This window comes from Procambarus clarkii, chromosome 63 (genome assembly GCF_040958095.1).
Source record: "Procambarus clarkii isolate CNS0578487 chromosome 63, FALCON_Pclarkii_2.0, whole genome shotgun sequence".
In the NCBI taxonomy this organism is placed as follows: domain Eukaryota; kingdom Metazoa; phylum Arthropoda; class Malacostraca; order Decapoda; family Cambaridae; genus Procambarus; species Procambarus clarkii.
This window is the reverse complement of record NC_091212.1, coordinates 19,729,977-19,874,155: the sequence shown is the minus strand read 5'-3', so window position 1 is coordinate 19,874,155 and position 144,179 is coordinate 19,729,977.

The window sequence follows — 144,179 nt, the reverse complement described above, 5'->3', positions numbered from 1 at the left end:
CATTAATGACACTATATAAAAGACACATCGAACACTTTATGTAGGGCATACGTAAATTTATGTGTCTATGTATTTACGTATGTAGGGTAGCTAAGCATTTTAAAAGCACCGAATCACCTTCTGTGGTTGATTGTTCAACAAACCCCTGAACTATATGTTTAACACGTCTCTAACCCTGTCCATGGAGGACAGAAGAAAATGTATGTATAGCATTGTAAATATGTGGCCACGTCTGTGGTAGAAAAAAAAAACTGCCTGAAACAAGCGTATGGTTGTTCCAGTGAACCGGAACAACCATGGAGCCCGTACCTTGTCAAGCACAAGACGAAGCTGGAGAAGGTTCAAAGGATTGCCACTAGACTAGTCCGAGAACTAAGAGGCATGAGCTATGAGGAAAGGTTACGTGAATTGCACCTCACGTCGGTGGAAGACAGAAGAGTTTGGAGAGACTTGATCACCACACAAAATTCTCAGGAGAATTGACAGGGTAGATAGGGATAGGTTATTTAACATGGATGGTTCACGAACAAGGGGACACTGGTGGAAGGTAAGTACCCAAATGAGATAGAGCATCATTAGAAAGAACTTTTTCAGTGTCAATGTAGTGTTATATGGAATGCATTAGGCAGTGATGTGGTAGAGGCTGACTCCATACACAGTTTCAAATGTAGATATGACAGAACCCTTATATAGGTTCAGGAATCTGCACACCAGTTGATTGACAGTTGAGAGGCGGGACGAAAGAGCCGAAGTTTAGCCCCCTCAACCACAACTAGGTGAATACAGATTATTTTGATTCATTCTCCTTAAACCTTAAAACTGGTCACTCAGTATACAAGAAGTCCAAAACCAAATTAATCATGAATTCTTCATATCCATCTTTCCCATCCATCCAGCGCGAGAGAGAGAGAGAGAGAGAGAGAGAGAGAGAGAGAGAGAGAGAGAGAGAGAGAGAGAGAGAGAGAGAGAGAGAGAGAGAGAGAGAGAGAGAGATAGAGATAGAGATAGAGATAGAGATAGAGATAGAGATAGATAGATAGAGAGAGAGAGAGAGATAGAGAGAGATATAGAGAGATATAGAGAGATATAGAGAGATATAGAGAGATATAGAGAGATATAGAGAGATATAGAGAGATATAGAGAGAGATAGAGAGAGATAGAGAGAGATAGAGAGAGATAGAGAGAGATAGAGAGAGATAGAGAGAGATAGAGAGAGATAGAGAGAGATAGAGAGAGATAGAGAGAGATAGAGAGAGATATGGAGAGATATGGAGAGGGGGGGGGAGAGGGGAATGCCGTGTCCTACATAAAGTGTTGATTGTTGAATTTTGGGTTGAGAGATAATTTGCAATTACACCTTCCAGTTTTATAATCAAATTTGGTGTGATTATACCAATTTGGTATATTCATACCAGATTGCTAATTTAATTTACAAGTTTGATTGAGTTCTATTTATTGTGTTTTGCCTAACAATATTTTAAATTTTTATTTTTGCAATTCACTTTCTCGAGCCTAGTCTGATATCTTGAGTGTTGTGTTACTTTTTTTAACATTCTATTTTATGCCTAGTGTGCCTAATTATAATCAACATTCTCACAAAAATTCCAGTGTCATGACAATGCTTACAACTGTTGTAACTCCTGGCTCAATGGAACAGTTGTTCATAATGATGTTCAGCATTCAACGCAAGAGATGCTATCCCACTTTTTGATGGAGAATCTCGCTTACTCGAATCATGGTGTAGCAATGTAGATGCGAAGGCCAAAGCTCATTTTTCCAAGCCTTCTGATGATGACTATTTAGCATTAGCTAGGTCGTCTATCGACAACACCAAAGGTGATGCATGTGTTGTCAATGAGAAAGCCATTGTTAGTCTGCAGTCATGGGCAAAATTTTAAGAATTTTTCTGATGTTTTGTTAACATGGGAGACTTGGACCCATACTGATTAGCAAAGAAATGCCACCATTCAACCTGGTGAATTGTATAAGGCATTTACTAGCCATCTAGATCAGTATGTGTATGCCTTAGAGACTGCAATATTGAGTTCATCATAGGGTGAACAAAGACTAATTACTGACCCCAGTGGCAATGGCCAAAATAATAGCTTTTGGGCCATTAATACATTTTGACCCACGAACACACCAAATCTATCCTAGAACAGCAAAATTTTGGATCTCAAAACAAAATTGGGGAAGTTTTTCTATGAATAATGCGGCAGATAAATTAGCTCCCCCGAACTGCCCAGATGTTGCCACCCCATGTCACTGTTAATGTAGTAGCAAGTCCTCAGCGCCCTCCTCCTACAAACTCACAAAATTCTTGGTCACCGAACCGCACAACTTTTCGTAACCCTCAGTCAAATTTTCCTCCTCATAAGTTAATGAGACACTATAGCCCACGATCAACCACTGCCTCGTTGGCATTGTGGAAAGACCAACCACGTAGCAAAGAATTGCTGGTCCGCACCTAGATCATCACCCCCTTGACAATTTTCTCGCTTTTCTCGTTATTTCAATAACTCTAGGTTCCCATATTGCAAGTATCATCAAGTTGGCCGCCACACTGCAGATTGTAGAGCTCTGCAAAGGTCATCCTCACCTCGTAGCTCCCATGTCAGTCTTGGCGAGGCCCACAGCATCCAAGACAGTATCAGCACTCCTGTAATTACAATAATCAGTTCAATTACAATACCCGGTCACAGATCGCTGGAGCTCAGAATGTTCACCCCATGTCGTCAGGGGAATCTCAATGCAACCTTCTAACCCAATCAAGTTAGCCAGTCCTAGTGCCATCCCCCGTGTATTCAGTAGCTATCCAAAATAGATTTGGACACTTGACAGAGGAGGACACGGACACTAGACCAGTTTTAGACGTTGATGAAATCCGCCTGAATTTGACGCTGACTAGACGCAGACAACCTAGGCGACATAAGTCACAAGCAGTAAAGTGTACAGTTTCTAGTGATGGTCCTCTTGTATCTGCCATTGTACATTGTAGAGTTTTAAAAGTTATTGTTGATTCAGGTGCTAAAATAAATATTGCCAAGCATTCAGCTCTTAGAAATATTGCAAGTAAGCACCCTATAACAGTACAAAAGTCACCCATACCTTTTCTGAGTGGTGTTTCAGGAAACATAATAACAGTTAAGGGGGAAATCGACCTCCCACTCAAGTTAAAGGATATCACGATTTTTATAACATGCCTAGTTGTTGACAGTATCCACTTTCCAGGTGACATATTACTGGATTTGTACACCATGATGGATGAAAATATTGCATTGTTTTCCCACCGTTGGAATATTAGTATTAAAGACAAAGTGATACATTTATGTAGCATGTATACGATGGGTCATGTGTTGGAAATAACCAACAGTTTCATACATCTTTGTATTTTATACAACTTTTGTATTAACCACAAGTAGTTACTAAAATCACTAACTTGTAGATTTAATCATCATCATGATTTAGTAAACATATTGCCAGATTCTTCCTAGTCAGAGTGACGACGCGAGGAACGACAGGCAGAAACATGAATTCTTTCCACATTTAGTTTGATTTAAAATACAGAGTCCTGGGGTCAGATTCACGAAAGAACTTACGCAAGCACTTACGAACCTGTACATCTTTTCTCAATCTTTGGCGGCTTCGTTTACAATTATTAAACAGTTAATGAGCTCCGAAGCACCAGGATGCTGTTTACAACAATAAAAACAGTTGAATGGCAAGTTTTCATGCTTGTAAACTTTTTAATAAATGTAACCAAAGCCGTCTATGATTGAGGAAAGATGTACACGTTCTTAAGTGTTTGCGTAAGTCCTTTCGTGAATCTGGCCCCAGTTTATCATTTCTTTTACTAAAAATAGTTACTTACTAATAAGTTTAATTTTGTAGCATACTACTGCTTACTGGAACTCCTTTATTTAGTAGATATTAATCATTCTAGAGGAAATTATTTAATGTAAATGATTTCCCTTTGATTTCCTCGATTAGCTGCATGACTTTAATAAACCCAATTTATGTTACGCGAAGTTATATTTTTACACAGAAGAATTAAATGTGACATCAATACTCGTCACCATCTCTTCTTTCCTTAGTTAATTCTGATATATATAAATCCATTTACGTTCGAGATGTCTATCGAGAGCCGCGCATGCGCAATCGGGAAGAGGAAGAAGATGCTAGAACGTCGCCCGCCACCACGCGACTTGGACGCCATTAGCAAGGAGCAACATAGATCTACGTTTCGATCTTGCTAACTATTTGTATTTCGCTCCCACGACCAGCAGAGCGGTGCCACGTTACTTGGCACATCATGGCAGTGTGCTAGGAACTAATAATTACTCCAACCCACAAGTAACGTCTTATCACGGCAGCTGAGGAAAAAGGATCTGGAATCATTCCTACATCAGTGGACACTCGGCCCGGCAACTAATAATTTTCTAAACTATAATATTGTGCACATGTTTATATTTAGACTAGTTGTCGTTAGGCTGTGTGATTAACAACAAAATATAGTACGTTGAATCTCCAAATTTATTCCGCCCCTTATTGGAATATAAATTGCATAGTTATTTACTAAAGATTTCTGCAGTGATAATTATATTCTGTAGGAAGATATTTTGTAACTCAGGATGTACTTGTAGTTACCAATTAGTGGAATTCTACAATGTAATTGCCTTCCAGCTCCGGGTCCACGACAACCGAGGTATTAGGCTTCTCTACTTGCACGTGCAACAATTTGCTTCAGGCAACACGTCGTCGGTGGATCCTGACAACAAATTACGCCTCTCTAGAATTTACAGCTAAGCTGACTTGATTTCTAGTAGTGTAGTATTAGATACACTAATAATTGCTACATGAATGATTTCCTCTTAAATCACCATTTACCTGCCATTTAGGAAATCGTATTGTTTGCTAACAATTTTCTATTTGATTTATATATGAATTATGATATAAATTTATGCATATACATTTCTTTGTGACGAATGAACCAGGGTCGGATTATAGTTGCTAGAACTTAATTGTATCCTAGCACTTGAACCCCCCATTTTTGTGCAGGTTAATTTGACTCCCTTTACATAAGAAATACAGTTTCACTAAAATCCATAGGACACTAGTTCTTGGTATCAATTCGCCGCTCTGCTACCGGAGGGCGCTGACGTTCAGCCCGGGCTGTCAGTGTTGACCTGTAGCTGCTGCGTGGTGGTCGTCTTCTTGACGGTGTGGTGCGGCCATTGTCTGGGCCCTGGCGGGTGTTATGGCGTTGGCTAGTGGTGGCCGTGTTCGCCGGGTCGACACCGCCCGGCTTGATTTCTCGGCACCCGTTGACTGGCCCTTGGTGGAGGTTGCCCTTATGGACGTTCTGGGATTGGAGTACCCTTATCTCTACGGTTTAGAGAAACTTTTCCCTACCTGGGTGGCGGTGACGTTCTCCTCGGCGAGTGTGTATCAACTGTTTGTGCGCCGCTGGGGTACGCAGACGCATGTACTTCCGGATTCTGCTGTGACGGTGGAGGTCTTAGATCTGTGGGGACCCCTGACATTTGTAAGTGTCCATGGTGTGCCGGTGCAGTTTCCTGAGGATGAGCTGTGCGCTGCATTCTGTCGGTATGGTGAAGTGGTGGGGCACCGTCATACCTGTCTGCATAGTGGGCGCCTGAACGGGCTCCGTATGGGTGCGCGTACTTTGCACATGGGGCTCTCTGGGGCTATTCCATCCCGGGTGGCTGTATGTGGATTTTACGTGCGTGTAGTTTACCAGGGTCAGACACCCTCCTGCTTCCGGTGTGGTGAGGTGGGACATTTCGCTGCTGCTTGCCGTGCCCCTCGCTCGGCAGACCCATCGGTGTTCCATGGGGATGATTTTCCGCTTTTGCCGGAGGCTGGAGCGCCCCCTGTGGAACTGGGTTCTAGGGGCGCACTTGGAGAGATGTCTTCCCCTGTTGTCTCTGTCTCTACATCTGCTGCTGGTCCCTCCGCTTTGCCAATTGACTCTGCTGTTCTCGCGGCTCCTGCTTCAAGTGCGCCTTTGCTGGTGGTGGCGCAGGTGCATAGCGTTCCGTGTGATGTCTTGGCGTCCGACGCGTGTGGTGTGGGGTCGAAGGGCGGCCCGTGCACTGTGGCCAGTGCGTTGCCCGAGGCCAGGGGTGGTGTTGCTACGGTGTCTCCTGATGGCCAGCCCTGCGGTGTTCCTGCGGCTGGTGAAGTGGTGCCACCGTCTGCAGTTGGTTGTGCTGTGTTTCCTGTGTTTGCACTAGGATCTTCTATTCCTCGACGGAAGCGCGCTCTGCGGGATCGGTCGCATGGCTGTGGGCCCCCTGGGAAGAGGATTGAGGCTTCGGATGGTGTGGCTTTGGCTGGTGCTCCTCCCTCCGCTTCTCCCATGGTTCCTCCTCCCCCTTCGGAAGCGGGGTATGGCGATGAGCAGGGCGATGAGCATGGCTTCGGGCTCGCGGCGGCGGAGGACGTGGTGAGGATGTGGACGGTGTCGCAAGCGCCTGGGGAGCCCTCGTCGGGTGGTGTCCATCCCTTGCTTGTTAAGGCGGTTCCTGGCCGATCGTCTTCCAGGGTGCGGCGGGGGGTTGAGCCTGGTGGTGAGGGTGTGGCTCCCACTGCGGGTGCGGTTGTGTCCCCTGAGGGGCACGTCGGGTTGGGGGTGTCCTGAGGTTCTCCCGATGGCGCCCTCCGTTGTATGTGCGACTCTGAATGTTAGAGGTTTGAATGATCTTGGGGTCCAGTTGGGCCTGTTGCATGTTCTGCAGGAGCAGCACGTGGATGTGGCTCTGATCCAGGAGCATAATGTTCGTGATGTGTCTGTGCTGCAGTGTTTGAGTGTTCATTATCATGTTGTGCTCAACCCGCCGAGGACGTCGAGGACGTCTTTCGGGGGGACGTTCATGTTGTTTTCTAGGAGGGCTTCCTTCTCCGTGCTTCACACGGAGATGTATGAGGATGGGCGGGTTTTGTTTGTGAGGGTTGAGTTTTTGGGGGTTGTCATTCCATTCCTGACGGTGTACGCCCCCTCGGGGGCAGCGCGCCGTCAGGAGCGGGAGGAGTTTTTTCGGGTGGGGCTTCTCCCTTTCCTGCGTCATGACACGCGGAGTTTGATTTTTGATGGGGATTTTAATAGTGTGATGAGTGCGCGGGACTGTAGTGGCGCCCGCCCGCATAATGTTTCGGGTGCGCTGCAGGAGGTGGTGCGTTCTTGCGGTTTCCAGGATACTGCTGTGCTTTGTGGGGGCGAGTTATCCTTTACTTTTGCTGTGCGTGGAGCGCGTTCGAGGATTGATCGGGTGTATGTTACTGGCGGGGGGTGTTCTGTGTTTGCTTTCCACACTGTCGCGATTGCATTCTCGGACCATAGTTCAGTGGTGGTCCAGGTTGGTGTGCCCAGTCAGGTGTGGGGTGGTGGAAGCTGAATTGTGGGTTGCTGCATTGTCCGCGGGTTTGTGACCAGTTTCGGGTGTGGTGGGTCGGGGTTCTGGCACGGCGTTCTGAGTTTCCTTCTGTTTTGGATTGGTGGGAGTGGTCTAAGGTGCAGTGTCGGTTGTTTTTTAGGGTGGTTGCCAAACGTGTGGCTGCTGGGAGGTTTGGGTTACTGCGATTGTTCCAGGCGAGGCTTTTGCGGTTGTACGTGCGGTACAATGCTGAGATAGACTGTTTAGGGGAGATTGAGGAGTGCAAGGCGCGTATTTGTGGTCTGCGGGAGGAGTGGGCCGAGGGTGTTCGTGTGCGTGCTCGTGTGGGTGAGTGTGTTGACGGGGAACGTCTTTCTCCGTTTCTTTTAAGGAAGGTGAAGGCTGCGCGGGACTCTGTTCTTTTTACGGCTCTGCAACGGCCGGATGGGTCCGTTGTTTCAGACACCGGTGGTGTGTTGCACTATGTTCGGCAGGAGTTGGCTGCGCTCTATGAGGAGGTGGATGGGGACGCCGCGCTTGCGGATGATTTTTTGAGTGGGTGTGTTCCAGGTTTGTCTGCTGAGGATTGTGTCGGTTTGGTGGCTGATGTTTCATTGGGGGAACTTTTCGATGTGGTCAGGTCGTTTCATTCTGGGAAGGTGCTGGGCTCGGATGGTCTTCTTGTTGAGTTTTATGTTGCCTTTTGGGATGTGTTGGGGCGCGTTCTTTTGGAGGTGGTCCGGGCATGCCTTCGGGGGTGCGTTCTGCCTGTGTCTCAGTGCGTTGGGATTGTGCAGTTACTCCCGAAGCCGGGCGATTTGCGGTTCTTCTCGAACTGGAGGCCCATTACGTTGTTGAATGTGGACTTTAAGGTCCTGTCAAAGGTTTTGGCTGGTCGGTGTCGCCGTGTTGTTGCGTCTGTTGTTTCTGTGGAACAGTTTTGTGGTGTTCCGGGTCGTTCGTTACTACAGTGCAATGTGTTGTTTCGGGATGTGCTTATGTATGTGTCGGGCTCTCGCTCGTCGGCGGCGATGCTCTGCCTGGATTGGTCGAAGGCTTTTGACCGTGTGTCTTTAGCCTATGTTTTTCGTGTGTTAGAGCGGCTTGGGTTTCCGCTTTTGTTTGTTCGTTGGGTGCGTATGTTGTACGCTCGGTGTTGCAGCCAGGTATGCATTAATGGGTTCTTGAGTGCTCCTTTCCCTGTGTGCCGTTCGGTGCGGCAGGGTTGTCCACTTTCTATGCTCCTCTATGTGCTCTTTCAGGAGCCTTTTTTTCGGGCGGTCAAGGCCTGTGCATTGATCCGCCCTCCCCGGCTGCCGTCTGGTCTTCGGTTACCCATCTGCGGTTATGTGGATGATACCGTCCTGTTTGTGGCCTTGGAGGGTTCTGTTCGGGCAGTCCAGGCCTTGGTTGAGAGGTTTGAGTTGGCCACTGGGGCCCAAGTTAATCGTGCCAAGTCCGGACTTCTGGGTATCCGTGGGTGGTCCTCTCGCCTTGTGTGGGAGGGGTCTTGGATTCCGGTGGTCACCTCTCTTCGTGTTCTGGGGATCACCTGGTTTGCTTCCTACGAACGCTCTTTGGAATGTAATTGGGGTGCGGTGGTTTCGCGTAGTGTTGGTGTTGCGGTTGGGTTGTTGGCTGCGCGCCCATTGACGATTTATCAGCGGGCGTTGCTGGTTACTGGTGAGGTTTTGTCGTGTGTTTGGTTCATGGCTCAGTGTTTCCCCCCTGGATCGCCGGCTGGCTCTGGGGTTGGAACGTCAGGTTTATAGGTACGTGTGGTGTGGACGTTACCACCCGATTCGTCGCTCGACGTTGGTGTTAGCTATGCGGGAGGGTGGGGTTGGTATTCCGGATGTGTTTACCAGGGCCTGGGTGCTGTTCTGGGTCTCGTTGCGTCGGGGATTGGCGATGATTGGAGGCTCAATGCTTTGTGTGTTTATTATTGTTCGGTTAGGTTTAGTTTCTTGGTGGATTTCGGTGGTTGTCGGGAGGTGGCCTTCTGTACCCCACCTGTTTACTCTAGGGCGGTGGATATTCTCAGGGATGTCTGCCGTTCTCCGGGTATTATGTCTCTTTCGGTTAAGGCGATTTATGGGATTTTGTTTCGTCGTGTTCGGCCGCGGGCGGAAGATTTATTCCCTTGTTGGAATTGGGGGGAGGTGTGGGCGGCGTTGGGGGCGCGGTTTTTGGCGCCGCAGCAATGGGAGTTGTTGTTTCGTGTGTTACATTTGTCGTTAGTGACAAATGAACGGTTGTGCATGCTGGGTTTGCGCACTTCTGCCGCGTGTGTTCACTGTGGGTTGCCCGAGACTCAGTTGCATGTTTTATATTTTTGTGAGCGATTGAGTGGTTTGCTTGATTGGTTTCGGGATGTTTTGGCCGTGGTTTGTGGGCCAGGGTATAGGGGTGGGTTTTTGCAGTTTTTGTTTTTGTCTTTTCCGCAGGGCTCTCGCCGGGTGCGGAATACGTTATGTCTTCTAATGGCTGACTATGTGTATTGTGTGTGGGTTGGTCGGAGGGAGGGTTATGGGGTTGATATGGTTTTGGGGTTTTTGAGAGGCCGAAGCGGTACACCTGGTGGTTGCTGCAGCGTGCTTTTCTGGGGAATTTTTGCGGTTGGTTTACTGGTGCGTATGTTCGTGGGGATGCTTTTGGGTGACTGGTCGTGGGTTGGGTGGGTGGGTCTTGTTTCGGTTAGTCTTCAGTTTCCAGCCCTCCGATGAGCCTCCTCGGCGGAGGTTGGGCTGGGTGTGTGTGTGTGGTTGTTTCGTTTCTGTTGGTTTTGCTCCCGTGGTTGTGTGTTTTGGTTTGGTGTGTTTGTGCGTGGGTGTGGCTTTTCTTCTTTCCCTGGCTCCTGCGTGTGCCTTTTTGTTTGCTCTGTGTTAGTTGTGTGCTTTATGCCTTTTGTTTGCCCTGTGTTAGTTGTATGCTTTGTGCCTTTTTGTTTGCCCTGTGTTAGTTGTGTGCTTTGTGCCTTTTTGTTTGCCCTGTGTTAGTTGTGTGCTTTGTGCCTTTTATGTTATTTATGGTATGTGTGCTTGTTTGCTCCTCTGTTTCTGGGGCATGCCTCATATGTATTTTGTGTTACTCTGTGTGGGGTTTGGGGTGTTTGGGGTTATGCTTTATTCTCCTCCCCTTTTGATTATCGGGGTGTTTTGTATTACTGTCCCTGTGTTATGTGTGTGTGTGTGTGTTTTTTTTTGTCATTACCTAATGTTAATGTTATGTGTTTGGCTTATGCTGATTGTGTATTGTTTATGTATTATTGTTCTATTCTTTCTTTGATTTGTGTTTGTCTTATGATTTTGTACTCTGTTTGTATTCTGATTTTTTATATAAATAAAAAAAAAAATACCTGCCATTTAGGAAATCGTATTGTTTGCTAACAATTTTCTATTTGATTTATATATGAACTATGATATAAATTTATGCATATACATTTCTTTGTGACGAATGAAACCGGGTCGGATTATAGGTGCTAGAACTTAATTGTATCCTAGCATTTGAACCCCCCATTTTTGTGCAGGTTAATTTGACTCCCTTTACATAAGAAATACAGTTTCACTAAAATCCATAGGACTCTAGTTCTTGGTATCAATTCGCCGCTCTGCTACCGGAGGGCGCTGACGTTCATCCCGGGCTGTCAGTGTTGACCTGTAGCTGCTGCGTGGTGGTCTTCTTCTTGACGGTGTGGTGCGGCCATTGTCTGGTGCCTGGCGGGTGTTATGGCGTTGGCTAGTGGTGGCCGTGTTCGCCGGGTCGACACCGCCCGGCTGGATTTCTCGGCACCCGTTGCCTGGCCCTTGGTGGAGGTTGCCCTTATGGACGTTCTGGGAGTGGAGTACCCTGATCTCTACGGTTTAGAGAAACTTTTCCCTACCTGGGTGGCGGTGACGTTCTCCTCGGCGAGTGTGTATCAACTGTTTGTGCGCCGCTGGGGTACGCAGACGCATGTACTTCCGGATTCTGCTGTGACGGTGGAGGTCTTAGATCTGTGGGGACCCCTGACATTTGTAAGTGTCCATGGTGTGCCGGTGCAGTTTCCTGAGGATGAGCAGTGCGCTGCATTCTGTCGGTATGGTGAAGTGGTGGGGCACCGTCATACCTGTCTACATAGTGGGCGCCTGAAGGGGCTCTGTATGGATGCGCGTACTTTGCGCATGGGGCTCTCTGGGGCTATTCCCTCCCGGGTGGCTGTATGTGGATTTTACGTGCGTGTGTTTTACCAGGGTCAGACACCCTCCTGCTTCCGGTGTGGTGAGGTGGGACATTTCGCTGCTGCTTGCCGTGCCCCTCGCTCGGCAGACCCATCGGTGTTCCATGGGGATGATTTTCCGCTTTTGCCGGAGGCTGGAGCGCCCCCTGTGGAACTGGGTTCTATGGGCGCACTTGGAGAGATGTCTTCCCCTGTTGTCCCTGTGTCTACGTCTGCTGCTGGTTCCTCTGCTTTGCCAATTGACTCTGCTGTTCTCGCGGCTCCTGCTTCAAGTGCGCCTTTGCTGGTGGCGGCGCAGGTGCATAGCGTTCCGTGTGATGTCTTGGCGTCCGACACGTGTGGTGTGGGGCGGCCCGTGCGCTGTGGCCAGTGTGTTGCCCGAGGCCGGGGGTGGTGTTGCTACGGTGTCTCCTGATGGCCAGCCCTGCGGTGTTCCTGCGGCTGGTGAAGTGGTGCCACCGTCTGCGGTTGGTTGTGCTGTGCTTCCTGTGGTTGCGCTAAGATCTTCTGTTCCTCGACGGAAGCGCGCTCCGTGGGATCGGTCGCACGGCTGTGGGCCCCCTGGGAAGAGGATTGAGGCTTCGGTTGATGTGGCTTTGGCTGGTGCTCCTCACTCCGCTTCTCCCATGGTTCCTCCTCCCCTTTCAGAAGTGGGGTCTGGTGATGAGCGGGGCGATGAGCAAGGCGTCGGGCTCGAGGCGGCGGATGACGTAGAGAGAATATGGATGGTGTCATCAGCGCCTGGGGAGCATTCGTCGGGTGGTGTCCATCCCTTGATTGTTAAGGCGGTTCCTGGCCGATCGTCTTCCAGGGTGCGGCGGGGGGGTTGAGCCTGGTGGTGTGAGTGTTGCTCCCGCTGCGGGTGCGGTTGTGTCCCCTGAGGGGCGCGTCGGGTTAGGGGTGTCCTGAGGTTATCCCAATGGCGCCCTCTGTTGTATGTGCGACTTTGAATTTTAGAGGTTTAAATGATCTTGGGGTCCAGTTGGGCCTGTTGGATGTTCTGCACGAGCAGCGCGTGGATGTGGCTCTGATCCAGGAGCATAATGTTCGTGATGTGTGTGTTGCAGTGTTTAAGTGTGCATTTTCATGTTGTGCTCCACCCGCCGAGGACGTCTTTCGAGGGGACGATGATGTTGTTTTCTAGGAGGGCTTCCTTCTCCGTGCTTCACACGGAGATGGATGAGGATGGGCGGGTTTTGTTTGTGAGCGGGAGGAATTTTTTCGGGTTGGGCTTCTCCCTTTCCTGCATCATGATACGCGGAGTTTGATTTTTGGTGGGGATTTTAATTGTGTGACGAGTGCGCGGGACTGTAGTGGCGCCCACCCGCATAATGTCTCGGGTGTGCTGCAGGAGGTGGTGCATTATTGTAGTTTCCGGGATGCTGCTGTGCTCTGTGGGAGCGAGTTATTCTTTACTTTTGCTGCGCGTGGGGTGCGTTCGAGGATTGATCGGGTGTATGTTACTGGCGGGGGGTGTTCTGTGTTTAGTTGTGGTTCGGGTTGGTGTGCCTAGTCAGGTGCCGGGTGGTGGAAGCTGAATTGTGGGTTGCTGCGTTGTCCGCGGGTTTGTGACCAGTTTCGGGTATGGTGGGTCGGGGTTCTGGCCCGGCGTTCTGAGTTTCCTTCTGTTTTGGATTGGTGGGAGTGGTGTAAGGTGCAGTGTCGGTTGTTTTTTTCGGGTGGTTGCCAAACGTGAGGCTGCTGGGAGGTTTGGGTTACTGCGGTTGTTCCAGGCGAGGCTTTCGCGGTTGTACGTGCGGTACAATGCTGGGATTGACTGTTTTGGGGAGATTGTGGAGTGCAAGGCGCTTATTTGTTGTCTGCGGGAGGAGTGGGCCGAGGGTGTTCGTGTGCGTGCTCGTGTGGGTGAGCGTGTTGACGGGGAACATCTCTCTCCATTTCTTTTAGGGAAGGTGAAGGCTGCGTGGGACACTGTTCTTTTTACGGCTCTGCAACGGCCGGATGGGTCCGTTGTTTCGGACACCAGTGATGTGTTGCATTATGTTCGGCAGGAGTTGGCTGCGCTCTATGAGGAGGTGGATGGGGACGCCACGCTTGCGGATGATATTTTGAGTGGGTGCGTTCCAGGTTTGTCTGCTGAGGATTGTGTTGGTTTGGTGGCAGATGTTTCGTTGGGGGAACTTTTCGATGTGGTCAGGTCGTTTTGTTCTAGGAAGGTGCCGGGCTCGAGTGGTCTTCCTGTCGAGTTTTATTTGCCTTTTGGGATGTGTTGGGGGGAGTTCTTTTGGAGGTGGTCCGGGCTTGTCTTCGGGGGTGCGTTCTGCCTATGTCTCAGTGCATTGGGATTGTGCGGCTACTCTCGAAGCCGGGCGATTTGCGGTTCTTCTCGAACTGGAGGCCCATTACGTTGAATGTGGACTATAAGGTCCTGTCAAAGGTTTTGGCTGGTCGGTGTCGCCGTGTTGTTGCGTCTTGTTTCTGTGGAACAGTTTTGTGGTGTTCCGGGTCGTTCGTTACTGCAGTGCAATGCGTTGTTTCGGGATGTGCTTCTGTATGTGTCGGGCTCTCGCTCGTCGGCGGCGATGCTCTGCCTGGATTGGTCGAAGGCTTTCGACCGTGTGTCTTTAGCCTTTATTTTTCGTGTGTTAGAGCGGCTTGAGTTTCCGCTTTTGTTTATTCGTTAGGTGCGTATGTTGTACGCTCAGTGTTGCAGCCGGGTATGCATTATTGGGTTTTTGAGTGCTCCTTTCCCTGTGCGCCGTTTGGTGCGGTAGGGTTGTCCGCTTTCTATGCTCCTCTATGTGCTCTTTCAGGAGCTTTTTTTTCGGGTGGTCAAGGCCTGTGCGTTGATCCGCCCTTCCCCCCCCCCCCGGCTGCTGTTTGGTCTTCGGTTATCCATCTGTGGTTATGCGGATGATACCGTCCGGTTCGTGGCCTCGGAGGGTTCTGTTGGGGCGGTCCAGGCCATGGTTGAGAGGTTTGAGTTGGCCACTGGGGCCCAAGTTAATTGTGCCAAGTCCGGACTTCTGGGTATCAGTGGGTGGTCCTCTCGCCTTGTGTGGGAGGGGTCTTGGTTTCCGGTCGTCTCCTCTCTACGTGTTCTGGGGATCACCTGGTTCGCTTCCTACGAACGTTCCTTGGAATATAATTGGGGTGCGGGTTTGCGTAGTGTTGGTGTTGCAGTTGGGTTGTTGGCTGCGCGCCCGTTGACGATTTATCAGCGGGCGTTGCTGGTTACTTGCAAGGTTTTGTCTCGTGTTTGGTTCATGGCTCGGTGTTTCCCCCTGGATCGCCAGCTGGCTCTGGGGTTGGAACGTCAGGTTTATAGGTACGTGTGGTGTGGACGTTACCACCCGGTTCGTCGCTCGACGTCGGTGTTAGCTGTGCGGGAGGGTGGGGTTGGTATTTCGGATGTGTTTACCAGAGCCAGGGCGCTGCTCTAGGTCTCGTTGCGTCAGGGATTGGCGATGCGTGGGGTGGGGGCTCAGTGCTTTGTGTGTTTATTATTGTTCAGTTAGGTTTAGTTTTTTTGGTAGATTTCGGTGGTTGTCGGGAGGTGGCCTTTTGTACCCCTCCCGTTTACTTTTGGGCGGTAGATATTCTCAGGGTTGTCTGCCGTTGTCCGGGTTTTATGTCTCTTTCGGTTAAGGCGATTTATGGGATTTTGTTTCGTCGTGTTCGGCCGCGGGTGGAGGCTTTATTCCCGTGTTGGGATTGGGAATTCGTTTTTTGAGCTGTTTTTCTTATACTTCAATGATAGGAACAGCTGGGGTCAGATTCACGAAGCAGTTACGCAAGTACTTACGAACGTGTACATCGTTCCTCAATCTTTGATGGCTTTGGTTACATTTATTAAACAGTTTACAAGCATGAAATCTTGCCAATCAACTGTTGTTATTGTTATAAACAGCCTCCTGGTGCTTCGAAGCTCATTAACTGTTTAATAATTGTAAACAAAGCCGCCAAAGATTGAGAAAAGATGTACAGGTTCATAAGTGTTTGCATAAATTCTTTGTGAATCTAGTCCCAGATCATTTGATGTTCCCAATTTTCTGATAGGAACATCAGATCATTTGATCATCGGACGATGGAGTGGGGAATGGTGGGAAGGACGAGGGGATGGGAGTGGGGGATGGTCGGGAGGACGAGGGGATGGGGAAGGGGGGGGAAATGGTAGGGAGAATGAGGGGACGGGGGAGTGGGAGATAGTGAGGAGGATTAGGGGATAGTGCAGTGGGGAATGGTTAGGAGGATGAGGGGATGATGGGGAGGAAAAGGGACGAGGGAGTGAGGAATGATTGGGAGGACAGGGGGGGGGGACAAGAGAGTGAGGAATGGTCGGGAGAACGAGGGGACGGGGGTGGGGGGGAATGGTGGGGGGAATTGTGGGGAATGGTGAGGAAGGACTGGGAGACAGGGGAAGGTTCTGTGGCTCAGCAACGCACATGCATTGCTGAGCCACAGCAACACATGGCCGGGTACAGCTAGTAATTAAATCTAAATGAAAATAAATCGAAATCTATGAAAATTAAATTTATCAATGAAATCGGAAACATTGAAATGGAATTGTTACATATTTATTATAGTGTGTGTTTCTCTTACATTCACCAGATGATGCTATTTTTCAAAAAGCATGTTTTTACCTGTCACAGGCATGGCATCTATACTTGTCCTCATGAAATGAACAAAATGGTAACCAACACAGCTCAATTCCAATGCAATGTCACACAAAATAATTAAATCGAAATGAAAATAAATCAAAATCTATGAAAATTCATAGAACTTTCGGAGATTATAGCATGTATTGCTCTTATGTCCAACAGATGGCGCTGCTTAAAAAAATTATGTTTTTCGTTCACAGGTAAGGCATGTATATAGTAGGTATATAAAAACACACACCCATTCGAATGCAACGTTGTCAAAATTTCAAAGCAATCGGTAAAGAGGTTTCAAAGATTTCCTTCACATGAAAAACAGATGGAAAAACACAGTTTAAAAAAAAAACATATTTTTTCACATCACAGATATGACATCTATATAGTTTTTATATAAAAACTCGCTTGGATGCGAATAGAATGTTGTGTGAAAATTTAAAAGCAATCGGTGCAGAGCTTTCGGAGATTAGCGATTTTGAACAAATGAACATTTACATTTTTATTTATATAGTCTAGCTGTACCCGGCCACAGCAACCTTCCCCTATCCTCTAGTCCTCCCCACCATTCCCACGACCCCCATCCCATCGTTCTCCCAACCACTCCCCACTCCCCCCATCCCCTCATCCTCCCAACAATTCCCCTCTCCCTCATCCCCTCGTCTTCCTGACCCTTCTGCTCTCCCCCGTCCTCTTGTCCTCCCCACCATCACCCACTCCAATGTCCCCTTGTCCTCCCCACTACCCCGTCCCCTCGAACTCTCCACCATCTCCCACTTCCCCGTCCCCCTAGTCTTGTTTACCATTCTTCCCTTCCACGTCCTTCCCACTATTCTCCATTCCATCATCCCCACCATCCCCAACACCCCCGTCCCCTCGTACTCCCAACTATTATCCCCTCCCCTGTCCCCTTATCCTCCCGACCATCCCCTTCTCCCGTCCCCTCATCCTGCCCACCATTCCACACTCCCTCTTCTGATTCATTCCCAAATGATCTGATGTTCCCATTAGAAAATTGGGAACATCAAATGATCTGATGTTCCCATCACTGAAAAATTAGAACAGTTAGAAAAACGAAATGAAAAAAATGACAAAATACTATACTCACGAAATAAATGGTATGGTAAACAACACAACTCAATTCCAACACAATGTCACACAAAATATTTAAATCAAAATGAAAATAAATTGAAATAAACCCAACATAATACATACCCAATCAAACGACACACACACACACACATGCCAACCCATGGTGGACAGGCCACTGAACATTCAAACCTTCATACTCTCCCTTCATACCCACATCCTCTTCCAGAATTTCACCTCCCCATCCTTCTACCTCCCTCATCCTTTCCAAAACCTTTGGACATCATATCCAAATCCAATCGAAATCTATGAAAATTCTATTTATCAATGAAATCGGAAACATTGACATGGAAGTGTAACACATAAGAGCGTGTGTGGCTCTTACGTGCAACAGATGGCGCTTTTTCTTAGAAAAAAATGTTTTTACCTGTCACAGGTGTGGCATCTATACTTATACTTACAAAATGAACTGTATGGTAAAAAACACAGCTCAATTCCAATGTAATGTCAAACAAAGTAATTAAATCTAAATGAAAATAAATCGAAATCTATGAAAATTCAATTTGTCAATGCAATCAGAAACATTGAAATGGAATCGCAACATATATAGTAATAGTTGTGTTGCTATGACGTGCAATAGATGGCGCTGTTTAAAAAATATGTTTTTACCTGCCACAGGTGTGGCATCTATATAGTAGGTATATAAAAACATGCACGTATTCAGATGGAACGTCATGTCAAAATTTCAAAGCATTTGGTGACGTACTTTCGGAGATTAAAGCATGTGTTGCTCTTACGCCCAACAGATGCAGTTGTTTTTCCAATTTTTTTTTTTTCCTGTTACAGGTGAGGCATGTATATAGTAGGTATATAGAAACACACACCTATTCAAATGCAACGTAGTGTCAAAATTTCAAAGCAATCTATAAAGAGGTTTCGAAGATTTCCCACACATGAAAAACAATGTTTTTCGAAAAAGCGTGTTTTTTCTCGTCACAGACAAGACATAAATATATGTATATAAAAACCCGCTCGGATGCGAATGGAACGTTGTGTGAAAATTTCAAAGCAATCGGTGAAGAACTTTCGGAGATTAGCGATTTTGAACAACCGAACATTTCCATTTTTATTTATATAGATTTATTGCTGTCGGGAGATGGATTTCTTCAGCAAGTTTATGCACTATTGTGTGTGTGTGTGTGGGCACAAGCAGGAAAGAGCCAGTGCACAAAGCTGTGCTCTGGTGTTACGAACCCGACTACATCTTTGGAGCATGGAGCAGCGACGTAAACGCCATCTGTGAGCCTCTCCCTAAACCCCCAATAAATGGACGACGCCATATGGTAGTAGCAGTATGATACCTGCAAGAGACTAAAGATTCCTGCCTTGGTCAGCCCAAAGAGTCACTGTGGCTGACCTCTGGTGAGGTGACGAAGAGAAATCAGCGCCATCTGTTGTGATATGAGCTGTATTTCAATGCCAGAGTCCGTAAGTGGTATTTCCTAGTTTCACAAGTACCGGCCAGGCCACCGATCATGGCTTCAAGTTCTCTACTTCTAAGACTTGTGCCATGACTTTTACGCGGAAACGGGTTGTTCTTCGTCCCTCTTTGTCACTTTATGGTCGTCCCCTTGAATACAAAGATTCTGCAAAGCTTTTGGGGTTATTCCTTGACACTCGTTTGTCTTGGTCTCCCCATATCTCTTACCTCCGTGTTGAGTGCTCTAAGGCCCTTACCCTCCTTCGAGTCTTGTCCCATACTTCTTGGGGAGCAGATAGGCGCACTCTCCTTGCTTTACATTCCTCTCTTGTCCTGTCTAAGCTCGATTATGGTTGCCCTGCTTACTCGTCTGCTTCTCCTTCTACTCTTCGCCGTCTTGATGCTTTGCACCATACTGGGTTGCGCCTCAGTTCTGGTGCCTTTCGTTCGACTCCCGTCCTTAGCTTGTATGTTGACACTGGCTTCCTGTCTCTCCAGGACCGCCGTGATCGTTACTGTCTTCGCTATCTTGCGCGGTCCTTACAACATCCTTCCTCTCGCCTCTGTCGTGCTTTAACTTTTACCCCTCCTGCGGTTCCTGTTCCTCTTCACCACCTCCCTCTTTCTGTCCGGTTATCTCGCCTCCAGGATTCTCTTTCCGTTCGTATTTCTAATGTTTCTCCTCGTGTTGTTCCTTCTTTGCCCCCGAGGAGAGTCCCTCTTCCGCGGTTTTGTACTTCCTTGACCCATATCACTAAAGCTTTTACCCCTCCTACGGTTCTAAAACGCCTTTTCCTTGAGCACTTTTCTTCTCACTCCCGCTCCGTTTCTGTCTTCACCGATGGGTCTAAGTCGGCGGACGGTGTTGGCTACTCTGTTGTTTTTCCTGATCGCACTTATATGTGTCGCTTTCCTCCGGAGACTAGCATCTTTACAGCGGAACTTTATGCTATTCTCTATGCTCTTCGTCTCCTCCTTTCTCGTTGTCAGTCTTCCTTTGTAGTTGTTGTTGACTCTCGTAGTGCCCTCATGGCTCTCGGGTCCTTTAATCCGGTTCATCCGGTAGTTGTCGAGATCCAGCATTGGCTGTTTCTCGTTCACAGTAAATTTAAGTCGGTTGAGTTTTGTTGGGTTCCCAGCCATATTGGCGTGTCTTTAAATGAGCGTGCGGATGCTGCCGCTAAGGAAGCTGTCCGCTCTTGTCCCATCTCTCGTAAAGGCATTCCGTATTCCGACTTTTACCCGGTTATCCATTCCTCAGTCCTTACCCGTTGGCAGGCTTCTTGGTTGTCTGTTACTGGTAACAAGCTACGTACTCTTAAATGTTGTGTTTCCTCGTGGCCGTCCTCCTTCCACCGTAACCGGCGGTGGGAAACAGCTCTGGCGAGGTTGCGTATTGGCCATACTCGCTTAACCCATGGTCACTTGATGGAGCGCCGCCCTGCTCCTTATTGTCCTAGTTGCATTGTCCCTCTTACGGTCGAGCATGTCCTTCTTGAATGTCCTGACTTCCAGGACGAGCGTGTGTCTTGCTTTCCGACCGCCCCTCGCGGTCACCTGTCCCTCGATAGAATTCTTGGTGACTCGGATACTTTTGATATCGTTCGCCTTATGCGTTTTTGTTCTCGTATTGGCATCCTTGGTGATATTTAGCGCCCTCTGATTATTTTGCGTATTTGATGGTGCTACATAGCCTTCCCGGTTTGGTGCCTTCTTTTGATAATTACTTACTTACTTACTTGGTGCCTTCTTTTGATAATTACTTACTTACTTACAAGTACCGGCCAGTTTATTGATGACGTGTCTGTATCCACAGAGGCGATGTAGGGCTGCAGTGGTACGGAGATAAGCAGTCTACCCAGGGCAGCCTATTATCTCTCTACTCAATTCTGCTTGGCGGGAGCAGTGAGCCGCCACCGAAGAGGAACTGAGTAGTATCTGCTGTCTGCCTGTGAAGTGGCAGTGAAAGAATTCGGCGTATCCCGAGACTGGCTAGAGGAAGAGACGACCGACAGTGAGGTTCTATGGAGAAGTGTAACTAGCTCATTGCAAGAAGCTCCAGCCAGGGTTCGCTACCCCGGCATTTGTTCGTGTTGAGGCCCGGCACCGCGAGGCTGAAGTTCTCTGCCAGCAGCAGGCTGGAGAGTGATTGTGGGCGTTCACGAGAAGCACCTAGTGATACTGTAGATAGGCTGGCCCATGGCTAGGGTAGACTCGTTGGTGTTTCCCAGTACTGGTTGAGGACGGTACTGTGTGTTGAGGAAACACGGAAGGTGACAAAGGCTGCATCGAGTTAGCATCGAGGAGTACTTAGTGTCCTATGAGAGCAAGACACATGTGTATATATCAGTGTAGTAATACTTCGTTTATGATTTTATATTTTATATTTAAGATTATGGGAAAATGGTGATAAGTGGAGTGAATATATTGATAAAAGATGAAGTGTTGTATTCATTTAAACTTCCCCCTTTCTTTACTTGCATTACCAAGCCTACTCCTTGAAAGTCATTACCGACTTGGGGTCGGATATTAGTACTTTAGTTCCTCTAGCAAAGAATCCGGTTGCGAACCATAGTGGCCGTAACATCCGGGCATCTCTTTTAGAAAGACTTGTCCTACACCTTGTAGATGGGGGTCTACGGACAGCCCAAGTTATGACCATTGCTACTACAGGGGCCGCTGTGGCAAGTCTGCAAGGAAAGATATAGTCATGAATATGTTTCTTGTGAGTTTTGTGTAGCAGGTGAAGTAGGGAGGGTGTGTGAGGGGGGGGGGGGTAAGCCGAGCCAACGGTCGGCTCACCTCACCCCCTAGAACCCCTATTTCTGTCACGTCAGAGGCATCGCGCCATTTCAAGGAGAGGCGTGATTGGTGGAGCCTTCTGTGATTGGCAGATTTGAGTACAGAGGGGACCCGCTTGGCATGGTCCTGTTTAAGGCGCGAGAGCTCATTCTTGCTTATTTCCTTACATTAGCCTTATGTATTTTTTATAGTTTCGGCAAAACTATTCGAAATCGCGTCTGCAACGACACTAGAGTCACTTATAATCATAGTACCGTCTTCGCGGGTCTCCCGAAAGAAGAATTCGGAGCCGAGGGAAGGGGTATTCAATTTATTTGAAGAAGTGAACTTATTAAGTATAGTCATTGACCATGTGATACGCCTTGCAGAGGGCAACAGACTGTTGGTTATATCCGTGATTAGTCTTGACGTCGCTCGTCACTGGGGCCTTAGTCTAATGGTATCTGATAGAGACGAAACATGTGGAAGGCTTTCCAGCGTTATGGAAACTTTCCGTTGGTAATTCTTGGAATTACGGTCCAACGCTCAAGACATTAACGTTCATCATCCGTGTCGTCATTTCGTTTCTCACCACACACAATATGAGCACTACCTGCTCGTGTTAGTATGAGTGGTTCATCCATGAGAGAGTGTGGCAGCCAGCCACACCGCCTCGCTACCACCATCATCCGTGGTGCGGCGACTACAAGTGGCATGAATGTTGGTAATGTAAATGCGTTGAGACCAGTCTGGTAAGAGTGAGTACCCTGTTTGTTTTCGTGTAGTTAAACCTCAGGAACTGGATTCTGTCGCCATAGTTCCGTCATAACATTGTCCTTAAAATACCTGCTAGGTGATTTGGAAGTGTAGACGCGTGAGGTACAACAGGATTAACATCATTTACAAGTTGAGGGAAGGGCCCGACTGTGTGTGTGTGGCAGTACGTAAATTTGTGTATGTATTACACTTGGAACCCATTTAGTGTGTGTCATTAAGATGGCTCATCACCATCAGGTTGCAGTAATTGTCCATGGTGGAGTACAGTGTTGAGATTATTTATTCCATGCTTTATGTACCATATATATGTTATCTTTCCAGAAGTAGCCAATTCCGGCAGTGTAGTGTACTGTTAAGGTATTTACTAGGAGTTTCCCATTGGTGTTTATTGTAATATAATTGTGCCAGTGATCACTTTATACCAAGTATGTGTTGTGTGATTTTTGGGCCTTGATTATATTTTACTAGTTGTACCCCGCCATGCGTTGCTGTGGCTCAGCAACACTTGTGCATTTACTGAGCCACAGCAGCCTTCCCCCGTCTCCCAGTCCTCCCCACCATTCCGCCCCCCCCCCCTCATCTTATCTACCATTACCCCCTCCCCTGTCCCTCGTCCTCCCCACCATCCCCCACCCCTGTCCCCTCGTCCTCCCCACCATTCCGCCCCCCCCCTCCCCTCATATTGTCTACCATTACCCGCTCCCCCGTCCCTCGTCCTCCCCACCATTCCCCACTCCCTTGTCCGATACATTCCCAAATGAACTGATGTTTCCATCAGAAAATTGGTAACATCAAATGATCTTATGTTCCCATCACTGAAATATAAGAAAAACAGTTAAAAAACAAAATGAAAAACAATGAAAAAATAAAAAAATAAACTATACTCGTGAAATGAGTGGTATGGTAAACAACAAAGCTCAATTCCAACGCAATGTCACACAAAATAATTAAATCGAAATGGAAATAAATTTATATCTATGAAAATTCAATTTATCAATGAAATCAGAAACATTGAAATGGAATCATAAAATATTTAATATAGCGTGTGTTGCTCTTACATGCAACAGATGGCCTTGTTTAAAAAAAAACATGCTTTTACCTGTCACAGGTGTGGCATCTTTACTTATTCTCACCTAATGAATGGTATGATAAACAACACAGCTCAATTCCAATGCAATGTCACAAAATAATTAAATCAAAATGAGAATAAATTGATATCTATGAAAATTCAATTTATCAGTGAAATCGGAAACATTGAAATGGAATTTGTGACATATTTTGTATAGTGTGTGTTGCTGTTACGTGCAACAAATGGTGTTGTTTAAAAAAAACATGTTTTTACCTGTCACAGGCGTGGCATCAATATAGTACATATATAAAAACATGCGCATATTTGAATGGAATGTTATGTCAAAATTTCAATGCAATCTGTGAAGATCTTTTGGAGATTACAGCGTGTGCTGCTCTTACGTCCAACAGATGGCACTTTTTTTTATAAAGCATGTTTTTTCCTTTCACAGGTGAGGCATGTATATAGCGGGCATATAAAAACACGCGCTTATTCTTATGCAATGTTGTGTCAAAATTTCAAAGCAATCGGTAAAGAGGTTTCGAAGATTTCCCTCACACGAAACACACATGAAAAAAACAGTTTATAAAAACATGTTCTCGTCACAGACGTGACATCTATATAGTATGTATATAAAAACCCGCTTGGCTGCAAATGGAACATTGTGTGAAAATTTCAAAGCAATCGGTGAAGAATTCTCGGATATTAGCGATTTTGAACAAACGAACATTTACATTATTATTTACATAGATTTCACTGTGGCGAGTGTGACATTCATTGCAAGTGGGCTGCAGGGTGTACCATGTAGTGTTACATGTCAGTATGACAAGACCTTGAGTATAATCTTTAATTGTGGGACACATGAAGGATTCAGTGAGAGTTAAATGTAAGTAATTAACTACACCTATAAGGCCCCCTCCCCGCTCAGCTCGTTGTCGCCGTGTGGGGGCTTAGTGGGCGGCTGCCGGAGTGTGATGCTCCTTGGGACAGTCCTCTGTCCTTTTTTTTTTTTTTTTTTTTTTTTTTTCTAGCCTTGTGCTCCTGCTGCCGTCCTCTCCAATTCTGCTGGGCATCTTTTCCTTTTCCTTCTGTTTCGTTTTTCTCCCCCCTCTTCTCCTATCTGCTTGCCGTTTCCTACCGACCTTTTGCTCGTTCTGGTTCTTCCCTTGGACTTCTTCTATTTTGACGCCCGGGTGCTTGAGGAGGCATACTCATGCACCCGTAGAACTGCAGTACCCGACGTTGAGAGCGAGGGGAACCTTTTATTGTCAATCCCCACTTCGTCACTGAACCCGATCTCGACGGACTGTCGGTTTCTTAAGGTGGCGTTTGTGGGGCGTATACTCGCGACGCACCCCTAGGAGGCCCCGGCAAGATCGGCGATAGCTTCTTGTTGGGTGTCCTGCCTCTAATTGTGGCTCCATGGTGGGTGTGGGGGCACATTCGTGAGTGAATTCTTTCTTTCATCAAGATGATTACCCCTGCTTCGGCTTCTTCTGGTTTACCTTCTCAGGCTCGTGGGGTGGGCGACCAAGCCCCCGAGTCGGTCCGTATTGGAAGACCGGGCTCTGTAGCCTCCGCTGCATTGGGCCCCGACCTTGCTCCTCCTTTGGCCTCTCTGACTCCTTCCTCTGGCTCCCCTCCCTCCTCTGTGGTTGGGTCGAGCCCCAAGCCCCCAGTGGTGACTACCTCGTCCCCTGGCGCGGCTCCTTCTCTAGTTGTAACTACTGCGCCTTTTAGCCCCTCTCTCTCTGGGGGTTCTCACCGCCGTCCTCGTCACGGCCGCCCTCGCTCGTTTCCTTCCAGTTCTGCTACCTATCAAGCCTTGTTTGGTCCCGCTTCGTGGGCCAAATATTTTGATCTCCTCCCTCTTGATTCTGCGCCTCCTGACGATTTCTCCCTCCATCGACATCTCATTGATTCCGTGGATGCCTCCATTACTTTCAACCCCACTCGTCTCGGTACACGTGTCGTTGCTGCTCCTTCTCAGGATGCTGCTTCCCGCTTGGCTGCCTTATCCTGCCTTGGCGAGACCCCCGTTCGGGTCTCGAAGAACGTTCAGTTGAATGCCAGTGTTGGCACTATTTTGCTCCCGCCCCATGTTGCGACCGGTGTTCGGGACCTGCGCGACTGCCACGACGATATTCGACATATCCTCGCTGCCCAGGGCCACTCTATTCTCCAGGTGGACACGTTTACTCGTCCCCCTCGTGGTAGTCGCCGTCAACCCCTCCGGGTTGTGAAGATTACCTTTGATGGTAGGACCCTTCCACCCTCTGTCATTCTTGCTGGTGCCAGGTGCTCTGTCCAGGAGTACATTCCTTCTCCTCGGCTCTGCAACAAGTGCTGGAGGTTTGGGCATGGTGCCCTCCGCTGCTCCGGGACTGTCTCTCTCTGTCCTTTGTGTGGTGGCGAAGGTCACTCTAAGTCGGAGTGCGCTTCTCCCCAGGCTCGTTGCCTCAACTGCGGTGAGGCCCATCCTGCCTTCTCCCGTGCGTGTGTCCATTACAAGCTTGAGGCAGCCGTCCTCAACTTGAAGCACCGGGAGCGTTTATCTTTTCCTGAGGCGAGGCGCCAGGTTCGCCGGTTCCCGCCTTATGCTAATATCTCTTATGCTCGCGTGTTGCGCTCTTCCTCTCCTCGTCCTTCCCGCCTTCCTCAGACTCACAACCGTTTCCGGGCCTTGGACCCTGATGCGCCCACTGCCCCCTCCTCTGTCCCTTTGGGTTCTCTCCCGAAGGATCCTCCTCCTGGTCCTCTGTCTGGGGTTCCCCTTCCTTCTACCCGGTCTGTCGTGTCTTCTGTGTCTTCTTCCTCGTCCCCCTCCGATCCTCCTTCCCATCCTCTTCCTCCATCTATCGGCTCTCCCCGCCGCCTGTCGGTGCGGGCGGATGTCCATCGCTCTCCTAACGGCCGTCGTGTGTGCTCTCGTTCGGCTTCTCCTGTTGAGACACTGGAATCCGTTGCCCGGTACGTAGTTGCTGGGACACCGGTCTCTTTAAGTCAGAAGCGTAAGCCTGGCTCCTCTCCTTCCTCTTCCCCGGCGGGTAAGAAGGCTTCGCTTTCTTCCTCAGCTCCTCCTCCTGGCTCTGTTGCTCCTTCCCCTCCCGTTTCAGTGCTTGCGCCCCCTGTTCCTGCTATGGAGGTTTCTTTGGCCCCTGCTTCCCTTTCGGTTGCTGCTCTTGCTGGGGTGCGCTCCTCTCTTTCTACTCCCCCTCTTCCTGCTGCTGTCCTTGACTGCTCCTCTCCATTGTCTCCTCCTCCTCCTCCTCCTCCTCCTCCTCCGGACCCTGCCTGCCCACCTCTGATCTGTTCTCCCGTTTCCTTCCCTCCGTCTTTGCTCAGTTTACCCATGCCCCCTAACCCTGACTTTGCTGACCCTGATCCCGACCCTGATATTCTTTAACGTGCTCTGTTGCTCTTTCGCCTTTGTTTCTTCCTTGTTCTCTGTTTTTGTCCTTTCTCTTCTCGTCGTTGTCCATTCTTCAATGGAACGTTCGAGGTTATTACGCCAATTTCCTCGAACTCCAACTTCTGGTTTCGCGGTTTTCACCCCTTTGTGTCTGTCTCCAGGAGCCAATGCTTGGTGCTCGTCCTGGTCGTTTTCGTGGCTATTCCTTTCTCTCCCCCCCCCCCAGCCATTGCTGGGGCTTCTAATTCTTCTGCTCTCTTGATTCGGGCTGATGTTCCCTTTGTTCCTTTACTTTTTCCTTCGCCTCTCCATTGTTCTGCTGCTCGTATCTTTGTGGGGAAATGGTACACAGTTTGTTCCATTTATCTCCCCCCGAGTGTCCCGCTCTCTCTTCCTGATTTGAATCACCTCCTAGACTCCTTGCCGGAGCCTGTGCTCCTGCTGGGTGACTTCAATTGTCGTCATTCTCTTTGGGGTGACGTTCTGACGAATACCCGGGGTCGCCTCCTTGAGCCGTTTCTCCTCTCTTCTTCCCTGTCTCTTCTGAATTCTGGTGAGCCCACTCATTTGGACTCTCGAACTCGCACCCTTTCTTGTCTTGATCTTTCTCTCTGCTCTTCTTCTCTTTACTTAGATTTCACGTGGCAGGTTCTTGATAACCTCCATGGAAGTGATCATTTCCCCATCCTTGTTTCCTTTTTCTCTTTTCGCCCTTCCCTCTCTTTTCCTAGGTGGCAGTTTGCTAAGGCAGACTGGACCCTATTTTCCCTCAGTGCTACTCTCTCTGACCTCTCCCTTCTGCCCCTCTCTCGCGCTCTCCTCCTTTTTCATGACACTGTCTTCGACGCTGCCCTCCGCTCTATTCCTCGCTCTTCCTCTCGGGGTCCACGGAAGTGCGTTCCCTGGTGGAATGCGGACTGTGCTCGGGCTGTCCGCTGTAAGCGTGCAGCCTGGAAGAAGCACCGCCGTAGGCAGACGACCGATTCTTTTCTTTTCTTTCGGAAAGCGAGTGCGGTGGCCCGTAGGGCCATCCGTACGGCTAAACGTGAATGTTGGGCATCTTATGTCTCGACAATTACGTCCGAAACCCCTCTGGCCCAGATCTGGAAGCGTATCCGCAAGATAGCGGGTAAGTTCGTTCCCGATGTTTCACCGGTCCTTCACCTCCATGATACTCTTGTGGCGGACCCGTTGCGGGTCGCTTCCGAACTGGGTTCCCACTTTTCTTCTGTTAGCTCTGGTCTTCATCTTCCCCAATCTTTCCTTCTTCGTAAACCTGTCCTTGAGTCTCGTCCTTTAGATTTCTGCACTCATCTTCAGCTTCCCTATAATGATCCCTTCTCTCTCTCTGAACTTCGTTCTGCCCTGGCCCTCTGCGGTTCTACGGCGGCGGGCTCCGATGGTATTCATTATGAGATGCTTCGCCATCTCCCTCCGAGCACGTCTCAGTATTTACTGAGTCTGTATAATCGGATCTGGGAGTCGTCGTCAGTCCCTGAGGACTGGCTCGATGCCGTTGTCCTCCCTGTTCGCAAACCGGGGTCTCTGGGTACTTCCCCTAAGGACTTTCGCCCTATTGCTCTCACAAGTTGTGTCTGCAAACTCTTTGAACGTATGGTTAATATTCGTCTGATGTGGTTCCTGGAACACCATCACCTCCTCTCCCCTTCTCAATTTGGTTTCCGCAAGTGCCGCAGCACGACAGATGTCCTGGTGAACTTGGAGGTCTATATTCGTACTGCTTTTGCTGCGAAGACCTCCGTTGTTGCCGTCCTTTTTGACCTAGAAAAGGCTTACGACACCACTTGGCGTTATCATATCCTATCTCAACTTCATTCTTTTGGCCTTCGTGGTCATCTCCCTCTCTTTCTCCGCAGCTTCCTCTCTCGTCGTTCCTTTCGGGTGCGCCTTGGTACCGCTCTGTCTCCCTCTTTTCAGCAATACGAAGGTGTGCCCCAGGGTAGTGTTCTGAGCACTACTCTTTTTCTGGTTGCCCTCAATGGTCTTCTTTCCTCTCTTCCTTCTGGTGTATTCTCCGCTCTCTATGTCGATGATCTTACCCTTTGTTGTCAGGGTGATGATTCGCCTCTCCTTCAACGCCGGCTTCAACTTGCAATTGATGCCGTGTCGTCTTGGGCCACAGGTCATGGCTTCAAGTTCTCTACTTCTAAGACTTGAGCCATGACTTTTACGCGGAAACGGGTTGTTCTTCGTCCCTCTTTGTCACTTTATGGTCATCCCCTTGAATACAAAGATTCCGCGAAGCTTTTGGGGTTATTCCTTGACACTCGTTTGTCTTGGTCTCCCCATATCTCTTACCTCCGTGTTGAGTGCTCTAAGGCCCTTACCCTCCTTCGGGTCTTGTCCCATACTTCTTGGGGGGCAGATAGGCGCACTCTCCTTGCTTTACATTCCTCTCTCGTCCTGTCTAAGCTCGATTATGGTTGCCCTGCTTACTCGTCTGCTTCTCCTTCTACTCTTCGCCGTCTTGATGCTTTGCACCATACTGGGTTGCGCCTCAGTTCTGGTGCCTTTCGTTCGACTCCCGTCCTTAGCTTGTATGTTGACACTGGCTTCCTGTCTCTCCAGGACCGCCGTGATCGCTACTGTCTTCGCTATCTTGCGCGGTCCTTGCAACATCCTTCCTCTCGCCTCTGTCGTGCTTTAACTTTTACCCCTCCTGCGGTTCCTGTTCCTCTTCACCACCTCCCTCTTTCTGTCCGGTTATCTCGCCTACAGGATTCTCTTTCCGTTCGTATTTCTGATGTTTCTCCTCGTGTTGTTCCTTCTTTGCCCCCGTGGTGGGTCCCTCTTCCGCGGTTTTGTACATCCTTGACTCGTATCACTAAAGCTTTTACCCCTCCTACGGTTCTAAAACGCCTTTTCCTCGAGCACTTTTCTTCTCACTCCCGCTCAGTTTCTGTCTTCACCGATGGGTCTAAGTCAGCGGACGGTGTTGGCTACTCTGTTGTTTTTCCTGATCGCACTTATATGTGTCGCTTGCCTCTGGAGACTAGCATCTTTACAGCGGAACTTTATGCTATTCTCTATGCTCTTCGTCTCCTGCTTTCTCGTTGTCAGTCTTCCTTTGTGGTTGTTGTTGACTCTCGTAGTGCCCTCATGGCTCTCGGGTGCTTTAATCCAGTTCATCCAGTAGTTGTCGAGATCCAGCATTGGCTGTTTCTCGTTCACAGTAAATTTAAGTCGGTTGAATTTTGTTGGGTTCCCAGCCATATTGGCGTGTCTTTAAATGAGCGTGCGGATGCTGCCGCTAAGGAAGCTGTCCGCTCTTGTCCCATCTCTCGTAAAGGCATTCCGTATTCCGACTTTTACCCGGTTATCCATTCCTCAGTCCTTACCCGTTGGCAGGCTTCTTGGTTGTCTCTTACTGGTAACAAGCTACGTACTCTTAAATGTTGTGTTTCCTCGTGGCCGTCCTCCTTCCACCGTAACCGGCGGTGGGAAACAGCTCTGGCGAGGTTGCGTATTGGCCATACTCGCTTAACCCATGGTCACTTGATGGAGCGCCGCCCTGCTCCTTATTGTCCTAGTTGCATTGTCCCTCTTACGGTCGTGCATGTCCTTCTTGAATGTCCTGACTTCCAGGACGAGCGTGTGTCTTGCTTTCCGACCGCCCCTCGCGGTCACCTGTCCCTCGATAGAATTCTTGGTGACTCGGATACTTTTGATATCGTTCGCCTTATGCGTTTTTGTTCTCGTATTGGCATCCTTGGTGATATTTAGCGCCCTTTGATTATTTTGCGTATTTGATGGTGCTACATAGCCTTCCCGGTTTGGTGCCTTCTTTTGATAATTACTTACTTACTTACACCTATAAGGGGTAACACATTGCTTGATGGGAGGAACAGTGATGTTGAGACAGTCTTGAGATTAACAGTTATATGTTCGTGGGACACCTTATTGATCACTCTAGCTAATTAGTGTCATTAGCATCACATAAGTGAATCCACACAATAGTGAGGAACTGTCAGAAGGGCGACAGTAAGTTGCGTTAACGTAATTTGCTCTAGTTTAATTATCTGTCCAGGGAACAGATAATTAGTGGCTCAAGTTAATTGGGGATAATTAACGTCAAAGGGTTTGACTGTTGGAGGGCGAAGTCAATTGGTCTAGCATAATTAATTGGTTTAATTAGATCTGTCTGTGGGATAGTTGATTAGGTTAATTATTGGTAATTAACACCTCCACATGAATTTACAAGTGTATTGTTGACACTTAGGCAGTGCGATAGGATAACGTAATACGAGTAATATTAATTATCAGTCTTTGGGACAGTTAATTAATTGTTCTAGTTAATTAGTGTAATTAATATACTATGTGTAAAGGCCAAGACTTGAGAGAAACTGTCAATAGACTAATAGTGGGGTTAACGTAATTCATTGTGCATTAATTAGCTTGTCAGTAATTAATAACAACTCACTGAATGCTTAATGGGTCATGTGTGATGTAATTAAGGGCGAGCAAGTTAGTGTGTTGACAGTTGAGTGTCTGAGAGACACGTTTGTGTTAGTGTAAACAAATTGTTGCCGATTGCTGTTGACAGTCATCGTAATTAATCATTGTTGATCAATTAGAGTAATTTTCATTCTATTGGTTGATTGTGTCTTGAGAGTCAAGTGTTAACATAGAATTGATAGTTTACTTGTGGTGTCGTTTAACCTCTTAGTCGTTACAATCTCAGTGCAGTGGGGCTGCAAGAATTGTCTTAGCAAGTTGTGGTTTTAGATTTATATTGCAGAGGGCTGAGAATCATTTTGATTACAATGTTGCGCCGTCAGTGAGCACTCCAAATTGTTCAAGTTAGTTCAGTTCAGCCTTGCGGCAATTGACAGGAGTCGTTGCTATACTTGGTTGTTGATTAGCTGTATTTAATATGCCATTGAAAGACATTAACATAAGGTAAAATAGTTGTTGTAGTAGTTTAGTCCTTTATTTTAATAAACATATTGTTATAGAGAATGGTCTTTATGTCAATACCTCCTGTAATATTGCTCTACTTACCAATATTCTGCATAGTACTACGTCATGTGAACTTTAATGAAGGCCTGCTTCTGGGAATTTGAAACCCAATTCATAATGCCACACATCAAATAATTTGACGTGAAATCCCGTGACCTATTCGTATTAATTTGCACCTGTGTTATGGCCCTACTGGGACGCAACCGGGTTCTTCTCTGATGGTATTAGAGTTTGGGTATCCGGCCCCAAGTTAGTAGAGGCTTTCAAGGGGTGTGTTCCGTAACGCAAGTTAAATTAAAGGGGGAGGGATACAAATGTTCCAATTTATATATATTCACCCCCACCATAAATAAATAACAGTTGCATACGGGGGTTATAACTACACGATAATGTACAGGGTTGTCTTCCTTCGAAGACACTGGATGCTCCACGGTGCTCACTCTGGGTAGTCCTGGTTCCTTCTTCCGTGGCCCACGATGAATCCTCTATGATTCTATAGGCGAATCTACCCTGGCCACAGGCCAGCCAAATCACAGTCCCACTGGGTGCTCTGTCGTGGAGGCCTTCAACCACAATCCAGCCTGTAGCTGGCAGGTACCGATCAGCTCCGCTGTGTAGGCCACTCCACGACCAATACTAGGGTTGCAAGCCCTAGGCAGGAGCCTCGTGTGATCCCGCTGATCACTCTCCTCACTAAGCACCACAGTGGCTAGTCTCTTCTACCAGCCAGCCCCGGATAAGGCAATTCCCGACACTGCCACGCCTCAGGCAGGCTAATACTCTCAACAGAGGTCGTCCAGGGGTGACTCACTGCTTCTTCAAAGCAGACTGGCGAAGAGACCTTGGCTGCCTTGGGTAGACTGATCCATCGTCCAATACAGCAGTCCCAGGTCGACTCTGCAATCAGACACGTCATTAATACTGGGACGCTCTAGGGAACCTCACTTACAGGCTTAGACACAAACGTCCACCTCTTCATTCCATAGATGGCATTGCTGCCTAAGCGCCACCTCACCAGAGGTCAGCAGCGGCTATGTTACGAGCTGATTAAGACGGGAATCCAGCACCTGTGCCAGTATATCCCGTCCTTACTAGATGGCGTTGTCCATTTGAAGTGGGTTTCGGGAGCGGACTCACAGATGGCATTGTCGTCACTGCTCCGTGCTCCAACGCTGGACTCGGGTCCGTAACAACCTGCAATTGGCGGAGGTCGACGACCTAGTGGATAGGGACTTCAACTTCATTGAAGTCCTGGCGGCTGTTATTTCCTTTCTATGGTCTTTTGCCTTAAGTATAATCTGCTACCACACTTAATGTGTTAGCTAAGCAGTCTTTCCGTTGGAGGTCCTCCTCCTAAGAGTGGTAAGCATAGATAAATCTCACAATTGCTGGTTTTTCTATCATAGCCACTCCAATTTACAAGTTGCAAGGAAAAGCCTAAGAAGGTCACCTGTCCTTAGGGCGCCTGACAGCTGAGTAGACAGCGCTTTGGATTCATAGTCGTGAGGTTCCAGGTTCGATCCCCGGTAGAGGCAGAGACAAATGGGCAAAAAGTTTCTTTCACCCTGATGCCCCTGCTACCTAGCAGTAAATAGGATCCTGGGAGTTAGACAGTTGCTACAGACTGTTTCCTGGGGATGTGTAACAAAAAGGAGTCCTGGTCGAGGACCGGGCCGTGGGGACGCTAAGCCCTGAAATCATTTCAAGATAGTTAACCAGATTTTTTTAAATCTTTTATGTTGGTCACAGATGCTACTGCCGTCTATCTATGCAGAGTGTCAGCTGCTATATAACGTAGTGTTGGTAACGATCGGCGTACCCGGGAATAGGCTTAGGAGAGTGACGGACGACAGTGAGGTGCCTGCTGTGACGTGCTGCTAGCCCTGTCGCTAGAGGCTTCTTCCAGAGGTTCGCTACCCCTGAATTGGTTGTTTCGTGACCCCGATCAGCATATGGCTGAGGTCCTCTGCCAGCAAGCGGCTGGAGAATGATAACGGGGTATAGGCACCTCGTGATACTGTGTTGGTGCATTGGCTCACATAAAAGGTGAACTCGCCAATGTTTCTCAGTACGAGTGGAAAAGGTACTGAATGAGGGAAGTGCTGGGGTTGAGGAACACTGCATGTGAGCGCCCGGTGTCCTGAGTGAAAGTGATACCAATGTATATAAGTATAGTAATAACTTATTTATTATAGTTTAAAGGGTTTAAGTATAAATATATTGGAGAAGGAAATAGTGTTTTGTTCGTCCCCTCCCCCCCCCCCTTATATATTCTTTGCACTATATAGTCAAATCTTGAGAGCATACTACCGACTTGGGGTTGGATACAACAAACAAGGTTCATCCATCAAGAACCCAGTTACTGGTCCATAGTGACCGTACCATTATTTAATTATAAATTTATTGTGGTTGATAGGTTATAATTCTTGTTCTACTAATTCAGATTTTGTATTATTGTATTATTTTTCCAAACACATGTCATTACCACAATATGTTGATAATTTAGTTTTATGCAATATTTTGAGTTCAATTGTTCATATCTGATACTTAGACATGCATATGTTCTTCATGCTCTTCTTCCAATTAATGCATTGTTACTATGATTTTTCACTGAGTAAGATTAAGTTCTAATTTTTGTGTACATGCCGAGCAGCGTCAGTATTAACGCACACCTGATCTGTCTTTTTCATGTGTAATCTGATATTTTGCATATAAGCTATTATTGAATGCCACTGAGATCTTTCAGAATCATTGTATTAGCTTGCCGGAGTTTTGTCGACAAGGGATGTCGACTTGGTAGCAGGTCCGAGCGGTGTCAGCTTTCAAATTGTAAGACCGTTGGAGAATAGCCAATCACAGAGGCAGCTAGGCCTATGATGTCATTTCCCATAGAGTTGGCAAGCGCGCTCCTAAGTGGCTGCGGCCAGTATCTCACAGACCTAAAACAGGGTAGGACGTCAGTGTGCTGGATATATATTTTACCTCACTCAATAAAGTCCTGTGAAGCGATCAAGTGTCTCTCTTCAGACCCAAGCAAGTTCCAATCAACCAACCAAGCACGAATACATGTTTCTGTCCCTCCGTGCAGTTCTCTATTTTCCCAGTTTATCTTTCCATGGCTGAAGTCACCCATGATCAACATTTTAGATTTATTCCTGCAGGCAGTAGAAGCCACTCTCTCTATTATGTCATGGATGTCATGTTGTTCCTGTCATACTCCAGTCTGGATCTTGCCATTTAACATGGGGGTTATATGATAGTAGTAGTAGGCATCCTTCAGTCTTGGGAGACTGTGGAGTTGCGCCCTGGTAGTCAATCCTGGTGCAGCATCTTGCGTAACTGATGAGGCCAATCCAAGAGTGGCAGTCCATCCCACACCAAGCACAAGCGAAGTCCGATTCTGGTCTGTCTTCCTGGCTACCGGCTCTTCTTCTCTGTCTCTTTGCCTCCGATTTCTTGGCAAGTGACTCTTGGAGAGTCAACTTGGAGAGACCTCTTTGAACAGATTGCCCCCAGGCTGAACGGTCTGCGGCCAGTGTCTCCCTCATAGCAAAATCGACGTCCATGGCTTTCAGGTTCCTCTTGCATACGTCTTTGTACCGTAGCTGGGGCTTGCCTGTTGGACGCTTTCCCTTCATTAGCTCTCCATACAGGAGATCCTTGGGGATCTTATATATTACTACTGACATTATCCTTGGTCTCCCCCCACCTCCATTGTTATAGTGCCTGCTCTGAAATCTCCACATCCTGGGATGTCCATCTCTTAAAAACTCCATGCCTTCCTTATCAGCAGAGCCACTCCTCATCTTCCCTCTTTCTCTTTCCTTACTATATAGTAGCCCTGTGGAAACACTTCATTTGTTATGATGCCTGAGAGTTTTGTTTCTTTGATTGGTATTACATTAGGATTTTCTTCTTGTGTCCTTTCTACAAGTTCACTTATTTTATTCGTAATTCCATCTATGTTTGTGTACATCACTTTGAAGCTCACTTTCGTCTGTCCATCCTCACATAATTTTACTCTTGCAGGCTGTTCCTTTGGTGCAGACAGTTGCTCCATGAACTGTACTGCATGGGTGGGGTTGATGTGCTGTGCGATACTTAACAAGGATTCAGAGGATGCTGGGGTGGGGCATGGTTCAAGGGGTGGCCGGGAAGAAAGGAGGGCTTGGGGGTGGGGGAGAAAGGAGGGCTTGGGTGTGTAGGGGAGAAGGGAGTGCTTGGCTGGTAAGGGGAGAAAGGAGGGCTTGGGGTGAAGGGGGGGGGGGGGAAGGCGGACTGGGTGATCACATAATGTGGAGCTGGTAGGGTTTGGGGCAGGCAGGACTTCTATTGGGTGGAAGGTGGGGGGTGATGCTCCTCTCATTGGGGCTGCTGAACTGCATGTGGACAGTTCCTCACTCCTGTCTGGGATTGAAGGGTTTGGGGCTGTGGTTCCCTGATTTCCTTCTCTCTCTCTCCCTCTCCCTCTCCCTCTCCCTCTCCCTCTCTCTCTCTCTCTCTCTCTCTCTCTCTCTCTCTCTCTCTCTCTCTCTCTCTCTCTCTCTCTCCCTCTCCCTCTCCCTCTCCCTCCCTCCCTCTCCCTCCCTCCCTCTCCCTCCCTCCCTCTCCCTCCCTCCCTCTCCCTCCCTCCCTCTCCCTCCCTCTCCCTCTCCCTCTCTCTCTCTCTCTCTCTCTCTCTCTCTCTCTCTCTCTCTCTCTCTCTCTCTCTCTCTCTCTCCCTCTCTCTCTCTCTCTCCCTCTCTCTCTCCCTCTCCCTCTCCCTCTCCCTCCCTCTCCCTCTCTCTCTCTCTCTCTCTCTCTCTCTCTCTCTCTCTCTCTCTCTCTCTCTCTCTCTCTCTCTCTCTCTCTCTCTCTCTCCCTCTCCCTCTCTCTCTCCCTCTCTCTCTCTCTCTCTCTCTCTCTCTCTCTCTCTCTCTCTCTCTCTCTCTCTCTCTCTCTCTCTCTCTCTCTCTCTGCACTCCTTCCATGCATCTGCAGCCCTCATTTTTTCGTTCCTTGTCATATCCCTCTGAAGGAATACCGTTTTGAACTTTGTTACATGTAACAGTCTGTTCGTCCTTGCTAGAAGGTCCTCTTTCATGCTCTCGTTCATGAATACTACCTTTATCATCCCGTATCGGTCCTAGTTGCATTGGCCAAGCCTGAAAACCTTTTCTATATTTTGTTGAGCCCTCTCTATCTGTACCCTTATCAAAATCTGTCACTGCAGCTTTGTCCTTAAATTCTCCTCTCCAATCTGACTGGAACCTGCTTATCCCCTCATACATACTAGGACTACTGCTCTTTTCCTTTCTATCACCTGAACAGTACATCTTGCTGCTTCCTGAAGAGTAGCTTCTTTCATGGCAACTTCCTTTACTGCAGACACAGCATCTGGGCTCTTTCTAATCATATCTGCATATGAGGCTTGTACTGTAGAAGTTCCTTCAATTGATACATTACCAGCTTCCTGATGGGCTGGTTCGTGTCTAATACTGAGTAGGATTCTCTTTCAGGCTTTTTATCTCATCCTTTTCGGCCTTCAGCTCATCCTGCAGGTTGGTTATTGTCACCATCAATACCCTCAGTTCTTTACTGAATTGACTTCACACGCGAACGATCATCTCCTTAATTGGTCATCTTGACCCTGGCCTCCACCTGTGTTTTGGTATCTCCCTGCCATGTTTGTTTCTTATCCTTATGTGTAGGGACAGTGATGTGAGAAGGGTGGGCAAGGGTGTGTGTGTGTGTTTGGGAGGATGTTGCGAGAGCGAGCGAGCGAGCGAGCGAGCGAGAGCGAGAGCGAGAGAGAGAGAGAGAGAGAGAGAGAGAGAGAGAGAGAGAGAGAGAGAGAGAGAGGGGGGGGGGAGGGGGGGGGGGAAGAGGGAGAAGGGGAGATGTGGGTGAGAGTGTGGATGGGGGAGGATATATGTGTGCGTGTGTGTGTGGGTGAGAGTGGGGATGGGGGAGGATATATGTGTGCGTGTGTGTGTGCGTGCACGCGCGAACAGGGGAGGGTAAAAGAAAAAGTGAGTGAGTGGCAACTAGCGGGTGTAAACGCGTTACTCATCCAGCGGCGGAGTTTACGACGCGGTGGGTCACGCCGCGCGCTCTTTATTGGTTTATGTGAACAAGCACAAGCAGCCAGCCTTGTCGCCCTCGAGGGGCTTGTGACTTACAAGCCTCTTATGGATATTCCTAAATGAATAGAACAATTTCTGAAGGCATCAGATAATAACAAGTATTCATTATAGTTTACATATCTACGAAGTTAATAAATAATTATTGTTGCTTTTTGTGAACGTTTCATCCGTGTGGTAACCCACACTAGGGACACCATCACATACTGTGTAAGATGATCAGATCGGAGTCTTGATGCCCAGTATTACTGACCCGCCACCAACCCTGCCACTATAATATGAATGCAACACAACCTACAAGTGAATAACATAGAGTACTACACGACCCAGGACTAGAATGGTTTTACAAGTTAGTGTTAGTGTCCACTGTAGTGTTCGTGACCACCAGAGTGTTCGTGACCACCATAGTGTTCGTGACCACCAGAGTGTTCGTGACCACCATAGTGTTCGTGACCACCATAGTGTTCGTGACCACCAGAGTGTTCGTGACCACCATAGTGTTCGTGACCACCCGAGTGTTCGTGACCACCAGAGTGTTCGTGACCACCATAGTGTTCGTGACCACCGTAATATTCGTGACCACCGTAATATTCCTGACCAGAATAGTGTTCGTGACCACCATAGTGTTCGTGACCTACATAGACTTTGTGTTCACCGCAGTTTTCTTGTCCATTATAGTGATCGTGATCACTGTATTGTTCGTGTCCACCGCAGTGTTAGTGTCCACCATAAGGTTAGTGTCCATCGAAGTGTTCGTTACCTCCGCAGTATTCGTGACCACCGTATTGTCCGTGTCCACCGTGGTGTTCGTGACCAGCATAGTGCTCGTGTCCACAATAGTGTTAATGGGTATCTCTTCTGCAGGGTCAGTTCGTTGGAAAGGTACAGAAGATATTTGCAGCTATGCCTTTAAGTGACAGTTTTGACTATGAGAAAGTAAAGGCAGCCATCCTTACTGTTTATCAACTGGTTCCTGAGGTTTATAGGCAAAAGTTTAGACAACTGAGACGAGACCCAAGTCAAACCTTGGTAGAATTTGTACAAGAAAAATATAATATGTTTAATAAATGGTTAGATGCTGAAAAAATTAGGGATCTGAACTCTCTAACAAAATTTACGCTTAGTAGAAGAATTTTTATCTTGTGTACCTTTTAATGTGACTTTGTATTTGGCAGAGGAATTACCCAGAGATATTTATGAGTTGGCTAAATTAGCAGATAAATATGAGTTGATTCATAAAGTATCTTTTAAAAATAAAACTCATTCAACTAGACAAGGATCTGGTCGAGCACTAAACTCCTCAGTCAGATTTGGGTCCCAAATGTACCCAACAGTAGGTCAAGGAAACACTTTTCAAAGGTGCCAGGTGGTAAAGAGAGTAATGTGAAGCCCAAAGAGGATCACACTAGTAATAAGCCTCACCCAGAACTGAAACAGTGTTCTTACTGCCATAGGAAGGGTCATGTTGTTAAGAGTTGTTGGTTACTTCACCCAGAAAAGAGGCCTATGGCACTCACAGTGTGTGATGGGAGGAAAACCAAATGTGTAGCAAAAATAATGGAAAAAAAGCACTTGCTATAAATCATTTTGGAGAGTTTATATCAAATGAAAAAATACAGTGTGCATATGGTTTGTGGCATGATGTTAAAATTTTGAGTGATACAGGAGCAACCCAATCTTTGAGAGAGTGTTACAATATATACAGTCTACAGAGACAGGGAAGGTAATGATTATACAGGGAATCACCGGAGATTTCCAGATTGTACCCTTAAGGGTCACAGTCTGGATACCAAGGGTCAAGTCACAGTTAAGTCAAGTAAACCTTGACTGTGATTTTATTAAAGGCAAAAATTTAGTAGGTGTTAGTCCTAAATTACAAGTTGCTGGCATTGACCTAATTGTGGGGAATATTCTTGCTGGTAATCGAGTTAAAAAGAGATGACCACCCAGACGTGATTAGGGCACGGACAAATTCTGAGGACAAGGTAATGAGCATGTTCCGTGACCCAGTCAAAATAAGAGTCTCAAATATCACAAACTTCCAATAATATAAGTCAGGACACAAAATTATAGGTTAACAAATCAAATAGTGAAGTGGATCTTTGTGACACTTTTATGACCAAGTTGGAAGAAGCAGCTGGGCACAGGATGGGGAACATCTCCACCAAACCACCTAGGAAAAGGGGTAGGGGAGAGTGCAGTCCAGTTACCACATCTGGCTCTTCAGACTTGAGATCAAAATAAAATTTTATTTATCAGCAATGAACTGATCCTACGTTGACTGACTCGCATAATAAGGCAGTAACTGAACTAGAAGCAGAATCGGAGGCTATGACTTATTACTACACTAAAGAGGTGTTGATGCAGAAGTGGAGACCTAGGAGCTCACCTGTATCACACACTTGGGAGGTAGTTAATCAAGTGGTCCTACCGAGAGGTTATAGAGAAAAGGTGCTAAGTGTAGCCCATGATTCACCAATAGGCGGTCATCAGGGTACTGCAAAAACATATAATAAAATAAGCAAGTACTTTACCTGGCCTGGATTAAAGAAAGATGTCATCCAGTATTGTAATGAATGTCCGTATGTGTAAAAACTGGCAAACCACACTAGGTAATACCAAAAGCCCCTTTACAACCAATTGTGGTGGCTGAAGGACCCTTTACCCATATTATAGTTACCACCATAGTGTTCGTGACCACTATAGTGTTCGTGACCACCATAATCTTCGTGACCACCATAGTATTCGTGACCACCATAGTATTCGTGACCAACGTATTATCCGTGTCCATCATAGTGTTCGTGACCACTGTAGTGTTCGTGTCCACTTTAGTGTTAGTGTCCATCGTAGTGTTCATGACCACCGAGGTGTTCGTGACCACCGTAGTGTTTGTGGGAACCGACCTGTGAGATTTATATTTATTTAATTTATATGAATTTATATAGAATTTATATTTACGTTAATTTATATACTTCGATAGCAATTTGTATGATGTTAAGTGGACTGTATTTCTGCAATAATCTCACAAGTTGATCCATACACATTAGGGGGGGTTTATATTAAATTTATATATATATGCAGCCAATCAAACTACAGTATTAAACTACATATATTAGTATACATTGAGGAGGTTCCTTATCTTAGTGTACAGCCAGCTTAGTCCACCAGATATAACTAGGATGTAGACACCAAATTATCCTCTTTGAGGCAGCTTCCATCACCCAGTAACTGATATACCAAGCCTGCTTCCTCTTCTTGTTCCTGTCAAAGGGCGCTAGCTATAAAGCCAGAATCCTAATATATGACAGGTATATCAGAGAAAACACTGTATAATGATTCAGATAAGGACCAAGGCTTAATTACCTTTTTTGAGTCAATCATTTGTGTTCTCACCGGTTCGCCCAATATCTATCTAACATTAATGGCCAAAAATGATTAGATAAACGGGTTTCGGAAAAACACTTCCCTTGTGATTGATGACAGCGTGTTGATGATGGAAGACCTTTGGTTTCCAAAACACTTCGTCCAAGAGAATTTATAGGAGCCGAATTTGGCCCACGACTCTCAGGTCTTAACAACAATGGCTGACCACTCCTTCCTCCTGATGCCTAGCCTACTTTGTCCGGATATCAGTAACTGATAGAAGGGTCACATTTACTTTATTTTGATACTAAAAATTAATTTAATTCAAATAAGATGTTTTATGATGGTAAAAAGTTCAAAGACTAATGTATTTAAAATAATTCCCAACAAATAGCTGGTGAATATATAATAGTATGTGGCAATGATATCCCGTTTTCTATTGACGGAAAATTTCACTACAAGCTACATTTTCTATGGGTTAAATTGTGTATACAATGGCAGCAATATTATCTGCAATTGCATGTAATATTATTAAATGGTGTCGGATTTTCCGACAGTGTTCGTTGTCCATGCAGAGTTCGTGATCACCAGAATGTTCGTGACGACCATAGTGTTCGTGACCACCGTGGTGTTCATGACCACCATGGTGTTCATGACCACCGTGGTGTTCATGACCACCGTGGTGTTCATGACCACCGTGGTGTTCATGACCACCGTGGTGTTCATGACCACCATGGTGTTCATGACCACCGTGGTGTTCATGACCACCGTGGTGTTCATGACCACCGTGGTGTTCATGACCACCGTGGTGTTCATGACCACCATGGTGTTCATGACCACCGGGGTGTTCATGACCACCGTGGTGTTCATGACCACCGGGGTGTTCATGACCACCGTGGTGTTCATGACCACCGTGGTGTTCATGACCACCGTGGTGTTCATGACCACCGTGGTGTTCATGACCACCGTGGTGTTCATGACCACCGTGGTGTTCATGACCACCATAGTCTTCGTGACCAATGTATTGTCTATGTCCATCTTAGTCTTCGTGACCACTGTAGTGTTCATGACCACTGTAGTGTTCGTGACCATCGTAGTGTTCGTGACCACTGTAGTGTTCGTGACCATCGTAGTGTTCGTGACCACTGTAGTGTTCGTGACCATCGTAGTGTTCGTGACCACTGTAGTGTTCGTGGCCACTGTAGTGTTCGTGACCACTGTAGTGTTCATGACCACTGTAGTGTTCGTGACCACTGTAGTGTTCATGACCACTGTAGTGTTCGTGACCATCGTAGTGTTCGTGACCACTGTAGTGTTCGTGACCACTGTAGTGTTCTTGACCACTGTAGTGTTCGTGACCATCGTAGTGTTCATGACCACTGTAGTGTTCGTGACCATCGTAGTGTTCGTGACCACTGTAGTGTTCGTGACCACTGTAGTGTTCATGACCACTGTAGTGTTCGTGACCACTGTAGTGTTCATGACCACTGTAGTGTTCGTGATCATCGCAGTGTTCGTGACCACTGTAGTGTTCGTGACCACTGTAGTGTTCGTGACCATCGTAGTGTTCGTGACCACTGTAGTGTTCGTGACCACTGTAGTGTTCGTGACCAGTGTAGTGTTCGTGACCACTGTAGTGTTCGTGACCAGTGTAGTGTTCGTGACCACTGTAGTGTTTGTGACCACTGTAGTGTTCGTGACCACTGTAGTGTTCGTGACCACTGTAGTGTTCGTGACCACTGTAGTGTTCATGACCATCGTAGTGTTCGTGACCACTGTAGTGTTCGTGACCACTGTAGTGTTCGTGACCACTGTAGTGTTCATGACCACTGTAGTGTTCGTGATCATCGCAGTGTTCATGACCACTGTAGTGTTCGTGATCATCGCAGTGTTTGTGACCACTGTAGTGTTCGTGACCATTGTAGTGTTCGTGACCACTGTAGTGTTCGTGACCATCGTAGTGTTCGTGACCACTGTAGTGTTCGTGACCACTGTAGTGTTCGTGACCAATGTAGTGTTCGTGACCACTGTAGTGTTCATGACCACTGTAGTGTTCGTGACCACTGTAGTGTTCGTGACCACTGTAGTGTTTGTGACCACTGTAGTGTTCGTGACCATCGTAGTGTTCGTGACCACTGTAGTGTTCGTGACCACTGTAGTGTTCGTGACCACTGTAGTGTTCGTGACCACTGTAGTGTTCGTGACCACTGTAGTGTTCATGACCACTGTAGTGTTCATGACCACTGTAGTGTTCGTGACCACTGTAGTGTTCGTGACCACTGTAGTGTTCGTGACCATCGTAGTGTTCGTGACCACTGTAGTGTTTGCGACCACTGTAGTGTTCGTGACCATCGTAGTGTTCGTGACCACTGTAGTGTTCGTGACCATCGTAGTGTTCGTGACCACTGTAGTGTTCGTGACCATCGTAGTGTTCGTGACCACTGTAGTGTTCGTGACCATCGTAGTGTTCGTGACCACTGTAGTGTTCGTGACCATCGTAGTTTTCGTGACCACTGTAGTGTTCGTGACCATCGTAGTGTTCGTGACCATCGTAGTGTTCGTGACCATCGTAGTGTTCGTGACCATCGTAGTGTTCGTGACGACAGTAGTGTTCGTGACCACTGTAGTGTTCGTGACCACTGTAGTGTTCGTGACCATCGTAGTGTTCGTGACCATCGTAGTGTTCGTGACCATAGTAGTGTTCGTGACCACTGTAGTGTTTGTGACCACTGTAGTGTTCGTGACCATCGTAGTGTTCGTGACCACTGTAGTGTTCGTGACCATCGTAGTGTTCGTGACCACTGTAGTGTTCGTGACCACTGTAGTGTTCGTGACCACTGTAGTGTTTGTGACCACTGTAGTGTTCGTGACCATCGTAGTATTCGTGACGACAGTAGTGTTCGTGACCACTGTAGTGTTCGTGACCACTGTAGTGTTCGTGACCACTGTAGTGTTCGTGACCATCGTAGTGTTCGTGACCACTGTAGTGTTCGTGACCATCGTAGTGTTCGTGACCACTGTAGTGTTCGTGACCACTGTAGTGTTCGTGACCACTGTAGTGTTTGTGACCACTGTAGTGTTCGTGACCATCGTAGTGTTCGTGACCACTGTAGTGTTCGTGACCACTGTAGTGTTCGTGACCATCGTAGTGTTCGTGACCATCGTAGTGTTCGTGACCATAGTAGTGTTCGTGACCACTGTAGTGTTCGTGACCACTGTAGTGTTCGTGACCATCGTAGTGTTCGTGACCACTGTAGTGTTCGTGACCACTGTAGTGTTCGTGGCCACTGTAGTGTTCGTGACCACTGTAGAGTTCGTGCCCACCGTAGTGTTCGTGGCCACTGTAGTGTTCGTGGCCACTGTAGTGTTCGTGACCACTGTAGTGTTCGTGACTACTGTAGTGTTCGTGACCATCGTAGTGTTCGTGACCATCGTAGTGTTCGTGACCATCGTAGTGTTCGTGACCATCGTAGTGTTCGTGACCACTGTAGAGTTCGTGACCATCGTAGTGTTCGTGACCACTGTAGTGTTCGTGACCACTGTAGTGTTCGTGGCCACTGTAGTGTTCGTGGCCACTGTAGTGTTCGTGACCACTGTAGTGTTCGTGACTACTGTAGTGTTTGTGACCATCGTAGTGTTCGTGACCATCGTAGTGTTCGTGACCACTGTAGTGTTTGTGACCAGTATGGTGTTCGTGACCATCGTAGTGTTCGTGACCACTGTAGTGTTCGTGACCATCGTAGTGTTCGTGACCACTGTAGTGTTCGTGACCATCGTAGTGTTCGTGACCATCGTAGTGTTCGTGACCACTGTAGTGTTTGTGACCAGTATGGTGTTCGTGACCATCGTAGTGTTCGTGACCACTGTAGTGTTCGTGACCATCGTAGTGTTCGTGACCACTGTAGTGTTCGTGACCATCGTAGTGTTCGTGACCACTGTAGTGTTCGTGACCATCGTAGTGTTCGTGACCATCGTAGTGTTAATGACCATCGTAGTGTTCGTGACCATCGTAGTGTTCGTGACCATCGTAGTGTTAATGACCATCGTAGTGTTCGTGACCATCGTAGTGTTCGTGACCATCGTAGTGTTCATGACCACTGTAGTGTTCGTGACCATCATAGTGTTCATGACCATCGTAGTGTTCGTGACCATCGTAGTGTTCATGACCATCGTAGTGTTCGTGCCCACTGTAGTGTTCATGACCATCGTAGTGTTCGTGACCATCGTAGTGTTCGTGATCATCGTAGTGTTCGTGATCATCGCAGTGTTCGTGACCACTGTAGTGTTCGTGATCATCGCAGTGTTCATGACCACTGTAGTGTTCGTGACCATCGTAGTGTTTGTGACCATCGTAGTGTTTGTGATCATCGTAGTGTTCGTGATCATCACAGTGTTCGTGACCACTGTAGTGTTCGTGACCATCGTAGTGTTCGTGACCACTGTAGTGTTCGTGACCACTGTAGTGTTCGTGACCACTGTAGTGTTTGTGATCATCGTAGTGTTCGTGACCATCGTAGTGTTTGTGACCACTGTAGTGTTCGTGACCACTGTAGTGTTTGTGATCATCGTAGTGTTCATGACCACTGTAGTGTTCGTGACCATCGTAGTGTTCGTGATCATCGTAGTGTTCGTGATCATCGCAGTGTTCGTGACCACTGTAGTGCTCGTGATCATCACAGTGTTCATGACCACTGTAGTGTTCGTGACCACTGTAGTGTTCGTGACCATCGTAGTGTTTGTGACCACTGTAGTGTTCGTGACCACTGTAGTGTTCGTGACCACTGTAGTGTTTGTGATCATCGTAGTGTTCGTGACCACTGTAATGTTCGTGACCATCGTAGTGTTCGTGATCATCGTAGTGTTCGTGATCATCGTAGTGTTCGTGATCATCGTAGTGTTTGTGCCCACTGTAGTGTTCGTGATCATCGCAGTGTTCATGACCACTGTAGTGTTCGTGACCATCGTAGTGTTCATGATCATCGTAGTGTTCATGATCATCGTAGTGTTCGTGATCATAGCAGATCAAGCGGCTTAGTAGCTGCATCCTGAGAAGAAGCAGCGACGACACACGTACCGTAACTGGTGGAGTTAAAAGCAACAGAGGCATCTACTGAATCAACAAGGTGTTTATGGAGGGAGAAATCGTCAGGAGTAGAATCCAGATGGTGGAGATCAAAGTACTTAGCCCACATAGCGGGACCAAACAAGGCGTTGTAAGTATTATTACGGGAAGGGATCATGCAAGTGGCCATGGCGGGGACGGCGTTGAGAACACCCAGAGAGAGAGGGGGTAAAAGGCACAGTAGTCACAATGAGAGACGGAGCCGTGTCAGGGGACGAGGTGGTCCGCACTGGGGGCTGGAAACTCGACCCTACCGCAAAGGAGGGAGGGGAGCTGAGGAGAGTAGTCAGGTCGGGGCCCAATGCAGCGGGGGCTACAGGGCCTGGTCTTCCAACACAGTCCGACTCGGGGGCTTGGTCGCCCACCCCACGAGCCTGAGAAGGTACAAGGGAAACATTATCTGCCATGAAAACGAGGAAAAAGTTTCATTCATGAATGTGCCCCCACACCCACCATGGAGCCACAATTAGAGGCAAAACACCCAACAAGCTATCGCCGATCTTGCCGGGGCCCCCCAGGGGTGCGTCGTGAGTATACGCCCCACAAATGCCACCTTAAGAACCGTGAGTCCATCGTGAGCGGGTTCAGTGACGAAAGGAGGATTGACAATAAAAGGGTCCCCTCGCTCGAGATGTTGGGTACTACAGTTCTACGGGTGCAAGAGTAGCTTCCTCAAACACCCGGGTGTCAAAACAAAAGAAGGTCGAATGAATAATCAAAACAGGCAAAAGGTCAGCGGGAAATGACAATTTGATAGGAGAAAAGGGAGGAGAACAATGAAACACGAGGAAAAGGGGTCTGGCAAAATTGGTAAAGACAGCAGCAGCAGGAGCATAAGGCTGCAAAAGGACAGAGGACTGACCCATGGAGCATCACACTCCGGCAGCTGCTGTTATGGCCACAATGGGTCGCAACCGGGTTCTTTGCTACAGGAACTAAAGTTCTGGTATTCAACCCCAAGTTAGTAGTGGTTTTCAAGGAGTGAGCTTGGTAATGCAAGTAAAACACAAGGGGATGTTTGCAATAAATACTACACTTCATCAATTATCAATATATTCACATATAATCACTTTCCCATCACCTCATAAAATCATAAAGGAAGTATTACTACACTGATATATCCACAAGTGTCGCTTTCACAGGACACTAAGCGCTCCTCAATGCTCAATTGATGCAGTCTTGTCAGCCTCCGTGTTTCCTCAACACACAGTACAGTCCTCCACCAGTACTGGGAAACACCAACGAGTCTATCCTAGCCATGGGCCAGCCTATACACAGTCTCACTAGGTGCTCCTTGTGAATGCCCACAACCACTCTCCAGCCTGGTGCTGGTAGAGAACATCAGCCTCGCGCTGCTGGGCCTCTTCATGAACAAATACAAGGGTAGCGAACCCCTAGCAGGAGCTTCTTGCAACTAGCTAGTTACACTCCTCCTTAGCACCTTACTGTCAGTCGTCTCTTCCTCTAGCCAGTCCCGGGAAACGCCGAATTCTGTCACTGCCACATCACAGGCAGACCGTAGAACACTGCACAGTTCCTCTTCGGCAGTGGCTCACTGCTTCCGTAAAGCAGAATGGAGTAGAGAGATAATGGCTGCCATGGATAGACTGACTGTCCTCGTACCACAGCAGCTCTACATCGCCTCTGTGGATACAGACACGTCATCAGTAAACTGGTAAGTACATGGGACACTAGGAAATACCACTTACGGACTCTGACATAGTCATACAACTCCTACAATAGATGGCGCTGATTTTCTATCTCACCAGAGGTCAGCACTAGCTACCTCTCGGGCAGACCATGACAGGAATCTAGCCCCTCTTGCTGGTATCATCCTGCCACCGCTAGATGGCGTTGTCCATTTTGTGGGGGTTTCGGGAGCGGACTCACAGATGGTATTGACGTCTCTGCTCCATGCTCCGACGATGGAGTCGGGTTCGTAACACTGTCCACCAAGCCCCCCTCACGGCGGCAACGGGCCAGACAGTGAGGGGGGGTACTAGGTGTCTCAAACAACATAATGCAACCAGCTGTGAGACCCGAATGAACACATGCAATAGGTGTCGAAGGAGCCAGCATCATGCCTCAATGTGCAAGTATGCTAAATCAAAGTATTCAAACCCAAGGGTGCGAGATAGAAAATCCACCCAAGTACAGTGCTGCAAGGTGCGAGAAAATAACAGCATGGATGCTCATACAGTCAGCCCTTCCAAGCCTGTAGTCCATACGTCACCCAAAGCTGTGACTCCTGCATCTACTATAGGAATGAGATGCTGTCTATTCTGACAAGAGAATCATACCATTTATCAGTGTCAGGCCTTTCCTGATCGCGTTACCAGAATAAAGCACCTCAAGGAACTGCACAAGTGCACTAAGTGCTTGATGCAACATGATCCTAATACCTGCACCACCCCATTGTAACAGGTGCCAAAAGGATCAACATCATTCTGCATTGTGTGGAGTTGATAGGCCAAAATCACCTAAACTCCAGGTGGAACAGGATACTTCCACTACTGTGCTGTAAGGTACGACGAGAGATTAAGGCGCTTAATACCAAGTTTCATAATGATGTCGCATTACCTACAGCACAACAATTAAATAATAAATCCAAGATCATTACACGAGGTCTATTCGACCAGGGATCACAGAGAATGTTCATCACTCAACAAGCGGCTAACAAGTTGAAACTTAAACCCTTGAGTAACATGACATTGAACATAGCAGGATTCCTAACAGATACTGGACCTCAGGAATAGAGAGTAGTACAACCACTAGTACACCAACCCATCCTCCGAATTGACAGTATGCTTTAATACTAAGTGAAATAACAACATTTCCTGACTGTCATACATAGTACATAATTGCACTTATGGGGCTGTTACATTTACCTACCCATTTATTTCTACTCATTTTCTGTTATGATACTCAGAATTTTAGGATCACGTTTTAAATTTCATTTTGCTATGCACAAGTTTTAAATATCAGGAATTTCTTTTTCAGTTTTATTAAACAATAGAGATTTTATACAAAATTTGAAAATATCCTGAGTTAATTTACAATTCATTTAAATATTTTAGTTTTGTTTTGTTTCAAAAACTGTAATATCAATATAGCAATACATTAAGTTGTAATTTTTATTAAGCAATACAATGCTTATCTTCACAAGCTAAGATGGTTAGGTTAGGTCGTGGTTTTTCTATTTAGCTTTTCAGGTAAACTCAAATATTCACAATATATTTGACAGTACGATTTAATACTAAGTGTATATAAGTACAATTCCTGACTGTCATACATAGTACATAAGTGCACTTATGGGGCTGTTACATTTACCTCCCCATTTTTGGAGGACGGGCTGAGTACGCCTAGGCGGTTATGTCCAAGCTTTCCAGGCCATAGTTGTTGATCACATCTTATTTGACCTAAATGTTAAAGGTCTAGGGAATACGGCCAGATTTTTTCAGAAGAATAGAATCAATCTGGCTGACCTCAAGATAACGTCTGGCCGCCTCACCGATGTAGGTCTATTAGTAGGCGCAGACTAATATTTATCAGTTCATTACTGGAACAAGAAGACAACAGGGTATGAACCTGTTAAGGTCAGCAGGAGGCTACTTACTCACAGGTAGAATCTTAAACCTCAAGAAGCCTATGCCAGCTGAGAACCAATAGTAATCAGAAAAGTCTGGTACAATTGCAGGCGATGAGTCACAATAACATGGCTAAAGTATGTTGACCAGACCACACACTAGAAGGTGAAGGTTATTATATCGGCCTTGCCAACAGGTGTCTAGGGGTAAAAAGAAACGCTGCATAAATTGGGAAAACAATGCATCTACGCTAAGGGTGACAAAAATAACAATTAAATGGTAAATATAGTAGCCAGAAATATTCTTTAGCATGCAATAATATAAATAAATTTTTTATTGAGCAATATTACCAGCACATGAATTATTAATTGGGATAATACACAATCATCTACCCAGAGAATTAACCGAGTATTAGCTAAAATAACAATAACCGCAGACTTAACTTAAAAACATGTCTCCTCTCGACCAAAGCCGCCACGCCTCTGCCCAAGCGTCGGTTCCCAGGGCAGGCGGTCTACCACAATATCAACTAAACATGCACATAAACTATTGTGTAAATTCTACTAACAAAATGTAGTACTAATATTCAAATCATTATTAATCTTGATAGTATTTAATACTGTTACATTGCTCAATATAATTTACTGGCAAACAATAATAAGAATTAATCAAGGTTGAACTATAACCACTCGCTTGACATCAAGTTCCCACACCGGCCACATCCAAATATGGTCATCCCCCCACACGGAGAAACCAACAGGAATTACCTTGCCAAAGAACCATACAAAATAATGCAACTCAGACGCACTACAGCATGCTACAATATATAAGATATTCTATCATCATAAAACTGGATACTATATTAATTATAGAACAAGACAATAAAGTTTATAAGCATCAGGAGTAATGTTAGAATCCTTGTAAGATTCTTAACCACCACAGTGATCATTACCACCAGTGTTCATTACCACCACAGTGATCATTACCATAACAGTGTTCATTCTAACACAGTGATCATTACCACCAGTGTTCATTACCACCACAGTGGTCATTACCACCACAGTGGTCATTACCACCACAGTGATCATTACCATAACAGTGTTCATTCTAACAGAGTGATCATTACCACTACAGTGATCATTACCAACACAGTGTTCATTACCACCATTGTGATCATTACCACCACAGTGATCATTACCACCACTGTGTTCGTTACGTCACTGTGATCATTACCACCACAGTGTTCATTACCAACACAGTGTTCATTACCACCATTGTGATCATTACCACCACAGTGTTCATTACCAACACAGTGATCATTACCACCACAGTGATCATTACCACCACAGTGTTCATTACCAACACAGTGATCATTACCACCTCTGTGTTCATTACCAACACAGTGTTCATTACCACCATTGTGATCATTACCACCACAGTGTTCATTACCAACACAGTGATCTTTACCACCACAGTGATCATTACCACCACAGTGTTCATTACCAACACAGTGATCATTACCACCACAGTGTTCATTACCAACACAGTGGTCATTACCACCATTGTGATCATTACCACCACAGTGATCATTACCACCACAGTGACCATTACCACCACAGTGTTCATTACCAACACAGTGATCATTACCACCACAGTGTTCATTACCAACACAGTGATCATTACCACCACAGTGATCATTACCACCACAGTGATCATTACCACCACAGTGTTCATTCTAACACAGTGATCATTACCACTACAGTGATCATTACCACCACAGTGGTCATTACCACCATTGTGATCATTACCACTACAGTGATCATTTCCACTACAGTGATCGTTACCACCACAGTGATCATTACCACCACAGTGATCATTACCACCACAGTGATTGTTACCACCACAGTGATCATTACCACCACAGTGACCATTACCACCACAGTGATCATTACCACCACAATGACCATTACCACCACAGTGATCATTACCACCAGTGATCATTACCACCACAGTGATCATTACCACCACAGTGTTCATTACCACAAGTGTTTATTACTACCACTTTGATCATTACCCTCACAGTGATCATTACCACCATAATTGATCATTACCATTACAGTGTTCATTACCACCACAGTGCTCATTAACACCACAGTGATCATTACCACCACAGTGATCATTACCACCACAGTGATCATTACCACCACAGTGTTCATTACCACCACCACTGTGATCATTACCACCAGTGTGTTCATTACCACCACAGTGTTCATTACCACCGCAGTGTTCATTACCACCACAGTGAACATTATCACCACTGTGTTCATTACCACCACAGTGATCATTACCACTGTGTTCATTACCACCACAGTGAACATACCACTGTGTTCATTACCACCACAGTGTTCATTACCACCACAGTGTTCATTACCACCACAGTGTTCATTACCACCACAGTGTTCATTACCTACACAGTGATCATTACCACCACAGTGATCATTACCACCACAGTGATCATTACCATAACAGTGATCATTACCACTACAGTGATCATTACCACTACAGTGATCATTACCACTAATGTGATCATTACCACCACAGTGATCATTACCACCACAGTGATCATTACCATAACAGTGATCATTACCACTACAGTGATCATTACCACTACAGTGATCATTACCACTACAGTGACCATTACCACTAATGTGATCATTACCACCACAGTGATCATTACCACCACAGTGTTCATTACCAACACAGTGATCATTACCACCACAGTGATCATTACCACCACAGTGATCATTACCATAACAGTGATCATTACCACTACAGTGATCATTACCACTACAGTGATCATTACCACTACAGTGATCATTACCACCACAGTGATCATTACCACCTCAGTGACCATTACCACCACTGTGTTCATTACCACCAGAGTGATCATTACCACCACAGAGATCATTACCACCACAGTGTTCATTACCACCACTGGGATCATTACCACCACAGTGATCATTACCACCACAGTGATCATTACCACCACAGTGATCATTACCACCACAGTGATCATTACCACCACAGTGATCATTACCACCACAGTGATCATTACCACCACAGTTATCATTACCACCACAGTGATCATTACCACCACAGTGATCATTACCACCACAGTGATCATTACCACCACAGTTATCATTACCACCACAGTGATCATTACCACCACAGTGATCATTACCACCACAGTGATCATTACCACCACAGTGATCATTACCACCACAGTTATCATTACCACCACAGTGATCATTACCACCACAGTGATCATTACCACCACAGTGATCATTACCACCACAGTGATCATTACCACCACAGTTATCATTACCACCACAGTGATCATTACCACCACAGTGATCATTACCACCACAGTGATCATTACCACCACAGTTATCATTACCACCACAGTGATCATTACCACCACAGTGATCGTTACACCCACAGTGATCATTGCCACCACAGTGATCATTACCATAACAGTGATCATTACCACTACAGTGATCATTACCACTACAGTGATCATTACCACCACAGTGACCATTACCACCACAGGGATCATTACCACCACAGTGATCATTACCACCACAGTGATCATTACCACCACAGTGATCATTACCACCACAGTGACCATTACCACCACAGGGATCATTACCACCACAGTGACCATTACCACCACAGTGATCATTACCACCTCAGTGACCATTACCACCACTGTGTTCATTACCACCACAGTGATCATTACCACCACAGTGACCATTACCACCACAGTGATCATTACCACCTCAGTGACCATTACCACCACTGTGTTCATTACCACCACAGTGATCATTACCACCACAGTGACCATTACCACCACAGTGACCATTACCACCACAGTGATCATTACCATCACATTGATCATTACCATTGCAGTGTTCATTACCACCACAGTGTTCATTACCACCACAATGCTCATTACCACCTCAGTGACCATTACCACCACAGTGTTCATTACCACCACAGTGATCATTACCACCACAGTGTTCATTACCACCACAGTGTTCATTACCACCACAATGCTCATTACCACCTCAGTGACCATTACCACCACTGTGTTCATTACCACCACAGTGATCATTACCACTACAGTGATCATTACCACTACAGTGATCATTACCACCACAGTGACCATTACCACCACAGGGATCATTACCACCACAGTGATCATTACACCACAGTGAACATTATCACCACTGTGTTCATTACCACCACAGTGATCATTACCACCACAGTGAACATTACCACTGTGTTCATTACCACCACAGTGAACATTACCACTGTGTTCATTACCACCACGGTGATCATTACCACCACAGTGATCATTACCACCACATTGTTCATTACCAACACAGTGATCATTACCACCACAGCGATCATTACCCCCACAGTGTTCATTACCAACACAGTGATCATTACCACCACAGTGATCATTACCACCACAGTTTTCATTACCACCATTGCGATTATTACCACCACAGTGATCATTACCACTACAGTGATCATTACCACCACAGTTTTCATTACCACCATTGTGATCATTACCACCACAGTGATCATTACCACCACTGTGATCATTACCACCACAGTGATCATTACCACCACAGTGATCATTACCACCACAGTGATCATTACCACGACAGTGACCATTACCACCACAGTGATCATTACCACGACAGTGACCATTACCACCACAGTGATCATTACCACGTCAGTGATCATTACCATCACAGTGTTCATTACAACCACAGTGTTCATTACCACCAGAGTGTTCATTACCACCACAGTGATCATTACCACCACAGTGATCATTACCACCACAGTGACCATTACCACCACAGTGTTCATTACCACCACAGTGATCATTACCACCACATTGATCATTACCATTGCAGTGTTCATTACCACCACAGTGTTCATTACCACCACAATGCTCATTACCACCTCAGTGACCATTACCACCACAGTGTTCATTACCACCACAGTGATCATTACCACCACAGTGTTCATTACCACCACAGTGTTCATTACCACCACAGTGCTCATTACCACCACAGTGATCATTACCATCACAGTGTTCATTACCACCACAGTGATCATTACCACCACAGTGTTCATTACCACCACAGTGTTCATTACCACCACAGTGATCATTACCACCACAGTGATCATTACCACCACAGTGATCATTACCACCACAGTGACCATTACCAACACAGTGTTCATTACCACCACAGTGATCATTACCACCACATTGATCATTACCATTGCAGTGTTCATTACCACCACAGTGTTCTTTACCACCACAATGCTCATTACCACCTCAGTGACCATTACCACCACAGTGTTCATTACCACCACAGTGTTCATTACCACCACAGTGCTCATTACCACCTCAGTGACCATTACCACCACAGTGTTCATTACCACCACAGTGTTCATTACCACCACAGTGATCATTACCACCACAGTGTTCATTACCACCACAGTGTTCATTACCACCACAGTGATCATTACCAACACAGTGACCATTACCACCACAGTGATCATTACCACCACAGTGTTCATTACCACCACAGTGTTCATTACCACCACAGTGATCATTACCACCACAGTGATCATTACCACCACAGTGATCATTACCACCACATTGATCATTACCATTGCAGTGTTCATTACCACCACAGTGTTCATTACCACCACAGTGCTCATTACCACCTCAGTGACCATTACCACCACAGTGATCATTACCACCACAGTGACCATTACCACCACTGTGATCATTACCACCACAGTGAGCATTAAAACCACAGTGGTCATTACCACCACAGTGACCATTACCACCACCACTGTGATCATTACCACCACAGTGTTCATTACCACCACAGTGAACATTACCACCACTGTGTTCATTACCACCACAGTGATCATTACCACCACAGTGAACATTACCACTGTGTTCATTACCACCACAGTGTTCATTACCACCACAGTGTTCATTACCACCACAGTGACCATTAAAACCACTGTGATCATTACCACCACAGTGATCATTGCCACCACAGTGATCATTACCACCACAGTGATCATTACCACCAGTGTGTTCATTACCACCACTGTCTTCATTACCACCGCTGTGATCATTACCACCACTGTGATCATTACCACCAATGTGATCATTACTACCACAGTGTTCATTACCACCACTGGGATCATTACCACCACTGGGATCATGACCACCACTGTGATCATTACCACCAGTGTGTTCATTACCACCACAGTGTTCATTACCACCTTTCAATTAGCAACCTGGCAGGGATGGGGGGGGAGGGTACTTGTTTGCTGAAATTATTGTCATCACATTTGAGCTGGGAAAGTTCTCTTGATATTAAATGTATTTCAGCGCCGCATTTGATATCCGGCGGATCTTTTAGGTGTATCCTAAAATATTTGTTCGTTGTGACAGGAAAATTTCTAGAGAAAAATAGGCAATTATATTCTGGAATTTCTCTGTAAATTCTTATTCCTTTTAGAGGGAAAACTTTCTGCGTACTTGTCTTTTTTATGATGGGTAAGTTTTACGCGTTAACCGTTTTGATGTTGAGTTTAGCGGCGCGGAAGTTATGCGTTGGTGGCTGAGTTGCTCTCAACAGCGGCGGCGTCATTACCGAGGTGTCGACGCCCCCCCGAGGGAGCACTCCCAGGCTACAGCAGTTTTCAGGATCCCCGCCAACATGAAGGTGGAGATGATCACCTGCTATCATAATCACACATCTTTATCGGTCTTTACAATAAATGTCAGAGTATATTTATGGCGTGGTGGCGCTTCTCTCAATAAATCAGGATTGCCCTGGAGAGCGTGTAGGGACGAGGTGATGTCGTCACCGTGGGGGCGGAACTGCTAGACAATACTATTATAGTCCTTCCTCTTGATTTAACTCCTTCGGGAAAGTATCACGAGCCCGTCTTTCGGAATGAAACTCGCTCAGTAAATATTTTCGCTCCACAGAGCAAAAGCGCCGAACTCGGAGCAAATGGCAGTCCGAGGAAGTTATACTTTTTGAAAGTAGTGGGATACAAGGCGGGCGCTGCGGGGGAGCTGTGCTGTGGGCCTGGGAAGGGTTGGTAAGCTTGAGCCAAGGAGTCGTAAATCATGGAGGGAATAGGACCAGCGAAATCACGCAGGATAAAAAAGGCAGTGGAAGAAAATCTGAGGTCATGGTCGAAGGACTTTTTATGTTTTGTTTTATTATTCTCTTCGTTTGTTCTATTTTTGGTTCCGTCTATCTTCCCACACTTTTGTCTTTTGGTTCATCTACAACTTTATGGTTAACAATTGATTTCTAATTACTCTTTCTGTCCCAGTTATTCTTAATATAATTTCCGTTTCACACCACATTCTTTTTCTTGTACAAGTTCGTACAGGAACCAATAGTGTTAATGACTATTTTGTTCCTTGGTGAGGTGCAGTGGTGAGGTACCGTGGTGAGGTGCAGTGGTGAGGTACCGTGGTGAGGTACAGTGGTGTGGTACCGTGGTGAGGTACAGTGGTGTGGTACCGTGGTGAGGTGCAGTGGTGAGGTACCGTGGTGAGGTACAGTGGTGTGGTACCGTGGTGAGGTGCAGTGGTGTGGTACCGTGGTGAGGTGCAGTGGTGAGGTACCGTGGTGAGGTACAGTGGTGTGGTATCGTGGTGAGGTGCAGTGGTGAGGTACCGTGGTGAGGTACAGTGGTGTGGTACCGTGGTGAGGTACAGTGGTGTGGTACCGTGGTGAGGTACCGTGGTGAGGTACCGTGGTGAGGTGCAGTGGTGTGGTACCGTGGTGAGGTGCAGATGTGTGGTACCGTAGTGAGGTGCAGTGGTGTGGTACCGTGGTGATGTACCGTGGTGAGGTGCAGTGGTGTGGTACCGTGGTGAGGTGCAGTGGTGTGGTACCGTGGTGAGGTGCAGTGGTGTGGTACCGTGGTGAGGTGCAGTGGTGTGGTACCGTGGTGAGGTACCGTGGTGAGGTACAGTGGTGTGGTGAGGTGCAGTGGTGTGGTAACGAGGTGAGGTACAGTGGTGTGGTAACGAGGTGAGGTACAGTGGTGTGGTAACGAGGTGAGGTACAGTGGTGTGGTACCCTGGTGAGGTGCAGTGGTGTGGTACCGTGGTGAGATACAGTGGTGAGGTACAGTGGTGTGGTACAGTTGTGTGGTACCGTGGTGAGGTACAGTGGTGAGGTACAGTGGTGAGGTACAGTAGTGAGGTACAGTTGTGTGGTGCCGTGGTGAGGTACCGTGGTGAGGTACAGTTGTGTGGTGCCGTGGTGAGGTACAGTGGTTAGATGCAGTGGTGAGGTACCGTGGTGAGGTACAGTGGTGTGGTACCGTGGTGAGGTACAGTGGTGTGGTACCGTGGTGAAGTACAGTGGTGTGGTACCGTGGTGAGGTGCAGTGGTGAGGAACCGTGGTGAGGTGCAGTGGTGAGGAACCGTGGAGAGGTACAGTGGTGTGGTACCGTGGTGAGGTACAGTGGTGAGGTACCGTGGTGAGGTGCAGTGGTGAGGAACCGTGGTGAGGTACAGTGGTGTGGTACCGTGGTGAGGTACAGTGGTGTGGTACCGTGGTGAAGTACAGTGGTGTGGTACCGTGGTGAGGTGCAGTGGTGAGGAACCGTGGTGAGGTACAGTGGTGTGGTACGAGGTGAGGTACCATGGTGAGGTTTCCGAGGCGAGGTACAGTGGTGTGGTACCGTGGTGAGGTACCATGCTGAGGAACGAGGTGAGGTACTGTGTGAGGTACCATAGTGAGGTACCGTGGTGAAGTACTGTGGTGGGGTACCGTGGTAAGGTAACGAGGTGAGGTACCATGGTGAGGTACCATGGTGAGGTACGAGGTGAGTTACAGTTGTCAGGTACAGTGGTGTTGTACCGTGGTTAGGTACAATGGTGTGGTACAATGGTTAGGTACCGTGGTTAGGTACCGTGGTGAGGTACCGTAATGAGGTACGAGATGAGGTACAGTTGTGTGGTACTGTGGTGAGGTGCCGTGATGAGGTACGAGGTGAGGTACCGTGGTGAGGTACGAGGTGAAGTACAGTGGTGTGGTACTGTGGTGACGTACCGAGACGAGGTACAGTGGTGTAGTACCGAGGTGAGGTACGAGGTGAAGTACAGTGGTGTGGTAACGAGGTGAGGTACAGTGGTGTGGTACCGTTTTGAGGAACGAGGTGAGGTACCGTTGTTGGAAATTTCCAACAATTATTCTCATCCCTAATACAATAGGATGTATTTCCTGTATTAGGCTTCATACATATTGAATACTCATTTACTAATCCTTAGTACAATGGGATGTATTTCCTGTACTAAGCGTAATAATTAACTAACACTACTAATTCGTATTTTAGTATCATAGAATTCATTGCATTAGGATGTGGAACATCATGTAATTTCTCCTAGAATTGTGCAGTGTTGAGTCAGCCACCCATGGAGAATAAATTTCCACATACCTGTAGATCTAATAGAAGTTCAACCTCTTACTTTCATTTATCAAGGATAATTATTTAGTATTAATTTTAATTTTAGTATACAACAGTTTACTGGAATTCCTTTACCCAGCTTGATCGCTGTTCTAGTAAATAATATCATATTCTAAAATCATTTCCACCTCCAAAGGATTCTCGTTTTATTTGTGCAGTCTACATTAACTGACCTGCACTGTGAGAATCAAACATCACCACATAAAGTATTTAATCAAAATATAAAAAGTATTCATAAACACTTCCTTCCCTATTTAGCTTAAATAAATAAACGTAATTTATGCTCGGGCCCCCTATTGGGAACTATGCGCATGCGTGACTTTCGGGACGGAAGGAGACTCTCGCCATTTTCGATCAACTAGCAGTACTGTGTTCCGGAGCGGTCCCTACAAATCTTACAATCTAGCCAGCATCCGTACATCCTCGGACGTCAGATTGAGGACGCAGCTCACCAGAATCACACACACCAGTTCGGCAGGCATTTTTACCTCATTTGTTCTATTTAACGAGCTCTTAAATATGTTCTTGTAGGTGCCGTGTCGTAACGCTGCAGGCGATAAAATAAACCCCATGTAAGTGCAGTTTCTTCCCCTCAAAATATTTAAATATTACATTTATGTGTGTAAATACTAGTTTGGAGTGGAAATTATGGAATTTATTTATAGCAGCATGGTGCAACACCATTGAAGAAGCGTGTGACTGCCATATATCACTATCTCAAGCTGTTTCCAGACTGTTGTAGAGATTGAACTCCACCTACGTCCCTCTATGACAGCTGAGAATTAATAATTGTTCTTTGTAGATAGTATCTTTTAATTATTGAGAGTCAAAGCATTTCTAATCTTTGCATATTAATCAGATACATGATTTAAATTTTAATATGCTGTAGTATTTCTTGCATTACATTTTATATATCATTATCTATGTGCGTGCATATTATCATTTATTATTACATAATATATGTTACACACATAGATTAACCCCATAGAAGACCCCCCCCCCCCTCCCACCAAAATGTGTCATGGGAAGTGGTTCTAGCATGCATACAATTTACAGTCATTGCTTAATAGAATTTATTCACATATAATCATAGATCCATAAGTCACTGGTTCCCTCATCTAATAATGCATTCTGGTCCTTCGCGCTATCTTGGATTTAATCATTGGTTTGCATTTATAGAATTATACATTTTATTAGTATTAAACTAGAGCCAGATTTCCCCACAACCGTGGTGAGGTACGAGGTGAGGTACAATAGTGTGGTACCATGGTGAGGTACAGTAGTGTGGTACTGTGGTGAGGCACCGTAGTGAGGTATGAGGTAATGTACTGTGGTATAGTACCGTTGGGAGGTCCGAGGTGAGGTACAGTGGTGTGGTAACGCGGTGAGGTAACGCGTTGAGGTATGAGGTGAGGTACCGTGGTGAGGTAACGCGTTGAGGTATGAGGTGAGGTACCGTGGTGAGGTACCGCGTTGAGGTATGAGGTGAGGTACCGTGGTGAGGTACCGCGTTGAGGTATGAGGTGAGGTACCGTGGTGTGGTACCGAGTGAGGTACTGCGTTGAGGTATAAGGTGAGGTGGTGTGGTACCGTGGAGAGGTACCGAGGTGAGGTACAGTGGTGTGGTACCGTGGTGAAGTATGACGTAATGTACCGTGGTGAAGTACCGTGGGGAGGTACCGAGGTGAGGTACAGTAGTTTGGTACTGTGATGAGGTACGAGGTGAGGTACCGTGGTGTGGTACCATGGTGAGGCACGAGGTGAGGTACCGTCGTGAGGTACAGTGGTGTGGTACCGAGGTGAGGAACAGTGGTGTGGTACCATGGTGAAATACGAGGTGAGGTACCGTGGTGTGGTACCATGGTGAGGTACGAGGTGAGGTACAGTGGTGTGGTAACGTGGTGAGGTACCGTGAAGTACCGTAGTGAGGTACCGTGAAGTACCGTAGTGAGGTACCGTGAAGTACCGTAGTGAGGTACAGTGGTGTGGAACCGTAGGGAGGTACAGTGGTATGGTACCCTGATGAGGTACCATGGTGTGGTACGAGGTGAGGTACCGTCGTGAGTTACGAGGTGAGGTACCATGGTGAGGTACGAGGTGAGGTACCATGGTGAGGTACAGTGGTGTGTTACCATGGTGAGGTACCTGTTGGAAATAACCAACAGTTTCATACACCTCGTGTATTTTTAAACAACTTTTGTATTAACCACAAGTAGTTACTAAACTCACTAACGTGTACATTTAATCATCATGATGCAATCTAATATTACACATATTGCCAGATTCTTCCTAGTCAGTGACGACGCGAGGAACGACAGGCAGAAACATGAATTCTTTCCACATTTAGTTGGATTTGTAACAGAGTCCAGTTTATCATTTCTTTTACTAAAAATAGTTACTTACTAATAAGTTTAATTTCGTAGCATACTACTGCTTACTGGAACTCCTTTATTTAGTTGATATTAAACATTCTAGAGGAAATTATTTAATGTAAATGATTTCACTTTAATTTCCTCGATTAGCTACGTGACTTTAATAAACCCAATTTATGTTACGCGAAGTTATATTTTAACACAGAAGAATTAAATGTGACATCAATACTCGTCACCATCTCTTCTTTCCTTAGTTAATTCTGATATATATAAATCCATTTACGTTCGAGATGTCAATCGAGAGCCGCGCATGCGCAATCGGGAAGAGGAAGAAGGCGGGAGAACGTCTCCGGCCACCACGCGACTCGGACGCCATTAACAACGAGCAACAGAGATCTACGTTTCGATCTTGCTATCAGTTTGTATTTCGCTCCCACGACCAGCAGAGCGGTGCCATGTTACTTGGCACATCTGGCAGTGTGCTAGGAACTAATAATTACTCCAACCCACAAGTAACGTCTTATCAGGGCAGCTGAGGACGAGGGATCGGGAATCGTTCCTACATCAGTGGACACTCGGCCCGGCAACTAATAATTTTCTAAACTATAATATTATGCACATGTTTATATTTAGACTAGTTGTCGTTAGGCTGTGTGATTAACAACAAAATCCAGTACGTTCAATCTCCAAATTTATTCCTCCCTTTACTGGAATATAAATTGCATAGTTATTTACTCAAGAATTCTGCAGTAATAATTACATTCTGTAGGAAGATATTTCGTAATTCAGGATGTACTTGTAGTTACCAGTTAGTGGAATTCTACAATGTAATTGCCTTCCAGCTCCGGGTCCACGACAACCGAGGTATTAGGCTTCTCTACTTGCACGTGCAACAATTTGCTTGAGGCAACACGTCGTCGGCGGAGCATGACAACAAATTACGCCTTTCTAGAATTTGCAGCTAAGCTGACTTGATTTCTAGTAGTGTAGTATTAGATACTCTAATATTTTGTCACATGAATGATTTCCTCTTAAATTACAATTTACCTGCCATTAAGGAAATCATTATTTACTAATAATTTTCTATTTGATTTATATATGAACTATGATATAAATTTATGAATGTACATTTCTTTCTGACGAATGAACCAGCGTCGGATTATAGGTGCTAGAACTTAATTGTATCCTAGCACTTGAACCCCCCCTTTTTGTGCAGGTTAATTTGACTCCCTTTACATAAGAAATACAGTTTCACTAAAATCCATTGGACACTAGTTCTTGGTATCAGTTTAATCCATTGTCTCATTTTTTTCCACTTTTTCTAAAAAAGTGGTGGTCCTTCACAGTTATCGAAATATATTATTTTAATTACAAATTATTGGAGTCAGATTTTCCCCCACAAAAATTTGGTCCTGTCGAACCGGATAAATGCGGATAAATTAATCTACTGAATAGATAGCTGAGAATTAAGCTATCCTACACACTAACATAATCAACCATTTACTAACAATATTTATTATGTGATATTATTCTTAGGCTATTTACCAGTATATTTTGTTATTTACGGCTGTCAGCAGACTGCCCATATTACAGCCTAAAACTCATTAAATATTACCAACATTTCTATTAATACTTTATGTATAAAGTAGCCTTAGTGAGACATAGCCAATTACCCACAACCCTTAGACCTATACCTCACACCGAGATGAAAATTTTTAGGTCACCTGGAGCAACTGCTCATAATTTTTACAACAATCCAATATTAACACCTGCATTAGAATGGCCTCACCATTTAACCACAATTTATCTAGGGGGCAGTGATATCCATCCCACTCGTCAACCAGCCGAAATAATTAACAATTTAAAACTATTATCAGTTCCTTTAAACAAATCAGCAACTCTGTGGTATTCACATTGGTGAACCTCGCCAACTGAGAAGTGATAACCCTTGGGGAGTGAGTCCCGAATATTATCAGCGTTCTGCTAAATACATAAACTAAATCTTAGTCCAAAAATTGCTGGATTTACCAACTGCTAATAATTCTACAGATTCTCTCCAAACTTTCAGACTAAAGCTGAGTCTCTACTCAAGGCCTTAAGCCTTAAAGTCCAAATTCAGACTGCTGAATGGATGACAAAGGTAGTTGTAAGGCTCAAATTACCGAGAGAAACTTTAGATAAATTGTGTACTATGTACAATAAAATCTCTCTGACCATGAATGAAATCACAGAACGTTTGCATATCCTAGTCGAAAGACAAAATGCCAACGAAGATGGGAAGAGTGTTTCAAACTTCTCTACTAACTTTCATCATAAACTCCAACGTACTACAACTACTGTAGCAAAACCAAATTTCAATAAACTCTGAAATGGAAATCTGGAAACGTAGGTACATACACAGTGAACCCTTTATACCCCGTAGTGAGCACCACTCCTACAGTGAAGATGTGTTTGTTCTGCAATAAAGATCATTTTACTTATAAGTGTAGTACTTATCCAGACCATAACACCCGAATTCATCGTTTGCAAGAGTTACACAGATGCACAAAGTGCACGGGTCCTCATGACCACAATAGCTGTACTGTCTCCTTACATATGTGCAACAGTGTCACAAGGGTAAACACCATTACTCCTTGTGTGGTAGTGATCAATCAAGATCAACCAATCCTCATAAGAAAATTACAAAATTTACTTCTGTACAGTATTGCAAGGTGCATCAAGACATAAGTGTACTTGCGACAGAGTCGAGTAACACAACTACGTTACCAACAGCTCAATTAAAATTAATTACCAAGGGATCTAGGATTTCCACTCGTGGTCTCTTAGACCAAGGTTCGCGAGAAACCTTTATTTCTCTACAGTTAGTTGATCGGTTGAAACTGAAGCCTATTACTCGAGTGAATTTGAATATCTCTGGATTTCTAACTAACTGTGGACCTCGTAACTACCAGGTTGTTAAAGTCTTAGTACGTTTAGGAGTCTGCACCATCCCAATTCAAGCCATTATCGTTGACAAGATTCCCTCAGATTTACATGTTACAGGTCTTGCTCAAACAGTTAAATTTCTTAAACGCAGCAGTATTAGGCTAGTGGATCATAAAATGAATACAGACTGTCTCAACGATGTAGGTATTCTTATTGGAGCTGAATATTACTATTGATTTATTACTAGATGCACCAGGCAACGAGGTGTAAACTTGTTACTGTCAGCTGGGGGTAAACTACTCACAGGACCGGTGTTGATCCAACAACATTCTAAATCTACTAGTAATCAACCAACTAATTCAATAGTGGCGTGACTAGGCCGAGAGCAGTCACCACTACATGTCATCGACGAAACCGTGGATGATGAGTCCAATCACCTTGTTCACAAATTATGGGATTTGGACACCTTAGGCATAGTCCCTGATCAACCCAGTCCAGATGACACATGGACGTATCAACAATATCTTGATACTGCTATTTTTCAAGATAATCAATATTGGGTGAGACTCCATGGCAGCTGAACTACCCACGGCTTCCAGTAAATTATTTCACGGCTTCAACCCAATTAAATTCTCAATTAGCTAGGCTTCGGAAGCAACCAGATAAATTGCAACTGTATCATGCTTTGATACAGCAACAACTTGCTAACAAATTTATAGAAGTTGTTGAAGAAGACAACCATAATTCAGGCCATTATTTGCCACATCATGCTGTCCTGAAAGGATCAGTTACAACATCAATCAGTATTGTATTTTAATTGTAGTGCCAAATTATAGGCAGACAGCGTGTCACTAAATGATTGTCTACACACTGGACCCTAACCCAAAGACTACAAGATGTCTTATTACAATTTCACTCTGGTGTTTTTGCCTATACGGCCAACATTATTAAAGCCTTTTTAAAAGTAGGCTTACAAGAAACGGATCGTGATTTTACTAAATTTCTCTGGGTGAAAGATCCACAGGATCCTAATAGCAAAGTCATTACTTATAGATTTGCCTCAGTATAATAATATATAATAATAATAATAATTTTTATTTAGGTAAAGGTACATACATAAAGAGATTTTACAAAGTTTGTTGGCTTTATAGATAGAGCTAGTACATACAATGCCTAAAGCCACTATTACGCAAAGCGTTTCGGGCAGGAAAAAACACTAATGACTAAAGCTTAAAACTAATGGGTAAAAAGAATAAAATGTGTTGAGTACAAATAAAAATAGAGGTAAAAGAGGGGGGAACATTGTTGAAAAAGCAGCACAAATACAATTACAAATTATTACAGAAAATTACATTCAAACAGCGTTGATTTGAAAAAAAAAAAAAAAAAAAAAAAACATACATGAGTTGACAACAGAGGGGTAAGGTAGGTTACAGGGAATTTATTAGGTAAAGCTTCGTTTTTAACTTAAACTGGTTGAGAGAGGTACAGTCTTTAACATGGTTGGGAAGGTCATTCCACATTCTGGGCCCCTTGATTTGTAGAACATTTCTGGTTTGATTAAGTCGTACTCTAGGAATATCAAAACTGTATTTATTTCTGGTGTGGTGCTCATGGGTTCTGTTACAACCTTCTATGAAGCTTTTGAGATCAGGATTGGCATTATAGTTTAGCGTTTTATATATGTATAATACACATGAGAGAATGTGCAGTGACTTAATGTCTAACATATTCAGAGATTTGAGTAAGGGTACCGAGTGATGTCTGGGGCCAGAATTGGATATTGTCCTAATAGCAGCTTTGTGTTGAGTAATTAGAGGACGTAATTGATTTTGGGTAGTAGAGCCCTAAGCACAAATACCATAGTTGAGATATGGATAGATAAGGGAGTAATAGAGAGTCACCAGGGCAGGGCGTGGTACATAATATCTGATCTTAGAAAGAATGCCCACAGTTTTTGAAACTTTTTTTTATATGTTTAGAATGTGTCCCTGGAAATTCAGCTTGTGGTCAATGAGAATACCAAGGAATTTGCCATCTAATTTGTTACAAATTTGGGTATTGTTTATTTTGAGATTTATTTGATTAGAGGATTTATTGCCAAACAGAATATAGAAAGTTTTGTCAATGTTAAGGGTGAGTTTGTTGGCAGTTAGCCACAGATGGACTTTATTTAGCTCAGTATTTACTGTGGCATTTAGAGCAAGGGGGTCAGGACTGGAGTAAATGAAGGTTGTGTCGTCAGCAAATAGAATTGGTTTGAGGTGTTGGGAGGCATTTGGAAGGTCATTAATGTAGATGAGAAAGAGGAGAGGGCCAAGTATGCTGCCCTGGGGAACACCAATGTTGATGGGTAGGGTGGGAGAAATTGTATTATTCACAGAAACACATTGGAGCCTGTCAGTAAGGTAGGATTTGAGGTATTGTAGGGAGTGTCCTCTGACACCATAATGATGTAATTTAAGAAGAAGGTTTTGGTGGTTGACAGTATCGAAAGCTTTACGCAGGTCCACAAATAACCCAACAGGGAACTCATTTTTATCAAGAGCTGTATGAATCGTGTTAAGCATACTAATAAGTGCATCGTTAGTGCTTTTTTTGGGCCTGAAGCCATATTGGCAAGGGCTAAGTATATTGAGTTTGGCTAGATATGAGTAAAGCTGCTTATAGATTAGTTTTTCAAAATTTTTTGACAAGTTTGGCAGGATTGATATAGGTCTGTAGTTGTTAACATCTGTGAGATCACCACATTTGTGGACAGGCGTTACTCTCGCTTTTTTTAGAATATCTGGAAAGGTACTGTTCAGAGCAACATCTTTACCATTCTTACTCCAGGCTACTCTGGATACACATCTTAAGAAGTCTAACAGCCCCTACAAGACTGAGATCAGCAACAATTTATACGTTGACAATTTTCAAGGAACCACTAATGAAGAAAATAAACTAGTGGAAATTTACCATGAGGCTAATCGTGAACTGTTAGGAGCCAACATGCCCTTACAGTCGTGAACCTCAAATAATAAACATCTAAACCAAATAATCGAGGAAGAATTCCCTGGTTATAAGGTACCTCACAAATTGAAAGTCTTAGGTATGGAATGGAATACTTCCACAGACAAATTGAATATCAAGTCGGTGGAGATCAACCATTCACCTCTAACAAGGAGAAAACTATTACATGTCAGCAAGCCATTTGACCCTTTAGGCCTACTCAGTCCTATTCTAATTAAGGGTAAACTCCTTATACAGGAGTGCTGGAATTAACTGTCTTATTGGTAGGTGTAAGACTGGCTCAGTGCCTAATCAAAACCCTCAGTAATGTTCACCTTGGTGAAATAGTAGTGTGGTCAGACAATGAGGCAGTATTGCAGTGGGTAAAAAACGACAACAACAAAACTCCCTATGTCAGCAATAGAGTAAGGGAAATTCGAGAACTGTCTGCTGAATATAAATTAAGACATGTCTCAACCAAGGACAATCCAGCTGACTATTTATCCAGAGGTTTGACTTTAAAGCAATTAAATAAAACCGAGATGTGGTTTAATGGACCCCAATGATTTTTTTTTTTTTTTTTTTTTTTTTTTTTATACATGCAAGCATGCAAGGGAAAAACAATAAATACAATAAAACAATAAATGAAACAGTACACAACAAACAAAAAACCGCCGGCCAGAAGGACCGACAGCCCAGCACAACAATTATCAAAACCGGAGAAGGTAAGAATGGAGACATGAGATACACACAGCAAGACAAAACAGTAAATAATGTACAAACAGGCAAGCACGGCAAAGAAAACAATAAAACAGTAACATTATAAAGCATTTAGCAAGAAAATCAAAACAAGACAATCACACCGGCCGGAAGGACCGACAACAACGCACAACATTATGAACAACATGTAAATACACAAAAAATCACAATATATAACAAACAAACACAACACTTTAAGCATGAATATAACACATAGGGCAAAGAAATAACACAATAAATGAATACACGAAGAAAAAACTCACACCAAACTACCTGCTATGCCCCCCCCAAAAAAGGGGGAGGTACGGGCACAAACTACACGCGGGCAAACAAGCAGCCATAAGGGCACACAGGACAAGAGGAAAAACAGAAGTCAGGAAATCAGGAGACATACTTGTCCGGAAATAAACTCCTAGGGAACCGGACATGAAACGCCTCCCAATGCAACCACCGCCAAGGGTCGAGACCATCCACCGGGGACGCCATCTCATTCGGAACCCCGGCAACAAATATCTGTAAACAGGGGATCCAAATGGTATTACGCCGGAGGGGAGTGATTGGCACACGCTCCCACACGAAGACAGGCTCGTCACTAAAGTTCCGTGGCTCCTCGTACAATGGTAACGTAGCAATCCTCTTCCAGTGATTCTGCGGCAACGCAGACTCCGGCAACACGTCCCCCAGGTTCCCAATGCACATCCTCCGAGCTCAGACCCGCACAGTGGGCACCACCACAGGCGCACCAGCAGCTACAGGCACACCGCCTGTAGCTGCTGGTGCCTGTAGCTGGCACCAGCAGCTACAGGCACTGGTGCCAGCTACTCTCTCACACTTCGTAGCAGGAGAAGCTTGCTTACAAGAAATATGGAACCATCCAGAAGTACACTCTGTGCTCAAACAAAGACAATGCTACTGGAAATTTATCCCTCCAAGAGCATCATGACAAGGTGGTTTTTACGAAAGAATGTTGGGAACTGTTAAGAAATGCCTTAGAAAAACCTTACACCGGCAGAAAATTAATCTCACTGAATTACAGACCCTTGTGAAAATTGAAGCACGAGTCAACAACTGACCTCTAACCTACTTATCAGAAGATTTCTCCCAAAAAGAACCCCTAAGCTTCTCTCATTTGATTCATGGTGGTCTTTTGAGCCCCTGAGCCCTTCTGAGTAATAGAGAAAAGAATGAGGTCTGGACACGTGAATATTTAACTGCTTTAAGAGAATATCATTATGGAGCTGCAAACCCATACAACAAAGTTCAACTCAAACCAGGTGATCTTGTCCTAGTAGACAGTGATGGACCCAGGTCAGATTGGCCTATAGGTAAAATTGTTGATATCCATCCTGACCGCCATGGTATTTTACGAATAGTTAAGGTTCAGTGTCAAGGCACTACTACCTTGAAAACATTAGAAAAATTAGTACCTTTAGAGTTAGCAGAACATGAGTGTTCTACAGATAGCCAGGTCACTAGAACTCGACAGGAAAAAGCAGGCTGGGTACATTGCATTTTCCTAGACTGTCAAAAGGCATTTGATAGTGTTGGTCACGAGAGACTGGCGAACAAGCCAGAGAAGCAAGATAATTGGGTAGACAGTAAACTGGGTGAGGGAATACCTGAAGGACAAGAGACAGAATCACAGCCAGAGGCGAGGTCTCCAACTGGAGGAATGTAACAAGTGGGGTCATCTTGAGGTTATCCTGAGATGATTTCGGGGCTTAGCGTCCCCGCGGCCCGGTCCTCGACCAGGCCTATTTTTTGTTACCCCCCCCCCAGGAAGCAACCCGTAGCAGCTGTCTAACTCCCACGTACCTATTTATTGCTAGGTAACTGGGGCATCAGGTTGAAAGAAACACTCTGCCCATTTGTCTCCGCCTCCACCGGGGATCGAACCCGGAACCCCAGGACTACGAATTCGGAGCGCTGTCCACCCAGCTGTCAGGCGCCCAGGGTCCCTCAAGGATCGGTTCTGGGACCACTACTGATCTAACTGGGGAAGTGCGCTCGTGCATGTCAATGTTTGCGGACCATACCAAGATAATGAGGAATGTAAAAACAGAGGAAGACTGCAGAACGTTACAGGAAGACTTTAACAAACTCCAGGAGTGGACAAGCAAATGGTTGCTAGTGTTCAGTCTTAACACGCATGAGGAAATAGAGATGAAGAAGGGAGAAGGAAGACCAGAAGATGTCTACACCATTAAGGGAAAGCAATTGCAGAGAGAGAGAGAGAGAGATTTCGGAGTGAATATAATTCCATCACTAATTCCATTATTACCAACATACACGATGCTGAGGGGAACACACAAGATGCTGAGGGGAACAGACAAGGTGCAGAAGAACAGCCTCCTTCACGTGTGAGAAAGGACACAAGTGGAAGCTGGAAACACAAATGAGCAGAAGAAATGCCAGGAAATACTAACCGCCACACCTGCAGCTAGAACTACACACCTCCAACTAGCACTAACCACCACACCTCCAACCAGCACTAACCACCACACCTTCAGACAGCACTAACCACCACACCTCCAGACAGCACTAACCACCACACCTCCAGGCAGCACTAACCACCACACCTCCAGACAGCACTAACCACCACACCTCCAACCAGCACTAACCACTACACCTCCAACCAGCACTAACCACCACACCTCAAACCAGCACTAACCACCACACCTCCAGACAGCACTAACCACCACACCTCCAGACAGCACTAACCACCACACCTCCAGCTACAATTAACCACTACACACCTCCAGTCACCACCACATACTTCCAGCCACAACTACACACCTCCAGCCACCACCACACACTTCCAGCCACCACTATACACCTCCAGCCACCACTACACACCTCCAACCACCACCACACACTTCCAGCCACCACTACACACGTCCAGCCACCACCACACACTTCCAGCCACTACTACACACCTCCAGCCACCACCACACACTTCCAACCACCAGTACACACCTCCAGCCACCACCACACACTTCCAGCCACCACCACACACTTCCAGCCACCACCACACACCTCCAGCCACCACCACACCCTCTAGCCACCACTACACACCTCCAGACAACACTACACACATCCAGCCACCACTACAAAAATCTAGCCACCACCACACACCTGCAGCCACCACTACAAAAATCTAGCCTCCACCACACACCTGCAGCTACAACTATACACCTGCAGCCTCCACCACACACCTCCAGCTACCACTACACACCTCTAGCCACCACAACTACATACCTCCAACCATCACTACACACCTGCAGCCACCACCTCACATCTTCATCTACCACTGCATACCTCCAGACAACACTACACACCTGCAGCTGCCACCACACACCTCCAGCCACCACCACACACCTGCAGCCACCACTACAGTCTTCAAGCCACCACCACACATTTCCAGCCACCACTACACACCTGCATCCACCACTACACACCTCCAGCTACCACTACACACCTGCAGCCACCACACCACACACCTCCAGCCACCATTACACAAATGCATCCACCACTGCACATCTGCAGCCTTCACCACACACCTCCAGCCACCACTACACATTTGCAGCCAAAACTACACACCTGCAACCACCACCTCACACCTCCAGCCACCACCACACACCTCCAGCCACCACTACACACATCGAGCCACCACAACACACCTCCAGCCATCACCACACACCTCCAGCCACCACCACACACTTCCAGCCAACACTACACCCCTTTAGCCACCACTAGACACCTCCAGCAACCACTACACACCTCCACCACCCACTACACACCTGCAGCCACCAATATACTCCTCCAGCCACCACCACACACTTTCAGGCACCACTACACACCTGCAGCCAAAACTACACACATGTAGCCACCACCAAACACCTCCGGCTACCACTACACACTTCCAGCCACCATTACACACCTGCAGCCAAAACTACACACCTGCAGCCACCACCTCACACCTCCAGCCACCACCACACACTTGCAGTCACCACTACTCATCTGCAGCCAAAACTACACATCTGCAGCCATCACCACACACCTCCAGCCTCCACTAATCATCTGCAGGCAAAACTACACATCTGCAGCCTCCACTACACACCTCCAGCCACCACTACAAACCTACCGCCACCACCACACTCCACCAGCCACCACTACACACCTCCAGCCACCACCACACCCCTCCAGCCACAGCTACTCATCTGTAGCCAAAACTACACACCTGCAGCCACCACTACACACCTCCAGCCACCACCACACACCTCCAGCCACCACCACACACCTCCAGCCACCACTACATACCTCAAGCCACCACCACACACCTCCAGCCACCACTACACACCTCCAGACACCATCACACACCTGTAGCCACCACTACTCATCTGCAGGCAAAACTACTAACCTCCAGCCACCACTACACACCTCCAGCCACCACTACACACCTCCAGACACCATTACACACTTCCAGCCACCACCTCTACACACCTCCAGACACCACCACACACCTGCAGCCACCACTACACTCCTCCAGCTACCACCACACACTTCCAGCCACCAATACACACTTCCAGCCACCGCTACACACATGCAGCCAAAACTACACACATGCAGCCACCACCACACTCCTCCAGCTACCACCACACACTTCCAGCCACCAATACACACTTCCAGCCACCGCTACACACCTGCAGCCAAAACTACACACATACAGCCACCACCTCATACCTCCAGCCACCACCACACGCCTCCAGCACACACCACACGCCTCCAGCACACACCACACACCTCTAGCCACCACCACCACACACCTCCACCACAACTACACACCTGGAGCCACCACCACACACCTCCAGCCACCACTACACCTCTGCGCCACCACCACACACCTGCAGCTACCACTACTCATCTGGAGACAAAACTACACATCTGCAGCCATCACTAAACACCTACAGCCACCACCACACACCTCCAGCCACCACTACACACCTCCAGCCACCAATACACACTTCCAGCCACCGCTACACACATGCAGCCAAAACTACACACATGCAGCCACCACCAAACGCCTCCAGCTACCACTACACACTTCCAGCCACTACTACACACCTGCAGAGAAAACTACACACCTGCAGCCACCACCTCACACCTCCAGTCATCACCACACACCTCCAGCCAACACCACACACCTCCAGCCAACAACACACACCTCCAGCCACCCCTACACATCTCCAGCCACCACCACACACCTCCACCATAACTACACACCTGGAGCCAACACCACACACCTCAAGCCACCACTACACACCTCCAGCCACCACCATAACTCAACTCCAGACATTACTACACACCTCCAGCCATCACAACACATTACAGCCACCAATACACACCTCAAGCCACCACCACACATCTGCAGCCACCACCACACACCTGCAGCTACCACAACTCATCTGCAGACAAAACTACACACCTCCAGCCACCACTACACTCCTCCAGCCGCCACCACACACCTCCAGCCACCACTACACATTCCAGCCACCACTACACATTCCAGCCACGACTACACGCCTCCAGCCACCACCACACACCTCCAGCCACCACCACACACCTCCAGCCACCACTACACTCCTCCAGCCACCACCACACACCTCCAGCCACCACTACACTCCTCCAGCCACCACCACCACACCTCCAGCCACCACCACACACCTACAGCCTCTACTACTGATCTGCGGCCAAAACTACACATCTGCAGCCACCACTTCACACCTCCAACCACCACCACACTCCTCCAGCCACCACTACACACCTCCAGCCACCACCACACACCTTCAGCCACAACTACTCATCTGCAGCGAAAACTACACATCTGCAGACACCACTACACACCTCCAGCCACCACCACACACCTCCAGCCACCCCTTCATATATCCAGCCACCACCACACACCTCCACCACAACTACACACCTGCAGCCACCACCACACACCTCCAGCCACTAACACATCTGCAGCCACCAATAAACACCTCCAGCCACCACTACACACCTACAGCCACCAAAACACTCCTCCAGCTACCACTACACACCTCCAATCACCACCACACACCTGCAGCCACAACTACTCATCTGCAGCCAAAACTACACATCTGCAGACACCACCACACACCTCCAGCCACCACTACACACCTCCAATCACCACAACACACCTCCAGCCACCACTACACACCTCTAGCCACCACTACACATTCGCAGCCAAAACTACACACCTGCAACCACCACCTCACACCGACTGCCACCACCACACACCTCCAGCCACCACTACACACTTCGAGCCACCACTACACACCTGCAGACACCACCACAAACCTGCAGCTACCACTACTCATCTGCAGCCAAAACCACACACCTCCAGCCACCACTACACACCTCCAGACACCATTACACACTTCCAGCCACCACCACTACACACCTCCATCCAACACCACACACCTGCAGCCACCACTACATCCCAGCAGCCACCACAACACACTTCCAGCTACCACAACACACTTCCAGTCACCACTACACACTTCCAGTCACCACTACACACTTCCAGCCACAACTACACACCTCCAGCTACCACCACACACCTCCAGCCACCACCACACACCTCCAGCCACCACCACACACTTCCAGCCACTACTACACACTTCCAGCCACCACTACACACATGCAGCCAATACTACACACATGCAGCCAATACTACACACTTCCAGCTACAACTACACACTTCCAGCCACCACCTCACACCTCCAGCCTCCACTACACACCTCCAGCCACCATCACACACCTCCAGCCACCACTACACACCTCCAGCCACCAACACACACCTCCAGCCACCAACACACACCTCCAACCACCACAACACACCTGGAGACACCAGCACACACCTGCAGCCATCACTACTCATCTGCAGCCACCACTACACTCCTCCAGACACCATTACACACTTGTAGCCACAACCACTACACACCTCCAGACACCAACACACACCTGCAGTGACCACTACACCCCTGCAGCCAAACCCACACACCTCCAGCCACAACGACACACCTGCAGCCACCACTACACACCTGCAGTCACTACTACACACCTGCAGCCTCCACCACACACCTCCAGCCACCACCACACCTCCAGCGTCCACCACATACGTCCAGCCACCACTACACCTGCAGCCACCACCACAAACCTCCAGCTACCACTACACACCTCCAGCCACCACCACACACATGCAGCCAAAACTACACACATGCAGCCACTACCACACGCCTCCGGCTACCACTACACACTTCCAGCCACCACTACACACCTGCAACCAAAACTACACACCTGCAGCGACCACCACACACCTCCAGCCTCCACCACACACCTGCCGCCACCACTACACACTTGTAGCTACTACTACACACCTGGAGCTACCACTACACACTTCCAAACACCGCTACACACCTGGAGCCAAAACTAAACACATGTAGCCACCACCACACGCCCCCAGCTACCACTGCACACTTCCAGCTACCACTACACACCTGCAGCCACCACCTCACACCTCCAGCAACCACCACACACCTCAGTCACCACTACACACCTCCAGCCACCACTCCACACCTCTAGGCACCACCACACACCTCCAACCAGTCCTACACATCTCCAGCCACCACCACACACCTCTTCAACAATACACACCTGCAAGCACCACCACACAACTCCAGCCACCACCACACACCTCAGCCACCACTACACACCTCCAGCCACCACCACACATTCCAGCCACCACTACACACATCCAGCCACCACTACACACCTGCAGATTCCACTACACACCTGCAGCCACCACCACACACCTCCAGCTACCACTACACACTTCCAGCCACCACCACACACCTGCAGCCACCACTACTCATCTGCAGCCAAAACTACACATCTGCAGCCACCACTACACACCTACAGCCACCACCACACACATCCAGCCACCACTACACACCTACAGCCACCACCACACACATCCAGCCACCACTACACACCTCCAGCCACCACTACACACCTCCAGCAACCACTACACACCTCCAGCAACCACTACACACCTGCAGCAACCACTACACACCTCCAGCCACCACCACACACCTCCAGCCACCACCACACACCTACAGCCACCACTACACGCCTCCAGCCACCACTACACACCTCCAGCCACCACCACACACCTCCAGCCACCACTACACACCTCCAGCCACCACTACACACCTCCAGCCACCACTACACACCTCCAGCCACCACTACACACCTCCAGCCACCACGACACACTTCCAGCCACCACTACACACCTGCAGCCACCCCTACACACCTCCAGCCACAACGACACACTTCCAATTAGGTGAGTACACACCTCCAGCCTCCACTACTCATCTGCAGCCAAAACTACACATCTGCAGTCACCACTACACACCTCCAGCCACCACTACACACCTCCAGACACCATTACACACTTCCAAACACCACCACAACACACACCTCCATCCACCTACACACACCTGCAGCCACCACTACACCCCTGCAGCCACCACTACACACCTCCAGGTACGACCAAACACTCAGCCACTACTACACACCTGCAGCCACCTCTACACACCTCCAGCCACAACGACACACTTGCAGCCACAACGACACACTTCCAGCCACCACTACACACCTGCAGCCACCAATACACACGTCCAGTCACAACGACACACTTCCAGCCACCACTACACACCTGCAGCCACCCCTACACACCTCCAGCCACAACGACACACTTCCAGCTACCACTACACACCTCCAGATTCCACTACACACCTGTAGCCACCACCACACACCTCCAGCGACCACTACACACCTGCAGCCACCACTACACACCTGCAGCCACCACCCCACATCTGCAGCCACCACTACACACCTCCAGCCTCCACCACACATTCCAGCCACCACCACTACACACCTCCGTCCACCTCCACACACCTGCAGCCACCACTACACCCCAGCAGCCACTACTACACACCTGCAGGCACCACTACACACGTCCAGTCACAATGACACACTTCCAGCCACCACAACACACCTGCAGCCACCACTACACAACTCCAGCCACCACTACACACCTCCAGCCACAACGACACACTTTCAGCCACCACTACACAACTCAAGCCACCACTACACACCTCCAGATTCCACTACACACCTGCACCCACCACCACACACCTCCAGCTACCACTACACACCTGCAACCACCACCACACACCTTCAGCCACTACGAAACACTTCCAGCCACAACTACACAACTCCAGCCACTACTACACACTTCCAGATTCCATTACACACCTGCAGCTACCACGACACACCTCCAGCTACCACTACACACCAGTAGCCACTACTACACACCTGCAGTCACCACTACACACCTCCAGCAACGACACACTTCCAGCCACAACTACACAACTCCAGCCACCACTACACACCTCCACATTCCACTACACACCTGCAGCCACAAATACACACCTGCAGCCGCCACCACACGCCTCCAGCTACCACTACACACTTCCAGCCACCTCTACACACCTGCAGCCAAAACTAGACACCTGCAGCCACCATTTCACACCTTCAGTCACCACTACACACCTACAGCCACCCCTACACACCTGCAGCCACAACTACTCATCTGCAGCCAAAACGACACATCTGCAGCCACCACTATACACCTCCAGCTACCACTACACACCTCCAGCCACCACTACACACCTTAAGCCACCACCACACTCCTCAAACCACCACTACACACCTCCAGCCACCACTACTAACCTCAGGACATCATTACACACTTCCAACCACCACCACTACACACCTCCATCCACTACCACCACACACCTGCAGCCACCATTACATCCCTGCAGCCACCACTACACACCTCCAGCTACCACCACACATCTGCAGCCACCACAACACTTTCAGCCACTACTACACACCTGCAGCCACCACTACACACATCCAGCCACAACGACACACATCCAGCCACGACTACACACCTGCAGTCACCACTACACGCCTCCAGCCACCACCACACATTCCAGCCACCACTACACACCTCCAGCAACCACCACACACCTGCAGCCAGCACTACTACTCTGCAGCCAAACTACACATCTGCAGCCACCACTACACACCTACAGCTACCACTACACAACTCCAGCCACCACTACACACCTCCAGATTCCACTACACACATGCAGCCACCACCACACACCTCCAGCGACCACTACACACCTGCAGCCACCACTACTCATCTGCAGTCACCACTACACACCTGCAGCCACCACCACACATCTGCAGCCACCACTACTCATCTGCAGTCACCACCACGCACCTGCAGCCACCACTACACACCTCCAGCCTCCACCACACATTCCAGCCACCACCACACACCTCCAGACACCATTACACACTTCCAGCCACCACCACTACACACCTCCGTCCACCTCCACACACCTGCAGCCACCACTACACACCTTCAGCTACCACCACACACTTCCAGCTACCACCACACACTTCCAGCCACCACTACACACCTGCAACCACCACTACACACCTCCAGCCACCACTACACCTCCAGCCACCACTACACTTTCAGCCACTACTATACACCTGCAGTCACCACTACACACCTCCAACCACAACGACACTTCCAGCCACGACACACTTCCAGCTACCACCACACACTTCCAGCCACCACTACACACCTGCAGCCACCACTACACACCTCCAGCCACAACGACACACTTTCAGCCACCACTACACAACTCCAGCCACCACTGCACAACTCCAGCCACCACTACACACCTCCAGATTCCACTACACACCTGCACCTACCACCACACACCTCCAGCTACCACTACACACCTGCAGCTATCACTTTACACCTCCAGCTACCACCACACATCTCCATCCACCACTACACACCTCAAGCCACCACCACACACCTCAACCCACCACTACACACCTACAGCCACCATTACACACCTGCAGTCACAACTACTCATCTGCAGCCAAAACGACACATCTGCAGCCACCACTATACACCTCCAGCTACCACCACACACCTCCAGCCACCACTACACACCTCAAGCCACCACCACACACATCAAACCACCACTACACACCTCCAGCCACCACTACTAACCTCAGGACACCATTACACACTTCCAGCCACCACCACTACACACCTCCATCCACTTCCACCACACACCTGCAGCCACCATTACATCCCTGCAGCCACCACCACACATCTGCAGCCACCACAACACTTTCAGCCACTACTACACACCTGCAGCCACCACTACACACATCCAGCCACAACGACACACTTCCAGCCACGACTACACACCTGCAGCCACCACTACACGCCTTCAGGCACCACCACACACTCCAGCCACCACTACACACCTCCAGCAACCACCACACACCTCCAGCCACCACCACTACACACCTCCATCCACCACCGCACACCTGCAGCCAACACTACACCCCTGCAGCCACCACTACACACCTCCAGCTACCACCACACACACTTCCAGCAACCACTACAAACCTGCAGCCACAACTACACACTTCAAGCCACCACTACACACTTGCAGCCACCACTACACACCTGCAGCCACCACTACACATTTGCAACCACCACTACACACCTGCAGCCACCACCACACACCTCCAGCCACAACGAAACATTTCCAGCCACAACTATACAACTCCAGCCACTACTACACACCTCCAGATTCCATTACACACCTGCAGCTACCACGACACACCTCCAGCTACCACTACACACCTGTAGCCACTACTACACACCTGCAGTCACCACTACACACCTCCAGCAACAACGACACACTTCCAGCCACAACTACACAACTCCAGCCACCACTACACACCTCCACATTTCCACTACACACCTGCAGCCACAAATACACACCTGCAGCCGCCACCACACGCCTCCAGCTACCACTACACACTTCCAGCCACCACTACACACCTGCAGCCACCATTTCACACCTTTAGCCACCACTACACACCTACAGCCACCACTACACACCTGCAGCCACAACTACTCATCTGCAGCCAAAACGACACATCTGCAGCCACCACTATACACCTCCAGCTACCACCACACACCTCCAGCCACCACCACACACCTCCAGCCACCACCACACACCTCCAGCCACCACTACACACCTCAAGCCACCACCACACACACCTCAAGCCACCACTACACACCTACAGCCACCACTACACACCTGCAGTCACAACTACTCATCTGCAGCCAAAACGACACATCTGCAGCCACCACTATACACCTCCAGCTACCACCACACACCTCCAACCACCACTACACACCTCAAGCCACCACCACACACCTCAACCCACCACTACACACCTACAGCCACCATTACACACCTGCAGTCACAACTACTCATCTGCAGCTAAAACGACACATCTGCAGCCACCACTATACACCTCCAGCTACCACCACACACCTCCAGCCACCACTACTAACCTCAGGACACCATTACACACTTCCAGCCACCACCACTACACACCTCCATCCACTTATACCACACACCTGCAGCCACCATTACATCCCTGCAGCCACCACTACACACCTCCAGCTACCACCACACATCTGCAGCCACCACAACACTTTCAGCCACTACTACACACCTGCAGCCACCACTACACACATCCAGCCACAACGACACACTTCCAGGCACGACTACACACCTGCAGCCACCACTACACGCCTCCAGGCACCACCACACATTCCAGCCACCACTACACACCTCCAGCAACCACCACACACCTCCAGCCACCACCACTACACACCTCCATCCACCACCGCACACCTGCAGCCAACACTACACCCCTGCAGCCACCACTACACACCTCCAGCTACCACCACACACACTTCCAGCAACCACTACACTCCTGCAGCCACAACTACACACTTCAAGCCACCACTACACACTTGCAGCCACCACTACACACCTGCAACCACCACTACACATTTGCAACCACCACTACACACCTCCAGCCACCACTACACACCTCCAGCCACCACTACACACCTCCAGCCACAACGACACACTTCCAGCCACCACTACACAACTCCAGTCACCACTACACACCTCCAGATTCTGCTACATACCTGCAGCCACCACCACACACCTCCAACTACCACTACACACCTGCAGTCAAAACTACACATCTGCTGCCACCACCAAAGGCTCCGTTAGGGAGCCTGTGCTGTCCTTCCGAGCGGACAGCACGCTGGACTTGTGATCCTGTGGTCCTGGGTTCGATCCCAGGCGCCGGCGAAAAACAATGGGCAGAGATTCTTTCACCCTATGCCCCTGTTACCTAGCAGTAAAATAGGTACCTGGGTGTTAGTCAGCTGTCACGGGCTGCTTCCTGGGGGTGGAGGCCTGGTCGAGGACCGGGCCGCAGGGACACTAAAGCCCCGAAATCATGTCAAGATTACCTCAAGATAACCACACCTCCAGCCACCACCACACACCACCAGCCTCCACCACACACCTCCAGCACCCACTACACACTTCCAGCCACCGCTACACACCTGCAGCCAAAACTACACACATGCAGCCACCACCACACGCCTCCAGCTACCACTACACACTTCCAGCCACCACTACACACTTCCAGCCACCACTACACACCTGCAGCCAAAACTACACACCTGCAGCCACCACCTCACACCTCCAGCGACCAACCACACACCTTCAGCCACCACTATACACTTCCAGTCACCACCCACACATCTCCAGCTACCCCTACACATCTCCAGCCACCACCACACACCTCCGCCACAACTACACACCTGCAGCCACCACTACACACCTCCAGCCACCACACCTCCAGCCACCACCACACATTCCAACCACCACTACACACCTCCAGCCACCACTACACACCACCAGCCACCTCCACGCATTCCAGCCACCATTACACATTCCCGCCACCACTACACACCTCCAGCCACCACCACACACCTCCAGCCTCCACTACTCATCTGCAGTCAAAACTACACATCTGCAGCCACCACTACACACCTTTAGAAACCACTACACACCTCCAGTCACCACTACACACCTCAAGCCACCACCACACACCTCCAGCCACCACTAAACACCTCCAGACACCATTACACACTTCCAGCCACCAGCACTACACACCTCCATCCACCACTACCACACACCTGCAGCCACCACTACACCCCTGCAGCCACCACAACACACCTCCAGCTACCACCACAGACTTCCAGCCACCACTAAACACCTGCAGCCACCACTACACACCTGTAGCCACCACTACACACCTCCAGCCACCACTACACACCTCGAGCCACCACCACACTTTCAGCCACTTCTACACACCTGCAGCCACCACTACACACGTCCAGCCACAACGACACACTTCCAGCCACCACTACACACCTGCAGCCACCACTATAAACCTCCAGGCACAACGACACACTTCCAGCCAACACTACACATCTGCAGCCACCACCACACACCTCCACCTACCACTACACACTTCCAGCCACCACCACACACCTGCAGCCACCACTACTCATCTGCAGCCAAAACTACACATCTGCAGCCACCACTACACACATCCAGCCACCACTACACACATCCAGCCACCACTACACACCTCCAGCCACCAGTACACACCTCCAGCCACCACTACACACCTCCAGCCACCACTACACACCTCCAGCCACCACCACACACCTCCAGCCACCACTACACACCTCCAGCCACCACTACACACCTCCAGCCACCACTACACACCTCCAGCCACCACTACACACCTCCAGCCACCACTACACACCTCCAGCCACCACTACACACCTCCAGCCACCACTACACATCTCCAGCCACCACCACACATTCCAGCCACCACCACACACCTCCAGCCACCACCACACACCTCCAGCCTGCACTACCCATCTGCAGCCATAACTACACATCTGCAGCCACCACTACACACCTCCAGCCACCACTACACACCTACAGCCCCCACCACACACCTCCAGCCACCACTACACACCTCCAGACACCATTAAACACTTCCAGACACCACTACACACCTCCATCCACCTCCACACACCTGCAGCCACCACTACACCCCTGCAGCTACCACTACACACCTCCAGGTACCACCAAACACTTCCAGCGTCCACTACATACCTGCAGCCACCACTACACACCTCCAGCCACCACTACACCTCCAGCCACCACCACACTCAGCCACTACTACACACCTGCAGCCACCACTACACACATCCAGCCACAAAGACACACTTGCAGCCACAACGACACACTTCCAGCCACCACTACACACCTGCAGCCACCACTACACACGTCCAGTCACAACGACACACTTCCAGCCACCACTACACACCTGCAGCCACCCCTACACACCTCCAGCCACAACGACACACTTCCAGCTACCACTACACACCTCCTGCCACCACTACACACCTCCAGATCCCACTACACACCTGCAGCCACCACTACACACCTCCAGCTACCACTACACACCTGCAGTCACCACTACACATCTGCAGCCACCACTACACACCTGCAGTCACCACCACATTCTCAGCCACTACAACACACCTGCAGCCACCACTACACACCTCCAGCCACAACGACACACTTGCAGTCACAACGACACACTTCCAGCCACCACTACACACCTGCAGCCACCGCTACACACCTCCAGCCACAACGACACACTTCCAGCCACCACTACACATCCAGATTCCATTACACACCTGCAGCCACCACCACACATTTCTAGCTACCACTAGACTCCTGCAGTCACTACTACACACCTGCAGCCACCACTACACACCTCCAGCCACAACGACACACTTCTAGCCACCACTACACAACTCCAGCTTCCACTACACACCTCCAGATTCCACTACACACCTGCAGCTACCACTACACACCTTCAGCTACTAGTACACACCTGCAGCCACCACTACACACCGGCAGCCACCACCACACACCTCCAGCTACCACTACACACTTCCAGCCACCACCACACATATGCAGCCAAAACTACACACCTGCTGCCACCACCACACACCTCCAGCCACCACCCACACCTCCAGCCACCACCAACACACCTCCAGCTACCCCTACACATCTTCAGTCACCACCACACACCTCCACCACCACTACACACCTCTAGCCACCACACTTCCAGCCACCACCACACACCTCCAGCCACCACTACACACCTCCAGCCACCACTACACACCTCCAGCCACCACCACACACCTCCAGCCACCACCACACATTCCAACCACCACTACACACCTCCAGCCACCACCACACACCTGCAGCCACCACTACTCTTCTGCAGCTAAAACTACACACCTGCAGCCACCACCACATACCTCTAGCCACCTCTACACACCACCAGCCACCACCACACACCTCCAGCCACCACTACACACCTCCAGCCACCACTACACACCTCCAGCCACCACTACACACCTCCAGCCACCACTACACACCTCCAGCCACCACCACACACCTCCAGCCTCCACTACTCATCTGCAGTGAAAACTACACATCTGCAGGCACCACTACACACCTTCAGCCACCACTACACACCTCCATTCACCACTACACACCTCAAGCCACCATCACACACCTCCAGCCACCACTAAACACCTCCAGACACCATTACACACTTCCAGCCACCAGCACTACACACCTCCATCCACCACTACCACACACCTGCAGCCACCACAACACACCTCCAGCTACCACCACACACTTCCGGCCACCACTACACACCTGCAGCCACCACTACACACCTGCAGCCACCACTACACACCTCCAGCAACCACTACACACCTCCAGCCACCACCACACTTTCAGCCACTTCTACACACCTGCAGCCACCACTACACACGTCCAGCCACAACGACACACTTCCAGCCACCACTACACACCTGCAACAACCTCTACACACCTCCAGGCACAACGACACATTTCCAGTCAACACTACACAACCCCAGCCACCACTACACACCTCCAGATTCCACTACACACCTGCAGCCACCACCACACACCTGCAGCCACCACCACACACCTGCAGCCACCACTACTCATCTGCAGCCAAAACTACACATCTGCAGCCACCACTACACACCTACAGCCACCACCACACACCTCCAGCCACCACTACACACCTCCAGCCACCACTACACACCTCCAGCCACCACCTCACACCTCCAGCCACCACTACACACCTCCAGCCACCACTACACACCTCCAGCTACCACCACACATTCCAGCCACCACCACACACCTCCAGCCACCACCACACACCTCCAGATTCCACTACTCATCTGCAGCCAAAATTACACACCTCCAGCCAACACTACACACCTCCAGCCACCACTACACACCTACAGCCACTACCACACACCTCCAGCCACCACTACACACCTCCAGACACCATTACACACTTCCAAACACCACCACAACACACACCTCCATCCAACTCCACACCCCTGCAGCCACCACTACACACCTCCAGGTACCACCAAACACTTCCAGCCTCCACTACACACCTGCAGCCACCACTACACACCTCCAGCCACCACTACACCTCCAGCCACCACCACACACTCAGCCACTACTACACACCTGCAGTCACCACTACACACCTCCAGCCACAACGACACACTTCCAGCCACCACTACACAACTCCAGCCACCACCACACATCCAGATTCCATTACACACCTGTAGCCACCACCACACACCTCCAGCGACCACTACACACCTCCAGCCACCACTACACACCTTCAGCCACCACTACACCTCCAGCCACCACCACACTCTCAGCCACTACTACACACCTGCAGCCACCACTACACACCTCCAGCCACAACGACACACTTGCAGCCACAACGACACACTTCCAGCCACCACTACACACCTGCAGCCACCACTACACACCTCCAGCCACCACTACACACGTCCAGTCACAACGACACACTTCCAGCCACCACTACACACCTGCAGCCACCACTACACACCTCCAGCCACAACGACACACTTCCAGCCACCAATACACAACTCCAGCCACCACCACACATCCAGATTCCATTACACACCTGCAGCCACCTCCACACACCTCCAGCTACCACTAGACACCTGCAGCCACCACTACACACCTGCAGCCACCACTACACACCTCCAGCCACAACGACACACTTCTAGCCACCACTACACAACTCCAGCCACCACTACACACCTCCAGATTCCACTACACACCTGCAGCCACCACCACACACCTCCAGCTACCACTACACACCTGCAGCCACCATTACACACCTGCAGCCACCACCACACACCTCCAGCTACCACTACACACTTCCAGCCACCACCACACACATGCAGTCAAAACTACACACCTGCTGCCACCACCACACACCACCACACACCTCCAGCCACCTCTACACATCTCCAGCCACCACCACACAGCTCTACCATCACTACACACCTGCACCTACCACCACCCACCTCCAACCACCACTACACACCTCCAACCACCCCTACATATCTCCAGCCACCACCACACATCTCCACCACCACACATCTCTACCACCACTACACACCTGTAGCCACCACCACACATCTCTACCACCACTACACACCTGTAGCCACCACCACACACCTCCAGCCACCCCTACACATCTCCTGCCACCACCACACACCTCCACCACCACTACACAGTCACAACGACAGTCACAACGACACACTTCCAGCCACCACTACACACCTGCAGCCACCGCTACACACCTCCAGCCACAACGACACACTTCCAGCCACCACTACACATCCAGATTCCATTACACACCTGCAGCCACCACCACACATTTCTAGCTACCACTAGACTCCTGCAGTCACTACTACACACCTGCAGCCACCACTACACACCTCCAGCCACAACGACACACTTCTAGCCACCACTACACAACTCCAGCTTCCACTACACACCTCCAGATTCCACTACACACCTGCAGCTACCACTACACACCTTCAGCTACTAGTACACACCTGCAGCCACCACTACACACCGGCAGCCACCACCACACACCTCCAGCTACCACTACACACTTCCAGCCACCACCACACATATGCAGCCAAAACTACACACCTGCTGCCACCACCACACACCTCCAGCCACCACCCACACCTCCAGCCACCACCAACACACCTCCAGCTACCCCTACACATCTTCAGTCACCACCACACACCTCCACCACCACTACACACCTCTAGCCACCACACTTCCAGCCACCACCACACACCTCCAGCCACCACTACACACCTCCAGCCACCACTACACACCTCCAGCCACCACCACACACCTCCAGCCACCACCACACATTCCAACCACCACTACACACCTCCAGCCACCACCACACACCTGCAGCCACCACTACTCTTCTGCAGCTAAAACTACACACCTGCAGCCACCACCACATACCTCTAGCCACCTCTACACACCACCAGCCACCACCACACACCTCCAGCCACCACTACACACCTCCAGCCACCACTACACACCTCCAGCCACCACTACACACCTCCAGCCACCACTACACACCTCCAGCCACCACCACACACCTCCAGCCTCCACTACTCATCTGCAGTGAAAACTACACATCTGCAGGCACCACTACACACCTTCAGCCACCACTACACACCTCCATTCACCACTACACACCTCAAGCCACCATCACACACCTCCAGCCACCACTAAACACCTCCAGACACCATTACACACTTCCAGCCACCAGCACTACACACCTCCATCCACCACTACCACACACCTGCAGCCACCACAACACACCTCCAGCTACCACCACACACTTCCGGCCACCACTACACACCTGCAGCCACCACTACACACCTGCAGCCACCACTACACACCTCCAGCAACCACTACACACCTCCAGCCACCACCACACTTTCAGCCACTTCTACACACCTGCAGCCACCACTACACACGTCCAGCCACAACGACACACTTCCAGCCACCACTACACACCTGCAACAACCTCTACACACCTCCAGGCACAACGACACATTTCCAGTCAACACTACACAACCCCAGCCACCACTACACACCTCCAGATTCCACTACACACCTGCAGCCACCACCACACACCTGCAGCCACCACCACACACCTGCAGCCACCACTACTCATCTGCAGCCAAAACTACACATCTGCAGCCACCACTACACACCTACAGCCACCACCACACACCTCCAGCCACCACTACACACCTCCAGCCACCACTACACACCTCCAGCCACCACCTCACACCTCCAGCCACCACTACACACCTCCAGCCACCACTACACACCTCCAGCTACCACCACACATTCCAGCCACCACCACACACCTCCAGCCACCACCACACACCTCCAGATTCCACTACTCATCTGCAGCCAAAATTACACACCTCCAGCCAACACTACACACCTCCAGCCACCACTACACACCTACAGCCACTACCACACACCTCCAGCCACCACTACACACCTCCAGACACCATTACACACTTCCAAACACCACCACAACACACACCTCCATCCAACTCCACACCCCTGCAGCCACCACTACACACCTCCAGGTACCACCAAACACTTCCAGCCTCCACTACACACCTGCAGCCACCACTACACACCTCCAGCCACCACTACACCTCCAGCCACCACCACACACTCAGCCACTACTACACACCTGCAGTCACCACTACACACCTCCAGCCACAACGACACACTTCCAGCCACCACTACACAACTCCAGCCACCACCACACATCCAGATTCCATTACACACCTGTAGCCACCACCACACACCTCCAGCGACCACTACACACCTCCAGCCACCACTACACACCTTCAGCCACCACTACACCTCCAGCCACCACCACACTCTCAGCCACTACTACACACCTGCAGCCACCACTACACACCTCCAGCCACAACGACACACTTGCAGCCACAACGACACACTTCCAGCCACCACTACACACCTGCAGCCACCACTACACACCTCCAGCCACCACTACACACGTCCAGTCACAACGACACACTTCCAGCCACCACTACACACCTGCAGCCACCACTACACACCTCCAGCCACAACGACACACTTCCAGCCACCAATACACAACTCCAGCCACCACCACACATCCAGATTCCATTACACACCTGCAGCCACCTCCACACACCTCCAGCTACCACTAGACACCTGCAGCCACCACTACACACCTGCAGCCACCACTACACACCTCCAGCCACAACGACACACTTCTAGCCACCACTACACAACTCCAGCCACCACTACACACCTCCAGATTCCACTACACACCTGCAGCCACCACCACACACCTCCAGCTACCACTACACACCTGCAGCCACCATTACACACCTGCAGCCACCACCACACACCTCCAGCTACCACTACACACTTCCAGCCACCACCACACACATGCAGTCAAAACTACACACCTGCTGCCACCACCACACACCACCACACACCTCCAGCCACCTCTACACATCTCCAGCCACCACCACACAGCTCTACCATCACTACACACCTGCACCTACCACCACCCACCTCCAACCACCACTACACACCTCCAACCACCCCTACATATCTCCAGCCACCACCACACATCTCCACCACCACACATCTCTACCACCACTACACACCTGTAGCCACCACCACACATCTCTACCACCACTACACACCTGTAGCCACCACCACACACCTCCAGCCACCCCTACACATCTCCTGCCACCACCACACACCTCCACCACCACTACACACCTACAGCCCCCCACCACACACCTCTAGCCACCACTACACACCTGCAGCACCTCTACACACCTCCAGCCACCACTACACACCTCCAGCCACGTACAATACCCCTGTAGGGAGTATGTACCAGGTAACTCCGCCAGACACAGGGCCATAATAACGTGAGATAGGACAGGAAAGTCGACCCAACTTGCACATGTAATACCGCTCAAAATGTCTCACCGGCCGCCATTATAATGTTATCCGGATGTCGTTATAAATAAAGATTTGTTGGTTGGTTTACTGATACTCTCCCGGTACACTCTGGTGAGGGTAAGTTTACTTGTTGTCTGGTTGGTCTACTGACAACCCCCAAGTACACGCTGCTGAGTGTAAGTTTACCTGTTGGATTACGTTTTCAAGCCTGGCAAATAGATATCCGGAGACATTGCAGTAGCCATACACAGACTCAGACATGGTTACAAGTGCTGCTGGGAGGTAATGAACCCAATAGTTAAAGAGTGTATGTGAAGCTACTGAAGCCCTGCGCATCAAACTCAACATTAATCCAACGACAGCAGCTGCAATAGATGCACATTCCACCGCGACTACAATGATTAGAAAAGCTGTTAAGGAATGGGACTCACTAGTGAACATTCTGCATCTACATCCGTCACCAAGATAATGTTATTAAAACAAGACTAAAACCAGTGCACTAAAACAAAGGCGGGAAAGAAACGGGAAAAAAGGAGGAAACCTCACCTCCATTTAAAACTTTGACCCAAATGTCAGAGTAACAAGGTTATTGCGAATAACCGAACTCAATTACGGGCTCACTATAGCCCGTGCTACATGGACATTTAGTTCAGAGTAGCTAAATTTAAAACAACAACAACAACAACAGCGAGTAACTGTGAGGGGGGGGGGCAGATACATCAGAGTGGCGAGATGTCACCAGCGGGGTCTCACAGGGCTCTGTACTTGGACCTATACTGTTTCTAATATATATAAACGATCTTCGTTTATATATATTAGAACGATCAGAAGGCTGAACATAAGGTACCATCTGGAAGGTGAAATCCTGCAAGAGTCTAATAGAGGGAAAGGTCTGGGAGTTGATATCATACCAAAACCTGTCGTAAGAGGCTCACGTCAAATGAATATCATCAGCGGCATATGCTAGACTGGTCAACATAAGAACTGCCTTTAGAAACTTGTGTAAGGAATCGTTCAGGACTCTGTATACAACTTATGTCAGATCAATCCTGGAATATGCAGCTCCAACCTGGAGTTTATATCTAGTTAAACACAAGACGAAGTTAGAGAAGATTCAGTGGTATGCCACCAGACGAGTGGTACACGGGAGGCTACGGGAACTAAACCTCACGTCTCTAGAAGACAGAAGAGTAAGAGGGAGACATGATAACCACCTACAATATTCTCTGAGGAATTGACAAGGTGGACAAAGACAAAGTATTTAGCACGGGTGGTACGCGAACAAGGGGACATAGGTGGAAACTAAGTACCCAAATGAGCCACAGAGACATAAGAAATAATTTGTCAGAGTAGTTAACAGATGGAATGCATTAGGCAGTGATGTGGTGGAGGCTGACTCCATACACAGTTTCAAATGTAGATATGATAGAGCCCAGTAGGCTCAGGAATCTGTACACCAGTTGAGTCGGGACCAGGCGGGACCAAAGAGCCAAAGCTCAACCCCCCGCAAGCACAACTAGGTGAGAGCAACTAGGTGAGTAACTACGTGAGTACACACACACACACACACACATGCACACTAAACAGACTGAAACAAATTGAAAGAAGACTTTTATGTGTATTATAAAAAGCAGAAATAGGGTTTAAATCATGCGCCGAGACTTCGATTTCTTTTAAACCGTTTCAAATCGCATGAAGGCGGCGTGAACCGTGTTGGATTGTTTCTGAAGCAAGCGGTTCCCTGCCGTCTGCGTCTTGTCTTGCGTCCTGTGTTGCTTATGTTGCGTCTTGGGTTGTCTTGGGTCTTGTGTTGTGTCTTGTATCTTGTATTTTATGTTGCGTCTTGTATTGTGTCTTGCATCTTGTGTTGCGTCTTGTATCTTATGTTTTGTATCTTATGTTGTGTCTGGTTGTGTGTGTTGTGTTTAATCTTGTGTTTGATGTTGCGTCATGCCTGTTGTCTTGCGTCTTGGACTGTGGCGAGTGGTAATGGTACTCATCTACTTGTAACTTGGCTAACTGTGCTTGCACGTGTTAGGCTTCAACTCTCAAGTTCCAATCAAGTGATGTAGAGGCTTCGGGTCCCCCGGGGAGGGGTGAGTGAGGTCCAGACACCGGGGGGTGGGGAGAAGTCATCACCCTCCGCCTCCTCATCGTTAATACCTCCCGTGCTAATTACCTCTCTCTCTCTACATCAACATTTCCATCATACTTTTTGTAAAGTTGTGGATAGAATAAGTTTTAGGAAACCCTTCCCTCAGTACAGTGTACTTGCTGACCCTACAGGGACCAGAACTGCCTCACAACTCTGTAACTCAGTTACGTGTCCAACTTCCACTCATGTCCTCTCGTCCTGCCTCAGTTGAATTTAAATAAGCTTCCTTTATCCTCTTTGCCTATAACTACAGACAAGGTGAATATGATAACTACATATTAGATCCCTCAGGATCTGGTATGTCGTTATGATGTCTCGTCTGTTTCTTTCCTGTAAGGTTGTCAGGGAGAGTTCTCTCCACCTGCTCCTCATAGCTCTGACCTGTCAGTTCTGGTATTAATCTAACTGTAAGCCTCTGAGCTTCCTCAAGTTTCTGTTCATGCTTATTTAAACCTTAAAATGTTTAAATTTGTATTCTCTTGAGTGCAGGCGGGAGAGAGACATAATAATTTACACGTGGAAACTAGTTGAGGGGCTGGTCCTAAACCTACACACAAACATAACACCACATGAGACCAGAAGACATGGCAGGATGTGCAGAATACCCCCGTTGAAGAGCAGAGGTGCAACAGGTACTCTGAGAGAGAACTATCAACATCAGAGGCCCGAGACTGTTCAACACGCTTCCACTACACATAAGGGGCATAACTGGGGGTCCAGTGTTCAAGAGAGAACTTGGAAAAACACTTCCAAAGAATACTTTATCAATCAGGCAGTGATTCATACGTCAGGCTGCGATCAGCCGCGTCAAACAGCCTGGTTGATCACACGATCAACCGGGAGGCCTGGTCAAAGACCGGGCCGCGGGACCGTTGACCTCTGGTAACAAGGCATGATAACTACAAGGTATGCTTCAGAAGGAATGGGTTCCATGTTGGTGCTGCATACCCAAAGTAAGAGTCTGACATAGGTAGTGTGAATGAACTTGACAGCCTAAATGTTAGCAGTTATAAATGATGCTCTTATGTTAGAAAACTTGTGCCATGTGGCTGGTGCCATGTGGCTGGTGGCATGTGGCTGGTGGCATGTGGCTGGTGGCATGTAGCTGGTGGCATGTGGCTGGTGGCATGTGGCTGGTGGCATGTGGCTGGTGGCATGTGGCATGTGGCTGGTGGCATGTGGCTGGTGGCATGTGGCTGGTGCCATGTGGCTGGTGGCATGTGGCTGGTGGCATGTGGCATGTGGCTGGTGGCATGTGGCTGGTGGCATGTGGCTGGTGGCATGTGGCTGGTGGCATGTGGCTGGTGGCATGTGGCTGGTGGCTGGTGGCATGTGGCTGGTGGCATGTGGCTGGTGGCATGTGGCATGTGGCTGGTGGCATGTGGCATGTGGCTGGTGGCATATGGCTGTTATATACCATATGGTGTGGTAATATACCATATGGTGTGGTAATATACCATATGGTGTGGTTATATACCATATGGTGTGGTAATATACCATATGGTGTGGTAATATACCATATGGTGTGGTTATATACCATATGGTGTGGTTATATACCATATGGTGTGGTTATATACCATATGGTGTGGTTATATACCATATGGTGTGGTTATATACAATATGGTATGGCTATATGGTGTGGTAATATACCATATGGTGTGGTTTATACAATATGGTGTGGTTATATACCATATGGTGTGGTTATATGGTGTGGCTATATACAATATGGTGTGGTTATAAACAATATGGTGTGGCTATATACAATATGGTGTGGTCATATACAATATGGTGTGGTTATATGGTGTGGTTATATACAATATGGTGTGGTTATATACAATATGGTGTGGTTATATGGTGTGGTTATATACAATATGGTGTGGTTATATACAATATGGTGTAGTTATACAGTGTGGTTATATACCATATAGTGTGGTTATATTCCATATGGTGTGGTCATCCAGCTCCACAGACCCTCCTGGTCATCCAGCACTACAGTCCCTCTAGATCATCCAGGGCCACAGACACTCCTTGTCATCCATCACCACAGTCACTCCTGGTCACCCAGCACCACAGTCACTCATGGTCATCCTGCTCCACAGACACTCCTTGTCATCCATCACCACAATCACTCCAGATCATCCAGCACCACAGGCACTCCTGGCCATCCAGTGCCTCTGTCACTGGTAGTCATCCACCTCCACAGACACTCCTGGTCATCCAGTGTCAATGTAACAATCATCCATCTCCATAGACACTCCTTGTCATCCAGCACAACAGTCACTCCATATCATCCAGGACCACAGACACTCTTGGTTATCCAGCACCACAGTCACTCCTGGTCATCCAGCACCACAGTCACTCCTGGTCATCCAGCATCACAGTCATTTATGGTCATCCAGCACCACACTCACTCCTGGTCATCCAGCACCACAGTCACTCCTGGTCATCCAGCACCACAGTCACTCCTGGTCATCCAGCACCACAGTCACTCCTGGTCATCCAGCACCACAGTCACTCCTGGTCATCCAGCACCACAGTCACTCCTGGTCATCCAGCACCACAGTCACTCCTGGTCATCCAGCACCACAGTCACTCCTGGTCATCCAGCACCACAGTCTCTCTTGGTCATCCATCACAACTGTCACTTATGGTCATCCAGCACCACTGCCACTAATGGTCATCTAATGCCACAGTCACTCCTGGTCATCCAATGCCACAGTCACTCCTGGTCATCCAGCACCACAGTCAATCCTGGTCATCTAGCACCACAGTCAATCCTGGTCATCTAGCACCACAGTCAATCCTGGTCATCTAGCACCACAGTCAATCCTGGTCATCTAGCACCACAGTCAATCCTGGTCATCTAGCACCACAGTCACTCCTGCTCATCTAGCACCACAGTCACTCCAGGTCATCCCATGCCACAGTCACCCCATATCATCCAGTGCCACAGTCAGTCCTGGTCATCCAACACCACAGTCACTCCTGGGCATCCAGTGCCAAAGTCAGGCCTTTGTCAACCAGCGTCACAGTCATTCCTGGTCATCCAGCACCACAATGAATCATTATCATCCAGTGCCAACGTGACTCTTGGTCACCACAGTCGCATCCGGTTGTCTAGCACCACGGTCTCTCCTCGTCATCCAGCATCACTGACACTCTTGTTCATCCAACACCACTGTCACTCTTGGTCATCCAACACTACAGTCACTCTTGGTCATCCAGCACTACAGTCACTCTTGATCATCCAGCACTACAGTCACTCTTGGTCATCCAGCACTACAGTCACTCTTGGTCATCCAGTACCACAGTCACTCTTGGTCATCCAGCACTACAGTCACTCTTGGTCATCCAGCACTACAGTCACTCTTGGTCATCCAGTACCACAGTCACTCTTGGTCATCCAGCACTACAGTCACTCTTGGTCATCCAGCACTACAGTCACTCTTGGTCATCCAGTACCACAGTCACTCTTGGTCATCCAGCACTACAGTCACTCTTGGTCATCCAGCACTACAGTCACTCTTGGTCATCCAGTACCACAGTCACTCTTGGTCATCCAGCACTACAGTCACTCTTGGTCATCCAGCACTACAGTCACTCTTGGTCATCCAGTACCACAGTCACTCTTGGTCATCCAGCACTACAGTCACTCTTGGTCATCCAGCACTACAGTCACTCTTGGTCATCCAGCACTACAGTCACTCTTGGTCATCCAGTACCACAGTCACTCTTGGTCATCCAGCACTACAGTCACTCTTGGTCATCCAGTACCACAGACACTCTTGGTCATCTGTGAGAGTTTTTTTTTGAGAAGTTGGAATAAAATGTAATTGGTATAAGGAATTGAGCTCGGAAAATTTCTAAGAATTTTCTTTATTCTTTAACCTTTATTCCTATCGAGATATTCAGTTAGGTCGCCTGAGGAAGGACTTGCTTAGCTAACACATTAGTGTAGTAAGCAGCTCATTCCTCACTTTGGGACCATGTATGAACAATTGACTAGGCGCGAGCTAACGCTGAGACCCCAATGAAAATTTAAATCTCCCCTCTTAGGTCGCTGACCTTCGCCATTCGCCGAAGTGAATCTAACGAGTTAACCTGGGCTCTCACAACAATAATTTATTGTTGTATGGTCAACAATAATTTATTGTTGTATGGTGACGTATATTTGGTCCAAAACTCAGAATCAGTCTCAATTTTATTAGTCGTGTGTGAAGAACACTTGCATAACAATAATAATGTGTGGGGGTGTAACGAAAAGACAGTGTTAACCATAACAACTTAGTTTATTCAATAAAGTACTAACTACTACAACAAAACAAAAGGAAATGTCAATGACGTTACTCGAAATCCTTCCTGTGACACTATCAATGACAGCTAGACACCAGCCCCTCGGGCTGCATAATGAACTAACTCGAACATAAGCGTGACCACAGAGGAATCAACAAGAAACAAGAACTAACAGATCTATAATCACAATTACAACAAATGACACAGTAGGTTCTGAAACACGTCTCCAGTAACCTCCTAACTGTTCTACGCCTCAGTGCAGTCTACACCTGCAATAGCGGTTGCAATGCAATCAAATCAATAGTCTTTCAATGACAACAATAACTTATGGGTTCACTGGCAACTCCAGCAACCCTTCCTCAAATTAATCCTTACGTTAACACTCCGTCCCACGGACGTTCAACAATCAATAACAATTGATTTACGTTAATAACACAATAACATTTACGTTATATTAATAACTCTTACAACTGTCACTAGTAACGCGGAAATTACACAACACTCTACCCGTCGAGCATTCAGTGAGAAAATCCCATTAATCCCTGTACTACCAGACAGCTGATTAATCTCTTTACTAGTTACGGTAATTTACGTTAATCGGTTACTAATCACTCAGCGATGGTAAACTCTGATTTACAATGTCCAAAGTGCTAAGAGAACGGTAATCACTCGTGATTACTTTTAGATAATTAAGTGCTATCCTCAAGATCAATAATTAACCAATTAAAATATGCAACCTTCACACTGGCTCAGCAATTTACATTAAGGTATGAATTCCGCCTGAGCCTCTGAGCCTTCCATACTCAGACCAATTCAGGTGGCTAATAACAGTAATTAGCCCCACGTTTACGTTATCCTAAAATGACGTTACTCCTCCCACGAGTCAATCAAGTGCCGGTACTTCCGGGCAGATAAATAACGATGTTACGTTAATGGAACAATGCAGCCTTCGTGTAAGTCGTTCAAACACGGATCGAGGTTAATTACTTTGACTTCCTGAAACATGTCAATTACCCTGCCCACTGACCGTTAATTACGACAGACAATACTCTAATTCTTATCTGGCTGATAAAGCAATGGGCGTTCCCTTGGTTACGTTATATTAATTGCCTCGCAATCACCTCACTGAATACTGGACTTCGATGTCCTACCAGATAACAGGAGAATATATGTGTACCCAAGTACTCGTCTACAGCCGAGTTCACCCACGACAATGACAAATCACACTAACAAATCACAGTTTGTTTCTCGCTCATTTTCCCTCCCTGTTCCACTTAAGTGGCCCTGAGAAAGAGTCAGTGAGAGTATGTGTGTGTGTGTGTGTGTGTGTGTGTGTGTGTGTGTGTGTGTGTGTGTGTGTGTGTGTGTGTGTGTGTGTGTGTGTGTGTGTGTGTGTACTCACCCATTTGTGCTTGCGGGGGTTGAGCTTTGGGTCTTTGGTCCCGCCTCTCAACTGTCAATCAACTGGTGTACAGATTCCTGAGCCTACTGGGCTCTATCATATCTACATTTAAAACTGTGTATGGAGTCAGCCTCCACCACATCACTGCCTAATGCATTCCATCCGTTAACTACTCTGACACTGAAAAAGTTCCTTCTAACGTCCCTGTGGCTCATGTGGGTACTCAGTTTCCACCCGTGTCCCCTTGTTCGCGTCCCACCAGTGTTAAATAGTTTATCCTTGTTTACCGGGTCGATTCCCCTGAGGATTTTGTAGGTTGTGATCATGTCTCCCCTTACTCTTCTGTCTTCCAGTGTCGTAAGTTGCATTTCCCGCAGTCTTTCCTCGTAACTCATGCCTCTTAGTTCTGGGACTAGTCTAGTAGCATACCTTTGGACTTTTACCAGCTTCGTCTTGTGCTTGACAAGGTACGGGCTCCATGCTGGTGCCGCATACTCCAGCATTGGTCTTACATATGTGGTGTACAAGATTCTGAATGATTCCTTACACAGGTTCCGGAACGCTGTTCTGATGTTAGCCAGCCTCGCATATGCCGCAGACGTTATTCTTTTTATGTGGGCTTCAGGAGACAAGTTTGGTGTGATATCAACTCTTAGATCTTTCTCTCTGTCCGTTTCATTAAGTACTTCGTCTCCTATTCTGTATCCTGTGTCTGGCCTTCTGTTTCCACTGCATAGTTTCATTACTTAGCATTTACTCGGGTTGAACTTCAACCGCCATTTGTTGGACCATTCACTCAGTCTGTCTAGGTCATCTTGTAGCCTCCTACTATCATCCTATGTTTCAATCCTCCTCATAATTTTTGCATCATCGGCAAACATTGAGAGAAACGATTCTATACCCTATGGGAGATCATTTACATATATCAGAAACAGTATAGGTCCAAGGATTGACCCCTGCGGGACTCTGCTTGTAACGTCTCGCCAATCTGAGACCTCACCTCTCACACTGACTTGTTGTCTCCTGTTGCTTAGGTGCTCCTTTATCCAATGGAGTACCTTGCCTTTCATTCCTGCCTGCATCTCCAGCTTTTTCACTAGCCTCTTGTGTGGTACTGTATCAAAGGCTTTCTGACAATCCAAAAATATGCAGTCTGCCCATCCTTCTCTTTCTTGCCTTATTTTTGTTGCCTGGTCGTAGAATTCAAGTAGCCCTGTGAGGCAGGACCTGCCATACCTGAACCCTTGTTGATGCAGTGTTACAAAGTTCTTTCGCTCCAGATGCTCCACTAGCTTTCTTCGCACAATCTTCTCCATCAGCTTGCATGGTATGCAGGTTAGGGATACTGGCCTGTAGTTCAGTGCCTCCTGTCTATCCCCTTTCTTGTATATCGGGACAGCGTTAGCTTCTTTCCAAATATCTGGCAGTTCCCCTGTTGCCAGTGATTTGTTATACACTATGGAGAGTGGTAGGCACAGTTCTTCTGCCCCTTCCTTTAGTATCCAAGGGGAGATTCTATCTGGGCCTATAGCCTTTGTCACATCCAACTCTAGTAAACACTTCCTTACTTCCCCCCCTTGGTAATCTCAAACTCTTCCAGTGGTTCCTGGTTAGCTATTCCCTCTCTTATCTCTGGAATTTCTCCTTGCTCTAAGGTGAAGACCTGGAATTTCTTATTCAGTTCCTCATACACTTCCTTGTCGTTTGTAGTGAATCCTTCCGTTCCTATCCTTAATTTCATAACCTGTTCCTTTACTTTTGTTTTTCTCACGATGTGACTGTGCAGCAATTAAAGTTGAGTCTTTGCCTTGCTTGCGATGTCAATTTCGTTCTCTTCTCAACCTGACATATTCATTCCTGGCATTCTGGTATCTCTGCTCTCCAGTGTCCTGTTATTCCTATAGTTTCTCCATGCCCTTTTACTATGCTGCTTAGCTAGCCTACATCTCTGATTAAACCTTGGGTTTCTCATCTTCATTTCACTGTTTCCCTTTTGGGCTGGGACAAACTTGTTTGCTGTGTCCTTGCACTGCTGCGTGATGTAGTCCATTATATCTTGGGCCGTCTTTCCCCTAAGCTCTGTTTCACATGCTATATCTATTAGGAATTTTCTATCTCCTCATAGTTTCCCTTTCGGTATGCTAACCTTTTGGTTTCGGTATCCCTCCTCGAGTTCAATAACCCTTCTTCAATCAGGTACTCAGACACCAGTATAATGTGGTCGCTCATTCCTACTGGGTCCTCAAAATCGATTTCTCTTATGTCGGAGTCGTTCAGAGTGAAGACCAGGTCGAGTCTCGCTGGTTCGTCATTTCCTCTCATCCTTGTGGGTTCTCTGACATGCTGGGTTAAAAAGTTTCTAGTCACCACCTCCAATAGTTTGGCTCTCCACGTTTCCTCGCCTCCATGCGGTTCCTTGTTCTCCCAGTCAATCCTTCCGTGATTGAAGTCCCTCATGATGAGCAGATGGGATCTATTTCTACAGGCAGCAGAGGCTGCCCTCTCAATTATAGTGTTAACTGCCATGTTGTTGTTTTCATACTCTTGAATGGGTCTTCTGTGTGTGTGTGTGTGTGTGTGTGTGTGTACTCACCTAATTGTGCTTGTGGGGGTTGAGCTCTGGCTCTTTGGTCCCGCCTCTCAACCGTCAAACAACAGGTGTACAGGTTCGTGAGCCTATTGGGCTCTATCATATCTACACTTGAAACTGTATATAGAGTCAGCTTCCACCATATCACTTCTTAATGCATTCCATTTGTCAACCAGTCTGACACTAAAAAAGTTCTTCTAATATCTCTGTGGCTCATTTGGGCACTCAGTTTCCACCTGTGTCCGCTAGTGCGTGTGCCCCTTGTGTTAAATAGACTGGCTTTATCTATCCTATCAATTCGCTTGAGAATCTTCAATGTGGTGATCATGTCCCCCCAACTCTTCTGCCTTCCAGCGAAGTGAGGTTTAATTCCCGTAGTCTCTCCTCGTAGGTCATACCTCTCAGGTCGTGTACTAGTCTGGTGGCAAACCTTTGAACCTTTTCCAGTTTAGTCTTATCCTTGACTAGATATGGACTCCATGCTGGGGCTGCATACTCCAGGATTGGCCTAACATATGTGGTATACAAAGTTCTGAGTGATTCTTTACACAAGTTTCTGAATGCCGCTCGTATGTTGGCCAGCCTGGCATATGCCGCTGATGTTATCCTCTTGATATGGGCTGCAGGAGACAGGTCTGGCGTGATATCAACCCCCAAGTCTTTTTCTTTCTCTGACTCTTGAAGTATTTCATCTCCCAGATGATACCTTGTATCTGGCCTCCTGCTCCCTACACCTATATATATATGTGTGTGTGTGTGTGTATGTGTGTGTGTGTGTGTGTGTGTGTGTGTGTGTGTGTGTGTGTGTGTGTGTGTGTGTGTGTGTGTGTACTCACCTAATTGTGCTTGCGGGGGTTAAGCTCTGGCTCTTTGGTCCTGCTTCTCAACTGTCAATCAACTGATGTACAGATTCCTGAGCCTACTGGGCTCTATCATATCTATATTTGAAACTGTGTATGGAGTCAGCCTCCATCACATCACAGCCTAATGCATTCCATCTGTTAACTACTCTGACACTGAAAAAGTTCTTTCTAACGTCCCTGTGGCTCATTTGGGCACTGTGTCCCCTTGTTTGCTTATCACCTGTGTTAAACAGTTTATCTTTATCTACCCTGTCAATTCCTCTAAGATTTTTGTAGGTAGTGATAATGTCTCCCCCTTTACTCTTCTGTCTTCCAGTGTCATGAGGTGCATTTCACGCAGCTTTTCCTCGTAACTGATGCATGTGTGTGTGTGTGTGTGTGTGTGTGTGTGTGTGTGTGTGTGTGTGTGTGTGTGTGTGTGTGTGTGTGTGTGTGTGTATTCACCTAGTTGTGTTTGCGAGGGTTGAGCTTTGCTCTTTCAGTCCCTTCTCAACTCTCAATCAACAGTTTACTAACTACTACTTCTTTTTTTCCCCACACCACACACACACCCCCCAGGAAGCAACCCGTGACAGCTGACTAACTCCCAGGTATCTATTTACTGCTAGGTAACAGGGGCATTCAGTGTGAAAGAAACTTTGCCCATTTGTTTCTGCCTAATGTGGGAATCGAACCCGCGCCACGGAATTACGAGTCCTGCGCGCTATCCACCAGGCTACCAGGCCCCCTCCACCAGGCTACCAGGCTCCCTGTGAGGGTGTGTATGTGTGTGGTGTGTGTGTGTGTGTGTGTGTGTGTGTGTGTGTGTGTGTGTGTGTGCGTGTGTGTGTGTGTGTGTGTGTGTGTGTGTGTGTGTGTGTATGAGTGTGTGTGTGCGTGTGTGTAATTACCTAAGTGTAGTTACAGGATAAGAGCTACGCTCGTGGTGTCCCGTCTTCCCAACACTCTTCGTCATATAACGCTTTGAAACTACTGACGTCGTGGCCTCTACCACCACCTCACCTAACTTGTTCCAATCGTCTACCACTCTGCGAAAGTGAATTTTCTTACACTTCTTCGGCATCTGTGTTTAGTTAATTTAAATCTATGACCTCTTATTCTTGAAGTTCCAGGTCTCAGGAAATCTTCCCTATCGATTTAATCACTTTCTGTTACTATTTTGTACCTAGTGATCATATCACCTCCTTTTCATCTGTCTTCTAGGTTTGGCATATTTAATGCCTCTAACCTCTCTTCGTAGCTCTTGTCCTTCAGTTCTGGGAGCCACTTAGTGGCGTGTCTTTGCACCTTTTCCAGTTTGTTGATGTGCTTCTGAAGATATGGGCACCACACAACCGCTGCATATACCAGCTTTGGTCTAACAAGAACAATTTCTTTAGTATTTCGCCATCCATGTATTTAAAAGGAATTCTGAAGTTAGAAAGTGTAGCGTGGCTCCTCGCACAACGTCTTTATGTGGTCCTCAGGTGATAGTTTTCTATCTAAAACCACGCCTAGATCTCTTTCTTTATCAGACTTCTTTAAAGATTTCTCACATAATTTATAGGTTGTGTGGGGTCCATGTTCTCCTATTCCACATTCCATAACATGGCGTTTATTTACATTAAATTCCATTTGCTAAGTAGTGCTCCATATACTTATTCTGTCCAGGTCTTCTTGAAGGGAATGATAATCATCGAAGTTACTTATCTTCCCTATTATCTTAGCATCATCAACAAACATGTTCATATAATTCTGTATTCAATCTGGTAGATCATTTATGTAGACAATGAACATTACCGGTGCAAGAACTGAACTCTGTGGTACTCCGCTTGTGATATTTCTCCAGTCCGATACATTTCCTCTTATTACTGCCCTCATTTTTTTACCAGTCAGAAAAAATTTTCAGCCATGTTAGCAGCTTACCTGTTACCCCATCAATGTGTATCAGTTTCCAGAACAACCTCTTATGTGGAACTCTGTCGAAAGCCTTTTTTAGGTCCAGATAGATGCAGTCAACCCAACCATCTCTTTCCTGTAAAATCTCTGTGGCTCGATCATAGAAACTGAGTAAATTTGTTATACAAGATCTTCCAGATCGAAAACCATACTGACGATCTGATATTATATCGTTTGTCTCCAGGTGTTCTACCCATCTAGTTTTAATGATTTTTTCCAATATTTTGACGTTTACATTTGTCAACGATACAGGTCTATAAATGAGGGGGTCTTCCCTGCCGCCACTTTTGTAGATTGGAACTATGTTAGCCTTTTTCCACACATCAGCTACAACTCCTGTAAACAGGGATGTCTGAAAAAACAGGCGAAGTGGAATGCTGAGTTCAGATGCACATTCTCTCAGAACCCATGGTGAAACTCTATTTGGGCCAACTGCTTTGTTCTTACTTAGCCCATTGAGCATGTTTTTCACTTCGTCTCTAAACACCTCTAAACACCATCTTTCAACTATGTGCACTATGTTGTTCTCTGGAATTCTTATTTTGTCTGGTTCTCTGAAGATTTCATTTTGTACAAACACACTATGGAACTTTTCGTTTAATGTTTCACACATTTCATTTTCATTTTCCGTGAATCTGTTTCCTATTTTCAACCTCTGAATATTATCCTTTACCTGCAATTTGTTGTTTATGAATTTGTAGAATAGGCCTGATTCTGTTTTAGATTTGTCTGCAATCCCTTTTTCAAAATTTCTTTCTGCCTCTCTCCTCACTGCCGTGTAGTTGTTTTTCGCATCTTTGTATCGCTGGTATGTTTGGGGGTTTGGCCTCTTCCTATATTAATTCAATTTTTGTGTTTTTGGTCTCTGGCCCTCTCGCAATTTCTGTTGAACCAATCCTGTTTCCTAGTTCTGCATCTCTGCTTTGGTATAAATTTTGTTGTTCCTTTATTATATATTTCACAAAACTTGATATACATCTCATTTACTTCATGTCCTAACAGCAAGTCTTTCCAGTCAAATTCCTTAAAGAAATGTCTGAGTTTCCCATAATGACCTCTCCTGAAATCAGGTTTTTCAACTGCTTCAACCTCGTTTTGTTCCAGATCATAACGCATTGCATACTTTATTCCTAAAGAGACATGGTCATTTTTTCTCAAGGGGAGGGAGGTAATGAATGTCAAATATATCTTCCTCTTTCCTGGCAAATATCAAATTCAGTATGGAGGGAACATTCCCTTCCCTCATCCTCGTAGCTTGTTTAATATATTGAAAATGAATGTTTCCAGGATGAGGTTTACGAATCTTCAAATCCAAAAATCCTCTGTTCTAGTTTCATATGCCTCCCAGTCTATGGATTTCAAGTTGAAGTTGCCGACTACCAACAGTCATGATCTATCTTTATCAGCTCTCGCTATAATCTCTCTCATAATTGTTATAAGACACTCTCGTTAATTATCCAGCTCCTCCTTTGATCATGTACTCACCTAATTGTACTCATCTAATTGTGCTTCCGGGGGTTGAGCTTTGTCTCTTTGGTCCAGCCTCTCAATTGTCAATCAACTGGTGTACAGATTCCTGAGCCTCCTGGGCTCTATCATATCTACATTTCAAACTGTGTATGGAGTCAGCCTCCACCACATCACTGCCTAATGCATTCTATTTATTAACTAATCTGACACTGAAAAAAATTCTTTCTAACGTCTCTGTGGCTCATCTGGGTACTAAGTTTTCACCTGTGTCCCCTTGTTCGTGTCCCACCCGTGCTGAAGAGTTTGTCATTGTCCACCCTGTCAATTCCCCTGAGAATTTTGTAGGTGGTTGTTATGTTTTCCAGGGATGTGAGGTTCAGCTCCTTTAGCCTTTCCTCGTAGCTCATTCCTATCAGTTCCTGAGTGTGTGTGTGTGTGTATATGTATGTACTCACCTAGTTGTGCTTGCCGGGGTTGAGCTCTAGCTCTTTGGTCCCTCCTCTCAACCGTCAATCACCAGGTGTACAGGTTCCTGAGCCTATCGGGCTCTATCATATCTACACTTGAAACTGTGTATGGAGTCAGCCTCCACCACATCACTTCCTAATGCATTCCATTTGTCAACCACTCTGACACTAAAAAAGTTCTTTCTAATATCTCTGTGGCTCATTTGGGCACTCAGTTTCCACCTGTGTCCCCTAGTGCGTGTGCCCCTTGTGTTAAATAGCCTGTCTTTATCAACCCTGTCGATTCCCTTGAGAATCTTGAATGTGGTGATCATGTCCCCCCCCCCTAACTCTTCTGTCTTCCAACGAAGTGAGGTTTAATTCCCGTAGTCTCTCCTCGTAGCTCATACCTCTCAGCTCGGGTACTAGTCTGGTGGCAAACCTTTGAACCTTTTCCAGTTTAGTCTTATCCTTGACTAGATATGGGCTCCATGCTGGGGCTGCATACTGCAGGATTGGCCTGACATATGTGGTATACAAAGTTCTGAATGATTCTTTACACAAGTTTCTGAATGCCGTTCGTATGTTGGCCAGCCTGGCATATGCCGCTGATGTTATCCGCTTGATATATGCTGCAGGAGACAGGTCTGGCGTGATATCAACCCCCAAGTCTTTTTCCTTCTCTGACTCCTGAAGAATTTTCTCTCCCAGATGATACCTTGTATCTGGCCTCCTGCTCCCTACACCTATCTTCATTACATTACATTTGGTTGGGTTAAACTCTAACAACCATTTGTTCGACCATTCCTTCAGCTTGTCTAGGTCTTCTTGAAGCCTCAAACAGTCCCCTTCTGTTTTAATCCTTCTCATAATTTTAGCATCGTCCGCAAACATTGAGAGAAATGAATCGATACCCACTGGGAGATCATTTACATATATCAGAAACAAGATAGGACCGAGAACAGAGCCCTGTGGGACTCCACTGGTGACTTCACGCCAATCGGAGGTCTCACCCTTCACCGTAACTCTCTGCTTCCTATTGCTTAGATACTCCCTTATCCACTAGAGCACCTTACCAGCTACACCTGCCTGTCTCTCCAGCTTATGTACCAGCCTCTTATGCAGTACTGTGTCAAAGGCTTTCCGACAATCCAAGAAAATGCAGTCCGCCCAGCCCTCTCTTTCCTGCTTAATCTTTGTCACCTGATTGTAGAATTCTATCAAGCCTGTAAGGCAAGATTTACCCTCCCTGAACCCATGTTGGCGATTTGGCACGAAGTCCCTTCTCTCCAGATGTGTTACCAGGTTTTTTCTCACGATCTTCTCCATCACATTGCATGGTATACAAGTCAAGGACACTGGCCTGTAGTTCAGTGCCTCTTGCCTGTCGCCCTTTTTGTATATTGGGACCACATTCGCCGTCTTCCATATTTCTGGTAGGTCTCCTTTCTCCAGTGACTTACTATACACTATGGAGAGTGGCAAGCAAAGTGCCTCTGCACACTCTTTCAGTATCCATGGTGAGATCCCATCTGGACCAACAGCATTTCTAACATCCAGATCCAGCAGGTGTCTCTTGACCTCCTCTCTCATAATTTCGAACTCTTCCAAGGCCGCCTGGTTTACCTCCCTTTCTCCTAGCACAGTGACCTCACCTTGTTCTATTGTGAAGACCTCCTGGAACCTCTTGTTGAGTTCTTCACACACCTCTCTGTCATTCTCTGTACACCTGTCATCGCCTGTTCGAAGTTTCAATACCTGTTCTTTCACTTTTTTTTTTTTTTTTTTTTTTTTTTTTTTTTTGTTTTGAGATATATACAAGAGTTGTTACATTCTTGTACAGCCACTAGTACGCGTAGCGTTTCGAGCAAGTCCTTAATGCTATGGTCCCTGGAATACGATCCCCTGCCGCGAAGAATCGTTTTTTCATCCAAGTACACATTTTACTGTTGCGTTAAACAGAGGCTACAGTTAAGGAATTGCGCCCAGTAAATCCTCCCCGGCCAGGATACGAACCCATGACATAGCGCTCGCGGAACGCCAGGCGAGTGTCTTACCACTACACCACGGAGACTGTTGTTTTTCTTCTGATGTGACTGTGGAGTAGCTTTGGTTCGGTCTTGGCTTTGTTTGCTATATCATTTTCAAAACTTTTCTCTGCTTCTCTTCTCACCCTGACGTACTCATTCCTGGCTCTCTGGTATCTCTCTCTGCTTTCTGGTGTTCTGTTATTCCGGAAGTTCCTCCACGCCCTTTTGTTCAGTTTCTTCGCTTCCATACATGCCCTATTATACCATGGATTCTTCTGTTGCTTCTCGGATTTTTCCCTTTGGGCCGGGATGAACCTGTTTACTGCCTCCTGACACTTTTGGGTAACATAGTCCATCATACCTTATACAGACTTATCTCTGAGGTCTGTGTCCCAAGGTATTTCACTTAGGAAACTTCTCATCTGTTCATAATTTCCCTTTCGGTATGCCAGCCTTTTGATTCCTAGTTCTTTTTTTGGGGAGATAAGTCCTAGCTCTACCAGGTACTCAAAGTTCAATACACTGTGGTCACTCATTCCCAAGGGCGCTTCCATCTTAACTTCTCTTATATCCCACTCATTTAGGGTAAATATCAAATCAAGCATTGCTGGTTCATCTTCTCCTCTCATCCTTGTTGGTTCTTTGATGTGCTGGCTTAGAAAGTTTCTTGTTGCCACGTCCAGCAGCTTAGCTCTCCATGTTTTTGGTCCTCCATGTGGGTCTCTGTTCTTCCAATCTATCTTCCCATGGTTGAAGTCTCCCATAATTAGTAGTCCAGATCCATTCCTGCTAGCAACAGAAGCTGCTCTTTCTATTATGTTAATGGTGGCCATGTTGTTTCTATCATATTCCTGTCTAGGTCTTCTGTCATTTGGTGGTGGATTATATATGACTACGACTATAATTTTTTTCCCTACATTTGTTACGGTACCTGCTATATAGTCACTGAAACCTTCACAGCCCTGAATATCCATCTCCTCAAAATCCCAGCCTTTTCTTACCAGCAGAGCTACACCACCCCCACCTCTTCCTTCCCTCTGTTTCCTCATAACGTAATAGTCCTGTGGGAACACTGCGTTTGTTATCGTTTTCGTGATCTTTGTTTCTGTGAGGGCTATTATGTCTGGGTTTTCCTCTAGTACCCGCTCTCCAAGCTCATTAGCTTTATTTGTAATTCCATCTATGTTAGTGTACATCGCTTTGAGGCTCACTTTCTTCTGTCCCTTCTCAAATCGCCTCCTTGGTGAGTGTTCTGCTGGTGGGGGAGGCTGTTCCATGGGTGTGAGGACCTGTGAGGTGGATAACAGGGTCTCAGAGGATACTGGGATGAGGGGCGGGGGATCCAGTGAAGGGGGAGGGACAGGGAGGGTATGGGGTGAAAGGGGAGGGAGGACGGGAAGGAAAGGGGGGAAGGGAGGACTCGGGAGGAGGGGAGGGGTAGAAGGGTGGGGGGAGGGAGATTTGGCTGAACATTTGAGTGGGGGCAGGGAGGGTTTGGGGTAGGGGGGTTTTCTATGCAGAGGAGGGAGGCGGGGTTGTCCTCCCTTCTGGTGTTACTGGGTAGCTAGTTGTGGGTTCCCCCCTTGCTTCTGGGGGTGTTGTGTTGGGAGCTGTGACTTCCTGGTTTTTCCCTCTCGCCCTGCACCTCTTCCTTGCTTCTGCCACCACGGCTCTCTCCTCCCTTGTCATGTCTCTCTGGAGGAATACATTTTTTAATTTTCCCACGTTTTTCAGGGAGCTCTTCCTTGATAGGATCTTCTCCTTTGTGCTCTCGTTGGCAAACACTATCTTTATCATTCGGTCTCGGTCTTTGTTGTACCAACCTAGCCTGAAAACCTTCTCAATGCTATGCTCAGCCCCTTCCATGTCTAGTGCCTTTAGTACTTCATTCACTGCTGCTTTGTCCTTGTCATTCCACTCTGTCCTATTAGAGCCTTCCTGCTCTTTAATACCCACAGCAACCACTGATCTGTTCCTTTCCAGCAGTTGGCTAGTGGAGCGTGCCACCTCCTGTGAGGTGGCTGCATTCATGGTCACCTCCATCACTGCAGTCATTACTTCAGAGTTATTTTTTTTTTATTATTTCCGCAAATGTTGCTTTTATTGTGGCATTCTCATCCAAAAAACTATTACCACCTTCTCCCTGGATGGTTTTCTGATTCTCAGCCTCGATACCATTCTCTTTGAGGGCTCTAATCTCCTCCTTTGCTGCTGTCTGCTCTCTTTTCAGGTTGCTTATTTCGTTCTTCATTTCCTGCATCATTTCTTGCATCTCACTCTTGATGTCCTCCAGAAACTGGGCGAACATTTCCTTCACTTCGTCACCTTGGCTCTTCCCTGTTCCCCAGGTACCTCTGGCTGCCATGCTCGACCCTGTTCCTATAGTTGTGTCGTGATAGGATTTGTCAGGAGGGCAGAGCGGGATGGGGGAGGGAGACAGAGAGAGGAAGAGAGAGAGAGAAAGAGAGAGAGAGAAGGGAGTGATAAAGTGTGTGTGTGTGTGTGTGTGTGTGTGCGCGTGTACTCACCTAGTTGTACTCACCTAGTTGTGTTTGCGGGGGGCTGAGCTCTGGCTTTTTGGTCCCGCCTCTCAACTGTCAATCAACAGGTGTACAGGTTCCTGAGCCTATTGGGCTCTATCATATCTAACTGTGTATGAAACTGTGTATGGAGTCAGCCTCCACCACATCACTTCCTAATGCATTCCATTTGTCAACCACTCTGACACTAAAAAAGTTATTTCTAATATCTCTGTGTCTCATTTGGGCACTCAGTTTCCACCTGTGTCCCCTAGTGCGTGTGCCCCTTGTGTTAAACAGCCTGTCTTTATCAACCCTGTCGATTCCCTTGTGTGTGTGTGTGTGTGTGTGTGTGAGTATGTATTCACCTAATTGTCCTCACCTAATTGTGTTTGGGGGGGTTGAGCTTTGGCTCTTTGAGCCCACCTCTCAACTGTCAATCAACTGGTGTACAGGTTCCTGAGCCTACTGGGCTCTATCATATCTACATTTAAAACTGTGTATGGAGTCAGCCTTCCACCACATCTCTGCCTAATACATTCCACCTGTTAGCTACTCTGACACTGAAAAAGTTCTTTCTAACGTCCCTGTGGCTCATTTGGAAACTCAGTTTCTACCTGTGTCCCCTTCTTCGCGTACCACCAGTGATGAATAGTTTATCCTTGTCTACCCTGTCAATTCCCCTGAGGATTTTGTAGGTAGTGATCATGTCTCCTCTCACTCTTCTGTCTTTCAGTGTCGTAAGGTGCATTTCCCGCAGCCTTTCCTCGTAACTCATGCCTCTTAGTTCTGGGACCAGTCTAGTGGCATACCTCTGAACTTTTTCCAGCTTCGTCTTGTGCTTGACAAGGTACGGGCTCCATGCTGGGGCCGCATACTCCAGGATTGGTCTTACGTATGTGGTGTACAAGATTCTAAACGATTCCTTACACAGGTTCCTGAAGGCTGTTCTGATGTTAGCCAGCCTCGCATATGCCGCAGACGTAATTAATTTTATGTGGGCATCAGGAGACAGGTTTGGTGTGATACCAATTCCTAGATATTTCTCTCTTTCCGTTTCTTTAAGTACTTCATCTCCTATTCTGTATCTTGTGTCTGGCCTCCTGTTTCCACCGCCTAGTTTCATTACTTTGCATTTACTCGGGTTAAACTTAAGCAGCCATTTGTTGGACCATTCATTCAGTCTGTCTATGTCGTCCTGTTGCCTCCCACTATCATCCTCTGTTTCAATCCTCCTCAGAATTTTTGCATCATCAGCAAACATTGAGAGAAACGATTCTATACCTTCTGGGAGATATCTAACATGCAAGGTTAGATACCCAAACCTTGCATGGTTGCAGGTTAGGGACACTGGCCTGTAGTTCAGTGCCTCCTGTCTATCTCCTTTGTTGTATATTGGTATATTGGAACTAAATTAGCTGCCTTCCAAATTTCTGGCAGTTCCTCTGTTGCCGGTGATTTGTTATACATCATGGAGAGTGGCAGGCACAGTGCTTCTGCTCCTTCCCTTAGCATCCAAGGGGAGATTCCATCTGGGCCTATAGCGTTTGTCACATCCAACTCTAGTAAACAGTTCTTTACTTCCCCACTGGTAATCTCAAACTCTTCTAGTGGTTCCTGGTTAACTATTCCCTCTTTTATCTCCGGAATCTCTCCTTGCTCTAAGATGAAGAACTCCTGGAATTTCTTATTCGGCTCCTCAGACACTTCCTTGTCGTTTGTACTGAATTTTTCTGCCTGTTCTTTTACTGGTGTTTTTCTCCTGAAAAACAACAGTGTGTGTGTGTGTGTGTGTGTGTGTGTGTGTGTGTGTGTGTGTGTGTGTGTGTGTGTGTGTGTGTGTGTGTGTACTCACAAAGTTGCACTTGTAATATTAACAACAGAAGTAACAGAAACTAAAACGTAATCTATATAAATAAAAATGTAAATGTTCGTTTGCTCAAAATCACTATCTACGAAAGTTCATCAATTGCTTTGAAATTTTGACACAAAGTTCCATTCGCATCCGAGTGGGTTTTTATATATATACTATATAGTTGTCACGTCTGTGACGGGAAAAAACATGCTTTTTTTGAATAACTGTTTTTCATGTGTGTGGGAAATTTTCGAAACCTCTTTACCGATTGCTTTGAAATTTTGACACAACGTTGCATTCGAATAGGCACATGTTTTTATATATCTACTATATAGTTGCCACACCTGTGACAGTTAAAAACATTTTTTTTAAACAGCGCCATCTGTTGCACGTAAGAGCAACACACGCTCTTATATGTTAGGATTCCATTTCAAGGTTTTCCGATTGCATTGATAAATTTAATTTTTTATTTCTATTTATTTTCATTTTGATTTATTATTTTGTGTGACATTGCATTGGAATTGAGCTGTGTTGTTTACCATACCGTTCATTTTGTGAGTTTAGTTGATTTTTATATTTTTTCATTGTTTTTCATTCAATTTTTGTAACTGTTCTTATTTTTCAGTGATGGGAACATCAGAGCACTTGATGATCCAAATATTCTGATGGGAACATCAGATCATTTGGGAATGCATCGGACGAGGGAGTGGGGAATGGTGGGGAGGACGAGGGGACGGGGGGAATTGGGGATGGTGGAGACGAGGGGACTGGGGGAATGGAGAATGGTGGGGAGCAGCATTCACTAGCACTGAATGGATACGAAATACCATTTCAAGCAGGGATAGAGGTTACCAAACCAACTATCTATTTTCACAGATGAATTATATGGCTTATATCAAGCTCTCCAAATAATCACATTACCAGTTGGGATATATACAATCTGTAGTGACTCTAAGAATGAGATTCAAGCAATTTTGTTCTCTTCAACAACGTGTAAAGTTTGTTTACCCATGCTTTCAACTTCTTCATGACCATCGATTGAACGGCTATGACACCTTTATCCTATGGGTCCCAGCGCATTGTGGTATACTCCATAATGAGCTTGTAGATCAGCTAGCCAAAGCAAAGCACAACACACATCACAATACCCGCCATCCAATTCTCCATGTTGCGTGTGAAGGAGCCTTCTAAAATACCATCACCCAAGATTTTGTAATGAAATGGAAAACGCCATGCTCAAATTTGTAATATTGGCCCATAAAAAAGAAATGGGAAACTTGGAAAACATGTCAGATATAAAAGCAAATTGATGTGACGATGATTTGGGGAGCCAGTGGCTGAGCGGACAGAACACTGGACGCATGATCCTGGGTTCGATCCCGGGCGCTGGCGAGAAACAATGAGCAGAGTTTCTTTCACCCTGATACCCCTGTTACCTGACAGTAAATAGGTACCTGGCAGTTAGTCAGCTGTCACGGGCTGCTTCCTGGGAGTGGAGGCCTGGTCGAGGACCGGGCCGGGGGGACACTAAGCCCCGAAATCATCTCAAGATAACCTCAAGAAAGATGACAAGATTAAAGGCTAGAACACACCAAACTGGCAGCACACAGCTCTAAGTACAGAACAGACATTAACGAACTCTGCATCCACGCTCAGGTGCCTGAGACAATCAAACACTACCTCCGTCACTGTATCCGACATCATAGTGCCAGAATAAATTTCAAACAAGTATTTATCTCACTTAAAATACCCTTTAGCATTTAGCATATATTAGGAGGCGGTGAACTGTCGTTACCCGTGCTACGTTTACATCTGGCACCACCAACAGCCAAATACAGAAAACAACTGCCTCGCCACAGCACCAAGGAAAAGCTGACGCCATAAACACATCAGCCTGCAAAACAGTGCGGCAACTCTCCCTCTAACATACACATCTGTTTTAGTCGCCGCTCCTCTATCTACAGCACAACGCAACAAACACTTTTGAAGCTCTTATCATTCTCAACATAAACATGCCTCCTTACATTTGTACTGATGCAGTCATAGGGAGGATAAACCCTTTATGCAAACTGAACCTACTATAAAGAAGAAGAAGAAGATACTCCATGAAGTTCAAGCTTCTTAATTGCCGCCGTTTAACAACCATAGACCTGAATGGTGGTGTCAACTACACATAAATGTGTATCAACATCAAGGCACACTATTTAATAAGTTTTGATGGTGTCTTTCCATAAATCCAGTGAGAGGAGTCTGTGAGTACATCACCACAGCTCTGATGCCTCACTCCCTCACATTGAAGTGTAAACAATACTCCTGTGGAGGCGGTCGCCTAGGGGTTATGGCTGACCAACCACGTGTTAATCCACACAGAAATGGGTAGAAAACGAGGAAAACAGCTGCTGTCGGGTGCGGTTCTCGCCTGCCCTCTTTCTCGCCTCCAGGCATGTGTGTGGGTGATGCGCAGATGCACGGCGTCGGACTGCCGCCCACTAATCAGGAGCTAACATAATAAATATTCCATGGTGGGCATTTTGAATGTAGTTCCCTCCGCACTCCCCCCGTCCCAATAAAACAAGGGGTGTATTAGAAACTTAATTTAACTTAAAATGTCCTTTTTGAATGGACCCTCCGCCGGCATCACATTGAGGGGTGGAATGGTATGTATAATAATGGAAGAGAATGTCTGGTTCATTTAAAAAAGAATACACTGTGACTGGTTTATTATTTCTACAATTATAATCTACCTTTGGCATAGTATTGATCCTTGGTTCTTTCTAATACTACACCAAGGTGATATTTAATTTATTCTTATAATTACAAAATTATATACAATACCCGTATACATGTACTTCCTTCCATCCACTTACTTATATATATGGGTACTTATGATAATTTTATCTCTGGGTTAAATTAGATATTATTTTCATTCTTTAAATTTTCTATATTTACAGTGAGTACATTAGTTACTTATATTCATACTTTGTACATTCACACTACACTACACTTTTTTTTATTATTTTTTTTCTGCACAAGATTGAACAGCCTCTGACCGTTCTCGGTAGTGATTTTGGCCAAGAGCTCTATGTTTATGTCCAGCCATTTCGGGAACGCATATTCCTACTTCCCCGATGTAGGCTGGTGAAGATCGGGTGTTTATCCCTGCCCTGGACGCTTCTGGCACTGCCGATTCCAGCAGCAGTCTCGCTCTTGATATTACTTGCAGTGCTTCTCTTTGCTGGACTTCTGGCCTTTCCCTGATATCCAAACTAAAATAGGAATTAGGGAAGAAACTGAGCCACTTTTGGACCATAGCTCCATCCCCTGTGAAACCTAGCACATGCATCGGTTGTGCGAAGCTGCAGTACTCTTGAAGATCTGTGAGTGCTGCGTAGTATACCAAGTCCGATTTCTCCCCCCTTGCTAGACGCAGGGAAATAATTAAAGGTCGATGCGCCGGAGCATATGGGAGTAATCGTCTGAATACGTCCCTCTGTTCCTTCCTCTCCCCCGGGTTTGTCGTCTTCCAATCAAAACCGATCAGTCCTAGAGGTATAGTGGGCATTGCATTCATATATATATATAAGTTTTCAGCTTCATGGCATCTGCATACCCAGTGTGACTTGGGTAGAAACCCAGTGACATTGTCCAACCCGACGGGGTTTCACAGCTTCGTGGATATTTCTTCGGATCCATGTACGCCATGACTCCGCCCGCAAGACGGTGGATTGGCGTTGGTTTCAGGTCTTTAATCTGCAGACGAATTTTTTGCACAGCATATGTTGGAAGGAGGGTGTCCTCACCGGAGATCAATTCTCCCTTCAGCAGGGTATCGTTTACCCTGAAATGACTATCGTAGAAGGCCACACTCCAGGTTGAAGGTACCAGAAAGAAACTTGTGGGACTCTTTGGGTTTATGCAATCATTTTGATACCTTGGCCGACCCGTGTCCCTGCTAGAAGTGGGGTCAGATGGGGCTATTGTGTCCACGGTTTTTGGGAGCTCCGGTGCCTCCTCCCCAGGATGTCCCGTTTGACTCAACTGGAGTTGAGTTTATAATATATTTCATTAACAATCACCACCTTGATAAAAGGGGTACTCCCCAGAATGTTGCTGGACCCTTTGACTCCCCTCGCTTGGTTTCAGACTCATAGTCAGAGTAGTCTGAAGATGATTCCTTGGTTGCCATCACTGTGTTGGTGCGTAGGTCTGCAATAAACAGTGTCATAACAGTAAGAAGGGCATTTATTTAAACTATTCCCTGCGTGTGTTTTTACACTGTGGACATATATACTCAGGCTTAAAACGTACATTTACCACAGTTGCTCCCACACAGCCTCCATGAAACCATTCAGCACACCTATCACACTGCACCATAAATTTTCCGTCATATGGCTGCCGACATATAATAAAGGTCTTGATACGGTAATAATGTCTCTGGAACCTGCGCCATGTGCTGTTTAAATCTAATCACCCAGTCTGAACATACACGGTCCTTGCATTTCTTTAATCTATCGTGGTTCACTGTCGTGAGGTCATGCTGAAGTTTAACACTAAATAAACAAGATGAAAATTTATGAATTATGATTCCCAGCCCCTTCCATTGCGGCGATAATTTCTTACACTGCCCTTTTGCCTGTGTTGTATCCAGCAGGTAATCCAGGTCACCGCTTTCATAGGTCTGTAACCGTGCCCTCAGGTCGTAATCCTTCTCCATTCGTTCTTGGGTAGATGAGAGAGATTTTCATGCTAGCTCGTGTGCTTTTTCTATTTCCCGTTGCAATTGTGCTAAGTAGGGTATTGCGTCTTGGGTATGTTGTCTCTACCAGGGATACATCAGATCTATTGGCTGGTTACTTTCCCGGCCAAGCATTAATTTATTAGGGGTAAATCCCATCTGTCGATTCACGCTTGACCTAATTGCCCCAGCTATGTGTTGAACTTAGTCATCCCAACAATCCTGTTGAGAGCTGGCATAGCATCGCAATACATCCATGATGGTTCTATTGTACCGTTCTACCTAGCCATTTGCTGACGGCCTATAAACTTTGTGGATGTGCATCATCTCGCAAAGTTTAGTGAATAAGTCACTCTCAAAGTTTCTCCCTTGATCAGTAAAAATCTCAAACGGATACCCAAACCGGGTGAAGAAGTCATCGAGTGCCGCTTTAGCCGTATCCTCTGCGGTCTGGGATGGTAATGGCACGCACTCTATCCATTTGGTAAATTGATCTACCATCACCAAGAGATATTCGTTGCCTCTCTAGGTCTTGGGCAGTGGCCCCAAAAAGTCTAGATGTACCCTTTCCATTGGTGCACCCGCATGGTACTTGAGCAACTCATGCCTGCTGGACTTTGATGCTTTTTTGTTTATTCTGCAAAGGTGGCATGAAGCCACATAATTAGCAACCTGGGTTGTTAGCCCGTACCAAAAATATCTCTATTTGACTCTCTCCATTGTACGATTCCTGCCTTGATGGCCCATATCGGGTATATCATGGCATAAACTCAATACTTCATGTCTCAAGCTATTGGGGATGTATAACAGTTTTTGGGCCACTCCATCCTGATCTACCTTATGCCACCACCAAAGATCATTCTAAAAAAAAAAGGCCTCTTTGTTTAGCCAGTAATATTTCATGACAGGGCTGGCTCCGAATAGGTCACCTTCTGCCGGGTGAAGCTGGGCTAAAGTGTGGGATTCAACATCAGAAAAAGGAGGAGAAGTAGGAACAAGGGGGGTACAACTTTATCACATGACAACACTTCTTCCACTGCACTAACCCCATCCAAGTAGGCTAAAAAAATAACCGCTAAGTCGATTTCCGGTTCTATCATTGGAGGTTCTCCAGCCATCCCTCCGGTTGTAAGTAAAGTAAATTTTATTCAGGAAAGTACATACATAGTTGATTTACAAATATAATGTTGGATTTATAGATAGAGCTAGTACATACAATACCTAAAGCCATTAGTATGCATAGCGTTTCAGGAAAGGTGAGGTGGGGGAAAAAACACTTAGACTAAAACTTAATAGTAATTGAGCTTAAAGTATAAATTGCATTGAAAATAATAAGATAAAAAAGGGTTAACATGATTGAAAATAGCCAATATAACAGTTGGTCAACAAACAGCATTGTTTAAAAATAGTAAGACATGGGTTGACATTTAGGGGTAAGGTTAAATGGAATTAATTAGATAGTACTTAGTATTAATCTTAAACTGGTTGAGAGAGGTACAGCATTTGACATGATTGGGAAGGTCATTCCACATTCTGGGTCCCTTGATTTGTAGAGCATTTCTAGTTTGATTAAGTCGTACTCTTGGAATATCAAATAGGTATTTGTTCCTGGTGTGGTGCCCATGGGTTCAGTTACAACCTTGTAAGAAGCTTTTAAGGTTAGGATTGACATTACAATTCAGAGTTTTAAATGTATAGAGTACACATGAGAGGATGTGCAGTGACTTAATATCTAACATATTCAGAGATTAGAGTAAGGGTACCGAGAGCTGTCTGGGGCCAGAGTTAGATATTTTTCTAATAGAAGCTTTGTGTTGGGTAATTAGAGGACTTAAATGATTTTGAGTAGTAGAACCCCAAGCACAAATACCACAGTTGAGATAAGGATAGATGAGAGAGTAATATAGCATCACCAGGGCAGGGCGAGGTACTTAATATGTGATCTTAGGAAGAATGCCAACAGTTTTAGAAACTTTTTTTGCTATATTTAAAATGTGTCCCTGGAAATTCAGCTTGTTATCGATGAGGACACCAAGAAATTTACCATCAACTTTACTACTGATTTGTATATTGTTTATTCGTAGATTAATTTCATTTGAAGATTTATTACCAAACAAAATATAGAGAGTTTTGTCAATGTTAAGGTTGAGTTTGTTAGCAGTTAGCCAAAGTTGAACGTTATTAGTTTGGTATTCACAGTGACATTTAGAGCAAGGGGGTCAGGACTGGAGAAAATGAAAGTTGTGTCGTCAGCAAATAAGATTGGTTTGAGGTGTTGAGAGGCATTTGGAAGGTCATTAATGTAGATGAGAAAGAGGAGAGGGCCAAGTATGTTGCCCTGTGGAACACCAATGTTTATGGGTTGTGTAGGAGAAATGGAGTTATTTACAGAAACATACTGGAGCCTATCAGTAAGGTAGGACAGAAGATACTGCAGGGAGTGTCCTCTGACTCCATAATGATGTAATTTTAGAAGAAGGTTTTAGTGGTTGACAGTGTCAAAAGCCTTACGTAGGTCCACAAATAACCCAACAGGGAACTCATTTTTATCAAGATCTGTATATACAACCCGTTCTCGCAAATTTAATAAGTCAATATTGACTTATTAGTTGCGTGCATAGGTGACATACTAAACATAATAGTTTCCCTTGAAAAGCTTCATAGAAAACACCGACCTTACCTAACCTACTTAGTATGTTAAAATAAGCATCTTATAGCTTCGTAATTACAATTGTTACTTAGCCTATTATAGGTATAATTAGGTAATAATTGTAATTACGAAGCAATAAGATGCTTATCTTAACATACTAAGTAGGTTAGGTAAGGTCGGTGTTTTCTATGAAGCTTTTCAAGGGAAACTATTATGTTAAGTATGTCACCTATGCACATATTTAATAAGTCAATATTGACTTATTAAATTTGCGAGAACGGGTTGGTATATATCAAGTTAATCATACTAATAAGTGCATCGTTAGTGCTTTTATTGGGTCTGAAAACATATTCGCATGAACTAAGTTTATTGAGTTTGGCTAGATATGAGTAAAGCTGCTTGTAGATTAGCTTTCCAAATATTTTTTATAAGGTGGGCAGAATTGAGATAGGTCTGTAATTGTTGACATCAGTGAGATCACCACATTTGTGGACTGGGGTTACTCTCGCTTTTTTTTTTTTAGAATATCCGGGAAGGTTTGGAGTTCAAGTGATTTGTTGAAGAGCAATACAATGGCAGGAGCTAGAAATCTGGAGGCTTTTTTGTAAATTAGAGATGGTATCTCATCAAGGGCGCGTGACTTAGTATTAAGGGAAAGGATTACCTCATTAACATCAGAGGAAGTAGCGGGAGCTAGGTACAGAGACTCTGGATAGTTACCTGTAAGGTAGTCTTTATTATTAGTGAGTGAGGACGCAATATCATGAGCAAGGGATGTATCAATGGATGAAAAGAATCTATTGAATTCAATAGTAGTGTCTATGGCCGAATGCACACCATCGTCATTGGATAGTAGAATTGTTTTTTATTCAAAATCTTTTTTGAACCTAACATTTGGGAGATAGTGCTCCATGTTTTCTTAATGTTGCCATTAATTTGGGTAAATTTATTTCCGTAGTATTTTATTTTGGGTCTTCTAATTATTTAAGACAGCATGGATGAGTAAATCTTTGAAAATTCTTTGGAGACGACTCCTAACCTATAATTCTTTTCAAGGTCATGTTTTTTATTAATAGATTTAAGTATACCCTTTGTAAGCCACGGAGTGTTTAAATTTTTATTTATAACTTGTTTCGTTGGAACTGGACAGTGGGTTTGGAATCAGTGTAGGTTTAGACTGGTTTCCCTACAGTGTAGGTTTGGAATCATCAATCTTGGGCTTAGAATCTAGAGATCTAGTGATGGCACATGCGGGATACACTATGAGAGTAATCTCATTTACTTCTGAGACAAATCAACCTGGATCTGCAACCATTATGGGGGAGATGACTGTTTCTCAAGTTACCAGCAATGTCAATGCCTAGGATGATATCGACTCCGGGTATTGGCAGAGTATCACGCACATCTGCAGTACATAGACCAGGCGTATAGGAGGACTTAATGAACACTTGCATAAGTGGAACACGTTGAATACTCCTGCTATACCTTGTATCAGCATTACATCTTCCAGATAAATTTCTCGATCTGGGACAACATACGAGAAGTAATCAAAGTTTGTGATGCACCAGTGTCCCTGAACATTACTACCGGAACCCACTTATCCACAACTCCAATCATCTTGGCCTTAATCATAAAAGGGGGGAAACCAGAGAGCCACTGGGGCTTCCCCCTACACAAAACCTCAGAATTATGATCCCCTTGCTTTCTCTTAATCACAATTAAGGCATTAGGTCTTAATTCTAGATGCAATTGGAAATAATAACGGACGACATGTCCTTTTTTGTGGCAATAACTACACTTTTTAACATCAGATGAACTGTTCGAACCTGATGTGGCTCAACTAGGGTTAACAGTACCCTTCAGTTTAGTAGATACCTGGTCTGCCCGGGCTGTAAGAGCAGATCTGGCATTATGATGACCACTCGGTGGCTTATCAGGACAATACTGCCTGAAGTAAATGCTTTAGGTGCAATATTATTATTATTGTATGATATCTTATTAATAGTTTCATGTTCATCCGCCAGCATAGCTACTTCATGAACATCCTTATAAATGATTGCCTGTAGCTAACACCATAGTCAATTTATCAGGCAGACAAGATAATAATTCCTCTATCAGCATAAGCTGTTTAAGAGACATAAAATCATGAATGTCCATACTATTTAGCCATCTGTCAAAGTTAGACTCTTTTACTTGAGCAAAATCTGTGACTGTTTGTTCAGGTGTGCGCTTTAAACATCTCGACGTTTGTCGTAGAGACTCCGCATTGAGTTCGTATGTCGTAGAGACTCCGCATTGAGTTCGTATGTCGTAGAGACTCCGCATTGAGTTCGTATGTCGTAGAGACTCCGCATTGAGTTCGTATGTCGTAGAGACTCCGCATTGAGTTCGTATGCTTGCAATATCCTTTTCTTTACTGTGGGGGTAGTGAAAACTATATTCAAATGGTAACGAAGCAAAAATCTCCTAGGCTTTTCCCTCTTAACTGACCTTGCATTATGCCCACCTTAGAGTCCTCTGGCCATTTCAGACTAGTAGCTAATTTGGCAAAGTGCAGGGAAAATAATTCGGGATCCTTCTCATTAAACTGGGGTAATTCAAACCCTCTAGGGAAATAAATGCCACCTCTTGAACCACTACCTGAAGAACCCTTACTACCAGCAGATGCTGTGACTTTAAGCTTTTTCTCTTCTAGCTTAATCTGGGCATCAGCCATCTGCTGTTTAATTATTAATTGTTTAGTTTCTTCTTCTCCCCTGAGTCTAGCTGCCTCTAACTCATCTTCTCTCTGCTTAGTTTCCTCTTCTCACCTGAGTCTAGCTGCTGCTAACTCAGCTTCACTCTGTTTAGTGTCATCTTCATACTTAAATTTTTCGAGCTCAATTTCTCTGAACTGAAGTTCTAATTCCTGCCTTCTAATTCTAGTAGCATTCTCAGCCTCATCACGGTAATGCTCTATCACCTCATCATCTAACATACCATCTTCCACCAGATGCAAAAATATGGTTCTCAATAATTGATATTTAGTCATTCAAGGTGCAACATCTAGCTCTAGGATCTTACCCATACAAATAAGAACAGATTTAGTCAAGGTCTCAATTTTCTCCACTGATGGATTCTGTAAAATGTCTTTAAATTCCTACTCCATCTTACCAATTAATCACTAAAGCACTTTCAAAAAATATTATTTTCACTAAAATTAGAATATACTACAACAGCATGACGCCAAGCATGCAAGACACTAACACTTACCTCTATCGTGTTGCATAAGCAGTATTGCAGTATTGGAAAGCATCCTTAACTAAGTTCACTCAGGATTGCACGCTGACTCATACGCAAAGAAACATTGGCTTCTTGGGGTCTTCAAAAAATGATAGCGCACATTCACCGCACATAGGCACATTCATACCTCACATAAGCACAACAACTAGAAAAAAAAATAATGGATCAGTACTAGCCGTGTCAAATACAACATCATGTCACTCACGATTCTGTTCAAATAGTAAACTGCAATGGAGTTAGACACTATATTAATAATCCTAACACCAGGATTTCAACAATAATGATCCTGAACAACAGGATTGACATGATAATGATCCCGAACAGCAGGCCATCATTTTATTTATCAATAATGCTCCCAGACAGACCACCATTTTTCAGTCATGTGGTTCAAAAGTAACCAGTTTATTGGGACATATCAAACAAGGCACCAGAATAACAAAACAAAAAAGACTCAGTTCTCTACTATTGACACTATTTTACATTAAACTAGCTTTACTCAAAGCTCTTTGGAAATCATCATCATGAACTGCACACACTCTGAACTAGCTGTCACTAGGCTCTATCTTAGTGCAATGGTATTGATTTGAAGCTCTAGAATGCTTCAAATCAAACAATATAGAATGGTGGAGTCACAAAATATCACTAGTGGGGTGAGGAAGCAATATCATGCAGTCATTCAATGCTCTCAGAAGCCTACCACATAAATCACACAAGAAATATCACCTACCAACTGTCAAAAAATGGTACACATCGGTAGACTTATCTATTTCACATCAATATACTACATGTTACATAGTACATGCTACATGGTCATTAGACCATACTACATGTTACAAGGCCATTAGACCATACAAATGCCACACAAATAAGAGCACGATGCAACGCGACCTCTCGTCTGAATCGTCACCCGAGTAGTAAGCTCGCATCGAGAGTCACTTTATCCAACTCTACACAATACCCGTCACTTCTTCAAATCTCACAAATTCAGAACATATTTACAAGTAATTAATCCTTGAACCTATATATAACTAATATTATATTGCAAAATATATCTTTCACGGGAAGAACAGATCCATAGATCATATACAAGAGTTAATACAAATATGTGTAAATAAATCAAACAAAGAGTTAATGTCTATGAGACATGGTATTATTGACCTGGGGCCAGATTCACGAAATCACTTACGCAAGCACTTACGAACCTGTACATCTTTTCTCAATCTTTGGCGGCTTTGTTTACCATTATTAGACAATTAATGAGCTCGGAAGCACCAGGAGGCTGTTTATAACAATAACAACAGTTGAGTGGGAAGTTTTCATGCTTGTAAACTGTTTAATAAATGTAACTAAAGCCGTCAAAGATTGAGGAAAGATGTACACGTTCGTAAGTATTTGCGTAAGTGCTTTCGTGAATCTGGCCCCTGACCAGTACGCAAGAGGGAGGGGGAGGGTCGAATTAAGGGAAGATTCTAGAACTTTACAGTCAAGCTCTAATACATTAATACAAGTATAATATACACAAACTAAGCACCAAAAACTGTTTACTTGTATATGTTCTCACAGTACAAGTATATCAAATACTAAATACGATCAGTGCAAAGTGACAATAGGCTATTTCATTTCTCAGCTAGGAAATGGATATATCATAATACATACGACTTACTGGCGTAATACATCAGGCATATAAATGTATACATTGTATGCAGGAATATATGTAGAGTAAGTTATATATACAGTAGTACATAGAATTTAAGATACATATAATCATAAATTTATTATGCATTAGGCTATGCTACACTGCCTTATTTAAACTAAGGTATGAACACATCATACACCAGTCATACGTGGTGTATGTGGGGTCATAAAAGGTACATGTCACACCCAAGCACCCACGTACAGTGGTTAATACCAGACCCAAGCACCCAAGTACAGTGATTAATACCAGACCCAAACACCCAAGTACAGTGATTAATACCAGACCCAAACACCCAAGTACAGTGATTAATACCAGACCCAAACACCCAAGTACAGTGATTAATACCAGTCCCAAACACCCAAGTACAGTGATTAATACCAGACCCAAACACCCAAGTACAGTGATTAATACCAGACCCAAACACCCAAGTACAGTGATTAATACCAGACCCAAACACCCAAGTACAGTGATTAATACCAGACCCAAACACCCAAGTACAGTGATTAATACCAGTCCCAAACACCCAAGTACAGTGATTAATGCCAGACCCAAACACCCAAGTACAGTGATTAATACCAGACCCAAACACCCAAGTACAGTGATTAATACCAGACCCAAACACCCAAGTACAGTGATTAATACCAGACCCAAACACCCAAGTACAGTGATTAATACCAGACCCAAACACCCAAGCACAGTGATTAATACCAGTCCCAAACACCCAAGTACAGTGATTAATACCAGACCCAAACACCCAAGCACAGTGATTAATACCAGTCCCAAACACCCAAGTACAGTGATTAATACCAGTCCCAAACACCCAAGCACAGTGATTAATACCAGACCCAAACACCCAAGTACAGTGATTAATACCAGACCCAAACACCCAAGCACAGTGATTAATACCAGTCCCAAACACCCAAGTACAGTGATTAATACCAGACCCAAACACCCAAGCACAGTGATTAATACCAGTCCCAAACACCCAAGTACAGTGATTAATACCAGTTCCAAACACCCAAGCACAGTGATTAATACCAGACCCAAACACCCACTCACAATGATAAATATCAGCTGCAAACACCCAGGTACAATGTTAAATATCAGCCACAAACACCAACGTACAGTGATAAATATCAGACCCAAACACCCAAGTACAATGATAAATATAAGCGATAAACACCCACGTACAACGATAAATATCAGACTCACATACTCCTTATATAAAAGGTGAAAGTCTTCATAGGCTTTTACCGTTACAGGTGCCTACATTATCATGACTGAACTAGGTAAAAAAAATATCACAGAAACCACTACAATTTGAATTAAATGTTTGCAATCGAAATTAACAATGTTTAGGACATATTTAAACCAATTGGAGAACTATAAAATTAATTTTATAAAATAAATATTCGGCATATACACTTGGTGATAGATAACAACACACTTCAGCTCAGAATACACTCAAGTATTCATAAAATTATGCCTCAAGAATACAGTTTATTCTGGATGCCATTAAATGTTCTGGCTAAATCTCAAGACAGTTTCTTAAGCCGAGCGCCCTATTGTGAATGTATTATATCTCCTGGCACTCTCAGATCTCACAAGGTGTAGCTTCCTAATGCGAGTTTTCAGTGAGTCCGCCTTATTCTTTTTTATCTGGTAGTTACGGGGATTACATCTTATGAAAGCGCCTTCCTTATTAAGTCAGCTGCTGCAGTCTGGGGGGCCCATTGCGAATTGGAAAGATGCTGGCCCTAGAAGGTGTTTATGTTGACTTAGTCTCCATTGTGAGCTGGGAAGACATGCGCTCCAAATGATGTCTTGTGGGGAATTGAAATTATGTACACCTTGAGTTGGTATTTTATGTGGGGTGTTCTCCAGTATGCAGTTGCTAATTTGCCTCCCTCGAGACGCACTGTTCATGTTCACTGTTCATGTTCACTGTTCATGTTCAGTGTTCAAGATCAGTGATACGAAAAAAATAGTTTACAGTACTCTGACTAGATGCTCACTAAACTCCAACCCATTCTCCTGAAATGACAGTAATTTTCGTAACGATGCGGTCGATCATACCAATATGTAGTAATGGAGCGCCAGCAAGCCACTTTTTATACCAATTTGTTACAGTCAAGAAATGAAGCTAAAAACCAAACAAATATTCCTAGGCCTAGTATGGCACATATATGTACTATATTAGGACTCAGATATCGTGTATCAAGCATAGTGTGGTTAGGTTATATTTTATTAGCAACATATACATCAAGACTTCTGGTTTGTCCAAATTAAATAATGCAAAAGACAATTTTCTGGTGGTCCATCACGACATATTGGTACCGTCGAACACATAGGTACTATAACTACTTTTGTTTCAAGAGGATGGGTTGCTAAATTCTTACATTAGCGAAAAAAGACGTTTTTGAACATGGCCTTGCTCTCTGCTCTAATGTCGTGGGTGTTCATGTTCAGTGCTCATGTTCAGTTCTAATGTTCAGTCTTCATGTTCAGGTCTAATGTTCAGTTCTAATATCCACTGCTCATATTCACTTAACTCTAAAATCCGTAAACTCTAAAGCTGTTCACCCTTGACGTAGTTCACACAAACCAGTCAGCAACTGCTCCAGTTCTGAAAGGGGCTGTTAGAGTGCAACAATATTCCACCCTAGAGAGCACTAAATAAGTATATTTAATTCTTTCCGCATGTTGAGAACTTTGGTAGTTATAGGACAGCCAAGTATAATTCTGAGTGCTTGATTTTGCATTTTTTTCCAGTCTATCAATACTTTTGCCATTCTGCAGGACCAAAGCTGGTGCATGATAGTCTATCAGAGACCTTATATACGCTAAATACATCATTCTTGCTATTCTAATATTAGCACCATATTTCGGGCTGTACCCCACTACAGTTCTGAGAGCCTTGAGTCTGTCTCTACATTGTTGATGTAACTTATTGACTGCAGTTGAGGTACAAGGGACAGAGACTCCAAGGTATTTGAAAGAAGAGACATAGTCTATTGGTATGTTGTCTATCTTAAGTTTTCGTGGTCCACTTTTGCGGTTGCCAATTTGTCTATTAAATACCTTAGTTTTAGCAGCGTTGATTACAAGACCAAGGCTCTCACAAGCTGTATGTATACAATTTAAGACTGTTTGCATTTCGCGGTGGCTTTTAGTATGCACAAGGATGTCATCTGCATAGCTGATAGTGATGTTTGCCGGACTAGTTGGGATTGATTTTAGTAAAGCATTAATTAGAACATTAAACAAGGTAGGACTAAGTACTCCTCCTTGTGGGGTGCCTAGTTGCATTACTTTAGTTTCACTCTTGTAGCCTTGGAACAGTGCAGAGGACTTCCGGTTGGTAAGATAGCCTCGTACCATTGTAATAAATGTCCCCCTATATCCATTCTCGCTAATTCATACATAATCACTTCCCTATTAGCAATATCAAAGGCATTTTTTAAATCAAGAAATGTTGTGTACTTGTGCCTTTTATCTCCATGAACAGTAAGAAAGGTTGTGATACAGTTGTGTACACTTTTACCATGTGTGAAACCATTGATATCAGGTGACATGTGCTCTTTAACTATATACAATAATCTATTAAGCACCATTCTCTGATGAGTATGGAGTTCCAAGAATCCGGGCCTGATGCAGAGTGCATAGGCATACTTTTATGGCTTCTTCAAAATCTAGTGGGGATAGGGCGACCTCTGATATATTATTTGATGTTGGTATTATATCCATGAAAAATTCATTTGGGTTATCAAACTTTAGTGCGTTTAATGGCTCGCTGAAAACAGAGTCGTACTGCTTCCTCAGTAACTCGCTCATTTCTTTGTTGTCATCGGTGAAAGTTCCATCTGCCTTTCGCAGGGGCCCGATACTAGATGTGGTTTTTGATTTTGATTTTGCATAGGAGAAAAAATATTTCGGATTTCTCTCTCTTTCACTGATGGCCTTTTGCTCTCTTTGCCTCTCCTGGGTTTTGTATGATTCTTGTAGCTTGAGTTCAATTGTTTCTATTTCTTTACCTAAAGTTCTTCGCCGTTCTTGAGATAGGGTGCGACTCTCAAGTTGTTCCGCGATTCGTTTTCTTTGCCTATATAGGGAACGACGTTCCCGTTCCAATCTGCATCTCTTTCTCTTTTTTCTTAAAGGTATGCGGTTTGAACATATTTCTAGTGCTACTGAGCTTATTTTTTTGCAGGCACTGGTTCAGGTTTGCATTTTCTAGCTGTTCTTCCCAGTTTATTTCTGTGAAGTCCTGGTTTATTTGCTCCCAGTTTATCTGTTTATTATTGAAGTTGAATTTGCTGAAATCTCCTCCACCGGGAATCTGGACTGGTTTTGAAGGTCCATTCCCCATGGTTGTCAGGACTTCAATTAAGTTGTGATCTGAGTAAGAGGTATTTGTAATCATTATGTTCCCGATCAATTCATCATTATTAGTAAAAATGAGGTCCAGCGTGTTCGCCTTCCTAGTTGGTTCTACTATTTGCTGGTTTAAAGCAAACCTATCACACATCCGTAGCAGGTCATTTGCATGTGCCTGTTCATTTAGGCTACTTCCTGGTATTCTTTCTGATATTACTGTAATAGCCTAGTGCTTCCATTTCAGGTGCCGTAGGTACAAGTCCCCAAGCAGGATGATGTTCGGAGCTGGATTTGTGAGGTTTTCCAAGCAGTGCTCTATTTTCATTAGTTGGTCTTTAAACTGCTGAGGGTTTGCCTCCGGTGACTTATATACAAGGACAACAACTACATTTAGGATCTCTATTTTGACTATCAACACTTCCACCATTACATTTGAGGTGTTTAGCAGCTCAGTACAGATGAGTGTGTCTTTGATGTAGAGGCTGACCACACCCTGAAGCCGGTGTTTCCTATCACATCTGAAAAGATTGTACTCTGAGATCCATATTTCACCATCAAGGTAGTCCTTTGTGTGAGTTTCCGTTAGGGCTGCAAACACTGCATTTGCCTCATGAAGGAAACCATCTATAAAGTGAACTTTGTTGGATTTGCATGTTTTTATACCCTGGATGTTGGCAAATATAAATGATGTTATCATGTTAGTGGAAGTGCTGGATGCTTTACTTGGTGTTAATATCTGAGGCTCTGCCTTCATCACCACCACCACCCACACTACCCTCATCATCACCACCACCACCCACACTACCCTCATCATCACCACCACCCACCCTACACTCACCACCACCACCCACCCTACACTCACCACCACCCACCCTACACTCACCACCACCACCCACCCAACACTCACCACCACCACCACCAACCACCCTACACTCACCACCACCACCACCACCCACCCTACACTCACCACCACCACCCACCCTACACTCACCACCACCACCACCCACCCTACACTCACCACCACCATCACCCACACTACACTCACCACGACCACCACCCACACTATCCTCACCACGACCACCACCCACACTACCCTCATCACCACCACCACCCACACTACCCTCATCATCACCACCACCACCCACACTACCCTCATCATCACCACCACCACCCACACTACCCTCATCATCACCACCACCACCCACACTACCCTCATCATCACCACCACCACCCACACTACCCTCATCATCATCACCACCACCACCCACACTACCCTCATCATCACCACCACCACCCATACTACCCTCATCATCACCACCACCACCCACACTACCCTCATCATCACCACCACCACCCACACTACCCTCATCATCACCACCACCACCCACACTACCCTCATCATCACCACCACCACCCACACTACCCTCATCATCACCACCACCACCCACACTACCCTCATCATCACCACCACCACCCACACTACCCTCATCATCACCACCACCACCCACACTACCCTCATCATCACCACCACCACCCACACTACCCTCATCATCACCACCACCACCCACACTACCCTCATCATCACCACCACCACCCACACTACCCTCATCATCACCACCATCACCCACACTACCCTCATCATCACCACCACCACCCACACTACCCTCATCATCACCACCACCACCCACACTACCCTCATCATCACCACCACCACCCACACTACCCTCATCATCACCACCACCACCCACACTACCCTCATCATCACCACCACCACCCACACTACCCTCATCACCACCACCACCACCCACACTACCCTCATCATCACCACCACCACCCACACTACCCTCATCATCACCACCACCACCCACACTACCCTCACCACCACCCACCAAGGTAGTCCTTTGTGTGAGTTTCCGTTAGGGCTGCAAACACTGCATTTGCCTCATGAAGGAAACCATCTATAAAGTGAACTTTGTTGGATTTGCATGTTTTTATACCCTGGATGTTGGCAAATATAAATGATGTTATCATGTTAGTGGAAGTGCTGGATGCTTTACTTGGTGTTAATATCTGAGGCTCTGCCTTCATCACCACCACCACCCACACTACCCTCATCATCACCACCACCACCCACACTACCCTCACCACCACCCACCAAGGTAGTCCTTTGTGTGAGTTTCCGTTAGGGCTGCAAACACTGCATTTGCCTCATGAAGGAAACCATCTATAAAGTGAACTTTGTTGGATTTGCATGTTTTTATACCCTGGATGTTGGCAAATATAAATGATGTTATCATGTTAGTGGAAGTGCTGGATGCTTTACTTGGTGTTAATATCTGAGGCTCTGCCTTCATCACCACCACCACCCTCACTACACTCATCACGACCACCACCCACACTACCCTCACCACCACCACCACCGACACTCCCCTCACCACCACCACCCACCCTACACTCACCACCACCACCACCAACCACCCTACACTCACCACCACCACCACCACCCACCCTACACTCACCACCACCACCACCACCCACCCTACACTCACCACCACCACCACCCACCCTACACTCACAACCACCATCACCCACACTACCCTCACCACGACCATCACCCACACTACCCTCACCAAGACCATCACCCACACTACCCTCACCACCACCACCACCACCACCACCCACACTAACCCCATCACCACCACCACCCACACTACCCCCATCACAACCACCACCACCCATACTACCCCTATCACAACCACCACCACCCATACTACCCCTATCACCACCACCACCCACACTACCTCCATCACCACCCACACTACCCTCACCACCACCATCATCCACACTACTCTCACCATCACCCACACTACTCTCACCATCACCCACACTACTCTCACCATCACCCACACTACTCTCACCATCACCCACACTACCCCTCACCATCACCCACACTACCCCTCACCATCACCCACACTACCCCTCACCATCACCCACACTACCCCTCACCACCACCACCACCCACACTCCCCTCACCTCCACCATCCACACTACCCTCACCACCACCACCACCACCCACACTACCCTCACCTCCACCCACACTACCCTCACCTCCACCCACACTACCCTCACCTCCACCATCCACACTACCCTTACCACCACAACCACCCACACTACCCTCACCTCCACCACCAACATTACCCTCACCAACACCACCACCCACACTACCCTCACCAACACCCACACTACCCTCACCAACACCACCACCCACACTACCCTCACCACCACCACCACCCATACTACCCTCACCACCACCACCATCACCCACACTACCCTCACCACCAGCACAACCACCCACACTACCCTCACCACCACCCACACTACCCTCACCACTACCCACACTACCCTCACCACCACTATCACCCACACTACCCTGACCACCACCATTACCCACACTACCCTCACCACCACCCACACTACCCTCACCACCACCATCACCCACACTACCCTCACCACCACCCACACTACCCTCACCACCACCATCACCCACACTACCCTCACCACCACCATCACCCACACTACCCTCACCACCACCATCACCCACACTACCTTCACCGCCACCATCACCCACACTACCCACACCACCACGATCACCCACACTACCCTCACCACCACCACCACCCACACTACCCTCACCACCACCCACACTACCCTCACCACCACCCACACTACCCTCACCACGACCACCACCCACACTATCCTCACCACGACCACCACCCACACTACCCTCACCTCGACCACCACCCACACTACCCTCACCACCACCCACATTACCCTTACCCTCACCACCACCCACATTACCCTCACCTTCACCATCACCCACACTACCCTCACCACCACCACCCACACTACCTCCATCACCACCCACACTACCCTCACCACCACCATCATCCACACTACTCTCACCATCACCCACACTACTCTCACCATCACCCACACTACCCCTCACCACCACCCACACTACCCCTCACCACCACCCACACTACCCCTCACCACCACCCACACTACCCCTCACCACCACCCACACTACCCCTCACCACCACCCACACTACCCCTCACCACCACCACCCACACTCCCCTCACCTCCACCATCCACACTACCCTCACCACCACCACCCACAATACCCTCACCTCCACACTACCCTCACCACCACCATTCACACTTCCCTCACCAACACCACCACCCACACTACCCTCACCTCCACCCACACTACCCTCACCTCCACCCACACTACCCTCACCTCCACCATCCACACTACCCTTACCACCACAACCACCCACACTACCCTCACCTCCACCACCAACATTACCCTCACCAACACCACCACCCACACTACCCTCACCAACACCCACACTACCCTCACCATCACCACCACCCACACTACCCTCACCACCACCACCACCCCATACTACCCTCACCACCAGCACAACCACCCACACTACCCTCACCACCACCCACACTACCCTCACCACTACCCACACTACCCTCACCACCACTATCACCCACACTACCCTAACCACCACCATTACCCACACTACCCTCACCACTACCCACACTACCCTCACCACCACCATCACCCACACTACCCTCACCACCACCATCACCCACACTACCCTCACCACCACCATCACCCACACTACCCTCACCACCACCATCACCCACACTACCCTCACCACCACCATCACCCACACTACCCTCACCACCACCATCACCCACAGTACCCTCACCGCCACCATCACCCACACTACCCTCACCACCACGATCACCCACACTACCCTCACCCACCCACACTACCCCTCACCACCCACACTACCCTCACCACCACCCACACTACCCTCACCACGACCACCACCCACACTATCCTCACCACGACCACCACCCACACTACCCTCACCACCACCCACACTACCCTCACTACCACCCACATTACCCTCACCTTCACCATCACCCACACTACCCTCACCACCACCATCATCCACACTACCCTGACCACCACCACCATCCACACTACCCTCACCACCACCATCACCCACACTACCCTAACCACCAGCACCACCACCCACACTACCCTCACCACCACCAACACCCACACTACCCTCACCACCACCATCACCCACACTACCCTCACCACCACCATCACCCACACTACCCTCACCACCACCAACACCCACACTACCCTCACCACCACCACCAACACCCACACTACCCTCACCACCACCATCACCACCAACACCCACACTACCCTCACCACCACCATCACCCACACTACCCTCACCACCACCATCACCCACACTACCCTCACCACCACCATCACCCACACTACCCTCACCACCACCATCACCCACACTACCCTCACCACCACCATCACCCACACTACCCTCACCACCACCACCACCACCACCACCCACACTACCCTCACCACGACCATCACCCACACTACCCTCACCACCACCACCAACACCCACACTACCCTGACCATCACCACTACCCTCACCACCACCACCAACACTACCCTCACCACCACCACCAACACTACCCTCACCACCACCACCCACACTACCCTCACCACCACCATCACCCACACTACCCTCACCACCACCACCATCCACACTACCCTCACCACCACCCACACTTCCCTCATCACCACCACCACCCACACTTCCCTCATCACCACCACAACCACCCACACTACCCTCATCATTACCACCACCCACACTACCCTCACCACCACCACCCACACTACCCTCACCACCACCATCACCCACACTACCCTCACCACCACCACCACCCCCACTACCCCCACCACCACCCACACTTCCCTCGTCACCACCACCACCCACACTTCCCTCATCACCACCACCACCCACACTTCCCTCGTCACCACCACCACACTTCCCTCGTCACCACCACCCCCCACACTTCCCTCATCACCACCACCACCCACACTACCCTCATCACCACCACCACCCACACTACCCTCACCACCACCACCACCCACACTACCCTCACCACCACCATCACCCACACTACCCTCACCACCACCATCACCCACACTACCCTCACCAACAGCACCACCCACACTACCCTCACCAACACCACCACCCACACTACCCTCACCACCACCCACACTACCCTCACCAACACCACCACCCACACTACCCTCACCACCACCTCAACCCACACTACCCTCACCACAACTACCACCCACACTACCCTCACCACAACCACCACCCACACTACCCTCACCACCATCACCACCCACACTACCCTCACCACCACCACCACCCACACTACCCTCACCACCACCACCACCCACACTACCCTCACCACAACAACCACCCATGCTACCCTCACCGCCACCATCACCCACACTACCCTCACCACAACAACCACCCACATTACCACCACCACCACCCAAACTACCCTCACCACCACCACCATCCACACTACCCTCACCACCACCACCATCACCCACACTACCCTAACCATCAGCACCACCACCCAAACTACCCTCACCACCACCACTATCACCCACACTACCCTCACCACCACCATTACCCACACTACCCTCACCACCACCATCACCCACACTACCCTCACCACCACCATTACCCACACTACCCTCACCACCACCATCACCCACACTACCCTCACCACCACCATCACCCACACTACCCTCACCACCACCATCACCCACACTACCCTTACCACCACCATCACCCACACTACCCTCACCACCACCAACACCACACTACCCTCACCACCACCACCAACACCCACACTACCCTGACCACCACCATCACCACCAACACCCACACTACCCTCTCCACCGCCACCACCAACACCCACACTACCCTCACCACCACCACCACCACCAACACTAACCTCACCACCACCACCACCATCCACACTACCCTCACCACCACCAACACCCACACTACCCTCACCACCACCACCAACACCCACACTACCCTGACCACCACCATCACCACCAACACTACCCTCACCACCACCACCACCAACACTACCCTCACCTCCACCACCACCACCCACACTACCCTCACCACCACCATCACCCACACTACCCTCACCACCACCACCATCCACACTACCCTCACCACCACCCACACTTCCCTCATCACCACCACCACCCACACTTCCCTCATCACCACCACCACCACACTACCCTCACCACCACCATCACCCACACTACCCTCACCACCACCATCACCCACACAACCCTCACCACCACCACCCCACTACCCTCACCAACACCACCACCCACACTACCCTCACCAACACTCTCTCTCTCTCTCTGTCTCTCCCTGTCTCTCCCTGTCTCTCTCTGTCTCTCTCTGTCTCTCTCTGTCTCTCCTGTCTCTCTCTGTCTCTCTCTGTCTCTCTCTCTCTCTCTCTCTCTCTCTCTCTCTCTCTCTCTCTCTCTCTCTCTCTCTCTCTCTCTCTCTCTCTCTCTCTCTCTCTCTCTCTCTCTCTCTCTCTCTCTCTCTCTCTCTCTCTCTCTCTCTGTCTCTCTCTGTCTCTCTCTCTCTCTGTCTCTCTCTGTCTTTCTCTCACTCTCTCTCACTCTCTCTCTCTCTCTCTCTCTCTCTCTCTCTCTCTCTCTCTCTCTCTCTCTCTCTCTCTCTCTCTCTCTCTCTCAATATAAACAAAAAACTGTAAACCGGAGTTCTGTAAGGTTTTCTGGGGAACATTTCCTGATATCCCTGCTGTTAGCACTTAATTATAAACCCAGGTAGCGAATGTGGGATGGAGATTGTCCCGTCACTCATGTGATGGTGCTGGGGTGATGAGTGTGCCGGTGGTCTCGTGGCTCCCTTCAGGACGCAGGCGTGACACATTAAGGAAGTGGTGAAGGGGAAGTGCAAGGGGAACAACTTGAAAAAGTAAAAAACGTTACAGGAAAATTAGCAAGACCTGGGAACTACAACTCTCTCTAAGGGGTTAAAATCTCAGCGGTGCTTATGAGAGGGTGGAGACAGGAAGGTGTTGTGGGTGAGAGAGGGAGGTGTTGGGGGAGAGAGAGGGAGGTGTTGGGGGAGAGAGAGGGAGGTGTTGGGGGAGAGAGAGGGAGGTGTTGGGGGAGAGAGAGGGAGGTGTTGGGGGAGAGAGAGAGAGGTGTTGTGGAAGAAAGAGGGAGGTGATGGGGGGGAGAGAGAGGTAAGTGTTGGAGGAGAGAGAGAGGTAAGTGTTGGAGGAGAGAGAGAGAGGGTGTTTGGGGAGAGAGAGGGAGGTTTGTGAGGAGAGAGGGAGGTGTTGGGGGGATAGAAGGAGGTGTTAGGGGAGAGGGAGGGAGGGAGGTGTTGGGGAGAGAGAGGGAGGGAGGGAGGTGTTGGGGGAGAGAGAGAGAGGGAGGGAGGGAGGTGTTGGGGGAGAGAGAGTGAGAGAGGTGTTGGGGAGAGAGAGGGAGGGAGGGAGGGAGGGAAGTGTTGGGGGAGGGAGCAGTGTTAATACTCAAATTGTATGACAGTTGGGACATACCCAATCACTGGTGAGTAGGCCTCTGACGTCATTCTACACAGAGCCGGCACTTGCCGCTCTCGTAGCAGGCCTCAGTATTCTCACGAGACTAGAGTAGGCAGGCAGGCTCGCATCTATACCTTGTTGCCTTTATCCAATAAACTACGGAACTGAACTACTGTGTATTCTCTACATCCAAGCAAAGCACCGTACAGCGAAAGGTAACGAATACTGGTAGGAGATGTGGGATCCAGAATTAATTTTCTGGTCAATGAAAATTCAAATACCCATATTATTACGTGTTTCCAGCCACCTCCCACCACCCACGCATCAATATTCAATTATATTGTTCTAGTCCGGGGTCATACCATTATCACTACCCTAGGTCGACGTTCTCAGCAGTAAGGCACAATATTTACAAGTGAGAACGCAATTTCATCAGTGAGGGGAGAGGAAAATTCCCGAGCAGCCGTTTTGAATTTTGAGGAAGATTCCCGTGCAGCTATTTTGAATTTCTCGTGAAATTTTGGGACATGCGCTACCAACCAACATTCACCCAAGCCGACAGCAACAAGACGTGTGTGTATTTACCGGCTACTGCAATCGTCCTTAATCATCGTCACAAGTTTCAACTGTTCATCAGATGTTTTGTGCAATTCATTAAGAAATAATTGGCGGACTGCAAACGTCTGCTAGTGTCGCCACCAGCTCTCACGTCGTCACCTTGCCTCCTCTCGCTGTCGCTACTGTCCCCTGTCATACCTCTCGGCTGTGAACTACTATTTTCACTCTTGCCCAGCAAACGGTGTTCCTGCACGGAACGCAATAACGTCGTCTCAGCATTAAACTCGAGCTTTCGACACCTCTAGTGAAGGGGTTCTCCCGAGCTTCGCACCATGGCCGCAAGGAGCACCACTGTCGCCCATGATGTAAACAAACTTCCTATGTGCTTCTTCACACACCTGTTCACGATGTTTCTCCTATTTTGGCTACTGGTGATTCTTATTAATTGCACTCCCGAGGTAAGAAATTAATAGATGAGGCTTCTGTGCCATGTTCTAACAGTGATTTACATAATAATATCCACAACATCACATGTATTAACCATTCAGTGACTTGTTATATGTTATAGGGTTCAGTATTCCACTCACACACTTTCCCTGAGTCATTTCAACATTTCCTGCTCCTCACAGTTATTCTATTTGTCATTAATTGTGTTACTAGTGTTATTAGTAAATTCAAAGTTTAGAGAAGTAAGAAATAATTGTTTTTTAGCAGTTTATTTGCACAATAGCATTTTTGTTATATATCCACATACAATGGAATTTTTTTTATATTTCCACAGACAATAGAAAATTGATTTTTTGTTATATTTCTCCAGACCTAAATTGGGAATTTATTCTTTTGGCATTTTATTTTCAAATTTGCATAGCATGTTACTCACATATATCTGTGTCCAGTTTGTCTGTGCTAAAGCCATATTTCTTGCATTGCCACCTATTGTGTTGAATCATGAAATTTTGCAATTGCACTTTCCAGTTTTTATTCTAAATTGCTATGCTTAGCCTGGTTTAATTAATTTACATTCCTCTAATTCCAGCCATATTCATATCAGATTGCTAATTTAATTCACAATTTTGCTTGTTTTTAATTATTTTGTTGCCTAGTACAATTTAATAATTTGAATTCCGTAATTTCCTTACTTTAGCCAAGTTTGATTTTTTTTTGAGTGTTTTATTTTTTGTGTGTGTACTCTATTTCTTATACCCAGTGCACTCAATTATAATTTGCGTTCAACTGTCACTTCCTCGGTAGTGACTTCCCTACCACCGTTGCAGCTCCTTCTGACTCAACTGGAACAATTGCTCCTACTACTGTCCAGAGGTCAGCTCAGGAAATGGCTATTCCACATTTTGCTGGCGAATCCCGCTTGTTAGAGTTCTGGTTTAGCAAGGTTGAGGCAAAATCCAAGGCCTGTTCTTCTGAGCCTACTGATGCCGAATATTTGGCAATTGCTCGGTCAGCCGTTGACACAACCAAAGATGATGCACGTTTTGTGGTAGATGAGAAAGCTATTGTTAGCCTCCAGTATTGGTCTGAATTTAAGGATTTCTTTTGCCGACCTGTACAGGCTAGTCAAGAAAATTGCCAATGTCACCATGCACCCTGGTGAATCTTTTAATGCGTTTACTAGCCGTCTCAATCAGTATCTGTATGCCTTGGTGACTGCTATGATTAGTTCCTCATGGGTGGATAAAGACAGAATGCTGACTCTGGAGGCAATGGCCAAAATGATAGCATTTGGTACTTTAATGCATTTTGCCCTGGAGCATACCAAAGCCATCATCAAACAAAAACTTTGGAGTTAAACATAAAATTGGTGAAGCGTTTGAGGCTATTAACAATCCCGCCGGCAAACTAGCTCCCTGAAGTGCTCAACTATTGCCATCCTCTGACACTGTGAATATAGTAACAAGCTCTCAGCATCCTCCCACAAACTCTCAAAACTCTTGGTCGCAGAACTGCACCCATGGTCGTAGCCCGCAGTCAAATTCCCCTTCTCATAAGTTGCCGAGACGCCATAGCCCATAGCCATCCACTCCCTCGTGTTGGCATTGTGGTAAGACTAACCACCTTGCAAGGGACTGTTGGTCCGCTTCTAGATCATCACCCCCTTGACAATTCTCTCGGGTCCCCTCATCAGACTAATAACCATAGGTTCCCATATTGCAGGTATCATAAAAAGTTAGTCACCGCACTGTGGATTGTAGAGCTAGGCAAAAGACATCCCCACCTCGTAGCTCCCACGGTCTGTCTTGGCGAGGCGCGCAGCATCCAAGACGTTATCAGAACTCACGTAATTACAACTCCCAGCCCAGCTATAATACAACGTCGAATTTTAATACTTCGTCACATAATGCTAGAGCTCAGAATGTTCACTCCCTGTCATTGGGAAACCCCCAAAGCCATCTGCTAACCAATTCAAGTTAGCCAGTCCTAGTGCCCTCCTTGTGTACTCAGTGGCTACCCAAAATAGATTTGGACACTTGACAGAGGAGGACACTGACTCTAGCCCAGTTGTAGATGTTGATGGAACCACAGTGAATTTGACCCAGATGAGATGCAGATATCCTGGACAACATAAGTTGCAAATAGTAACTTGCCCAGTCTCAAGTGATGGCCCCTTGTCTCAGCCGTTGTACATGGTAGAGTTTTAAAAGTTTTTCTTGACTCGGGTGCAAAAATTAATATTGTTAAGCCCTCAGCTCTTAGAGATATTGCAAGTAAGCACCCTGCTACAGTAAGAAAGTCACCCATACCTTTTCTAAGTGGTGTCTCAGGAAATACAGTAAAAGTTCCGGGGGAAATTGAACTCCCACTCAAGTTAGATGACATCACATTGTCTATAACATGTTTAGTTATTGACAGTATCCATTTTTCTAGTGACATTCTCCTAGGTTTGCACAGCATGATTGATGAAAATATTGCATTATTTCCCCATCGTTGGAACATTAGTATCAAAGACCACATCATACCCTTGTTTAGCATGTATCGACAGGGCATGAGTATAACCTTCAATCAAACTACGTTAATTTTGTTGACACCCGACTTGCTAGCATAGGTTTGTCAGATCCTTGTCGTGGTAGCATACCCAAGAAAACGGGCACTCGATTCAAGCACTGTAGTCTTGCAGTTGTTAAGGAGAGTGAGTATCGAGACCTACAGGAGGGGGTATGCCCTAACGGATTCTCGTTGTCTTGCTCGCTTGGCAGCTTCCATCTCTGAAGCCAGTGGTTCCACAGCTACTAACACTGTGCTGCACTCTCATTCTCTCACCAGAGTAAGAGTTAAGGATCAGAAAGTGCCTGAGTTATCGGATCTCATTGCAGAAAGTGAAACGTGTAAAGTGATCGGTACGATTGTTGACCCCTCCTGGCACACAGTGCAGGATGGTACCGTTACATTGTATATTGCAAACACTAGTAATGTCGACATCCATCTCCAGTCTGACACCCATGTTATATATTTTGCCAATTACTAGTTACCGGTGCGAGTCGTGGACGATCTCTCCATGGAACACACTGTTTGTACACTCACATTAGGAGAACAGGGATCTCAGCCAGAGGTGCAAGCGCTACACCTCAGTCCTACTGATTTCCCTGATTCTGTGGTTCAGCTTTTGGAAATTTTGAACAGGAACAGAGCCGTTGTTGCTCTACCAGGAGAAAAGTTTGGTCTTACTCTTATTATTCATAAAATTCCCCTTGAACAAGGAACTATGCCTATTTATGTACTAGCTTACCATCTACCTCATTCTCAGAGAGCAGAAGCCGATTGACTCATAGAGGAAATGTTACAGAGTAATGTAATTGAGTCGAGTAATTCGCCATGGAACGCTCCATTGATTCTTGTACCAAAGCGAGATGAGACTTGGAGACCTGTAATCGATTATCGGAAGGTTAACAGAGTAACTATACCTGATCGTTTCCAAATTCCAGTTCTAAATGATTTGTTGCAAAGTATTGGTCGAAACAAAGTATTCTCAACATTAGATTTGTTGCAGGGATTTTGGCAAATCACCATTGATGAGGAAAGTAAACAGTTGACAGCCTTTAGTACTCGCAATGGTCATTTTCATTTCAAATGAATGCCATTTAGTTTGCGGGGTAGTCCAATAACCTTTTCACGGCTCATGACGAATTTATTTCATAGATTGATAGGAGGTACTCTTCTAGTTTACCTTGATGATTTCATAATCATGCCCCAAGATGTTCAGACTCATTTTCAGAACCTTGAGAAAATACTTGCAAAGCTCGCAGAAGCTAATTTAAAAATAAAACTGGTGAAGTGTTCATTTTAAAAGGAGAAGATTAATTTCCTAGATCATACAGTTACACCATCAGGCATGACATTGAATGAATAAAAAATTATGGCTGCCAGTAATTTTCCAACGCCTCACACCGCAGAAGCTGTGAGACAGTTCATAGGTCTTGTAGGATTTTATCGTTCATTTATTGCTGGATTCTCTATTATAGCCACTCCACTTTACAAGTTGCAAAGAAAAGATGAACCCTTTGTTTGGGGAGAAGCCCAGGACCAGTCTTTTAAAAAGCTCAAAGCGGCCTTGATCTCGTCACCTGTCCTTGGGTACCCAGATTTTTCTAAACCTTTTATGCTGGTTACAGATGCTGGTGACATAGACTTAGGTGCTGCATTATTTCAAACAGTAGGTCACACAGATCTCGCAATAGCTTATGCTAACCGTACATTATCTAAAGAAGAGAAAAATTATAGCGCAACAGAACGAGAAGCCTTGGCAGTTGTCTGGGCACTTAAACATTTCAGGGATACAATTTATAATTACCCAGTTCATGTTCTTACAGATCACCAACCATTAATTCCTTTAATCAAGAATAAGAATCCTGTTGGAAAGTTTGCTTGATATTTGCTCACAATTCAAGAGTTCAATCCCACATTTGGTTATATTCCATGAAAGCAAAATGTTGTAGCCGATGCGTTTTCTCAACACTTGGCTGCAATTCAATTCAATTACTCAGCATTAGATGCTACAGTAGTCGAGACAGAACAGAGACAAGACCTCATATGGGTAGCTGTCATTAAGTTTTTGACTAAACAAGATACTCGCCCAAAAGTGATACTCTTTGTGATACTCTTCACAAACCTCCAGTCCCATTGAAAGAGTTAGTGATGTTAAACAGTTTACTGTGTAGAGTAGTTAAGCTAGGGACAACCCCAAGGAAGTGTTGTCAGTTAGTTGTTCCAGCTGTCTTGTACCAATTGTCTTGTACCAACTGTGTTAAAAATTATCCATGATGCTCCCACAAGTGCACATCCAGGAAAGGATCGTACATTCCAGCAAGGTCGATTGAAGTATTTTTGGCCAAAAATGGCTAAGGAGATTGCTCCTTATGTTGACAGATGTGTAACTTGCTTACAGCACAAGGGACATGTAGCAGGACCTAATCCAATTCATCCCCCTCCCCATCCGGCCCGTTGGCGTCGTGAGGGGGCTTCGTGGACGGCTGCCGGAGTGTGATGCTCCGTGGGACAGTCCTCTGTCCTTTTATGGCCTTGCACTCCTGCTGCTGTCTTCTCTAATTGTGCCGGATCGCTTTTCCTTTTCATTGTGTTTCGTTTTTCTCCCCCTCTTCTCCTATCTGCTTGTCGTTTCCTGCCGACCTTTTGCTTGTTTTGGATTATTTCTTTGTTCTTCTTCTATTTTGACGCCCGGGTGCTTGAGGAGGCATACTCTTGCAAAGGAGAACTGTTTTACCCAACATCTCGAGCGAGGGGAACCTTTTATTGTCAATCCCCCTTTCGTCGCTGAACCCGATCTCGATGGACTGACGGTTCTTAAGGTGGCGTTTGTGGGGCGTATACTCACGACGCACCCCTAGGGGGCCCGGCATGATCGGCGATAGCTTCC